Consider the following 144,179-nt stretch of genomic DNA (forward strand, 5'->3'; position numbering starts at 1 on the left):
GGGATGGAGTACCTTAAAAATTGTATTCTATATATGTCCCCGTACGGATTTCACAAAGTATTCACATTTGTTGAAATACAAATTTGGGGACAGATACCTTGATATATTCTAGCCATAATTAGTAGTTTGTAGTTCGTTAATAACCTTATCTTGATGTCTGGCTAACCCAAGGTAACAAAGAAAGTTTGTGTTAACAAAAAAAAAAAAAAAAAAAAAAACGAAAAAAAAAAAAAAAAAAACGAAACAAAACAAAACAAAAAAAAAAAAGATGAAGTCAAGTAATATAGAATAAAGGCTTGAAACTTGGGTGTGTTTGTTTATGTTTTATGTTAAATAAACTCCTGTGTCTTGTAAATGCACTCCGGAAAGTGTGATGATAAGTATATATGGGATTTATTCATTTCATTTTATTTCAATTGGTTTAAATCTTAGTCGTTTATTTGTTTGTATGTTGTTTAACGTCCCTCTCGAGAATTTTTCACTCATATGGAGACGCCACCACTTGCCGGTGGAGAGCTGCAAATTTTGTCCTATACTCGGCACTTACGGCCATTGAGCAGTGGGGGGGGGGGGGCTTTTTCGTGCCAGCACCTACTGCAACACGGGACCTCGGTATATACGGTCTCATCCGAAGGACCGGTCTCCACGTCCCACAGTGGGATTCGAACCCGCGACGTAAGGATCAACTCCTTACTTGGCGACTCTAGAGCAGATGCTCTAACCACTACGCCACGCGGGCGACAAATCTTCGTCGTAAAGTATGTGTAAAAGTTTAAGCTATGACTAAACAAAATGTGAGCTTAGAAAAGTATTGGCAAAGAAAATAATGCACAACCTATGAGATCGGAATCGTTTTCGTCGAAGCTTACTGAAAGAAAAACCTGTTATAAGATGAATACCTACCAATATCACATTCCTTTGCAGAAAATATGCAAAATTTACAATAGGGGACCTTAATACTGACATTAAGGTAGCTCATAAAACACCTTTGATAGTCAGCTCTGAAGAAATAACTGAAACAGCGAATGTCAGCCGAACACAGGTTTTCGCATTCTGAAAGTGATCCAACTTTCTTTCCATAGAAGTCTGTTGCACTCAATCTGCATATTCCACTCGTGGAGTTGTATCGGAAATCTTTACACATGGTTTCTTCAAAACATTTATTTCGGCAATGGAGATAAGAAGTTGCATTGTAAGTTGTGTAATTGTATGGAATTCTGTGACGAGGTCTAGTATGTATATATGATGTACTGTTACAAGTGCTTGGCAGGGTTGCTGGAAAAGACAGATAAGGATAACCATCTAAATACCATTTTAACTTATATGGATGTATTTTGTACTAGCTGTTTCTAACATTAGCAAAATATTCGCATAGTGTAAATCAGCTTTATTCCAGAAATATCTGCGATATTTTTAAATAGCAAATATGTATGTCATTCATTTTATTGTTCCATTTCTTTTCTATATATAGGATGTTTCCCTAGTCAGACAATTAATAGTCTTTGATTGATTTCAAAATGATTAATCACTGATAAAAGTTGTCCAAAAATATGTCGTTTACAATTTTATGATTCGATGAAAATGCTATCGATAAAGATCCAGAATTATTTCATCTGCAATCTATTCATGTTTACATAATTCTTAGTTGAAAATAAGATTGTACAAGGATTTTCATTAAAATAATGTAAAACTTTGTTTTTCGAGTACAGTGAAAAATTTCAATGAACTGAAATAGTTACCATCTCAAAGATAGATATCATTGTTATTTTCATTATGAATAAATCAAGATTCATTATTTCACATTAGTTTAAACAAATGAGATGAAGATATGAAAAAAAAAACATCTTCGAGGACTACAACTATGTAATATATCTATTTAGCTAACATATTTATTATTTCATAATCCCAAAAATTCCGCAGAATTTTGCTGTTTAACTTGATTTTCTGACTCAGTGCATTTTATAAGAGAGCTGTCCATAAAGTACACAATGACAAGTAGACAAAGACATTTTTGTCAAACTAAATGGTTCTAGATATACTTATTGTTTACCAAAATATTTGTTATGAAAATCAAAGTCCGAATAATTTGGTTTTAGTTGTTTTAACTTCCCATTTTTGTAAAAATTGCTGTCTTGAAAGATCGCAGATAGTGCGCACAGCCCAAGGTCAAAATGTCATAAACTTTGAAATGAAGTTTTCCGATTAATATAATTATTTTCTTCGTAAAACAAGCTAAAACTTAATAAATGGTAAAAGTGACTCAAAAAAGGCGGTTGTTGTCATTTTCTGATATCTTTAGTATCGCTTATTAGGCAGATAGTGAAAATATTAAGATAAAACCAGCAAGAAATATGTTTCAAACATTGGCAGAAAAAACGATAGCCACGTCACCATAATGGGAACAGCGTCCATTCATAAAATTATTTTTTGCAAATAGTTGAAACGACGTCAAAGACACACTTTTGTTATAAATCTAGCGCAACGTCTGACTAGTATAACCTGTGAATACGAAGTGTTTATACTGATGGGGGTCGAAAGTTATGGTGTATTGTTTTGAATGTTATGGTCTTTATGTAAATATGATCGTAACACTTAGCAGTCTGGTATGATAAAGAAAAAATTGTCCGTAAATATGTGAAAAAATTTAAATCCATATTTTTGATGTTATTCTGAAACTAGCTTAACATTAGACCGGGCCGTGTGGCTAGCAGGTAAAATCTTTCTGCACCTTTCGTAAAATACAAAATTAGTGTGTATTGTTTAAATTTCATATATACATTTACTAAATCATGATCTATATAATAAATATCGTACACATCTGGTAATGTGGTCTTTATTAAGAAAATTATAGCATTTCTCTATGAACTTTATAGACTACATGTACCCTCGTAGAGAGATGATCAAAACTATTCTGACCCCACGTGTAACGCTTAAAATCCCACAAAAATAAGTTTTACTTTGTTATTTTATCTAAACAATACCCGATATTTATTGCTGAGAGCAAAGATAGTTTATATAAGGCATAAATGCCTATATGTGCCCTCTTATAGGAATTCAAAGTACGTTTTGGTTTGAGGTTTTTTGGTTGTCTAGAAAAAAAATACAATTTATGTTCATTGTGATAAGAAATTCAGAGGATATTTGTACCAGATAATTTCAATTTTTGTTTATTTTTAACAATGTAATCCAATTCCATCACTTATATACAGAATTTTATTTAGCATAAATTGTCATGCATGATAAAAAAAAAATAATATCAGTAGATATTAACACAACCAAAAAAAAATAATAATAATAAAATAAGAATTTGCATATTTATTAAATCTCGCGATTTTTTTTTCGGTAACAGTTAGTCTTATGTTAAGACTGAATTCTCTTTAAATTATTTCTTTCACTTAACATTAGTCAGTGGTTAACTTCATTCATTCGTTCTTGTTCTGCTATCAATGAAGTTGAAATTGGAACTTGATTATATATTTTCATGTAAGATTCTCTATTTTCTTAGCAGGAAAGAAAGAATTGAATATCAGCTAAACTTTTATTTTCAGTCTGACCTTCCTAACTGTACCATTTTGAATGTCGCATGCTCAGCCACATCAGGTGTTTATCGCTAAAATAATTATTGAATTAAAATATTTTAGTGAACACTTGCTTTAAATAGAAATTTTTATTTGAAAAGTAAGAAAACTATTTTTCATATCGCTAAAATATTATCTTACTTTCAAAAGTTAAATTTTAACTAAAATAGACTCAAGTCTCATAAATGTTGTTTTTTTCTAATCAGGTTCATGTAGCAATTTATCCAGGAAGAAAAAGAAACCATACCTGGTTCGCACTGCTTTGAAAAGAAATGACAAGATTTACACTTTGGAGCGTTGAAAGCCATTCTCAGGTTACTCAATACACACTTCTGTATGTCAATGATATAAATATATCCATTGCACGTATTGTCGCTTTTACATTGTTCTTCACACTCAAGATTCGTAATGGATTGCCTTGTTACATCAGTTGCACTCAGTTTACACTGGCCTTTATCGTATTTATAAGCCCTGCACAGATAGTCATCTAAACACATGTTTTCACAGTCGAGAGTAGAATTAGATGCCAGGGTATCGTAAGCATACCTTGTGCTGGTGTTCTGTCCATGGTCTATGAATGAGACGTTTTTACAAGAGTTGGCTGTTGCCGGATTAGTTGTAGTTGGACCTAGTAAAATAAAACAAATAAAGATGGTTGCTTGATTCGAAATAAATTAGAAAGACGGTAAAACACACTTATAACGAAGTGCCAAGGACCCAAGATTTTGCTTTTTTTTTTTTGTTTAGAATATGTTTTAATGTCGAGAGAAATGAAAACCACTTCGCTCTAAACGTCAATTTATCATAAGTGTGTTTGCTATAAACTATTTCACTGTAATAGCTATTTTCAGCATATCGAAATAATTCTTTCATCTATTGTTAAAAAAGATATTATCAATGTATTATTTTAACTAGCTTATTGGTACGGAAGCTCACATTGTTTATGATTGATATAAGGATTCAATAATTATTGACGAAGTAAAAATGCTTTTATGAATTGTTATTAAATATAATCTAGAAAAAAATAATATTGTCTTTTCAGATAGTGTCTACTGATATTGTAACTGCCGCAAAGTACGAATTGAATTTTACCTTTGATTTTAAAATTGATTTTACTTGCCCTGGCTTTTGAATGATATATTTTGAATTCAAATTAATGCTTCGGGCAACCTTAACGCTATGTTAAGGTTGCCCGAAGCATTAATTTGAATTAATTTAAATTGCTTACATAGTTTCAAAAATAATATTAATTAGATGAGCTTTTGAACATTACATGTAGTTGTCTCACAGCTCTTGGAGAAAAAAGTACAACTATCGCACGGTGTTGATTGGGCATCTCTTCTTTCATGAAGTCTACAATCGTTATTTTGTGTCTTGTGGGTATATCCATTACATCTGATATCAATGAAGCAATCTAGTCGACAATCTGAAGGTGAAGTTGTTGTCTGCTTATAATGCGGTCCACCAGTTGTCCTTAAGCCATGAGATACAAATGTGCAAGGTGTTGAACAGCCTTTGTACAATACTATAATCGTAATACAGAATGTATAAATATCATTGGTTTTTTTTTTTAAATAAAGAAACGTTGTTTTCAAATATTTAATTAATTGTCAGAATACAAATGGCATTTATATAAGCATTGAATTGTAAATTTTGGACGTTCCACGTGCCATAAAACGAACAGCTCTGCTGACAAATTGAAAATTAGAACGTTATAAAAATTTGTCTATACAGTTATCCGTGTCATGACATTCTGAATGTCCAAAATTTACAATTCAATGTTGATATCCCGCCTTTGATATTCAGAGGTCTGTTTTTGCCTTGCTCCCGATTAGTATTGTTTCAATGGACTGCTGTTCGTTATCTCCATATTTCATTTAAGAAATAAATAACAAGTTTTAAAACTTCTCTGGGAAATGAAGTGGGTCGGTCACGTGATCAAATCCTGTGAAGACCGAAGACCTTCAGTGAAGCTTTTAAACTTGTTATTTATTACTTGTATATACATTTGAGACGGACAATCGAATATAATCGTATATAAATATTGCACTAACTGTTCGTCGTAGATTTTGACAAATTACGCAAGGTGTAAATCGGCTTGAAAAGCGGTTACGCTTCAAATTCATCTGGCAAAGGATTCTGTTTTGAAGGGAATATTCTGTGAAAGGCTACTTGTGATCAATTATAGTGAGCATATTGGTGTCTGGGATTTTTTGTATTTGTGAGAACCCATATTTGATGTTAAAAACCCCCACAAGAAACACGTCCGATGTTTGATAATAAAAAGTTGGAGGAATTTCGGTCGGAAAGGGATGGATGGAGACATTTGTCCGGACCAGTTAACTTGGAATCAAGTTTAAAATTTGATCAGAAACATAAAATCTACGATTTCAATAAGGCGTATTTATTATGATGTTAACAAGGAGACACAGGCGACAGCTTACATTGTTAAGACAACGATCTCGATGATGGAGGTGTGCCTACCGAACTTCCGAAGTGCAGTGTTTGTCAGCTGTTTGTGGCGTGATTGCATTACATTGATATTTTCCAACAGATTTTCAAACTAATTGTGCGTAAAGTTTAATGAAAAAAAAAATAGCGTTCAGAGGTCTACAAGAAAAATAAGGGTAAACGTTGAGACTATGCAGCTCAGACATGAAATTTATAACACATAGTTTTCTATTCTCCATGAAAAATCGATCAAGAACTGTATTAATTACTCGTTTACATTGTAAATAAAATGATTATTATTTTACTTGGGTATTTTGTTCATTTTTATGCCTGAAAAACATGCTATATTGCTAAGTAGAGTAAGTCTTTTTATGTAGATATTACTGCGCTGTGTGATTAGGTCACTAATGACCTATGACCTTCGAAAAACTTCATACAGGTATGAAGATATTTGCTCTCTGTATGTTTATATAATAGAGAGATACCACGGATGTATATATTTACGCATATGAATTTCATGGTACTTTTTAGGTTCACAAAATATCGTTTTGTGGAATACATTAAACCTGTTAAAATGATACACACCTCACTTATATAGCTAAATTGTGGGAGCATTAGTTACTGTTCAATGTTAGTGTGGATTTTGATTTTCGTTTATAACGTTGCACTTGAACAGTGTTCAAAGTTTGTGACGTCAAAATAAAATCACCATTTTAACCTTTTGACCTTCCTGTCCGTGTTATAGTGTTTGGATGCCGATGCTTTACATGCACTTTCCAAGAAAGATAGAAATGTAATGTAAATTAATGTTTTGTCAATCAATTTCTACTTGCAAGAATTTAATTTGATTATTAACATTATATGAGAATCCAATTCATAATTTACATGCTAAATTTTAACTTATTTTCTTTTCAGCCATTACAATTTGGTACGATAAATAAAAAAAACACCATCAACAGTATCGATTTTTTCTCCTTTTCTTATTTGGATGGGGTTATTTCTTGAGGTAAAGACGAATAATAGAGATTCAGAAGCACATGTGAGTTTATCATGAGGATAGCGGGTACAATGACAACCACAATGGCACGCTACGGAGTCCTGCAAATTAATATTTTTTTTTCTTTAAGGACAGATTATCCAACACAAAATGGACGCCTGGTCGAAATTTATTTTTGGACTTTTGGTAAATGATACAGATATCAAATTTCTAAAATATTATGAAATTGTACAACTTTCTATGATGTTCAAATGTCTAACTTTTATGCTTTAGCCCTCATTTTTATCACTTCAAACGGCGTTATGAAAATGAAAATCTATGGGACGAAACTTATTCATATTATTTATATTATGGCTATAGTTGTTATTTTTTATATGATTTTGGGGAGAAAAGTTTGTTTATTTCATCTATCCTTGAATGGCGTCAAGTTGTCTTTACACAGACCGCACTCGTACTTTGAGCATGGATTTATTTCATTTTGCTAAAATGAGGCAATTTTAAATTATTTTTTTTATTTATTCATTTTATTTTATTTACTGTGTTTGCTTCAAACGAAAAGAAGCCAACTTGAAAATGCGATACGCAGAAACAAATGATATATGTAGAACGAAAAGTTAAAAAAGTTAAGTTTATAAGAGGAAGGTACAACAGTCGATTTTTTTTTTTTTTTTTTTTTTTTTTTTTTTTTTTGAGTGTAAACCCTGTTAGCAAAATCTTTAAAAAAAAAGTGTTAAGAAGACTCCATAGTACTGTAATAAGCTTAATAAGGCGTTATTTATTTATTTATGTAGTCACCAAGGGTCCAAGTGATATTTAATGTATTATCACCTAAAATTGAGAGGAGTTTTGATTTTTCAAATATCCACAGGGCCAAAAAAAGGCCGTTAGCGAACTTTGTTCTTTCAAAAATTTGGATCAACAGCACACAGTAGCATGTGCAAATTTTAAACACGTCCAACTCAAAGGAATCATGCAAGTTATTGATTTGCCGATAATTTTATCAAATGATTATGGAATTGTTATTATATTACGATAATTTTTGCTATTTTTAACAACCCGTTTGCCACCGTTTTACAATTTTGGCGAAGCATTTTTATTGTTTTTGCTATTCTTGCTAAGATTTTAAAAAGATCTTCCCTTCCATTTTCTTTGTAATGTTATTTCTCTTACATTCCCTTTCCTATCTCTTAGAACCTTTGATTAGAATAAATAAATCTAAATTCTATAAAGGAGCTCTCATACTTTCTGATTTATACTTTCTCCCTAAAATTACTCCTCGGATGAACAAATTAAGGAATGTGTGCACTGATATTGTTAAAAAGTGTAATAGTCCAAATCCGTTGATTGCTTAACATTGATCAAATATTTTGACATGAGGTCTTACATGCCCCTGTATGAAAAAATCTTTTTATAAGATATTTGAGAATGTTTATTACAAATAAATCTAAAATACGAGTGTATTTAATAATTTAAAAAAAAAAAAACAACAACTTAGAAATCATACAAACAGATACATGTATGTTGTATATCGTAATTTCCGATCGCTAGTAACTTAGATCATGAATATAGATATGTAATTAAAGAGCATATTTGCAAGATAATATTATTAGAATATAGGGTTTCCCGCCAATTAAAAATTCAGGCAGTTTTATTCATTCCAATGAGGTTATCTCACTTAACATTGTTAAAGATATATTATGCTAGTAATATGAAACAAAATAAGATTACTTACCATGAATGGTAATAAAAATTAGACTGACGAATATTGATTTTGACATCTGGAAAAAAATCAAGAAAATGTTTTAAATGTCTTTAGAAATCGCAATGTTCATAAAATTTTAGACAAACATATACAATGTATAAACAAATATTTAGCCAAAAATTGTAATATAATCATAGCACGCTATCTTAAAAGAAATGAATTATGATCGAACTTCCAAGGGATTTCTGCAGATACAATATGGAGAAATAAGTCCGTTTTTTCTCATTGTTATTCATGAAGTAAATGACTTCACACTATTAAGTTTTAATTCAGTATTGAAATTATGATAAAGTGTAAATAAAACTCCGTTTGGAACCCCATTATTTTTGTTATTACAGAATCACCAGTGCTTCTATGTTTGCTCAAATCATTGAAAAATGTTATCCTTTTATAGTCCTGTAGGGAACTTATACTGCCTAACTAGTGAGCTAGCCTTTTTAGTAGTGCGGTAGAGTCTAGATTCCATTCAATTAATTTAGGCAAGACAAGTCTGTATAGCCCTTTGGTGGTTGACTGCCATAGGTTACAGTCCTTCCATAATCACTTCAGAGTATCTGCCACATTCGGGAAATTTTGAAAATCGTTTTTAAAAATTTCCTGTTTTACATGTCAGATACAATCTAAATTCTCTGAAGGATTTTGTTTGTTTCCTGTGTGCTTAACATCTCTTGAAATTATAGATCCAAAATCGCTACATGGGTTACAACAATGAAAATTAGTCAGTTTTGAGGTCGGAATGCAATACATGTCACTTTCTATAGATATTTTAAGGTTCCTTGGTACCCTGATAAGAGAGATAACGCTGATTTTTATAAATTACTATTATTCGTTTATAAAACTGTCAATTTAACAGACCATTTCTGTCAAATCCCCCACAAGGTATGCTGAAACTGTGTGCATTTCAATTATAAATTAGATTTCTTTTGGATTATCAGAGGAGTTGTGAATAGATTTTATATGAATGAGCAGAGGAATGATGAATATAAGTATAGGAACACCCTGTTCTTTCAGATTTTTAAAATAAAAATGTCAGGCTGATTGACTCTGTTTTATATTTTATTTTCTGCAAAGTTGGGTGGATAGGAGAAAAACCGACGATGGCAACTCGGACTTGTTGTACATGCATGTTTAAAGATATCTTTATAAAATTTGCTTGAGGAAATTCAATACGGCGTAAATATCCATAGTAGTATATCTGACTTGTTTCTTCATATGCCTCTCTCGAAAAGTTCATTTCTGATATTGTTTGTCAATTGCCTCTTCTTTTTTTTATATTTATTCTTTTCTGGATTATGAATTATGCATTTCATGACTTCATAATTTCCCTTCATATATTTAAGAATATACATTTATTTTTAATTCAATTGACATTTTCACCTTCTTGTGGTAAAATTAAATAAGATATTTAATGAAAAAATATACAGTTTTTTTCCAAAAAAAAAAATACGATTTCAGGCAATTTTTTTTTTTAAAGAATTTATTCTTTGAATTTCAAGATAAAAGCTAAAAACTTATTCTTTGATTCAAACGTTTTGAATGATATTTGATACATTTCGATGTTAGAAACTTTTGTACAGTATTTTATCGGCTTGTTACAGTTAGAGTTTGTGATTTTCTTCACTACATATCTCTCAAAGAATAGAAAATGGTAGTTTTCTAAATCTGCGATCTTTTTTTATCAATAAAGCAATAAATATTTCATAATTTCCAATTCAAGAGATAGTCTGATGTAAGGAAGTTGGAACCTGTTATACTTTTTTTGATAATTTTTTGCCAAGCATACTTTAGTATCTACACACATAGCTTAATCAAAAATCCTAACAAAAAATGGAGGTAAATGCCCTTCTTCTTCTTCTTTTTTTTTTTTTTTTTTTTTTTTTTTTTGGTTCATTCAATACGAAAATTTGCACTGTAATTGCATCTAACACATAAATCACTTTTTCGAAGTTTTTCTGCCTATATTTTTTATCCAAACAAATCAGGGGACAAAATACTGACTTAATCTACCTTGAATAGACACAATGAACATTGTGATCAGGGAAAAATTCAATTATTCTTATTGAATAGTAAATCATTACTCAATAATTGATTTCATCAATTGTTTGATCGTTCAGCACTCACAATATATCATTTTTCTGGCATTGAAAATGTAAGAAGCAATGAAATTATTTTAAGTCTTAAGTTCTACTGAGATTAAGCAGAATGGTCAAGTTTGTCTTAAACGTTCATTAAAGATAATTAAAAGGGGAGGTGGTTGGTGTATTTTTTGTTTAGATATTTCTTAAAAGAGGTTGATGTATTTTTTTGTTTATATATTTCTAAAAAGATGTTAAATTTAAGGTAAAATTGGGGACTTTTTTTTAACTTTCACAGCATGTATGCTACATTTTTTATATGATTATATAATTTATAGCAGTTAATTTAATAGATAATTCGGGAAAAAGCATAAAAATTCCACTGCGCAAAAAAGTCTGTATGCAGTCTGCAAGGAAAAAAGGAATCCAAATATAACTTTACTGGCATACTTCAAAAGAAAAAAAAATTGTTTTGTTCTAAAAATTCTTCCGCCACAAAATATGTATTTCACTTAATGTACTTTTTTTTCTTATCGTTGGTTTTAATTCGATATAGTTAAATTGGCATTATAGAATCCAAATTTATTGTAAGAACTAAAATATGATGCAGAAATTTAGAAAAAGAGGCCTAAGTTAAAAGTCTGCTCAAAAAGTCAGGATAGAACCTTCTTAATGTATTCATATTATTAATTAATAATTAATTATTAATCTTTACTGGTAATATGAACTGCAATATGCAATATAAATTAAAAGGAAACAACTTACCATGCAATGTTGCACTTGATACGGGTAAAGTACAATCATTCAAAATGAATTGTTATATTTTTTTTCAAAGCCATTATTCATTTATAATTGGTTATTTTTTAAAGGTTTGTTCAAATAATGAAATAAACTCTCTTTGTTTATTTTCAACAATTAAGTCATTCCGAGCTTAATCTATCTTTATTTAAACTGAAGTTCTATTAGACTTTTTTGCACTTAATGCACAATTGAAAAAAATTACAATCTATAAAGTAAATATCTTACAGGTACAAATTATTGATATTTCATTGTTTAAAATAAATATTAGTGACTTCACTGTTTCGATTTTTATTCTAAAACTTATCAATTGTCAAATATAAGCAAACAAATGAAATTCAGTCATCCAAAAAAAAATAATAATAATAAATTGAACTTTACATTAATTCTTGTAAACATGATGTTGCAATGCAAGTACAATTAAAAAATTCATTTGTTAGAATTCAAAATTTAAAATCATTACAGTTTATCTATATGAATCTTTCTGACAGTAGTATTTATCGTATTTACACATATACAGTTTAAACTTATCAATAATGTAGAACAAAAATTATCAAATCAACACTTTTTATGTCCTCAGCACTTGCACAAAGAATGTACAATAGGAAATAAAAACATGCTTTGTTAATAAAAAGAATTAAAAAATGAAGAAAGAACGAAAGAAGAAAATCTTTAGTTCTTAAGTAAAGACAATGCTTTCAATGTTCATAATATATTTTCTTCTGAGAGTCAACACTGCCTTTGAATTTTAAAGAAATCGAATGTGTTTAAGGTACACCCAACAAAGGATTAAAAATTAAAAAAAAATAAGAAAACAGAACAGTTTTTCTTCTTTTCAACAAAATATTAAAAATGGAATCATCAATAGTGAATGTTAAATTAATATTTGCAACAATGAACATGACATAATTTTTTCACGTTACATTGGAGGAATTGATAATAAAATTGGGACATTTATTTTAGATATGTTAGTCAATTGACAGACCTACATGTAAGAAGGGTAACGTTTTTGTTAATCTCGCACTTGATGGATCTCTCACAAATCTGCCATATAAAAATCCGGTATGTTCCATCATGTATTGTGCTTTGTTCTTTTTAAACAATCTTCTAATAAATCTCAATACTAAGATGGAGGCATTTGAGAAAAAGGATCTATCGCATGGCCTGATATGAGTACTATTGAATCACAAAGATATCATTCCAGCCTATGCAGTATGGGACTCTAATGCTTGTTATAATGCTGACAATAAAATCAGCAGACTGATTAATCAATCGTATTTCAGATCAATCACATAAAAAACCCATGGCATTTGCCTCTTAAGGACAGATGATACAAACAAAAAATGGATGTCTCGATTGGTATATATATCTGGACCCTTTTTGATTGAAATGATGCAAATAATAATTTTCTAAAATATTAAGAAATAGTAAACTTTCCTTGATGTTCAAAATTCTACAACCATCCTTATTAATCTATACAATATTTGTCATGTTAAAGTCCATTTTTGTGAAAATTTGAATGAAAAATTGAAATCTATGCGGTTACACTCATTCATTTTACCTCTATAAAAATGACTTAAGTTGTTATTTTCAACATTTTGATAAAAGTTTGTTTGTATCATCTGTCTTTAACCCAAGTTATCTGGCTACACACCGCACCGTCTTCAAATTCTTGAAATTTTTTGAATTGATACAGTTGTGACGTCTTGTTTCAAAATACTGAAACTATATGAGGAAAAAAAACAATATTATGAATAAGGAGTCCCATCTAATATTGATTTAAACTTATGTTTCTTTTTAACATCATTTTAAAGATTGATTGATTGTATGTTGTTTAACGTCTCTCTCGAGAATTTTTCACTCATATGGAGACGCCATCACTTGCCGGTGGAGAGCTGCAAATTTGTCCTATACTCGGCACTTACGGCCATTGAGCAGTGAGGGGTCTTTTTCGTGCCAGCACCTACTGCGACACGGGGCCTCGGTTTATACGGTCTCAACCGAAGGACCGGTTTCCACGTCCCACAGTGGGATTCGAAGCCGCGACGTAAGGATCAACTCCTTTCTTCGCGACTCTAGAGCAGACGCTCTAACCACTGCACCACCCGGGCGACTCAATTTAAAGAGTTGAAATCAATCTTGAAAAAAAAAAATAATAATACGAAAACTTCGGTTTGTATACACCTCAATCACCCTCCTTCCAATACCGGATGAAGCATATATGCATCTAAAATAAAATCAGATTTAATTTAATTCTATCTACTATTCGAATAAATTCGTATTCTCAAATTGGCAATTCGAATAATCATATGAATTATTGACAAATTTCACATTATGCAAAAAACTCATTAATTCTTGATATCTCTTTAACAATCCATTACTTTCCTACTGAACGGTTTCATCAATTTCTTCCTCTCCGAGTTTTCCGTCTTCGCCTCTGACATTTCAATTTGTTATTAAAATGCAGTTTGATTTTTACATCACCGCTTATCCTTTCAATTACATATACTAGGACGTATCATGTAAATCCAGTATAATTCTCATTTGAATTGAGAATGTTTTTATCGGAAGGTCATTACAAAACTTAAAGGTTCTCTTTTATTTATGATTTGAATCTATAACAGGAAGTAAGGAGGGCATCCGAAAGTCCGTGGAGAAATATGCCAGTGACAAAATTAAGGATTTCAAACTCTAGAATCTTCTTTGTCCCTATTCTTATCCAACCACTATTGAAACAGCAAGAACCTATTCTTTTCCTCACATCACAAAAATTGGATCCAAGGTGAATAATTTTACAGGTATACCCATGAAGATACATAAAATAGTAGATTTATTTTTCTTACATTACTACATCTTTATTACTATATAATACAAGTAACCCTTGACGGCTCATCTTCGAAGTTCTTGAACACTCAAAGTGAGTCTCTGGTTCAGATTTTTCCCCTATATAAGTATGCCAAGTTACTCTCATCTCTCCAACTCTCAGTCTCTCGAAACCCGTGATTCCTCCAAGTCAAAATGCAGTTCCCGCTATGCATAATCTATTGTAATTCACACTCGATACTTCAAAGTACCAATGTATACGCAAGCGTTACCTAACTAACACCTTTACCTGGACATTTAAATGCCCCAAGCGGAACCCTAGCAACGGGATGTTTGTTTGGTTGACACTTGTACAGCAAAGGGTAATTGATCAAAAAGATCATATTGTCTGCTATTAAAAATATAATATCGAATGTCTTACAATAGTTTGGAGACGCAGGAAAAAAGGAAAAAAAGATTATGAGACGAGAACTAATTTTGAGCCACTATCAATATGTGTAACATGATGTGCGTCATACATAGAATAAATACTTCATTTGTAATTACATTTAACACATTGAAATACTATAATTATGCTAACTACTGTATAACTTAAAACATGTCAATTTAATCAATTTACTTTACATGATTTATTCTATATCAGCCATCTGTCATTTATGCTTATTGTGCTAACTGTCATTGTTATATTTTTTTTATTCATATCTTACATACATCTTTGTTAATCAGTCAAGTCCTAGGTTTCGGATTGTTCGGGTGTGATTTTTGTCTTTCCAGAATTCACCCTTCCGACCTAAATTTAAAATAAAGTGCTATTCCATCGTTAGCATTTTTTTTTATGTCTCATTGTTTCCTGAAAGTTTTAGACTTATTTTTCCCAGTGATACATGTATAAGTGTTCTGAGGAAAAAAACCTCTAACAAGAAAAAAAAAGGAAATATTATATTTCTTGATCAGTGTATAGAAATACAAAAAAAAATTATAAATAAAAATAAAAATAAAATAAAAAAGCTTTGTATAATGGAAATGTTATATTTCTTGATCAGTGTATTGAAATACAAAGCTTAATATGACACCCTTTATAAAACGTTTAATCATAATTTGAATGTTGTATTTAGTTTTCAAATTTATAATTTCAGTAACAATTGCTGCGTTTTTTTTTAAATAAAATGTGCATTTAAAAAGAGATATTATTAATGGGTCATTTTGAAAAAAAAATAAAAAAATCACTTATTCCTACATAACACACAAATAGCAGGGTAATGGTTAACGACTTTAATTCACAGAATGATAAGTAGGCACATTTATTTAATTGTCTATGAAATTTGTTATAGACAATAGACAAAAATTTATTCTCATAAACTGTAACAACAGTATAGAGAGGATATTACAGTGTCATAAACCAAGAGAGCCAACTCTCTCAATTATTTTCCAAATAAATTTACCAGTTTAATCAATTGATCTTTGCTGTTTAAATTAAATAATTGTATAATGATATTTGGACAAACATTTGAGTCTATAATTATTAATGTATGAGTCAATAATGAAATTCATCTCCTATTTCCTTACATGAACACAGGTGACAAATTCTGTTTTCTTATGCAATATTATACCATCTTCCTATCTCAATTGGAAGCTTGGGATTTCCAGTTCTAAAAATACAACATTTCATAGAAAGTTTAGAAGGTAAATTCAACAAGTACAAGGTTTTATCAAAAGTTCGTGGACTAGCGCCATAAAATTTAAACCGCTTTCGGTCCATCAATAAATTTTAACACATTTAGTTAGCATCATTTTTTTTTTATCTAGCGTGTTCGAATCCCACTGTGTGACGTGGAGATCGGTCCTTTTGATGAGACCATATGAATCGAGGTCCCGTGTCGCAGAAGATGCTTGCACGAAAAAGATCACTCACTTCTCAATGGCCCAGTGTGCCGAGCATAGGTCAAAATTTGCAGGTCTCCACCGGCAAGTGGCGGCGTTTTCATATGAGTGAAAATTTCTCGAGAGGGACGTTAAACAATACACAAACAAACAAAAAACAAAAATTTTCTATATACAGAATAAACCATGAATCCTAAGTTTATTTATTATTTTTTTTTTTTTAAATTGTTAATGTTTTTGTAAGCAATGGTTTGTCAAGGCAGTGCAATATCAAATATGACGTTTTTTTCTACTTGAGTGTAACTGAGAAAAACTCTTTTGATATGAGCATTTGTCATCAAAGAAACCCCGTTAATTCAGGAATGTGGTACGACACAATAGTTCCGTAAAATTTGCAAGTTCTACCCCATTCTGTAAGTTCTATGAAATTTGATCGTAAGTTTTATACAAACAATTAAGGGCTTGAAAATGACGTCAAAAATGAGAGGGGTTTCTTTTTCCCACGTTCTATAAAGTTTTGCACCTGGAAAAACTGGTATAGACCTAGGGAATGCTTAAACGGGCTACAGAAAAATAAAATGCATCCAGAGTACTTGTTTCAAAAAGATTCAGAGAGATAAAAGATGCATAGTTAAGGTCGATTTGTATTCAGGGTGTCTTTTTTTTCCTATTTTATTTCTATTTCTTAATAACAACAAACATAGAAATATATATATAACATACTTAGAACAAGTTACATTACGAACTTAAGATAATATGACAATATTGACTTAATACAATGTAAAGCAATTGAAACATGTATTCAAAAATATTTTAGGCAAAATCTTTAAAAAGCCTGTAGTCTACAAGAGAGTTCAAATTTTTCAGAATGGAAGCATAGAAAATTATTGAAGATTTAACATGATTAAAAATGTTGTAGCTAGTTTCATCCAAAGAATGTAGTCGACAGTACATCTTATATTTGTAAATTCTATATATTAATATTGAGTGATACAATTTTTCTATTACGCTCAGAACTAAATCCAGTCATTACATGTTTCCATTTGATATCTATTTTCAGGTAGGAACTTAATCTGTTCCATATTTCAATAACATTTTTACATTCAAAAATGAGATGTTTTGAAGTTTCGTTCACATGGCATAATTTGCAATGGCTGTTCGTTTCTTTTTTCCATTTACTGAGATAGAAATTATTACAGAGAATATTGTTTAAAAGTTTATAGTTGAATTCTGTAAGTTGTCTATCGGGTATGTCGTATAATTTACATTGATATATATTTTTCCATTCTACAGGTTCAACACTGAACTTTTTGTTTAAAACTGTTTGATAACACGGTTTACAAAATGTTTGGTGTACAAAATTTTCATAGAAAAAGCTGCATCTTTGATCTAAGACATTAACATATCCTGTGTAGAAGAGAAAATAATTTCTGTAGCGTATGTTCACAAACTTACAATTTGAAAAATCATACTTTCGTAGTAAAGGTTTGAAAACAGAAGTAAGAATTTTAAATTCACACAACCAGTTTGACTTGTTTTTTATACACTTCGAAAAATCTGACAATGATTTGAAATTGCCATCATCGTCAAACAAATCTTTAACATGGAAAATCCCACTGACTATCCAATTTTTAAAAAATAATGTATTTCCTCTATAAAAAAAAAAGTTACAATTATTCCGTATCGGCTAGTTGAAGAATATTATCGGAAGACATTATGTTCAAAGAACAAGGCTTACAATCATTGAGGCAATATAACATTTGTTGATAGAAAATAGGTAGTTTCTCTAGTTTCTCTATATTTTCTTTCTTTCTATCGGAGAAACTTAACGCATAAGGAGCATCAAAATTTAATTTTTTACAATAGCCATCAAAAATGTTGTACAAAATACCTTTTCTTTCATAACAACCTAGGTACCCAAGTCGCTTTTAAAGCTTTTAATTTACATTCAATATCAACAATTGAGAGGCCAGCTTTTGAAATTCTGCCTATTAGCGAGTTTCGTTTAATTCGTTCATTTTTATCCCAAATAAAGTTATAAATTAGACGTTGTATTTTTTTCATGTAAGCAATATCAGGAAGACTAAGTATTGAAGCAACATATGTAAGTTTAGATATCGCAAGTGTCTTTTCTATACATGATTTACCAAATAACGTAAGTTTTCTTCTTTTCCAGGATTCAAAGAGTTTTTCAATATCGTGATAAATTTTTATCCAGTTCTTAGTGTAACATTCTTCCTTGTCGTGTCCAATGAAGATTCCTAAGCACCTTACTGCTTTATTCGTGATTTTTTTTGCCGTGGAGTTCATTATACATCTTTTTTAGTTCCCCTAACAAAATGCATTCTGTTTTATGTATGTTTACTTTTGATCCCGCATGTTCACAAAATTCTTGTAATTTATTTAGAGTGCGCTTCATTGACATTTCGTCTTTTAAAGCTACAGTTAAGCCGTCCGCATGTTGGATGTTTTTAATTTCGCAATTATTGATTGTTATGCCTTTGATGTCCTTATCACATTTTATCTTAATAGCCAAAATTTCTGCGACAAAGAGGTACAAGAGAGCGGAAATAGGACATCCTTGCCTAATGCCTCTTGTCATTTCACAGGTTTTAGAAAGCCAGCCATTGTTTTTCATTTTAAACATTGGGCTTGTATATAAAATTTTTGCCCACTTTATAAAACTATTGCCAATATTAAATTTTTGTAAGACTTGAAAAAGACAATTCCATTCAACCGAGTCAAAAGCTTTTTCAAAGTCTAAGAAAAGTAATATACCATCTGAATTTTCTTTTTCACAGTATTCAAAGACGTCAAGTACTAATCTAGCATTTTCGCCGATATATCTTCCTTTTATGTATGCAGTTTGGTTTTCGTTAATTATGTTCCCCAAACGAAGTTTGGGAACATATTGTTTTTACTCTGTTTCTTATTATTATTATTATTATTATTATTATTATTCTTTTTTTTCTACTTTCTTCTCCGGTACTTTTTTGTCCGGGAGTGTTCTCATAGAACCACTCATCCGATTGACATGAAACCTTTTTAGGGTTAATAGGCATGTTGTGTAGGTGTGTGGAACGAAGGTCATTTTGCGCGCACATGCATGCACGTGCGCGCGCGTGCAATGAGTGAAATGACTGATATACTTGATGAAGCCGTAACTTTTATATTTCTTGATCAATTGCTTTGAAACTCAAAATATAAAGATATATTAGTAGTCTAGACAAGACAACATGGTCAAATTAGCGTGAACTCACGCGCATGCATGTGCGCTCTTCTCTGATTGGCTGATACAAAAATCTCAATAATTTCCTTGTTTTTTGACAAAATACTTTGAAATTTAGAATATAAGTATATATTATAAGGTGCTACAACATGTTATATAGGAAATTTCTTGAAAACACGCGCATGCAGGTGTGCTGCAAACTGATTGGTTGAAACTTTAAATGTCTTTAACTCCCTTGGTTTTTAACAAAACAGGATGAAATTTAAGACATGGATAGGCACATAGAGCTCCTACATTATGATACTATCAAAATTGAATGCAAGGCCATGCATGCGCGTATGCTGAATTTTGATTGGCTAATACTTAAAGGGTTACATCTCTCTTATTTTTCAATGAAATTCTTTAATATTTAAAACAAATGTATGTATTGTGAGACACTATAAGATAATTAATGTAAAAAATGTAGCTATTAGATTGGCTCATACCCATATGGCTATATCGGAGTAGTTTTCCAATGAAATACCCTTAAAAATAAAGTGTCCATCTATATTACAAAAGTATTGTCTAATTTATTGAAGCTTGTAGGGAATGGGGCATCACAAGGGATTGGGGAGCCGTTTGGGGAACATCTGTAACGGTTCCCGTTACAATTAGCACTAGTTAACTTAGATAATATATTTTGTAATCTTTTTGCAAAGACAAAGGCAATAATTTGGTAATCTGTGTTCGTTAAACTAATCGGTCTATAATTTTTTAAAATATTTTTTTCACCCTTTTTATAAATCAGTGATATAACAGAGAGTTTTTGTGAGTAAGACAATTCACCTTTATCAAATATATCTTTAAGGGCTTTATAAAAGAAGGGCCTAATTTTTCCCCAAAAACATTGATAAAATTCACAAGGGAGGCCATCTAGTCCAGGTGATTTTTCTTTTTTCATGTTATATGCAGCTTCCTTACACTCATCATATGTTGGAAATTCTTCTAGTAATATTTTATCTTCTTCACTTAATTTAGGGATATCTTCTATCTCTGATAAATATTTTTCAATTTTTTCGTTTGAAATGTCTTTACTCGTGTAAAGATCACTATAGAAAGAGTACACTTCACCTAAAATGGCATTAGTTTTACTGATTTTATTCCCTTCTCTTGTTTTTATTTCTTTAATTATGTTTGAAGATTGGTTGGTATTCAGGGTGTCAAAAGTTAGTCACGTCGAAAAGTGACGTTGATCATGTGTGGTAGAAATTGAACTCCAACAAGCTTAGTATTCTGGCATAACCAAGTGAGGATCGTTCCTTATGTATAGATCCATTTACAATATCATATGCATTGAAAGCAGCTGTCCATGACATTGTAACGTCATATAAACAAGACGGGCTTAAGTCCTTTCTTAACTCCAGGCAATCTCATCAAGATTACATGTAAGTGTATGAGATAAAGAGAGAGCGGACAATGACAAACAATAACGTTGTTGGACGTCAAGAAACTAAACGGCGACAGCGCTGGGTGATCATATAATATCTTTTTTTTAATTTTAGAATAATATTGGCAAATTAACAACGTACCAAGCTAAAATTTTCAACATTTCTTAAACTTTTCTTGTTTTATGCTTCTTATAAATTTTGTAAGCACAGACTACATAGTAATAATTTTATCGCATCAGTCCAAAAACTTTTTGATGACCACTCGTATTTCTCAAAAGTTAATGATTTTTTAAACAATCTATAATTCAGACTTTTTGGTGAATTATACAAGTCACTATACCACAGTTGCTTAAATTGATCTACAAGAACATTTTGCACCTTTTTCTTTAACAATGTAATATGAACAGAGTTTTGTTGCTATACATAAGCAAGTCCACAATCGTTCAAAAATATTTTTAACAGCATAACACCATGGTGTAATATAATTTTTTAACACAGTCATATAATAATTTTGATGACATTGTAGTACCTTGTGATACAAGTTTTGCCAAGAAAGAAATCATACGAGTTTTAACATTAATACATAAAGAATATCTACGAAGTCCTCCTCATACCATAAAATTAGGTGTGAAAGACCCAAGGTTTAAAATAAAAATGTTTACAAAATTTTTGATGAAGTCTTTTAACACGAGTGATATTACTAAATCCCCATACTTCACAACCGTATAACAAAATTGGTTTCACTATTTTGTCAAACTTACAATGTATTGAAAGATAATGTTTTCCAACATTTTCCAAGAACACCATACATTGCTTTTGTAGCTTTTTCATGCATTATTTTAATATTCAAATTGAAAGATCCAGTTTCACTGAATGTTACTCCTAAATATTTAATTTTTTTAGCAATTCCAATGGGACGCCTTCAAAATTAAAGGAAGTATTAGTACTTGTTTTACCTTTACCAAATGTAACAATTTTTGTTTTAGTACTATTAACCTTACAGTGCATTTTTTTTTTACAGTACAATGTATTCAGAGAACATCCCAAGCTGATGTTGAAGATTTTCAGGGGACTCCAATAATAGAATAGTATCATCTGCATAGCGTAAAACATAAATATTTAGTTCATCTTCAATTTTCTCCGATAGATTTTTCACTTTTCATACCTTTTACATTTTTGTCAAACACAAAACCTTCAAGATCATTCAAATACTTTGAAAATAAAAAAAAATGGTGATAAATTATCACCTTGTCTTACTCCAGCGGAACATGTAAACATTTCTGATGATGCTCCATTAACTACAACTCTTGATTTTATACCCTTATACACATTGATTATAACTTTAAATCATTTGCCATCTATATCTATTAATAAAATTTAATTCCAGAGACCTAATCGCCAGAGGGTTGATCATCAGCTCTACACTTTCTATAATATTCATTTTTAAACATCAATATAACTTCAGCTGGATTTTGCACATCTGCAAAAAGTGTGTAAAACGACAGTATCTTGATTTCTGACACATATTTTATAAAATCAATATTGGCTATGCAATAATCAACAACACTTGATGTTTACAAGTATATGCTCCATTATCATCACTTCTTTATCTACCATTGAGCCTAAAAATATTACACCGTTTACACACATCTAGGAGCTTTCTTCCGTATTGATTAATAACTATATCCTTGGATTTTCTCTCTATAGCAAAATCATATTTTTTCTAATTGATTTGCATCAACAAACTCTTCAAGTGAAATATTTTCATCAATTAAAGGAGTTGCAGTTTCTGAATATTTTAAGTCACCAATTAAACATATGCATTTATGTTCGATTGCTATGTTTGACATTTCTCTTTCGAGTTCATAAAAAATTTCAACAAAAGAAAAGCGAGAATTCAAGGGTGGTATGTAAACTGTACATACTATCAAATCATTTATGTTACCCATTATTTTCCTGCAATTTAAATCCACAATACATTCTCGCATTCGTTATTAATAACAGTTGCATGTTTGGCTAAATAATTTCAATTATATAGACTATTACACCATCAGACTTTTGAACTGCTAATTTTGACCTATGTTTACTAAATGCCATGAAATTGGGAATATCGATAATGTTCGATTCATCAGTTTTTGTTTCTGTTAAACTAACAATATCATACTGGTTGATAAATACAATATACATGTATTCTACAATTTGAAGTTTAGATAGTAATCCACAAACATTCAAACCATTTCTAATTCAGAATTGCTTCGTAGTCCTGGAGAGGAGAGAGAGTTGATTTCAGCATGCTCAGTGTTTACACATACGGTGTTTTGCAGTGTGTACACGCAGGTCACGTCCTTGATGACACGCCCTCTATGTATAGAGTGGGTATATTGCTCTCTTTGATATTCCTAGTCTTCTGTGTTTGCAACGCGTAATTTTGGGTTGCTTTCGGAGGGCGGTGCGACGTTCATGTATAGGGTTGATCTATATTTAGAAGAAGGTCCCTGATTAGTTCATTCCATGGGGATTGCAGCTGTATTCAGGCTACGATTAGGCACCAGTCTACCATCAGGCGGTGCTTCTGATGGATAAACCGAACACCATCAATGAAGAGTTTGTCTGCAACCATCACTGCTCTTTTGTTCTGTCTTTTTGCGTGTTTATAATGTGGATACAGGAGCTTCCTTCGATGATCGTTAATAGTTTTTTTGGAAACTGTTCATTAACCCCGAATGGCTTCTGAAATAATATGGCGGGGGACACTCTTTTTACTCTTTCGTGATCTTTAAACAGCACAAATTTTGCAATAATTGGGCGTTGTTTGTCTTGAGTTTTCCTCCCTAGTCTTTGTACCCTGTGGAACTGGATTTCCTCCTCAATTTCCATTTCATCCTTGATAAAGTTTTTCAAAACTGCCTCAGTATCTTCCTCTTGAGCCTCTGGAATTCCATCAAAAATCAGATTTTCACGCATTGTGCGCATCTGTAGGTCCAAGTGTCGCTCATTTAGATCAAATAAATCGCTTTTTCACGATCTGGAGCTCATATATTACAGTCTTGTTCTCTTTTTCTGAGCTGTACAACTGATTCATTAATTCTATTAACTTCACTCCGCTGATCATCATACTGTTTGATTAAAAATTCAGACCTTCATGCACGTCACTTACTTTAGATTTCATTTCCTTTAGCTTATTGTTTGTAGTCATCACATTTTTTTTTCTAATTCTCCTAGCCTTTAGTCAGTAGTAGTGTTGATCCTCCAATGGTTTTAGGTTTTATTTAAGGTGGTTCGAACCTGTACATGTGGCATAAGTAATTGGATTTAAAAAAAAAAATTGTATGAATGATGCACAAGGATTTCCTGACTTAATTGAGAAAATTGCTATCTGGGTCAGTGAGTTAAATTCCATGGCAACGGCCTCTGAATATGACAATATTGAAGTTGCACAGTTGAATAAAAGAGGGAAAGAAAATATAATCAGTCATTTTGATAAATGTATTAATTCAGAGGCCGGCGTGATGCATTGATGGCTGGTCGTATGATGAGAAGATTGACTGGTCGATTAGATATTGGACCGTTTTGACGTTGTTTCTAACGTCACATTGTATTCCTCAGCGTAGGCGGGTCAACTTTTAAGTTGGTATAAGACGGTCTTTGAATTCACCAAGGTATTATCAGGTAAACAATGGTTTCAAGAAAGTCTTACTCCAAATATATTCTCAGATCTTTTCTTTTTTATCTTTGTAACTGCCTGTGTTGTCTCGCTCTTTCTGTTATTTTATACTTTTTTTTTCTTTTTTCGGGTGATAATATATATACATGTATATATATATATATATATATATATATATATATATATATATATATATATATATATATATAAGCACTTGCGAAAGTTTCTGATGTGATAATAACTCTCAGAGAAATACTTGTTTTTATTTTTTATCACAAAGGCAACAGGTAAAAGTATACGACTTTCTTTGGTATAAGTTAATTAATCAACACATATATAAAGTGTCTGCAAAAAGAGCTACTTCATGAAAATATCAACGTCTGTAGTTAAAACGCAACATGGTTTTGGTAAATGATAATTCTTTTCATGCATGTTAGTCACAATTTAAAAGAATATGAATATCAGCACTGACACCACCGTCAAAATATGTGGAAAAATGTTAGATCCGCCATTTGTTTCTCTTCTCATCTGGTTTATCATGTCCTCTCGCAGAATCTCAAGGTCACATGACTCAATCTTCGAATAAAATGTAAGCACATCAACATTTTTCGACAGCCGTGCAAACCATTTCATCGACTCCCCAATATCACCCTGCATACAAGGATGGAGTTTGATTTCCTTGACAACTTCCTTGCATTCTTCTAAACACTTAGATAATGGAAGACAGCGTTCATCGATCTTACGGTAGATTTCCACCATGTCAGGATGGGAGGTGTTTGAGAAAACGGTTCTATCACAGCCATTAATGACCTGATTTGAGTATAATTTTATTAAAGAAATACCATTCCAGCTTACGCAGTACGGAACTCTAATGTTTGTTATTGGGTGAACGGTGAGAAAACCGTAGCACATCTCATCGGAAGTAGCATCGCCTTGGAATGTAGTAAAGGATTTTGACGATGATTTAAACACGCATTTTGTTCTGAGTTCATCCCCTGGCAAAACTTCTATAGATGAATCGTACCTAGAAACATGAAATAGCTCTCAATTTTTGTACATTAGATAAGGGAGAGACGAATAAATCACTGCTTGGAAGAGAGTGCTGAATGAACTATTTGCGGTTAAGTGAGAGAGGGAGATCAGAACTTAAAGAAGTAATATTATATTATTCTCATAAAAAGGAATACTCCTCTGTAGGAATGATACTCTACAACTGATGGTTAATATGTGATTCTATTTTAATAACCATAATTCGTCTCATATATATTGCAACAAATGCATGTACTTAATTTTTGTATTTTTTATCTCTATCAAATGCCTAAAATTGTCAAATGAACAGAAAAAAAAATTAAATGAACAGAGTGTTGCTTTATCTAAAAACAGAGTTGTGCTTACTCTAAAAATCGGGGTCGATCGTAGCTGTAGTCGGGTTCGTTAGTCAGGGTTTTAATTTTGACCCCATTCCTGTACTGGTCGATGTATTCTTCTCGGCCTGCAATAAGGCAAATCATGAACAAGAAAAAAAAACTGAATATCTATAGCTTGCCACTTCCTTGATCTGTAATTTTGAAAATAATGCATTTTTGTTATGAATTATATTTAATGAATCAAACATTTGTTATTCATATCTAATAGGACAAACAGTAAATGTATGAGAAGAAAACATTTGATTTTCATTTATAGCAAAAGCAAATATAATTTCTTGTCAATAATTTCTCTAACAATTATGAATGCTTCACTTGTGCTGTGAAATTTGTTATATTGAACCATTCCTGTGTCATACCTAAGTAGTGCATGTGGTTGAAAGCCTTTGTGATGTAAACAGGACCAGTAAAAATTATTCTGGTGTCCTGTGCGGAACAAACGGCGTCCACTTCCACGCGATCCTTCCCGGGTGGAATTTCCAGATACTCCTGTCCGACCATCATAATGGCGGCGTCGTTTGGTCGTCTGTTGGGAGTGAAGTACAGCGTCATACCAGAACTGTCTACGTAGTCTGCACGCAGTTCGGGATTATTCCAATGAAACTTAAAGAAATAATAATAGAATAATAGAATTCTGACATTCAGGATAAATAAGAAATTCTATTTGAGATTATCAGACAATCAAGATAAACCTAAAAGATGTAAATATGCCCAGCTAAAACAAAAGGGAATCAATGATATTCTTTTGAGTAATCAATAATGCTTAAATAACATTTTATGGAACGTGCAGAGAAATCATATATAATTTGGCATTAAATTCCTTAAATGAAGATTTGCAAAATAGGAATCTTTTAAAATTTATATCAGGACTTTTAATGTTTACAACATTATGTACGTGCAAAAAACTGTTTACATTTTTTTTTTTTTTTTTTTTTTTGAAAAAAAATTGATGTGATACGTGAACTAAATTTCTTATTTGTAAATTTGATACAAATGAAATACTGGATGAAACTCTGCCATTCAGTTCACTGATACGTGACTGAATGGTAGAGCTGTGCCATTCAGCCACCTTTTCAGACCTTTTAGTGACCATTCAACTGAATGTTGCAGGTTCCCCCTGTGAAAAGTAGTCATTTTACCTGCATCATGGCAAATTTGAATCCTTTTTGACCTATCCGGAATCCTACATCTTTGTGTGAACACTCTCCGTTGCCCCCCACGGCCCAAGCCCCAATGATTGTACGGCATTTGTCTGATCCCATTCCACATTCTGTAGGTACTGTCCCTTGAGTGACTAGAAATAAAGAAAAAGTTAACATGATACTATAAATCATGCAATTTAATCAATTGTATTTACTGTGTTATTGACTGACAAATGATAGTGGGAATTTGAAGTTTTTAAGAAGTGATAACCATTTACACGTAGCGCAATTTAGCAAAATAAATGAATTAATATGGGCTCATTGTTCGGTAATATAACCAAAAATTAAAATGGTGTTGTTCCAAAATAAACCTTTTCCAGGTTTTATTTGATATAAAATTAAAACATTTATTCCTTTGTTGATAATTCATCAGATGTCATCAATATATCTTACTTTACTCATCACAGATTTACCCATCATGTTCATATTGGGAACTTGCTGCTTTGTTATGTATATCCCTTATCATTAATATTTTATCTGTATCCGTAGTACGTTTTCCTTTAACTACACCCTTCCTATCAAAAACCCAAATGGAATTCTATTATCAGAAATCCTCATTCGAGCAATACTGACTATAAAATAAGCTAAATTTTAGTGGTTGGGATTGATTTTCAGGTCATGCTTACGTCTCCATTGCACCTTGTTCTGCATCTGGTGTTCCAGTATCAGTTTTTTTTTTTTTTTTTTTTTTTTTTTTTTTTTTTGCCATGTTCATAATCTGTATTACACTGTTCAAAGGATTTATAAGATCACTGTTCGTTATCTTTACAATTCTTGTATAGATGATGTAAAAAGGCTATAACTCAAGAGTTTGAGAGATCGTTGTAATATATGTGTAGAACTCTTTCACCTCACCTGAATCTTCGCATCCAAACAGAAGAATATGATGCATGACGTATTCATTGTCAATGTATGGTGTTGTTGCAATAAGATGATAGTCGCCATCATTAGGAAGTTCAAGGGTCATACAGAAGTAATTTGTTTCTAGATTGGGTACTTTGGTTTGAGGATACCTCAATGTTTTGCTCTTTACATCTGTAAAAAAAAATTACATGATTTATGTTGTTTTTATTCTTGAAAACATAAAAAAGTATCTTTAAATTTACATAAATAACTTGTATTTGAATATATGAATGTAACGAAGTGAATAAATGTGTCTCTGTACACACAATGCTGGAAACAATTTAAACAAATTGTGGAAGTGTAATACACGCTAATGCGTGTATTAATGTAATAGAACTAGGCAAGTGTATATTTAACTTTTTTCAGGAGAGGTGTCGGGAAAAAAAAATGTGGAGGTTCTTCTTAGATTTGAGCAAGATGTTCAATTTGATCTATTTTCTCATTTTAGTTCAACCCTCCCAATTTTTCAGTTTGAGAAACAAAAAATCGTTACTAGCATAGACATATATACATGCACATGTATATATATACCATTCCAATAAATCAAAATACAATTTCAATAACACATGGGGTCACAGATAATTGAAACTTATATCACTTACATTTAATGCCCCAGATTTTCAAAAATAATAATAATAAAAGAAAGAACAACGGCAAACTCTGACCTGGCTGGTTGATGGCGTCACATTTGAAAGTCTCCAACTCACACTGTACCCATGTGTTCTTCGGCCGACAGAGGTCGCTGTTGTATGGTTCGCAGACACCTACATAATTAAGATGTGTAACTTTACATTCTTTCTATAGAAAAGCTGGAAAAGTAGTTTACGACTTATAAGCTTATAAAATAGAATGAAGCAAAAAAAAAAAAACAAAAAAAAAAAAAACAAAACAAAAAAAAACAAAAACAAAAAAAACAAAAAGCAAAAAAAAACAAAAACAAAAAACGACAGTATATAAATAGAACTCAACATGGTAAACAATTGAAATGTCAGCCTTGATAGATCGATTCACTGACATTTGAAAACCTTTACGTAATTACATGCCGTAAGCGAGATAACTCTGACATGTAAATGCGGGATCGGTAAAAAATAAATTCTAAATGTGACGTCTTTAATTTTGAAAAAATGGAATCAGGGCAGTGGGTAGAAAAAAAATAGGTTTGCCTGATATTTTATACTCTGTTATTTAACTTAGATTCTTCGTATTGAGCCATCACAGATTATAGGATCTGATTTTGGCGATTCACATGTTGTTCTGCCATGAACTTAATACTTATTTTGGTATACTTTTAGTAGAAAAAAAAATGATTTCCCAGAATATCACGGATACACTGAAAAAGAGAGATATTATCTTTCAAAGAACTGAATGTATTCAAACGGGTTTTATCTTACCAGGATGAGAAAATGCGTTTTTATCAGGAATAGCGTTTTCCCTCCATACGCAGTTCGGGTCGCCAAGTTCCTCTCCATTGGTTTTACCGTCACCGTCCGAGTCCTTCCGACACAACTCCTGCGTCCAAATCTAAAATGAAGTAAATAAATACTTTCTAATATGGTATTTCCTAAATGTGTCATTTCTTAGTCTGCATTGGTTATAAATAATTAGGAAAATATCTGAAGGAGGAATAAGTTGTTTTTTTTTAAACACACAGATGGAAGAAAATTCTATCTTTATGCTATTATGTATAAATATAAAAAGATTAAAGCTAGTTCTATCATAATTTAGAGAATCTCGATGGTTCTTTTAAGTTGTTTTTCACTTTCTAACTTTTAATATCGCTCTCGCTCTCTCTCTCTCTCTCTCTCTCTCTCTCGTTTATAATCTACGCCTTCTCTTCCTCAAAATCGTTAACTCCATGTATTTAAATGCTAAATGCAGATTCAAAAGTCATGGCCGTAGGAACCTGGGGGGGGGGGGCACGGGGGGCCGTGCCCCCCCCCCCCCCCCAATAATTTTGCCGAGATATAGATTACTATAGAAAACATAGCTACTATATGCTTGTGCCCCCTCAATTAAAACGTATGATGACTTTTTTTTTTTTTTTGCCTGTCAAGGAATTTTGGTAGTTGATAGTGCCCCCGCAACTGAAAATGTATAACTGTGCCCCCCCCCCCCCCAATGAAATTGCTTCCTACGGGCCTGAAAGTACGAGGGTTGATCCAAAAGTTCGTGGAATTTCTAAATAATTTCTTTATCTATTGGTGGAAGTGATTGAAAATTACAGATGGAGATATATATGGACTTTTGAGCTTGAATACTGTTCGTTATCTCCATATATTTCATACACTTGTTGATTTTTTTAAATAAAAAAATATTTTAAATATTCATTCAGTAACACGTTGGCAGTTGCCATAGAAACAGATGTTTGAAAATGAGACATTTATTCGTTTCAATACTTAACACTCACTCTGAGGGGAAAAAAACACGTTAAGTAGCATATGAAACGAAAATGGTGTCATTATTACGATTGCTTGACCTCTTAGAAACCTTTGTGTGAAAGTTTTATCGATTTAACTGGATATTTAGTTTTTCTATTGATGACTTGTTTTTCATCATGACATCGTTAGACAACGTTGAAATTCGGTCAAGTAATAACTAAAGTTTTGTGAAAATCTCGGGAACACTCCGACTTAAACGCATGTACTAATGATACAGGCAGGACAAAAGTGCAGTAAGCCACTGCATGGCTTTCCAGTGGCGTGAGAAATTTAAGGAAAATAGAACTTCTGTGGAGAATGATGAAAGGTGTGGCCGCCTATTGGAAGGTCAGTTTTTCCTCGTAGACAAATTGAGATCGTTAATGGACGTGGACCGCCGACGTACTGTGGTTGACATTGCTACTGAAATAGGAACATCATATGGAACGATGGAACGTATTTTAATAAAAATGATCGTAATAAAAAGAAAGTGGGTGCGAGATGAGTACCCAGGCTTTTCTTGAGAGCAGAAATGGAGAAAAGAATGCAGCATTCTGTAGAATTTCTAAGTCCATGGACTTAAGGGTGAGATGCTCCTACAACGTGGCGTGACATACCTAATGACGTTACGTCGAAGTCTCCCCCGGATTTTACAACAGTCCATGTTAAGAAGGCTCCTGTGACCTTAATGGTAATTGGAACTTGGTGAAATTTTCCAGTATTGTTGCATACTGGATCTATTTTATAAATATGTCTATTGTTTGCTTTAATCACATTACGATAAAATTTTAGAAAGAAATTCCACAAACTTTTGGATCAACCCTCGTAAATACATGTAAGAGGTAGAGTTAAAAGAAGACGGGTGAACAAGGCGTGCAGAATGCCTATAGCTTCAGATATTAAAAAAATCAAATACAATTTGTGAATAAGTATTTAAAGTTCTCATTATTGAAATTTATGAAATTAAGTTCAACAAAACTTTTCTGAGAAAAAAAGATCTCGGAAAGAATTATTCTTTTATTAAAAAATAAATTGATATTCGTGGGATTCGAACCCTAGCAATAAAAATCCGTATTATGTATTATATTGCTTTGAGACTAACACGCTAACCACTACGCTACACAGCTCATGATGAATAGTGGCATTTAAATCTTGTTTGTGATATGAACCTTGACTTAATGGACCTCAAGTATTTCTCGGAAAGATGCGAATGATTTGTCATAAAAGTGTACTTTTAAGGTATAGTGGGTCTTTGCTCCATGTTTTTGTAAAATAAAAAATGTATATTTTAATGCAAACTTTTAGGACTAATTTTCAAAAAAATGGAGCGAAGACCCACTCATATCGAAAAATTTTGTTAAAGTATGAGAAAATGGTCCTTTTTGTCCTCTTTAGTGTGTGTATGCTCTTTCAAAGGCAAATAATTTCAGTCTTTGTAAGATTTTTGTAAATTGGAGGGATTTTACATAAAATATACTTTAATATTAGATGAAATATCAAAGAAAATTTTAATATAATCGAGATTTTATTTTTCACTTCATGTTTGTCGCTCTATAGGCACTTCGCCCGTCTTGTTCACCCATCTTCTTTTTAAGCCATTAGCCTGTTTGTTTTGAGAGATCTAGAATGCTCAGTTATACAGATATATTTGTTCAAGGAAAAAATTGTCAGATGGCAAATTTGTTCATGTCTTTTCGTGAATTCATGTTTACTGGAAGAACAAGACGGTTTTACAATTCATAGATTTTTTTAATAAAAAAAGAAAACAATTGCGAAAAGTGACAATGAATAAAGAAATTATTCTTTCACGAAACTAGAATGCAGCAACAAATATAACATCAACAAAAACATGCCATGAATATTTTAGTTCACCGCACAGCAATAATGTTATTTACGCATTGAAATTCTAATAAAACGTAGCTATTGAATAGAAAAACAGTGTGAATCGTCCCACAGCGAAGTAATAGGATCGACCAGATCCCTTTAATAGTATTGAATCGTCCTTATTGCTGACCCTGTGATCTGTCTATTTACTGATACAAATATCAAGGAGGCTTTAAATGAAGTGATTTAAAGTTTCCTGCAAAAATATCTGTTAATAGGAATGGACATGTATGTTATAAAAGACCTCACTTACTAGTGTGAAAAATATATGAAAATTGTTTATAAATTTAATTTCCAAAGCAGGGAATTTAATGGATTAAAATACAGCGTTTTTGTTTTGTTTTGTATTGTTTTTTGTTTTTTGTTTTTTTTGGTTTGTTTGTTGTTTGTGTGTTTTTTGTTTTTTGTTTTTTTTTTTGTTTTTTTTATTGTTTTGTTTTTTGTTTGTTTTTTGTTTTTTTTTGCAACAATAAAAATATCAAGCGCGGATCTGGGGGGGGGGGGTCGGGAGGGGGGTCAAGACCCCCCCCCCCTTAGAATTTGCAGAGTTATAAAAAGTATATACTGAAGCAAATGAAAAATGACTTTGGATCCCCCCTAGAAAACGTGGACCCTACCATCGCCACCACGAAATAGGTGTTTTTCACGTTTGGGAAATGGAATTAAGGGGGGGGGTGTTTTTGGGTTTTTTTGGGGGGGGGGGTGTTTTTTGTTTTTTTGTTTTTTGTTTTTTTTGGCTTGTCAACAAATTTTCTGGGTTTTAATACGTTTAGGAAGGGAATTTACGCTTTTTCTGGTTGGAATTTTGTTTTTGACTGGGTCGAACACCCCCCCCCCCCTTCTTATAAAAAATTCTTGGATCCGCGTCTGAATATTATATAATAATAAATTTCAACATGCATTCTTATTTAATCAAAGAACATATATTTCAAACATATAAAGCGACAATAATTTGTTCTCAACCAAAACCGTAAATCCTGATTTATTTAAACTCCATCCAAATCCGAATCGTGAATTCTAAAGGTCTGTTATCATCACAACCATCGATGGTATAAAAGTTAGAATACTCTTCATAGATAATTCTAATTTGGTTTAAGTTCTTAAAAAAGGACATAAAAAATGTATTTAGTTTGGTTACGATATACATCAAAAGAAAAAAAAATAATTATATTATAATATTTATATTTTTTTTTTCTTTGGCCCAAAAGATCCTCCAATTAATATTAATTTTGAATGAAGTTATTTTTTGGTTCTGATACATGTACTTGATAAAAAGAATATGTTTCCGAAATTTATCTTTCAAAAGATTATGTTAATTTGATGACAATGCATTCAGGGCACGCCCTCGTATTTTTCATACGTCGGACGCTATTCGTTGTAGTTCGACAACCACTTTAGGGTATTCGATTCCTAGAACCTTATTTTCTATCCTTAACTTCTATCGTGTATGATATAATTTAACATTAATTTAAAACATTTTAGAGTAGAAAAGCATGTAAGAAGAGAATTTTTCAAAATTGTAATTACATAAGGGGCACGTTGTAGGCGGATCTCCGCGCGTTTTTCACCGTTGAAGAGGACCAGTTTAGATGATGATAAAGAAGTTACCACTGCACAACATGAAACGAGTAAAGCATATAAAGAATTGACCACTTCATATAAAGAATTAACAACGACATATAATTATTATCCACCTCATATATAGATGTTATCACTGCACAGCATGATTTTAAAATATATATAATAATTTACTACATAATATAATGATATTGGTACTGCACATAATAAATTTTTTTCAATTCATGTAAAAGTGTCGCACTGAATAAAATGAACTTGACACTGCACATGCAGCGTGTTTCATTTAATGTAATGATTGCACTCTCACACAAACTATGTTTATAAATGTATATATTGATCTTATCACATCATAGAAAGATTTCATTAATGTATATAGTGGAATAGCCACTGCATATAATGATTTTACAGTATAATGTAACGGTACTATCACTTCATTACATTATTGTTATCGTGGCTTTAGGGTTCTTATTTAATCTTATTTAATATACCCCCAAAGAAAATTTAACAAAAAAAATCTTTACGTACAAGCAATATTACAATTTATGATTTCATAAAATAAGAATTATAGTCAAATGTAAATTAAATAATATATTAGTTTATCTAAACGATACTGAACAAATGAAGCATTGCATGCAAGTATGTCTGGACTACATGTTTTAAATCCACTAGTATCCGAGCGTTAAGACTATCAAAGGAGATTTAAAATAAGTATCTTATTTGTCCACTAGACAGACTGTGATACCTTTAAACTATACATTTCCGTCTGAAATAATTTACCTTCCCGGCAGCATCAAAATCCTCGCCGAAAGGATTCCTTGATCCGCCCCCTAATTCGTTCCTGTGGCCTACTCCGTGCCAGAGATAATTCGGCTTACAGGGATGTGGTACAGAATCTCCATTTGGGATTTTCGATTGAAAATACTTGAAACCAAGTGAACTCGTGAAGAGCAAATAAAGGCATAAACATATCCTTTAATGAAATAAAAAATACATATAAATCCTGTTTAAATACTTATTCCCTTAAAAAAAATAGTAAACTTATAAACAGGTCCTAAAATGTAGTTAAAGTACAAACAAATCATGTACAGGAATATTTGTGGCAACAACTCAATTCCTCTCCCGATTTTAGTTCTTGAATCTTTAACCTACTTAAATTATATTTAGAAGAAAATCAGGTCAATTAATTAGGTCAGGTAAATTTATGACGTTCTACAATACAATAATATCGATCCTTACAAAAAAAAAAAAAAACAAAAAACAAAAAAAACAAAAAAAAAACACCAACAAAACAAACAAAAAAAAAAAAAACTGATACATAATTAAAGAGTATCCGCTGTTTTATTTCATTAAGCTAGAATACTGAAATAATCAGAAGAAAGAAAAATGCGAAGCGAGAACGTTTTAAATGTTTAAATAATTAATTTAAAGAAATGTAACCTATTAAGCTGGATTAATTAATGAATTAGAAGCCGTACATAAAATTGAACATTCAGTGAATTTTATTAATGCGTGGTTAAAAGGTTGGACTTACCCTTTCGCCATTCTGTGTATAAAGGTTTTAAACGTATTAAAATCGAGGTTTATATGCCAACTGCTTTTACGGATTTTATTGACAAATAATACTAACCCTCTATACTTCAAAATCACTGACCGTATCAATGAATACACATTCATCGACAAGTTTGTCAAGAATCTACAGCCAAAATCCCGAAAGGCAATATTTACCTTAAGTGTACAAAAGATCGAGGCATTCAGTCGTTGTTCTCCTAACATAATTTCAAATTTTTGAACTTTAAGGTCGTCTTTCTCTGCATTCTCACTCAAAAGTTGACCCACATTTTGCTCCCTCCCCAACCTGTTTATATTAATATCGTTTGAGGAGGATGTTAAAATTTGCAAAAAAGAAAAAAAAAATATTTTGAGTGACGTTAAATTCTTTTCAACTTCTTTCATAAACAGTCACCCTATTAATTGAACACTTTAAGCACCCATTTAAGACTAGCTACGTAGCTGTTTATAGATCAAATTGTGCCATCCTAATTAATTCTTTTAAGGTTTACGTGTTTTAGTTATCTCTGCTAGTTGACCTTGTTTTAACTTACACCAATTCATTTTAATTCTATTTGACTGATTCAAAGTAATTTGATTATTTTACATTTAATTCATTTAATTTAATTTGAGAAAAAAATATTCACTGTTATCATCCTAGATATTATTTTATATCCCTTTTAAGCATTCTGGTTTAAGTTTTTGATTTTTAGAATTCACGATACTAACTTAAGTTTATTAAAATTCTATGCCCCATTGGAAGCAATAATTTTTTTAGTATCTTTATTTTATCCAAACTTATTTCCCCGAAGACCCAGGACCAGGGACGTTATGGATTTTTATTTGCTATTCTATAATCTGCTAGAATCTTTCTCTTCTTACAGGGTAAAAATTACGAAATGACCGAGATATTCTGACAAAGCAGATCGAGGGTTTAATAAATAGACCGGTCACTGCTTTATACATGTACTCAGCAATACGTTTAATTACGGAGTAAATTTGAAAAAAAAAAAAAATTAAACTTCTGACGAGAGAAAAAAAAAATGTTGGTAAAATAAAGTCGTAATGTTGAAGAATACCTAGCACGCACCCCTTAAAACTAAAAAAAAAAAATTTTAAAATAGTCTTAAAACTTGAAAAAAAACTAATTCTTATAAACATATCAACTACAAATATTGTGAGTGTCTTTTATCATTTTTAACTTTTTCTTTTAAATTCCATCCTTAATTATGCTTCTTTTCTAAAACGTTTCGCCCCCCCCCCCCTCCCCCGAAAAGGGAAATCGTGGATCCGCTAGGTCTTCTCCGATTAACCAACCAAATGCATGAATTGGCAGCATAATAAACAAACTGTCAGTGTGGGACATTCACGCATTAAATTACTAGGTATTATAAGCAAGTATTTAGGGGGGGGGGGGGCTCACACTTGGCTTTTCTTAGTTGTTTAATTTGTGGTTACCAACAATTGACATCCCCCCTCGAAAACACGATCCCCTCGCTAGCAAGTAAGAGGAATCATACACAGGTACATGTATTTGTCAGGAGAAGTGCCGGATTTCAGTCCAGCTTAAGTACTCATCATTTATTTACTTGGTAGGCGGTGAGAATTTGAGAAAGTATGATTAAAACTGAAATTATTCTGATATAAATATTTTTTTCTTTTAGGAACTTGTTTATTAGGTTTCTGAACTAGATACATTCAAAAACACACAATGGAACTCATCTCAGTCTTGATTTAAATGCGTCTAATATGAACTATTGTTATTTCTACAATCATTTATTTAATGTCTAAAGTAGCTCTTGATTGACAGGAAAATTGTTAGTTACGGAATCTTTAAGAACGAATGGGTTATTAAATAGGACAGCCTTGTTCAATTCACATTCAGCGATTGAGAAACAAGATTGAGAAAAAATTTACAGGTAAATTTAGTCATTCGACTGTGTCAGAGTCAATCAAAACTAGTACCCCTACAGTCGTTTAAAATTCATAGATTACATTACAAAATGATCGAGAGCAACTGATCAGTTCTTGTTCAAAAAATGAAAAGATTAATTTTGTAATCAAGGATAAATATTCGATAACTAGGTTGCTTTCGTGTGAATGTTAGTGTTTACGAGTTTCTTCGGAAATATACAAAAAAAAAAAAAAAAAAAAAAAAAAAGTTTTATTTTCATATTTTGGAGACAGTGTTTCAATTACAAAACAATATTAAGATTTCTTTATTTATTATTCTAAACCTGGAAGTCAGTCAAATTCATTAGTATACAATACCAAATATCAGATTTTCCAGTACCTGGGTGGGGTTTCTAAATTCTAAAAAATATAGAGATTAGATTTCAGGAATTTTTTTCTAGGACGAAGGCTCCATACCAATTCCAAAATAGTCAAACATAATATTTTTTTAGAAGTAATGAAAAAAAATTTTTCGTGTGGGGGAATCGTGGGCTTTTCTTAAAAAAGTGAATTTCTTCGGATATTTATTCAACTAAAGACTTACATAAACAAGAGGCCCAGGGGCCACATCGCTCACCTGAGCACTCTGACTAGGAAAGAGCAGAAATCAGTTCAGTCTTGAAAACTGGTTCGGGGGGAGGGGGTGTTAATTTGAATCTATAATAAATAGGGATGCTTTTGAATTAATATGACAAATAATGGCTTAAGAAGAGCATTTTGATTGATATATCCTTTGTATTCCTTTGTAGCTATTCTCGGGGGGGGGGGGGGGTCATGATTTGTACAAATTTGAATCTACATTACCTGATGATGCTTCCATTTAAATATGACTAATCATGACGTTGCTGTTCTTGAGAAGAAGATTTTTAAAGATGTTCCCTATATATTCCTATGGAAAACTTTGAATGTCCATTGTGGCATCACCCTACCCCCGGGGGTCATGATTTGAACAAACTTGAATCTACACTACCTGAGGATGCTTCCATATGAATATGACCAATCATGGCTTTGCTGTTATTAAGAAGAAGATTTTAAACAATTTTCCCTATGTATTCCTATGTAAAACTTTGATCGCCCATTGTGGCCCCACCCTACCCCCGGAGGTCATCATTTGAACAGACTTGAATCTACACTACCCGAGGAGGCTTCCATGTAAATATGACCATTCATGGCCTTGCTGTTCTCAAGAAGAAGATTTTTACAGATTTTTCCTATGTATTCCTATGTAAAATTTGATCACCCATTGTTGCCCCACCCTACCCCCGGGGGTCATGATTTGAACAAAAGACAAGGTATGGTAACGGCCAAATCTGGCCCCTTATTTGATGTAAAAATCAAAACACAGTTAAAATTGTGACAGTTTGTAGTTAAGAACTTAAAATGATGCTTGTTTTAAAACCAGCACTAATTTTGATTCAAAGCTTACACGGAGGCCACAAGAGGGTGCAAAAGTAGGACAATTTCCCGAATTTCCTCAATTCTGGTCACATTTCTTCAAATTTGAGATACATTTCACTTCAGGAAACATACAGCACAAGCTTGGCTATCTGAGATTTTTATACATAAGATGCATCTGATACTAGTGTATGAAATATATAAATTTTGTAGATAGGCAAGCTTGTGCTCTATGTTTTTGAACCAAAATGTGCTGTAAAATCGATGAAAATTTGCATAAAAATGAGAAAATTCGGAAATTGACATATTTTCTGACCTTCCTGTGACCTCTGTGTATCTCATAATTTAGAACCAATACTCATTTTGTGGCAGGGGTGACAACTGGTTTTTAACTGATAAACTGTTGCATCATTCTAAAAGACACCCCAAACTGAGGGTCAAAAAGGGGTCTTAGCCTATCTAGTCCTTTGAATCTACACTACCTGAGGATGCTTCCATATAAGTTTCATATTTTCAAGCACAGTGGTTCTTGAGTAGAAGATTTTAAATGATGCCATTAATTTTTCACGAATTCATAATTATCTCCCCATGGAAGAAGGCGTGGCCCTTCATTTGAACAAACTTGAATCCCCTTTACCCAAGGATACTTTGTGGCAAGTTTGGTTGATATTAGCCCAGTGGTTCTTGAGAAGAATATGAAAATGTGAAAAGTTTACGACAACGACGACGACGACAACGACGACGACGACAGACAACGGACAAATTTCGATCAATAAAGCTAACTTGATCCTTCGACTCAGGTGAGTTAAAAAGGGATTTGTGCCACTGTGTGCATCATAAACCCTTTGAATCCGTACATTAACTTGTTAAACATCTGTAATGCATGTACAGCGAGCAAAGGTGTTGACCTACATATGTACAGGCTTTGTAAATCGACTAGGTGCAACATTATGCAAAATCTCTTTAAACTCTCATATGTCTCGTTTAAAGAGTTTACGACATACACGACTTACATGTACAAGTACTTTACAATGTACCTTTCCCACTGATAATTTTTCAAGATATTATTACACCTCCTTTAAAATCAAAGTATCAATTACCAAGTAACTTAATTTTTTATTCCCTATATAATTTAAGCGTTCCAATATATGCAAGGAACTTTATGCAATTTTTTGATGCCTAGAAATGAAATGGTGTACACCTATGGTGAAGCTATGTTTTTATTCATTTTTCCTTTAAGAACACAAGGAATTTAATCCTTTGATATCTGTTTAAATTCTTGGTAAAGTATGCTGACTTTTTGTGTGATGATATCCCCTGAGGCCATGAAATGGACAATTTTAGAAGAGAGCTCAATGCCTATTTCAATCATGCTTACAGTTTGACTGTTTGATATCCAGGAGTACACTGTAAATGAGAATATCTCTTAAAGAAAATGGGCGAACAAGGCGAGCGCAATGCCCATAGTGCCACATACATGAAGGTGAAAAATTTAATCTCAATTATAACAATTTTTGTTATATTTCATCAAAAATCAAAGTATACTTTATATAGAATCTCCACAATTTGCAAAAATCTCATAAAGATGAAATTATTTGCATATGAAATAGCATACCTGCACTAAAGATGGCAAAAAGGATCATTTTCTCATACTATAACACAATTTTTCGATATGTTTTGGTCTTCGCTCCATATTTTTGAAAGTTTATCCTCAAAGTTTGCCTCAACATGTACATTATTTGGTTACAAAAGCATAGAACAAAAACCCACTATACATTTAAAATACACGTTCATAACACAACATTCGCATCTTTCCGAGAAATACTGGAAGTCCATTTAGTCAATGGTCATATCACAAACACGATTTAAATGCCCCCATTCATCACGACTTGTGTTGCGTAGTGATAAGCGTGTTAGTCTCAAAGGAAATTGATCCTCAGGGTTTTATAGCTATGGCTCAAACCCGAGGAATACTACATTATCTTTTTAATTACAGAGTAATTTTTGTCTAGAAAATTTTCCTTGGAAAAGGTTTGTATATCATAATTTCATAAACTTCAATAATGAGAACCTTTACTTTCAATGTAAATAATAAATCCATAAATTATGATTTTTATTTTAGATATTTGAAGCTACAGGCACTCTGCGCGCCTTGTTCACACATCTCCTTTAACTAATTTTGATGGATTTAGTACCATCCATTCAGGTCCAAGGAGGCGGAGAACATGAAATTCAAAATTTAGAAGAAGTGCCCTTGTTAATCATAACCAAGCTCTTATAAGGATGCTGCTTAATACACTAGGAAAGAGAAGATTTTCAAAGAAATAATGCTTTTATAAAAGATATGCAATAGAGTCTTGTCTCAAAAACCAAATCTCCTTACCCAGGAGCTATAAATTTCACAATTATGAAAAAAGGAACTCTTGCTCATCTTAAGCATGTTATAAGTTTGTCTGCTAAATTCTCAATGACAGAGAAGATTTTTCTTACAATTTAAAAGTCTTTTCCCTTTATAGTTAAAGGGCCCCGCCCTGCCACCAGAACCCTTAACCCTGTAGTCATGAATTTCACAGTTTAAAGGACACAACCTTGGTCATCGTAAACATGCGTTGAGTTTCTTGCTGGGTATCCATGAGCAGAAAAGAAAACTCTCAAAGAATTAATGAATTTTCACTATACATGTAAAATCCCGCCCTATAGATCAGAACCCCTGTATTTAGGGCAATGGATTTCACAATTTTGAAAGATGCTCTCTTGCTCATCAAAACCAAGCATGAAGTTTGTCTGCTAAATACAAAGGAGCAGAGAAGTAGCTTTTTAAGGTCAAGATCTAGTATTTATCTTGGTGCTAGTTTCATTATGACCTCTTAATTGATTTAAACTTAACTTTTCCCGTACTTTACGGCTTCAATAGAATTATGTAGAAAATAAAGCACTTTCATGGAATTCAATTTGAAACCAGGTCAAATGTAACCCCGATACCCTTATTCCGTTTAATATCATTTCAAAGTAGAGATCAAGAAAATATGAAAAAAAGTTTTCAGAGAGACTGTAGGCAGCAATGATACATTTCCTTTGTCTGCGATGGAAAAAACTCCAATATCTATACCAGACTTTCTTCATTTTTCATTAAAAATAGGCAGTTTATAATATGTTTTTCCGATGAGTTTACCCCAAAATTATGTCCGGATACACCTCATTTTACCAAGCTATATTCGAAAAGGATCATTAAAGGAATGTGTATCTCAAATCTGAGAAATCTGTGGGCACTTTTCATTCACTAGATCTTGACCTTAAAGCATTTATAATTTTCACTATATGATCAATAAAAACCCACTTTAACTCTAGAACCTCAGGCCCTTAGGCCATGAATTTTCCAATGTTGGTATTGGGCTCATTGCTTACTTAAATAATGCAGTTTGACTGCTTAGATGTCCAGGAATATAAATAAAGGTTTATTACTAAATTTAATGGTTTGGTTTTACACTGTAGCCCTACCCCAAAGGCCCCAGAATTTCGGACTGCATAGACGAACTACACCCTGTTGTCCTGCCTGATATCAAATTTCAAAGAAGCCTTTTGTAGTTTTCCGAGCTCTTCATTCATCAAGTTGTTCATGAACCTGGAATTCAGTTCCCCTTTGCAGTTGTGTACAACGAGGGTTGTCCGGTAAAATCGAGGTCAAATTGTCAAGAGTGAAAAATAACCATCACTGCTTACTAAAACTTTCCCTTCTCTTTTGTACATTTGACATTAATATACTTAGGAATTTTCAAATTGATATATGCTCAAATAAACAAAATATGAGATTTCCTATTATGTGTGGTATCGCATTGCGGCGCACGGATGATATCGTCAAATTGTCTAAATGAAAGATGAAGATAACGAACAGTATTCAATCTCGAAAGTCCAATGAAACGATACAAATTTGGAGCAGAGCAAACACGGAGCTCAAAATGTAGAGGTGGGATCAGGTAACAGCAGCGTCAGCATTCTTCTTTGCGAAAAAAGTTCGATAAAACCCACTTGAATTCGAGAATTTCATTGATGCACATACTCGAGTTTGCCTGTATTCCTCCATAAACAGTCGAGAAACCAATCTCGCACACACATGGAGCCTTCTGAAGATTCATAAGTAAGTTATGGACAGTTCTATCATTCAATTAAATAGGCAATCTTACATCGACGGTCTACAGTAACAACGTCTTTCGTTATTGACAGTAGCTGTTTGTCCGTTTTTTTGTGTTTTGCAAATGAAACGTGCATTTTTTGATCGTACCATACCCAGTACATATTCAAGTATTTTAAAAATTTATATTTATGTCTTCATTTTATAAAAAGAAGTTCAGATGTACTTAAATATGATAAATAAGCATATGCCGAAAATTTCAGCTTAGTGCGCCCATTTTTTATTTTTTATTTTTTGTTTGTTTGTTTTGTTTTCTTTTTTGTTTGTTTGTTTGTTTGTTTTTTTTGATAAAAACGCTTTGTCAACCATTTTATCGGATAACCCTTGTGTTATTGTTTTAATAATGTAAGTCGGATGCTGTGGCTTAGTGCAGGATGACAACAAATTAATGTTTGAAATCTGTTGCGTTGCCAAAGTACTCGATCCTGATGCAACAGTTCTGCAACATTTATTGCAGCAATTGAAAAAAAAGTTGCCAGAATCTTGAAAATTACATAAATGTAGCAAAACATCGCAATTAATTTGTTTGATTTTTTTAAAACTCTGTCAGACAGGGTTTTTTATACTTATAGGACCAACATGAATATCCCTTTTCATTACAAAGGTACAAATTCTTTTTTCATTGCTTATCTGACGTCCTCATGGTCACTTGTTACCCATTAGTAGACGAAATTGGTACCTTCTGCTATGGAAGGGAATCTTTTGAGGTTTTCATGATGCAGCAGTTATTGTTTTAAATCTCTAAGGACTTCCTTTACTGTTGTTTAACCTTCAGATATAAAATCTAAATAAGCCTTTATTTTTGTTGTTAAAAAAAAAATTCTGTAATAAATCGGAGTTTTTATTTATCTTAAATCATATCTAAAATCTACAAATTTTAACGTTCTTTGGTATCAGCTCCTAATCGTACACATATATTAATCGATGATTATATACTACATGAAGTAATCATGGTTACATTTGGTCAGTTATTTAAAATTGATACAAAGAATGTTTTTCAAGCATTGGGTAGAGAAACATGGTTTTTTTAATCTCTGATGAAAATGGACAATTTGAGAAAAAGATTCTGAAAACAGCAGGCACTAAAAGCCAAACATACCAGAAAATCTGTGATTTTTTCTATAGTTTATTCTCCTTTTGACATTTAAATGAATATAAAAATCAGCAATAGCATCATCATCAGGAATTGTGGGAACACTTGACATCCGTCATTTGTATCCCCTCTCATCTGATTTAGAATGTCATCTCGAAGTATGTCAAGATCACATGAGTCCAACTTCGAGTAGAACTTAAGCGAATTAATATCTAGCGACTGCAGGATATACCATCTCATCGCCTCTCCCATTTCCCCCTGCATACATGGATGTCGTTTGAACTCTTTTGCTGCTCCCTTGCATTCTTCTAAACACTTTGATAATGGCATACACCTTTGACTAACCTTACCGTACAATTCCGCCATGTCCGGATGGGAGTAGTTTGAGAAAACGGCTATATCGCACCCATTAATGACCTGACCTGAATACAATTTACGCATAGATACACTTCTGAAGCTTGTACAGGATGTAATTTTTATGTTTGTTATGGGATGAACTGTAAGAAAGCCGTAGCACATCTCGTCGGAAGTAGCATCGCCTTGAAATGTAGTAAAGGATTTCGACGATGATTTGAACACGCATTTTGTTCTGAGTTCATCCCCTGGCAATAGTTCTATCGCAGAATTATACCTATCAAATAAGAAAATTAATAAATAAATTAACATATAAAATAAAATAAAATGGATGCATATTTCTCAATTTGAACATTGGATAAAATATCTTCTATGAAAGGTATGCAAATGTGATTTGCATTAATATGTTATTGAACTTAATCTACAGACAGGCGAGGGAGAGCTACCTCTACAAATGATTATTAAGTATGTTTACTGTATACAATTTATTTTCAACCATGAAATTTGTTCTCTTTCCTTTTTTTTTTTTTGTTCTATTTTTGTCAGAAAAGAAAATGAAAAAGCATTTATATGGTCTTTCCCTTTGAATATATAATTAGAATACAATCTTACTCTAAAAATCGGGGTCGATCGTAGCTGTAATCGGGTTCGTTCGTCAATGTATTAATTTTGACCCCATTCCTGTACTGGTCAATGTATTCCTCTCGGCCTGCAATTCAAGTATTTGAAAAGCAATTATACAGCTTGGAATATTAGTGAGCCAAGCCTTCAAAAGAAGTTTTCCAAAATTTACTCCTATATACATTTGAATTTTAAATTTGTGTTAGTGAAAATGTGATTAAGTGTTGTTTGATATGATGTTATTGAATAATTTTTGTGGTTGTGTAAAAATCGCAGACATTGCATAAATCAATTGGGGGAAAAATATCTACTTCTTCTGGTTTTTGAAGATCTTATTTTAATTAGTCTTTACAATTATTGTACATAAGTTAAGGATATCCGATCCTCAGCCAGGAAGGATAACTCTTTAATTTATTATTTAATTCAAAATGTCTCAAAAGGAAGCCTAAATATAAAATCTTTTCATGCAACAATTTTCATTTTATGCATCTAAATGTGATTCAAGGTTCTTTGAAATTTTAGAAACAGTCTTTTAAAACGATGATGTTTTTACTCTATATAGGTATGTTAAAAATACAGATTTAAAGAAATCGACTTTTTCTTTAATTTAGCCTTAGATACCAATGTTAATTAGCATAATGTGAAATTCGAAATGATTTATGGTATTTTGCAATGATAGGAACACTTTATAAATTATGCATTATGAAATAACTGAAGTGCACAGAAGAAACTAAAGTATTGTATACGACGGGTTATCAATAAGTTCGTGGACTAGCGCCTTAAGATTAAAAACGCTTTAGGTACATCAATGAATTTTAAACATTTAGTTAGCATTTTCTTTTCTATCTATAGAAGAAACCATAAATCATAAGTTTTATTTTTTAAATTAATTTTTAATGTTTTTGTAAGCAATGGTATGTCCAGGCGGCGCAACCTCAAATATGAGGTTTTTCTACCTGAGTGTAACTGAGAAAAACTCTTTTGATATAAGCATTTGTCATAAAAAAAAATCCCGTTATTTCAGGCATGTGGTACCACACAATTGTTCTGTGAAATTTGCAATTTCCACCTCATTCTGTACTTTCTATGAAATTTTATCTTAAATTTTATATGGAGTGTCCAAATAATTAAGGCTTGAAAATGACGTCAAAAGGGGGGAGAGGTTTCTTTTTCAGCATTTCTATAAAGTTTCGAACCTGGAAAAACTGGTATAGACCTAAGGAATGTTAAAACGGGCAAAGAAGAAATAAAATGCATCCAGAGCATTTGTTTTTAAATGCCCAAAAAGATTCAGAGAGATGAAAGATGCACAGTTAATGTCGATTTGTAGTCAGGGTGTCAAAAGTCAGTCACGCCGAAAAGTAACGCTGATCATGTGTGGTAGAATTTGAACTCCAACAAGTTAAGTATTCTGGCATAATCAAGTGAGGATCTTTCCCTGTGTATAGATCCATTTGCAATATTATATGCATTGAAAGCAGCTGTTCATGACATTATAAAGTCATATAAACAAGATGGGCTTTGGTCCCTACTTAACTCCAGGTAATCCCATCAAGATAAGTGTATGAGATAGAGAGAGCGGACAATGAGAAACAATGACGTTGTCGGACGTCATGAAACTAAACGGCGACAGCGCCAGGTGATCATATAATGTCTTTTTTTTTTAAATAATTTGGAAAATTATCAACGTTTCAAGCTAAAATTTTCAACATCTCTTAAACTTTTGTTGTTTTATGTTTTTTTTAATAAATTTTGTAGGCACAGACTACATAGTATTAATTTTATCGCATCAGTCCACGAACTTTTTGATAACCCCTCGTAAATACAAAAATCATGCAATTTTCTTCAAATGCCTGGATACCTATAGTTATTTATCCTAAAATGTTTTTGTTGATCAATTTCCAATTAGAAAATGCATAGTAGTTGTCTATATTCGCATTTCCTGAAAATTTATTTGAGATATACTAATTTTCCTTTATAATATGGGCAAATTCATATTACTTTGAGAATTCAAATACATTTCTTTTGAGCATTTTCAATTATTAAATGCCTGATTTTCAGAACCTGAGGATCGGACTACCTTAATTCATAACCAAAGTTGCTTTTATTAGTAATTATGCACATATCGAAGCATCCCTTTATTTGTCATTTTCTAAGAAATTGATTTCTATAACATTAGCCCCCCTTGATTAAGATTAAATATAAAGTTTAACAACCTTAAATAAAAACGGCGTACAGAAAGATCAGGACATCTAAATAACAGCCTTCATAAAAATCCAAGGATAATTGTTGATATTAACATCTGATTTCTTTTTCGAAGTATTCTTTAGGTTTGGGGAAAAATGGATTTTTAAAATAGCTTTGCCAGAAAAAAAAGTGTGTGTCTGGAATCTCTTTATCAATTGTCAATGATCCAATTCACTTCAGCTGCAGAAGTTAATAATACATTTTATCTTGCTATTTGTGCATATCAAATCGTACCTAAGTAGTGCATATGATTGAGGGCCCTAGTGATGTAAACAGGACCAGTAAGAGTCATTCTGGTGTCGTCTGCGGAACAAACAGCGTCCACTTCCACCCGATCCTTCCCCGGTGGAATTTCCAGATACTGCTGTCCGACCATCATAATGGCGGCATCGTTTGGTCGTCTATTAGGTGTGTAGTACAACGTCATACCGGAACTGTCTACGTAGTCTGAACGGAGTTCGGGATTATTCCAATGAAACTACAAAAAATGAAGACTGTTGAATTTGACCTTGCTATTACAGTTGAATAGAAATTGGTGTGTTTGATTTTATTTTTTCAGATTAATAGAGACTCGTGTTCATGCAACTGACCACATTTTGTAAAGGAGCATGTTTGTTTGAATTTTACCTGCATCATGGCAAATTTAAATCCGTTTTGTCCAATCCTGAATCCTACGTCTTTGTGGGCACATTCTCCGTTGATTCCCACAGCCCAAGCCCCAATAATGGTCCGACACTTGCCAGATCCCATTCCGCATTTTGCAGGAGCTACTGTCCCCTTGGTGACTATAGCAAGAAACAAAACTTGATTTACTTTGTATTAAAAAAAAATATAACAGCATAACATAGTAAAAAGTGTCAAATTTTATCTATGAAAATATAAACTCGAAGTGACCATGGCGATAAAATCTGTCAGTCTTTGTCTTAAAACATGGAGCGAATAAGCAACGAGATGACCATAGCAGACTTTCGTCATTTGCTTTCTAGAGGTTGCTTCCTTACACTCCCCTTTTTTGCTCCATTTTTCTTATGGCATAAATTCCCGAAGTTTGTTTGAACCATCTTTCATAACTTCTTACTGATACTTGTAACCATTTTTATTTGGCTCGGCCATATCAAGATTGTGATAAGAATGCGCAAAAAGGCATCATTTCATCCTTTTACGCTTCTAAAGACCTGAGAAAAAACCAGGATTTTGACAAAAGACTTATTTGAGATATTACAGCAAGTTAATCTTTGTATTTAGATCCATATTTTCATATGCAATTAGCTATCAGGTACCTGTTTTCTTTTTACGTACTTTTGCATAAAACGGGTGGTTTATTTCATCAGGGATACTTCAGAGTTCAGACCCAGAAGATATAAATAAATGAGTTCAATTCTACACATTCCTAATTTTTATTATTCACAATAACAAAAATTCAGAAGAGCAGTGGGAAATCGAGTTGTGATTTCTTTCAATATAAATGTAACATTTCGTAGCTGCGTTAGCGTTGGGATACGTATTCGTATCCGTATCAGTCAGAGAAGATTCTTTCGTCACTTGAAGCAAAGATATCTTGAGATTTCTTCGGACAAATATATTATTTATAATATTAGTTACATTGCTACATTATATTCTGGAAATGGTGTAAATCAGAGTGGAATTACAAAAACTCTAAAAAAAAAAAAAAAACTTAGTAAACTTACAATCACTAGCATTAAAAGGCACGGCTTTGCTACACATTATACAGCCATTCCTCGCGAAAAGTTAAAAACTAAGCTTATTGATATAATAGAAAACGGCTTCTTGAATAAAAATGGAAGTCGGAAACTTTCGTATATTGTGATTGGTCAGCAATATTTGTTAAAAATCACTCTTATTCTTCTACACACAAGTTCTCTGAAATTGATATTAAAAGGATGCTGAAGTTCCTCATTGACGACATTTTTGTAGTCTTCCAAATTGAAAATCCCATGGCACTAATTGTGCTCCTGTAATAGCCGACCTGTTTTAATTGATATGAAGCAAAATTTATTCAAAAGTTCTACGTGAGAAAGAGAAGAAAATCTAGCTTTGGGCTTCTAGCCGACATTTAGATATATCGACGACGTATTGTCAATTAACAATAGATAAATACTAGTAGATACAAGTACTTCCATTTATATTTCTACTCAATATATTCCAGCAAATAAAAGACACCACAGAGTCTACCACATCTGTTTCATATTTGGATATTTGACTGACTATAGACAATAATGGCCAACTAACAACTAAATTTTATGACAAACACAATGACTTCCTTCGTCAACTTCCTTCATACCGCTGTCACCTGCATATGGTGTTTACATCTCCCAACTTAATCCATATTCAAAAGCATGCTCCAAGTGCTATCAATTCTTAAACCGAGGGAAGCTACTGACAGATAAGTTGATGTTACAGGATTTCAACATCTTCGTTATAAGTCAGCATTTCGTAAATTCTATGGTCGTTATACATGTAATGATCTTGCTATGGATACATGTGTATAATTATCACTTGGTCGTATTTTAGTAACATTTTGTTTCATACCAATTATTTACGCCTTTTCTAATACTGAATTTGACAACGGAATGTTCCGCGTCAACCGGGTAAATACAGAGGGATCATAGCAGGTGTGACCAGTCAACAGGGGATTCTCACTCTTCCTAGGCTCCTGATCCCACCTCTGGAATTTCTAGGGGCCCGTATTTTATGCCTTGTTCACAAATTTGTACCGCTTATATATTTTTTGAGATCGATCACTGTTCGTTATCTCCATCGTTTTTTCGTTACTTCTGAACAAACATGAAGAACATTAAACAAACATAAATGCACAACGTTAAGACATGTATATGTATAAACCTTTCCACAGATGACTGGTAAGAGATTATTAATTGGATTACTAAGCATACATTTAATTCCCTTTATGTTCCTGTACATAAGTTATTTCACTTTCATTGGTTTAAACGTGAGACATGATTCACAGGATGAAACCTTGTCAGTTATCCAACTGAATGGTCACTCAGTCACATTTCAGTCGACCGAATGGCAAAATTTCATCCTGTGGATGTCGGCGCCGGATATATTTCTGTGTCCGACGTGTGAAAAATTAAAGATCCGACAATAGCATAACCATATCTATATTAGAATCAGTAGACATGTATAACTTGCAAATCATTGTCCGAGACGGAAAAGCGCTCTTTGATTAGGTTTTTAGAGGTTATCGACGAAATTTATGATTGATCATGATTTCTCACCTGAATCATCGCATCCATACAGAAGAATATGATGCATGACGTATTCGTTGTCAATGTATGGCGTTGTTGCAATAAGGTGATAGTCGCCATCATTGGGAAGTTCAAAGGTCATACAAAAGTAGTTGGTTTCTAGATTTGGTACCTGGGTTTGAGGATACCTTATGGTTGTGTTCCTTACATCTTCAAAAATTAAAAAAAGAAAGAGATTTAAAGGATTATTTTTATTCTTATCAATAAAATTAAATACCGGTACCTTATAAACGAATGAAGATATATATGTATTTTTATTTATAAATTGTTTTACAAACAAGAGATGTTATCTAAAGGAGGATAATGTAATGTCCTGAATCGTAAATTAAATTTTGAATCTTAAATTTGTAATGATAATTTACGGATAAATATGTAACATGAAAAAATATCAGAGCTAAAACATGAGGGATTGCAGACATTTACTATTTTTTTTTTTTTTTTTTTTTAGAAAAGTTCAGCCATGAGTGTGATTGATTTTATAATTAATGTTTTTCTTCATTTTTTGATATTCGTTTACTTTCTGAACAAAAATGACAAAACTGCTACGATTTTACATTTTTTTCAATTTCACTGCAAATGAATCAAAAACTAAATTTGATCTGATTGTGTTCTTCTTTGTATTTGAAACACATTCTGTCTACCTTAAAAGCGATAGCTTTTGAAAAAAAAAATATATCAACCTGGTTGGTTGATGGCGTCACATTTGAAAGTCTCCAACTCACACTGTACCCACGTGTTCTTTTGCCGGCAGAAGTCGCTGTTGTGTGGCTCGCAGACACCTAAAATTAATTAATGAAAGAATGCAATTAAATATTTCATTAATTTAATTTCAGAGTATAACACAAATCAATATATGATGCATAACTTGATGCTAGAGGATTTGCATTCATGGTTATGTCTCGTTCTTAGACTTCAGTAAGTGATTGTGACACGATGGTGGTGTTTTTCTTTGACCAATACTGTTCTGTATAAGTAAATAAAATAAAACAGTACAGGACTACGGTAAAATAAATTCGATTTAATAATTAAAATCAAAATCAAAAATAGCGACGGCTGACTTATTTCTTACTTGTTTTTTTTAAAGTAAAATTTCGTCATGTCAAATGTAACTCATTCCTTCTTCAAAATTCATTTGCACAAAATCTATATGACACTTCCATCGAAACGTACGAAAGGAAGAACTGGCACTTATGGACTTTCCGAGCATTTCCGGGTCACATCTACATTTTACATAGTTAGAAATCACCACTTCCGTTCCTTCATTTTCAGTCCTAGGTATCGAGGACTTTTTTTTTCTCACTGTGTGTTTAATACAACATGTGCAATTCTGCAGAGATATAAGGATGTTATTCATTTTCAAAGTTAGATCTCACCCGACAAATGGAAAAATGTAAATATTGAAAAAAAGGTGTAAACCGAGATACCCCCTGAATTCCAAGCTGCATGGCGCCTTTTGTCGCTTAATTTTTTTTTTTTCATGCACTTCGAAATAGGATTTTCGATTTTTTTATAAGCAGTATATTAAGGCAGACATAGAAAAAGGAAAATTACAACATCCTGAAACCAAGCCCCTATGTACAAATATGAATTTCTGTAAACATTTATGGTTTATTGCCAATTGCACTCATTTTAATTGTCCATGGGTTTGAATGTTAATTTCCAGTCATGTTAATTAAGGAACAATAATATTAGAAGCAGTGATAACGAAGAGAAAACGAATGAATCGCCTGTGCTGAAAGAAAAAAAATCAATTTACCAGGATGGGAAAATGCATTTTTATCCGGGATAGCGTTTTCCCTCCATACGCAGTTCGGGTCGCCAAGTTCTTCTCCGTTGGTTTTACCGTCACCGTCCGAGTCCTTCCGACACAACTCCTGCGTCCAAGTCTTTTATGAAAGAATTAAATGTATTATTCCATGGTTATTTTCAAATAAAGCATTAATTAATAGCAGGCCCATAGGAAGCAATTTCAGTTGGGGGGGGGGGGGGGGCAGCCTATACATTTTCATTTTCGGGGCACTATCAACTACCAAAACTTCCTTAACAAGCAAAATTATAAACAAAAAGGTCATCAGACGTTTATATTGAGGGGGCACAGCTTACAGAAGCTATGTTTTCTATATTATTCTATGCATCAGCAAAATTATCGAAATTATTGGAGGGGGCACGCCCCCCCCCCTCCCTCTGTGCCACCTCCCCCTCCGGCTATGAATAAAATGGAACAGCAATTTACAGGATATAAGAAAGGAATATATGTTTGAAGATAATATAAGGTAATTGCGGACCTTTGTCAACAAAATACATGATACATGTAAATCAGCTGGATCTTCTGTTGTTGTTTTTTTTATATTAACATCTATGTACAAATCACCATCAGTTCCTCCCTCTCTCTCTCTTCTTGATGAATTTTTCAAATAACCAACTCAAACCTTTTAAGTTAATAACAGTCAAACTCTAATGTACATTAGAAGATGTTTTACTTTCTTTTGTAAGAATTACAGTACGAATAATTCAAGTCAAAGCTTGATCACTGGTTGCAAAGAAATTATTATTTTTTTATTTTCGACAGCTTTTTTTCTTCTTTTCACAAACGTTGATTTTTTCATTTATTTCATATTTTAAAAAAATATAGGAGTGGTAAATGGCCTGGAAAGTAATCTTGGAATTTATCAAAAGATTACACTATTTTCATAAGTAAGTGGAATAAGTCCTGGCAGAAAAATGGGGAACAATACCCAATTTTAGTATCCCAAAGGTTTTCTGTGTCATTATATGGAAAGGATGGGGAATGTGACATGAAATTAAAATTGTAAAGGGGGAAAAAAAATAAATTCCTCTATGAAACCTGTTATACGGTTATTTCAGACTCAAACAAATTGTTTAATTTGAAATAAATCGTATAGCAACAAAACATGATAAACTTTCTATCTACGTCAAAAGAAAACATATTAAACGATTGATTGTTTAAAAATTGAAAAGGCTACGGTATTAGAATTTCGTTATCAGTAAGGGGTCACTTTTCACAAATATCTGCAGAGAAGCTATAAACTGTAAACATCTTAGGGTTCAATGATAGGGAATCAACCCTGTTATTGACCATTAAGTAAATAAAAAACCATTATAAAATAGATTTCAAAATTAACCTCATTTAAAGTTTTCCGTAGATAAAAATAGCACTGATGTTTGTAAAATTATTACTTTTAGTAACTTTTTTGACAATGATATGTAAAAGACCTTGCTTTAGTAAAACCATTCAAAAATAATGTGTATAATCAAAGAGTAGAAGAATAACGTATTTTTTTTCCACATTATTGAAAAGTGTAACCATTTGGAGGGGGGGGGAGAAAACAATGTAAACGACCTAAAAGTTCAAATTTAGTTCTCATTCCAGCTTAAGTACATGTAATCACAACAGAAATATTACTGAAATAAAGATTTCATTGATTTTTTTTTAAATTTTGAATATGAGAAAAAAAAAACATTCTATAATTTTAGATTAATTTCATACAAAACTTCATCATCGTTTAAAAAGTATTTATAATTATATATATATGTAATTTATTATATTCACCATAGCATACATTTAAAAAAGACAATATTTTTAAGTACAGTGTAATGGACCATGGAAATATTTAGCACATCAGAAGGCGCAATGAGAACGATGTTTGTTTGCGGAGGAGTAAATATTCAATATGAGTATATATAATTAAAGGAATGCAGTACACTAATTTACATTTTACTTTGATTTTCACGGAAACAAACTCCGTTAAAGAGGGTGCTGCAGTTCTTTTGTTATTTTCCCTAAAGCTGTAGCAGTTTAAAAGAAAAAAAATTAAGTAACAGAAAACGGTCTTAATTTTTTTCAGATACAACATTATGTACAGCACAAAGAAGAACAATATTTGAAAAATGCATATCGACTACCAATTTGCCATTAAAAGAAGTGAAAACTAGTCACATAGCAAAATAAGTCAAGTTTTCTCTTTTTCAAATAGGGAATCCCCATTGTTCTGAAAAATTGCCTCCTTGAAACAGAATGAATTTGATATACGCATAAAGAGACGGGATTTTTCTTCAAAACTGCCATTTCCGATTTTTGTTTCAAAGAGGCATATTTTTGAAAATCACAAAAATCAAAGAAAAATTATTATCCACCCGAAATGAAAAATGTGTACATAAAATAGCACTTGATACTTCAGTGTTGGAGCTGGTCTAGTGGTAAAGCGTGTGGACCATGCTAAGATCTTTTTTTACCTGAGAATGGGTTCGAATCATGGAATAGCTGGTATATACAATTTTTTTTTCTTATACACTATAATGGAAGTACAATGTAACAACTCTCTTGAGAGAGAAAGAGAGAGGAAGAGATTGTCAGAAAGTTGATGGGTAATATTTAAATGCATGCAGAATTAAATTGTTTTCCTTGATATTGTGATCTAAAACTAACAAGACATACATTTAATATTATTATGAAGTGGCAATGTCTTAAAAAATAAAGCACTATCATTTTGAATAATTTAATTTTTTCATACTCATTTCATTTCATTATTGTTCTGTTAATTTGTGGCTTAGATTTGACTTGAAACAACTAAATTGAAATGACTCAATGGAATGTCTTGGATATTGCATCAATAACGTAATTATGGATACATTTTTATATATTAAAAATATTAACGCACGGTTTTTACAGTACATCTTTCAAAATGATGTGCGAGGTGCACTTGCCATTAGTTGTGCTTTTTATCGTTCTGACTTTTCTCGTGCAATATGGTGACAGTGACCATAGATGTGAAAAAAATATCACAGGTCGCCAGTCTATATTAGGAAAAACTATCATGATATTAACATAAAATGTGAAATGTTTTGTTGTAACAAGCTGGACATACCCGCTGTATAAATAAAGTCATCTACGTAGCATTATCTATATTTAGAGATGACTCTTCATGCGTCGTGGGTATTTAAATGTCCTTCTCGATTTAGGGAATAATCACGAGTTTCTGCAACACCCTCTTTTTAAGATGAATAGAAGGAAAAGATAAGACCTCATTAAAATCCCTTCCTTTGGATTGCAAAATTTCACAAATTTCGTAACTGACGAATTATCACGTGAAACTTCATCAATCTATAAATATTTGCTATATGTCAATTTAAAATTCTGAATAAGCATTAAAACGAAGGACAGGTTTAAGTTTTAGTTCAAAGCACCATTGGTATTACATGTACCCTTTCCCACTTCATTTTTTAATGTGGTAAATGCTAGTATTTTTACAGTAAAATATTTTTCATTAACTGTTCTAAATTGGATTTTGAATCTTCTAAAGAGTTAATCCTGGATTTGCGTCAAAGCAATTTTAGCTATTTTTATTTTTGTGTGTGTTCACTCATAGTTAATATCTTGAATTGTTGTTTGCATATGATGCCCGGTATGCACTAGGAGTGTTCAAAACTACTAGTATTTTTTTTTGTAAGTTGAAACACAAGTATAATGAATCATTTTGGAGTGTAAAATTCAAAATGCGCATTTTATTCTCAATTCAAATTCTAGTCAGAATCTTTTATAGACTGCCCAGAAGAAGACCATCTTTATCTTCTAGCCTCTTTTTTTTTTTTTTTTTTTTTTTTCATTCAGATATAATGAAAAGCTACCTGACTGAAGCTTTTTCTAATAAAAGATTTTGCATAGAATTTATCAAGACTGCCAGCAAAATTCTAAGTAACATGAAACTGAGATCCGCCTTTTTTCATGGAATCGACAGTATTTGGTTAAATCTTCCTTTCTTACAAATCACCCAGCCTCCCCCCTCCTCCCCCCCCCCCCAATTCATATATACATTTACGGAAAGTAAAAGTTACCATTTTCATTATGGACCGAAATATTGATGCAAATGTAATTCAAAAAATATATTATTATTATATACATATTATTAAACATATCATGCATATACATGCATAGTTGTATATCTTAGATCTAAATAAGGCAATCAAATGAGATTCAAAAAATAAATATATTATATATGTTTTCTCAACAGTATGTTTTACTTTACTACAGACTTTTTCTTTCTTTTTTTTTAACATTTACCTTCCCAGCAGCATCAAAATCCTCGCCGAAAGGATTCCTTGATCCTCCCCCTAGTTCGTTTCTGTGACCTACTCCGTGCCAGAGATAATTCGGTTTACAAGGATGTGGTACAGAATCTCCATTTGGGATTTTCGATTGGAAATATTTGAAACCAAGTGAACTTGCAAAGAGCAAGCAAAGGCAAAGACAAGTCCTGCTTGGACATAATTAAGAAACCAGACATCAAATACAAAAAAAAAAATAATAATAATAGGAATAATAAACAAATCATTTCCAATATTTCCTTTAAAAATATTAAAAAGAAATACTTAATTTACACTGAAAATTCTAAACTTAAACTATTTTTTTACTTGAACAAATTAGTAATAAAATTTTGAAATGATTATAAAAAGAAAAAAAATGTGAATCGGGAACTTCAAATTTTTTTAAGCATTCAAAAAATGAAAAACAATAAATAAGGTATAGATAAGAAATGTTGCAAAGCATTTTTTTTATAATTTAGTTGAAAGGCAAGACTCACCCTTTTGCCATCCTGTTTAAAAGTGGGTTTAAACAACGAAAACCAGATCTTTATGTACCGGCATGGTTTATTGACATATGAAAACACGTTCTCTTCAAAACTGTTAACTGTAGATATAGAGTGTTTGTCATATTAATGTATACTTGCATAATTAAAAGATCAAGGTATGGAATCTTTGTTTTATAACACAGTTTTAGTGTTTTAATATAATTTTTTGCGTCGCCTGCAGAGCAAAGCGGCACAAAGGGATCGCTTTACCAGGCGTCTGTCTGTCTGTCCGTCTAGCTGTCTATCTGTCCGTGATATGTCAGTCTGTCACACCTTGTATCTCAAGAATTGTAAGAGATATGGACTTGATATTTTGCGCATATATTGCTTGGCACTACGGCTTTTGTGAATTTCCAAGGTTACCGACCTCGCAACCCTTGACCTTTGACCTACTTTACAAAATAGTGATTTGTGCCAATATACAGCATTTCTTTTACATTTAAGAGGTAAGTCTATGCTATTAAGGATGTGCACTGATTGTCATAAAACATCATGAAAAATACCAGCTTTACAATTCATTTGACCTTCACCTTTGACCTGACTTAAGTCTTTTGAATTTTGAAAGGGTGTTGATAATTAGCATTTATACATATCTATGATCTCAAGATACTGTACTTTGAAACTGTATGATATTCGGTTACCACACAAACTGATAATTTTAAAAATACTATGAAACTACATCGGGATCGGTATCCCACAATTTTAGGGTTTAGAATCATATTTTTTCTTTGATTGCCAGGTTCTATCGCAGTCTTATACTATGCATGGATGCTTTTTTCTGCATGAACTATCATGCTAGTAGTAAATAAATAGCTAACTGCACTTAGATTTATTTACATCTTTAATGAAGCTACAAAGCAGGCGACACATGCGTTCCTTGTGTTGGCAAATTTATATATATGAAAAATGTTTATTACAATTTCGCATTTTGAATAAATGTTCTATTTCAAATAAATTTACGATGTCATTGAGAATAAAAGTTAAGCTAGTTTGTGTGCGCATGTGGATTGAGTTGGTGAACATTTTCTTTGCTTTACTATTGGCCATGACTTCTCATTGGCTATTGTCATAATGAACTATCAAATCAGATCACTTCTTTTGTAATAAAAGCGAGCCAAGTCTTTAATTTAAAAACTGCGAATCCGGCGATTTCTGACTGTAGACTTTACCACCTCGCACAAGGTACTTTATTATTTGTTAATAACTTTACAATTTTTTTAGTAAATAAATAACTAAGATCATAATAAAGTTGAAACATGTATTTACTTGTCATATGTAATGCATTACTATGTATAAATTGTATATATTTACATATTTGCAGAATCACCTTTTTGATGTCAATAAAAAATAGAAACCATTTCGTATCTTTATATCAATCGGTCACACTTGGATCACGCTAGTTTTATAAGCACTCATACTTTATGTAAATGGCACAGTCAACAATCTCATAAATCGAGTAAAGAAAATGATTCGTGAACAGAGTAAAAACGTAGATCCCTGGAACCACCACGTGTGGGATCAAGTGATTAGGAAGAAATATGAAACATAGACGCTTTCTTTCGGCCATTCGTTTAAAGGCAACTCAAAATTTCAAATTTAGTTTGGTATTTAATGGAAAACGATATCCAACGGTATTTTTACGATATTTTTACGAACGCAATAATACTTTGGCATACTTCGTAATAATGAAATCCTCAAAGTATCTCGTTACTACTTAGCTACGTGTCACATGAAAACATTCAAGCGTCATCAAGATAAAACGTTTCCGTAACCACTTATAAGACAGTGGCGCCACCGTTCGACCTAAAGTACACATGTGCAACCTCTTTGATAAGTTTACATATCATTCATTTTATTTAATTAAAAAAAAAAAAAAAAACAAAAAAAAAAAAAAAAAAAAAAAACAAAAACAAATATGCACTATTATCATCATGGTTATTAATTATTAATTCATAACCTGCCCCATTTATGCTCTGTCAGTTGGTTACATTTTAGGCATTCTGGTTTAAGTTTTTAATGTTCAGAATTCACGTTACTACATGTAACCCGAGTCTATAACAGGGTATGCCCCGTTGAAAGAATTTTAGTATCTTTATTATAATCCCCCCGGCAAACGTTTACTCATAAACCAATCCACGGATGAGGACCATTAACATCAATTCAAAAAAAAAAAAAGAGCTTTAGGCGCGAGGGGGGGGGGGGGGTAATTTCGATACCAAAGAATTTGAAAATAGTCTACATCAATAAATTTTATTTTCATTCAAATTCTCGTTGGAAATTAATTTATCAATGTTTCTTCTATACTATCAGGATTCTTCCTTAATTTTTCTCCATTAAATTTAGAGAAAATGAGTTGTATTTATTTTTTATAACTTTGATTAATTTAATTTTTTTTTTAAATTCCCAACATTGATTTTCATCAACAACAATAGCATTAGATTCAAATGAAAAATAGTAAGCGTTGCTAACTTTTTCAGAAATGAATATTATGTCTAATCATGATATGAAGAAAATTTGATATGGTAAATAGAAATATCAATAATTTTCTATCTCACAATAAAATTAAAGATATGAGGTATATATAAGAATAATATTTACTATCATACCTATCTTATTCGCATAAGAAAACATAATTAAGCATTGCTGCTGAAATCAGAATATCGCATTGTTTCCTGTGCTTGTAAAATAAAATGCATCCATCTACAAGAGTTATCTTTCCAATATCGTTCTTCAAAATAATTTTTAGTGAAAAAAAATTAATCAGTTATAAGAATTCTGCATCTGAAATTTCTGTAACAATTAAAAGAATTGTATGTTAAGAGATAGAAATATCTCAGTTTTCTTTGTTTAAAGAAACTGAGTGTAAATGTTTTAGGTAAACTATTATAAGTAATTAAAAAGAATATTGGCAATAGAAAATAGAAATCAATATTTGTACAAATTGGTGAGATTTGAATGAATTGACTGTAATATGGTCCTCATTATTAAACATGGCAAGACAATTCATTGGATACCTTGGAAAAATTTCCTCGAAAAGTTATCCCTTTTATCAGAGGGATGTTACACCTTACAAAAATGTTGAGTGATAAAATTAAGTTTTTGTGGTTGGTTTGTGAGCTTAATAATATACGATTGGAAAAAACAAAATGTGTTGCGCTACGTATCAAATCTCAATGGGAAAAATATCTTCAAACCTACGACATTAAATTAAAAAAAAAAAAATCAGTAAAAAATTATATTTCAGTTCCTGGTTAGATTTATAAGGTTGATATTTTTATTAAAAGTAATGCTCAGTAATATGAGAACATAAGCTGAGGATGTGGAGAGGACCCTTAACATTGAACTCATTTTGACAATGATATTCATTCTTGTAGGAAAGTACAGGTTTATTTAGTTTCTGAACTAGATCAAGTTTACATTATCCATTCAACAACCCACTAACAGTAAAAAACATCTCAATCGTAGCTAGTAAAATTGCATCTATGTCCTCGTGTACATGTACATTTAATTTCTTAATGGTTTATGTCTGTAGTAGCTTTGGGTCGACCGAATAATTGCTAGTTACGGAGTCTTTCAGAAAGGGCATTTTTGAACAATTTATTTAAACAGGACAACCTTTTTCAATTCACACTTAGCGATTGAAAAAAAAAGTTTGAGATTTTTAGAGTTAATCTAAGTCATTCTTGTGTGTCAGAGTCAGGCAATAATAGCACCCACACAATCGTTTGAAATTCAAAGATTACATTACCAATTGAGAACAATTGATCATTTCTTGTACAGAAATGTAGCTTGGTAATCAAGGAATATACCACAGTGTGAATGTTAGCATTTGCGAGTTTCTTCTGAAATATTAAAATGTTCTTATTTATTTCTTCGATAAGATAAAAACACATTTCTGTAAATATTTTGGAGTCAATGTTGATTTCAATTACAAAACTATTTTGAATTTATTTATTTATTCTAAACCTGAAAGTCAGACAATTTCATTAGTTTATATATACCAAAAATGAAATTTACGGATGGGATATAAATTTCAGGTCTTCCAATTAATGGGAAAGGGGGGTGACTGACTTTTTTTTAAAACTTACACTATGCTTGTCATAGGCTAATAAAAATAGATGTCACGGACAAGGGCGATTTCAGGAATTGGGGGGGGGGGGGGGTTCCATATACATGTATATTAAAAACACTTTCCGATTTAATTTTGTTACAAGTAATGAAGAACTTTTAAGACTTAAAAGGTGGATTTATCTTAAGAAAGCCAATTTCCTTCATTTGCTTGAATATGCATTTTTTCCTAGACTTAGGTAATTCGGAAAGGGGAGGGGGGCTGCCGTGTGCATCGACCCCTTGAATCCGCCCATTGATTTTAAACACTCCTTGACTTTGATCTGTAATACATATACAGCGAACAATGAGGTGTGCATACGCAAAACCTATCTTTACTTTCATATAATTTTCGTTTTGGGAGTTAACGACATACACAACGTATTTGTATATACATGTATACTCGACTTTCCCACAGAATATTTTATATTATTAGTTTGAAATCAAAGTATCATCAGAGGTTATTAAACAAAAAAATCAGCAAACATTACCAGGAATTTTGAACAGATATCACATTATTGATATCCTTGTGTTAATTTTAAAGAAAAATTAACAAAAATATAGTTTCAGTTGGTATTCCCTATTAATTTTATTCAGATATGTACAACTTCAATGTATTACCATGCATTCAAAAAAATTGAACAAGATTCCCATCATTTTTTGAATACTTAAAGAGAAATTAAAGTTCAAAACTACGTTGCATATGTCCTTTAAGAGACAGTACGGCGCATCTCATCAAAAAACAGACTTCATAAATTTTTCCGATAAGATTTTCATAATTCAAGTTATTTATTTTTTTTAAATCTATAAGAACTTCCTTTGCTGTTGTTTTCTCAATTAATCTTCAGATATAAAACTACATCATCCTTCATAAGAATTTGTGTACTTAAAAAGATCTTCTTTAATAAATCTGAGTTTTTATTCATCTTAAATCAAAGGCAATTTTACACAAGTTTTCAACCTTCTTTGGTATAAGCTCATTAATTTACATATATATTAACTGATTCAAAAATTACAATTAGTTATCATAGTTACAATTTGGTCAGTTGATAGAAATGGCACAAAGAATGTTTGTTAAGCAATAATGAGAGAATGATGGGTTTTAAACCCTGATGAAACTGAACAGTTTGGGGGGGGGGATGATTGGAAAAGCAGGCATTAAAAGCAAAATATCAGAAAATTCTTATATATATATATATATATATATATATATATATATATATATATATATATATATATATATATATATAGTTTGTTCTTTTGACAGTTTAAATGAATATAAAAATCAGCAATAACACCATCATCAGGAATTGCGGGAAAACTTGACATCCGTCATTTGTGTCTCTTCTCAACTGATTTAGCATGTCTTCTCGAAGTATTTCAAGGTCGCATGAGTCCAACTTAGAGTAGAACGTGAGCGAATTAACATCTAGCGACTGTCGGGCATACCATCTAATCATCTCTCCCATTTCGCCCTGCATACATGGATGTCGTTTGAACTCTTTTACTGCTTCCTTGCATTCTTCTAAACACTTTGATAATGGCATACACCTCTGACTAACCTTACCGTACAATTCCGCCATGTCCGGATTTGAGTAGTTTGAGAAAACAGCTAGATCGCACCCATTGATAACCTGACGTGAAGTCAATTTAAGCGTTGATATACTTTTGAAGCTCGCACAGGTTGTAATTTTTATGTTTGTTATTGGATGAACAGTAAGAAAGCCGTAGCACATCTCGTCGGAAGTAGCATCGCCTTTAAAAGTAGTAAAGGATTTTGACGATGATTTAAACACGCATTTTGTTCTGAGTTCATCCCCTGGCAATAGTTCTATCGCAGAATCATACCTATCAAAAAAAGGGGAAAATAAAATATAATACATGCATATTTCTAAATGATTTTAATATTGAATGAAATTCCTTTGATGAAAGGTATCAATATGTGATTTGCATTTTTAATTCTTGAATCTGCACGTAGGAAGGGCTACCTCTACAAATGATCATTACCTAAGTATGTTTATTACACATAACGTTTATTTCATCCATGTCCTATTAATGTTTTTGCAAAGAAATTTGCTTAAATTCCTTTTCTTTTTGGTCCCAAAAATAAATAAATAAATAAATTAAAAAAAATAAAATAAAAAGCAGTTGTCTGTCCCTTTAAATATATAAGTTAACTACAATCTTACTCTAAAAATCGGGGTCGATCGTAGCTGTAGTCGGGTTCGTTCGTCAAGCTATTAATTTTGACCCCATTCCTGTACTGGTCAATGTATTCTTCTCGGCCTGCAATTCAAGTTATTGAAAAGGAATTATTATACAGCTCGGAAAATTAGTGAGTCGAGCATTCAAAAGAAGTATAGCAAAATTTATCCTTTGTTATTTTAAATATTAATTAAATGGGTTTTTTTTAAAAAATACTTTTTGTGATTGTGTATTAACCGTAATTGCAAATATTGCAAAAATCAATTTTTGGAAAAAATATATACTAATAACGATTTAAGGGGATCTTATTTTCAATTACGACTTCTCAATTACGAGGGTTGTTCGAAAATTATTGAGACAATTACTTTAACTCCATAAAGGTCAGAGATAATTTCAGAAAAATTCGTCAACATTTTATAAAGAACGAATAAAACAATTATGCAAAATTTCTAATTTAAAGGATAACTAGATAAGTTCCGTTGGAATAATAAACATGCATATGTCTATCGACCTGGAGCAGCATCGCTACGTCATTTTAACGTCACGTCAGTCGTAGATGATTTTGCATGTGAAACGATCGGGAAGTGTTTATTCTTCTTTCTTTCAAAAATCAAACTGTCTCTTTTCTTAAATGATTCTTTAAGAAATGTGTGCTGTTGCTTCACTATTGTACATTTTTCATGCATCATTTATACAGGATGACAACGCGGGTCAACGTTATTAATTCCGTCACGGTAAAAATTGATGGTAGTCCGGGGCTTTTGATTTTACTATAGTTGAATTATAGGTAAGAAAAAAATATAAACCAATGAAATACATGTAACAAACCCTTAGACATGTTTTTTTTTTTCTAGTTGTTATTGTTTTAGCAGGTTGGTCAGTCTGGAAAGGAGTTTTACATAAATGTACAGAAGGATCAGTACATCTAAATAACAGTCTTCATAAAAATCCACGAATCAGTGTTGATAACTCTGACAATTATGTATCTGAATTCTTTGTCAAAGTATTATTTAGGGTTTAAATAAAAAGATTTAAAAAAAAACTTCATGGATTTAAAAAGTTTGGCAAATAAAACTGTGTGCCCACAACCTCTTTATCAATTTTCAATGCTCCATTTCAGAAGCTTAATGTTATATTTAATTCATTATATCTTGCTCTTTTCGCATGTCAAACCGTACCTAAATAGTGCATGTGGTTGAAGGCCCTAGTGATGTAAACGGGACCAGTTAGAGTCATTTTAGTGTCACTTCCGGTACAACTGGCATCCACTACCACGCGTTCCTTCCCGGGTGGAATTTCCAGATACTCCTGTCCAACCGACATAATGGCCGCGTCGTTGGGTCTTCGGTTGGGTGTGTAGTACAGCGTCATACCGGAACTATCCACGTAGTCAGATCGGCGCTCAGGATTATTCCAATGAAACTAAAAAAAAAAAAGATTAGAAGACTGCTTAACATGACTTTGCAATTACAGTTGCATAATAATTGTTGTGTTTGATTTTATTTTTTCTATTAGAGACACATGTGCATGCAACTGACCACATTTTGTAAAGGTCCATTTTTGTTGATGTATCATGATGTATTTTACCTGCATCATGGCAAATTTGAATCCCTTTTGTCCGATCCTGAATCCTACATCTTTGTGGGCACATTCTCCTCTGAATCCAACGGCCCAAGCCCCGATAATGGTCCGACACTTGTTAGATACCATTTCGCATTTTGCAGGGACTGTTGTCTTTTCAGTGACTTTAACAAAAACAAAACTTGATTTACTCTTCAAAGAAAAAAAAAAGAGCATAGCATAATTAATATAGAGTATCAAGTTTTATATATGAAAACATGGATTTATTAAGATCATGGTGATAAAATCTGCTACTCCTTCATTCACTTCCCAGGCCTTCTAAATAGCAAGCAAAAGCGTAAGAATAAGATCATGATGGTAACATTTTTCACTTTTCTTTTATATTCCCTCGGATTTCTGTATTTTTCATTCTAGCTCTTTGTCGATATCGGTTCTTTCCTATTCCGTTTTTTGGCATAACTGCTCTAATGGCATAAATTTGCGAAGCGCAGTTCAGTTAAGGTGCGCAATGGAAATAACGCGATTTTTTATGATACAAAATGTATTCTTTTTCAGGAAGGCGATTCTTTTTAGTACTTTACTTATATCGGACAAATGTAATTATGATTATTAACTACATATTCAGGACGATCAGATTTTCTATCTAGACTTGTCACGTGATGTGGCAGTCATATGTTTTTTGCACATATACCTGCAGTATTGAGGTTACCTATAAATTTCAATAGTGCAAGGGCATAACCAAGTTAAAATTCGAAGTTTAATTTTTAAAAAGTTTCAACACCCATTTTAGTTTGTGAAAAGTGCTGTGATCCTATATAGATTCTACTATTTCACTGTTAAAATCACATTTGTATGAACGCATACTGAATTTTTTGCTGGTTAGATTCATTAAATATAAAAATAATTAATTCAGTTTTAAGATTTCAACAGGATCGCAGCACTTTTGAAATAGCTTTATACTTCTAGAGTGTATGATAAAAACTTGTCATGAATCATTGAGGGTATGCCCTTGCATTAGATTGATTTATTAAGACCCTTAGATTATCATCCGATGTATCTGCATACAAATATGCGGCAGTATCCGTTAAATAGGAAATGTACGGAAAATATATGAACAAAATCATAAAAAGGACATTGTATTTAAGTTAATGGCCTCTTAAAAATCTGCAAAAAATATTTTATTTAATTATAAAATACATTTCTTCGTTGTGAAAATATTACTTGATCCGCCTCTTACTGCATACAAACTGCTTCAAGTTTTACAGAATGACGTCATATCGACAAGTGCAGTGCGATCAGTGACTTGTTTAAACCTTGCTATGTGGGATTTAACTAAAGACAAAAATGCATGTTATAGGAAGTTTTGATGTTGTTTAAGTATCTCCTACAGTTTAAAATCGGAAATCACTTCATTATTTTTTTGGTATTTTTAAGGATTGTTAGTTTTGTGTGATGTCATAGTTAATATTTCCAGTAAAAATTAAGTCCCGCCTGCCTTTGGTAGCCTTAACTGTGGTGCGAGTATATTTGAACCATCTTACACTTAAAACATGTGAAAAACCAGAATTTCGACAATATTTGAGATATAGCAGAAAGTTAGTCTTCATCACTGTTAATAGTGTTGTTTTGAACCATATTTTCATTTGCAATGAGCCTTCAGGTTTTGTTTTAAACGTAATTTTGCATAAAAGATGTGTACTTTTCAAAATACATTACGACCCAGAAGAAAAAGTGCATCATGAGAATGTTTTAGCAAAGATATATCTAATATCAGAACTTTAATTCTGGTAATTTATAAAGAACATTAACCCAATATAAATGTACAATGTTAAGACGTGTAAACCTTTCAACATATGCACAAGTACGTTTTCATAGTCACTAGTTATGGATTTAACCCCCTTTTTGGTCCCTAAGATAAAATATCGCACATTTATTAGATAAACTTGACACATGATTCACAGGATAAAAACTCTACCATACAGCCAACTGAATGAAATATGAAGATAACGAACAGTATTCAACCTTGAAAGTCCAATGAAACGATAGAAATTTGGACCAGAGCAAACACGGACCTCAAACTTTAGAGGTGGAATCAGGTGCCATGGAGGAGTGAGCATCCCCTGTCGACCGGTTACACCCACCGTGTGCTCCTTGTCATGATCGGGAAAAAAAACGTAAAAATCCGTCCACAGTTCAGTGTATAAATAGTGGCCTAACAATTAGTATGAAAAACGTCAGTCAACATTTGACTCAATGATAGGTTGTATGTGCTGACAAATTCATTGCATCGACCGTAAAGCTTGCCAAAAGAAGACTTCAAACGAGACTGTTGAAATCCTTATTAGTCCCCTACCGGTGAAACCGGAGGGGACTACAGGTTTCCTCTGAGTCTGTCCGTCCGTCTGTCTGTCTGTCCGTCTGTCCCTCTGTCTGTCTGTCAGTCTGTCCCACTTGGTTTTCCGCACTTTTCTTCTAAACGCTTGCAGATATTGAGATGATTTTTGGTAAGTGAGTGTATCTTGATGAGTTACAGATCAAGTTTGCATTTCGTTCCGCTTCAATGATTTTGACGGAATTACGACCTTTTCAATTTTTCAGGGTTTTCCGCAATTTTTTTCTAAACGCATGCAGATATTGACCTGATTTTTTGGTATGTGTCTTTACCTTGATGAGTTATAGATCAGGTTTGCATTTCCTTTCCACCTCATTGATTTTTGACGGAATTATGGGATTTTCAATTCTTAACGGGAACCAGATTAAACTTGCCGGTAGGGGACTAGTATTGCTAATGCAATACCCTCAGAATGCTTGTTTCATCAACTTGTTTGTCAATAGCTTGTCTTGTTTTATAAACAGTCCATACGTAGAGGATGCTCTTGCGTATCAAATCAACTGAGAGACATAAACCCCATATGCAGGTGATAAGGGTATATTGCTACATACCGTATATACTCGCATATAAGTCGGTCCGCCTATAAGTCTTTTTATAACTCGCCTATAACGCAGTACAGTTAAGGCTACACATGAAGATAATATGGTAATGAGGTCATAATGAGGTTTGACGTCATGACAGTTGCTCCGCCTTGATAGATCCATATAAGGAAATAGAGCTCAAAAAAGTCATTTAACGATGATTGCGAGAATTTGTAATGAATGACTGTATTTTCATGTTTAAATAAATAAACATTAGTGATTTTCTTTTATATAAAAACAAAACGTCTTCGAAATAATTCTCTTTTTTTGGTGTCGTTTGGCTGCATTCGGCTTCAGCCAAGCGCTTGCACTCGGTGACACGGAATGTTGTTTACATCTAAAAACGTGGCGACAGCAGCTGAGATATGCAATGGATAAAAGCAACAAGCAGGCAATCTTTAAAGAGAATATGGATAAAATGAGACCTAAGCCTTGTTTATCTCTTTGATAAGAAGATGATGGCGTTATTTCGGGAAATCATGGAAAACTGGGACGATCTGCACCAGCTCCATAAGTCCCTTTCTGTTCATTTATGTAGGTGTGTATGCGCATATGTATCAACATGTAGATATACTAGGCCCCTATTGTTTACATCAATGTAAAATAACCGTGTATATGTACAATAAGATGTATTATTACAGTCCGTCACAAACTGTAATGCAGTGCCTTGTGTGTATGACACCCCCCCCCCTCCCACACACACACACACACACACATTAGGCCCTATAAAAGTAGCATATTTTTAACAATATAATTTGCGAATATACAGAATTCTTGTCATTCAGCTTATTTTTTAAACAATATGTGTAGCCATGGAAACCTGTAATGATACAAAAGTTATTTAATGCCTTAACAATTTAATTCATTTATATTATATAAGTATATTACTGTGGATTACCGTAATAATTCACTTCTTACATGTACAGTTTCAATCATTGATTCATTTAACATACAATGATGTTGTCTTTCGGCATAAAAACCTGTTACATAATATAAAATGCACAGCATGATATGATATCAAATAATAATTTAGATGCAGTCACACTTGTAGTGTATATGTACATGTGAAGTCAAACTGCTGCACAGTGCACAATGTATTTCACTGTACAAATACAAGAGTACAAGAGCCTATTAATTTTAATTTATACCTCTGGCAATCAAAAATACCAATCAAAATATTTATGAAATTTAAGATTTCAGGTTTTTACCAGTGCTTCATATTTTAAATTTATTTTTACAACTTTTATCTATCTGTATCATTAGGCTGTAAATTTGTAGTATTTCTATATCAATGAAGATAAAATATTTGAATTTTCATTTGTCTGACAGCACGTAATTATGTATATACATGTATTTATAAACTGTTTATATGTACAATTTTTTTTATCATTGTAGCTGCCAGGTGTTGTAGACTGAAAGAATAAATAAAACTGACATTTACAACACCCAGAATTATCAAAATAGACGCATCAATTTCTCCACTGGGTATGGACATTACTAATTATAAAAAGCATTTCACATTAATTTTATAATATTTTACATATATATTGTGTTGTAACTACTCCCAAACAATTTAAACAATTCATTCATTCAGGCAGCACATGTATTCACCAATCAAGTAAAAAGATATGCTCCTCATGGCCGTAAGAACCTGGGGGGGGGGGTTGCCTCCCAATACCGACATATAGAATACTATAAAAAGCATAGCTACAATATGCTTGTGCACCCTCAATAATAAACCACTGATGACCTTTTTTCTAGTTTTTTAAATTTATTTATTTATTTATTTTTTGCTTGTCAAGGAATTTTTGGTAGTTGATAGTGCCCCCTAACTAAAAATGTATGGTCCCCCCCCCCCTGTAATTGCTTCCTACAGGCCTGCTCCATATTAGCAACATGTATAAACATATTATACATATTCCAGGCAAGATTATTGAAATATTTTGATAATAAAAACAGTAGAATTAAAATATATACATGTAATATGCTTTCTATGTTACTCAACACCAGTGGACTTTCCATAATGGTATTTCATTTCGTTTTTAGAATTGATTTCATCCAAAGGAACATGAACGAAAATATTTTGCACCTGCTCAGAATTCCCTTCACAACCTGCCTTTGAATTTGAAGAACTGTATTTATTAAAAATATTTTCTAGAAAAATAATGCTTTAACTTTTAAACTGTACAGTGGTGTGAAAGTTTGAAGGCTGTTAAAATGTGCATTTATTTTGTTGTTTGCATTGTTTGGTTTACCAAAAAGATTTATATTTCAGCAGGTATATTGTGTTCACTTGTTTTTTAACAGAGTATCTGTTTCTTGATTAGCCTACAAAATTTTTCCTTTGATTATCTTGTATGTGCATGGATTGATAGAAACTCAAAAAAAGGAGACCCCCCCCCCCCGTGATTTGTGCAAAAGTACCCAAAGAAGTAAAAACTGATGTTAGCATGGTATAATAATTTATTTTTAACATACAAGTACGGTATATGGTATCAAAGGAGCCAGAAGCAAACTGGTGGTGGTCGGGGGGGGGGGGGGGGGGGCTTAGATCTATAGAAAGGAAAACAGGTTATCAGGTTATTAATTACAGGTGTAAGCACTCCAATCCCTCCCTCCTGGTTCAACAAAACTTTTAACCTAGTCTAGAATCCCTGTTGGAATTTTTTTTTATTTGTCTGTGGGTGTAGAGCGGGGGGGGGGGGGGCTTAAATATTTTAATAATTGATAGCGGTTGTCCATTATTTATTATTAATGATTGAATCTTTCAATATTTTTAACCATGTGCATACATGATGGATGTTGCGTCAAATTTTAGGCCTATTGTGAACCAGGCCTCTGAATTTCTATCAATAAGCCGTTATATGATTGATCAGAGTGATATATATATCCCCTCTATACATGTATATAAATACATATATATGTATTTCTATATAATAGAGGGGATATATATATATTACTTCGATCAATCATATAACATCTTATTGAGAGAAATTCAGAGGCCCGTGCACATTAGTGCATGGAGGAAATGCGGAAGGTGTCAAAAACGTCTTGTGTACAGCGTATAAAAGAATGAAGTGATACAAAACAAAGTAAAGTCAAGGATTTTTTATGCATACCATTTTGATTTAGTGAAAATAGCCCAGCACAGTCCGTAGGTATTATTTGTTTAAACTTTGCGAGGTACACAAACTCTATGAAGTACTAGAGAGTTATCTCCCATGCTGGGTCAATGATGCGTTTGAAAACTATATTTAGAATGAATGTGTCAAGATTTCAATTTTTAATCAAAAAGTGCAAGGGCAAGGCGATAACCCAAGAAGTAGGTTTTTATTTTAAATTCTTTATTTTACTGTATAGTTTTTGAAAAGTGATGCTCATTTCTTTGTAATTCATTAGGTAATTTATAATTTCCGATGAAATTATGAAAATACCCTATTTTTTGAACACTTGTGTTTGTTTTCAATAAATAACTTAAATATATCAGAAATCTAACTGAATGAGCATCAGTTTTGAGATAGGATAGATTTCAAGGGACACACTGAAACATTGTGCCGTTTATTTTTTGTTTTCCTTGCCCTTGCACTTTTTGATTAAATTTGACAATTCATATTTTGACCCCAAATCGGATCCCACGTGACTATATAGGGTCACATGATGACAAAAAATACCGATATGAAAAGCGATGGACATACTCTTCAAAATGCCATTAAGATATTTCAAATAGAGTTTCATGCTAAAAAAAATAAGACGGTTGAACTTAAAGTGTCTCGTTTTTGGTGCCTTTTGATAGAAAATGTTGCCTTAACTGTACTGCGAAGTCGGACAAAGATTTTTGGACCAAAGTTTCACTCCCAAAAAACGGACTTAAAGGTGAGTATATACGGAATGTAAGGGAAGTTGACGATTGAAAAGTTGAAGTCATTACGTTTATCATAAAGCTTTGTTGTTAGGTTACCATTAACGTCTTTTTCTTGTAAAATATCTAAGCATGAAACACATATGTAAGAATCTGTGGTATCTTTTATTTCAAGCTCACTGGGATATATCGAGTCGACATATGAATGAAAGTAACTACTGTGGAATCATTTTAATTCGTGGAGGTCAATGTTCGTGGGCAAGCAAAATTTTACTTGTTCGTGGGGACGTAATTTCGTGGGTTACTCGTTTATACGGTAGATTCAATGAATCAATGAGTTTACAAAATAAACGTTCGTGGGGATGTTAATTCGTAGCTAAGGATGACCCACGAAATCCACGAACATTGGTCCCCCAAGAACAATGATGATTCCACAGTATTGTTAATTGATAATACGTCGTCGATATATCGAAATGTCGAGTTGAAGGCCACAATAAGTGTTTTCTTCTTCTCATGTAGAAGTTTCTGAATAAATTCTGTTTCCTATGAACACAAAAATAGGTCTGCTAATAAGGAGTCGCAATTGAATGTTCACTGAAAGGTCTGGAAAGGTGACTGATTGACATTCAATCACATTTCAGTAAGCTTTCAATCACATCTCAGCTAACTGAATGGCAAAGTTTAATCTTAATAGTTTCTGATATATTTCTGTGTCCGACGTGTAGGAAATTAAAGATCTGATAATAGCCTAACCATATCTACATTAGAGGTTCTTGCGTATAGACATGTATATTTTTCAGATTACTTTCCGAGAGGAAAAAATCGCTCTTAAGATTTGTTATAGACTGTTGACGAAAATGACAATTTATCATATTTTCTTACTTGAATCATCGCATCCATACAGAACAATATGATGCATGACGTATTCATTGTCAATGTATGGCGTTGTTGCAATCATATGATAGTCGCCATCATCAGGAAGTTCAAAGGTCATGCAGAAGTAGCTGGTTTCTAGACTGGGTACTTGGGTTTGAGGATACTTCAAGGTGGTATTCATAACATCTTCAAAAATAAAGAGAAAGGGAAGTTAAGGATTATTTTCATTTTTACTGATTGAATATAAATACCTTAAACAAATGAGCATGTATCTATATATGGAGAATTTGTTTAACAATGTGATGTTATCCCAAACAAGAAAATGAAAGATCGTGATTTATACATTAAAATATGTAACATGCAAAAACATCGAAGTCAAAACCTGAAGGAGTGTGGATTTAATTTTTTTTATAGAAAAAGGTAAGCCACACATCTGATTTAATTCATTTTTTGGCATTTTAAATATTTGTATACATGTACTCTCTATTGAAAAAAAAAACATAATAACAACCTGGCTGTTTAATGGCGTCACATTTGAAAGTCTCCAACTCACACTGTACCCACGTGTTCTTTAGCCGACAGAGGTCGCTGTTGTATGGCTCGCAGACACCTACATTTTAATTTTGGACAATTTGTCAGACACTTAAGTAAACAATTAAATATTTCATTAATTTCTGAATATAATACAAATCACTTTACGATGCACACGCTTGATGCTAGAAGATTGGCATTCATGTTTTTGTTTTTGTTTTTTTTGTTTTTTTTTTGTTTGTTTTTTTTTGTTTGTTTGTTTGTTTGTTTGTTTGTTTGTTTTTTTTTTTTGTTTTGTTTTGTTTTTTTTTTTAGATTTCAGTAAGAGTGAATAATGACCATATCTGAAACAGCAAAAGTGTTTACTTTCGAAATTTCTAACCATTGTGAATCTGTAAACCTTTTTAAACTAGAATTTCGAGCAAAAGTCTCATAATAAAAAAGACATGCATATAACAATCAGGTGATATGGATTTTTTTTTTAAGTTTGAAATATTAAACCTCCCCATTTTACAAAAAAAAATACACTCTAAAATAAGCAATTAGTTTACCCAAGCCTGCAAAACAAGACAAGAGGAAAAGATTTTTTAAAAATATACTGTAAAGGGTCTAGGTAAAATATTTAAACTTAAAGATAATCCTTTTTTCCTTTCATCGTCATAATCATCATCATCATCATTATCTGTATTTCAAAATACAGTAAAAATATATGTAATAGAAAAGATTCCAACATACAAAATTAATTGACCTCTTTTTGACATATCTTTTTGACAAAGTTGGAGTGGGGTGGGAGTAGTTATTCGCTTAAGAAGCTCCGCTTGAATACCAAGAAACATGGACTGTTCTATAATATGTCACCGAACAGACACGAAAAATGCAGAGATTTCATTGCTAGTAATATAATTTTAAACGATTAATGATATTTCTTGTGCCATATATAACTCATATGTCATCAATTTGCTGTACAATTAAGCCAATGGTATTATGACTTCAAACTCTTATCATAAAAATAAATTTAAAAGAAAATCAGAACTTTTTACAGATTCGATCGTGTAGGATGGGATATATAGATGATGGACATAGGTGTTTGACCTTTTACCTGTAAGGTTTCACGAGTTTAACTACCTTGCATTTATGTTTTAACTTATTCAATATAGGAAGATCAATGTGGTCAGGACGGAGGGGGAAGCAATCGAATGCGATTGACCAAGAGTTATTCAGATATTATTTTTTTTTACAAGAAGTAAAAACTAATATTATGCAGAAAGTTAAACGCAGATTTTAAAGTGCAAATGCAAATCTAAGGGTGTTGCTGAAAAGAAATATGTAAGTTTAAATTCAAATTAAAATTTGGAAGCTTTTTTGCAAATTTTTGAGATATAACAAACATAAAAAAGAAATTCCGAAGCGGTGGTACGAATGCAAACATAAAAGGCAGTGGCCAAAGCGAATTCTGCCTCTGTCTTCCATTTATAGGGGTAAGATACTCTAGTATGCTTGCGCGTTGTGTAGTATAAATTTTTAAATTTTCAGATGACTCATTAATACATGTATTTAATTTGCAGGCTAATATATTTTTTAATGTTCATCATAATCCTTATTTTATTGAGCATCTTGATTGCTAATAGTAATTGATAATAATAATTAATTGTTTATCTAATAAAGTATAGCAGATACGAATTTTGCCTCTGTCTTTCATCATTTATACAGGTTGGGTGCCTCAGGGCATAATCCTCATTACTTTCGAATCCTACTGATCAGGGAAGCCATCAGGCAGATTTATTTTGGGATTGTAATTCGGCTTGAAAAAAAATAAAATGAAGCACGTATAGCAAGGAGTATAGGCTATGCCATGCTGAATGCATAATGAAATGTATAATTTAATGATTTAAACAAAAAGTGAGCTGTTTCTGGATTTATTTCTCAGAATATTTAAACTGAAATCTCAAAAATTTACTAACCATGTGTTCCTTACAAATATTATCACTATTTCCACATGAAAACATTTCCTATAACGGTTGTTAATAGCCCTCCTGGTCCTGAAATCGAGAACATCCAAGATTTCGCCTATTTATACTTTCATTTTGGTTGTCAAGACAATTCGGATCAACGCGCTTTTTGCAGATGACAACTGCATATGCACAAGAGTAGTTAATAGAAGTCTAAGAAATTTTTTTTTTTCAAATTGACCTTTTGAGCAGTTGAGGTGGCAGAGGATAGTTTAGGGACAATATCATATTTTCAGGAAAATTTAGCCTTTTTTCACTATTTCACCAGATCCGTAACAGCTTCCAGGCCCGTGCTAATGCCCTACGCTACCACACAAAAAGCAGAGAAACAACTGTACATACAACTGAACAGCAAGAGATACTGGCTCAACCACCTCATTTTAAAGCTACAATTCATCCTATGAACCACAGACACTTGTTTCGTATACGGGGCATCCCCTACTTATTTTTACCACAAAGTACCTAACTCAATTTCAGGCACCCCCGTTTCAAGCTCTTATTTTGTTAACATATCAATCATTAACCTACTTTAAAATGACATCATACGAATTCAACTTTCCAGTATTCAATTCCGAGGTCTCTGGTTTTATCCTTAATTCATCCCCAACCGCAAGCTTTTGTATCCCATTCAAAGTCTTTTTTTGTATCGAGGTAATTTTCGAGGATTAAATGAGTGGTTTACAATAAAGAAGCTTGACCAGAGACCTCTTAAACGATTTAATTGACAAGAAAAAAAATCACTGCCACCTGAGGTAAAAATGTGGAGAAATAAATCCAGAACCGAGCGCAACTTTTGTGCGCTATAAATATACAGTCTCTTTATGGTCTTTGTAGGTCTTTGGTCTTCTTTTTTTCCGGAGAGCTACGGAAGGCTGTACATTATATCATTATTCTTATAAGAAAAAATATAAATCTAAAAGGCAATTATCTAAAGTACAGGTAATGTCCAAGCAATTACAATGAAAATGAATGTACCAGGATGGGAAAATGCGTTTTTATCCGGAATAGCGTTTTCCCGCCATACGCAGTTCGGGTCGCCAAGTTCTTCACCATTTGTTTTACCGTCGCCGTCCGAGTCCTTCCGACACAACTCCTGCGTCCAAGTCTATTGGGAAAAAAAATTAATGAGCTTTTACATAGTAATTTCTAAATGAAATATTGAATAGTAGTACGGAGCTGAATCTCTTTGACAGGATTTAATAGAAATATCTGAAAGGAAAATATGTTTGTAAGATGCACGTATACCGTTGTCAATAAAATGCATGCTAAATCAGAAGGGCCTCATTTTTGATAATAACGTATATACAAATCACTATCAGTTCCTCTCTCTCTCTCTCTCATCTCTCTCTCTCTCTCTCTCTCTCTCTCTCTCTCTCTCTCTCTCTCTCTCTCTCTCTCTCGTTAAGTTTTTAGATTACCAACCTCACCCTTTTAATTCAAATAACAATCAAACTCTGTGCAATGTAGATTTTTTTTCTTTTGTAAGAAATTAAAGCATGAGTAATTTAAGTTAAAGCCTCATCTGTAAATGCGATTGATTCAAAGAAATTATTTTTCGACAGATTTTTATTCTTTTCTCAACCTTGGATACATTCATTCATTTCATACCTAAAAAAAAGAGAGAGAGAGAGAGAGAGAGAGAGAGAGAGAGAGAGAGAGAGAGAACTTGCCATACAATGGGTATAAAATGCAGAGTAATTTTGGAGTGCATTAAAAGATAACAATATTTTTGTTAGTATTTGTGGAATAAGAATTTAAGTCATGGAAAAAAGTAATGATAATAAATAAATAGATAAATAAAACAAAAACAAAATACAAAAAAAATTGTAGAAAAAACCCAAAAAACAAAAAATAAAAAGGTAATAAAACACACACACATACTCTCACACAGTTCACACAAGCAATGCAAAGTTTAACATTCCAAAGGTTTTGTGTCAAAAAGTGGAAGAGATATTGGACGTGACATGAGAAATGGAAAAGGAAAAAAAATCATTCCTTTATGAAACCTGTTATGCAGATATTAAAATAATAATATTTTTTTAAAAAAACTAGTTAAAGGTAAAGGGTCATTGTACAGTTAGTACCTGAAGAGAAGCGATCACCTGTAAACATCTAAGGGTTTAATAGTAGAAAATCGTTCCTTTTATTGACCGTTTAGCAAACAATAATAGACGGGATTTCAAAATACACCTTACATTTAAAGTTTCCCATGAATATAAATAGCTCAAATGATTGTAAATTATTACTTCTCTCTCTCTCTCTCTCTCTCTTTTACATTAATATTTTAAAGACCATTTTTTTGTGTGAAACCATTAAAATAATAAGGATAATCAAAACGAAGACGAACATTTATTTCTGTCTCATGGATTAAATAAACTTTATTAACAACAATTTCCTATTTTCCCACATTATTGAAAACTATATATTTTTGTGAAAAGAAAGAAAACTATATATTTGATGTAAAGGTTCCAATTTAGTTCTAATTCCACCTTAAAAGCACAACACATAAATATCAATGAAGAAATGTTAAGTTTTAATTAAAAAAAAAAATAGGAAACAGAGACTCTTTCCTTACTTTAGATTTTTTTCCATTCAAAACTGCATTGTTGTTTAAAAAGTGTTTATAATTATGTATATAATAAATGTATAATAATCACCGTAGCATACATGAAATAAAAACAAAAACAATATTGAAGTAATGAATCATTCTAAAAAGATATTTTGCGGTTCAGAAGAGGCTGAGGGATCGATGTTTGTTTGTGGTAGAGAATGTATGTATGTATGTATGTACGTATACTGTTATGCATTTCATTTTGATTGTCCTCTTTAATATTTTAGCTCACTTAGAATCCTTGCCCTTTGAATTTCAACATTTCACAAATTTGTAAGGTGACGAATCATCACGTGAAAATTCGTCAATCCTTAAATATTTGCTGAATTACCATTGCAGAAGAATAGCGGGTTTACATTTTAGTTCAAAGCACCATTGTATTGCATGTACTCTATCCCCGAACAAGTTTACGGTACATTCGGTTAAAATTCTTACAGTTTAATATCATTTTTCACTGCCCATTTTAAATTGCATTTTCAAAATCCTTTTTTAAGGTTAGCTTTCTTTTTTGTGTAACAACAATTTTATCTCTCTCTCTCTCTCTCTCTCTCTTTCTATCTATCTATCAAAACGATTTTTTTGGAAGATTGATCAACAGTGCTATGAATTATTTTGAAAGTGAAAATTAAACTGCGCTTGTTTTTATTACATCAAATTTTGGTAGTTTTATTATTAAGGTCTTTCTTCTCCAACGGAAGACCTTATTGTTTTCGTTCGGTTTCGTTTTCCCTATTATTAAGGTCTTTCGTCTCCAACGGAAGACCTTATTGTTTTCGTTCGGTTTCTTTTTCCTTATTAAGGTCTTCCGTCTTCAGCGGAAGACCTTCTTGTTATTCTTCGGTTTCTTTTCCACTGTTTTTCTTATTATTTTTTTCTTACCGATTTTGTGCACGCGATTTCTCGAAAACGGTTCGCTTGATTTTCATGAAACTTTCAGGTCTGATAGAACATTAAAAAATCTTGATACATATTTTTTTATTTTGATGACGTCCGAAGATTTTTGCAATTTAGTGATTTTTGGAGGGTCAGTTTGTCCGCAGGTTTTCTAAGAAACCACTCATCACAGGAACGTGAAACTTTTATTGAAGACAGAGCAACATATGTTCGATATCTTTTTACTTGGAAATATTTTGTTAAAACATATATAACAAAATTTGTGCAGAATTACAAGATCTTTTAAATGATAACTCGAAAAAAAGGGCTGGCCCCTAAAATAAGGAATCTAAAGGGGTCAAAATATTTTTCCTGATATCTCAAAAATTATTGAGAATTTGTAATACTTCAAAGAAGCAAAGTTGTTCAACATGACAAGTAGCAGCTTGCGAGATCATCAAAATGTGTCGAATGACGTCACTTCCGGCCAAACAGGAAGTAGTAGAAAATTGCTTATTTTCACAGATATTGGTACAGTGCTGCTATCCCACAAGTTGACATGAGATGGGATTGGATAGGATTCAGGATTGAGGATTCACGATAGAAACATATAGAAGTTAATCCAATCCTATCCTATTCTATCCTGTATCCTACAGCCAATCAGATTCGAGTAAAGGTTAATTCATATGTCAGAATAAATTACAGAAATGCAAAAGGATATAGAACGTTTACAAAAGAATTATTTATAAAATCAGAAAAGAAAATAGACGGGTTTTTTTTTTCTTAACACACATTTATGCTATTACCTTCGAGTAATATGGCGTACGATCTAACTGTGAACGATCACCGGAAGAAGTTTCGCATGTAAACAAAGAAGAGATCGGACATCAAAAGATCGTATTTCTTCAGCATATTTGGATGATTAACTCGATTCCTACTTGTGTTACAGTTCAGTAACATGTTTCTCTGTTTAATGTGCTCTGTTTGTCTGGATAATGCCACTTGAACCGTCAGCGGCGGACTATAACAGATCATAATCGCAGTTGTTTGGTGCAAGACCATGTAAGTATACTACACACTGTAAATGTGTGCATGTTTATATATATCTCTCCCTTTAAGCAATGTTTTAATGGCTTGAACTATTAAAATTTTATTCTATTGTAATATAGACAGAAATCGGATGTGGAAAAAAGAGGTTGTGTAGAAAGGGGAGGGGTAGGGGGGTTAAATATTTACAAATACTTTGTCACATGATCAGATGTATTATACCTTTTTCAGTTTGTTATTGCTTTATACTCATTTCCCTACTGTGGTTAAAAAATATTTTTTATATGATTGCAATTTAAAATGATTAAATGCAGAATCATCATGATCATTTCTTATGCTACTGTGTATAATAAGCCCACTCAGCACTTGCATGTACATTGTATGTATGACCTATTGTGAGTTAAACATAAAACATGTAACATAAATTAATCATTTATTATCTTCTTCATTTCAGAGAATGGTACCCAATTTTGCCTGCCCTAATTAGTCATCACAATATAAAGGATTTTACATTTAGAAGTAGGTATGATCAGATTATTTATTTTGTTTATGCATGTTTCATTAAAATACATAAAAATCATTATCTAAGTTGAGATGAAGTGTCTGCAGATTTTATGAATAAGTGATTTTCTTCTTTTTAAAATGTTGAGAGTAAAACTGAAATTAATGTATAATTGTTCTGGTCATCATGGTCATGTTATATATATTTTCATTTCAAGCAAAAAATGAAAAGAAATTAACAAACAATATATTAAATAGATTAATACAAGCAGAAAATAGAGAGAAAAAAACATCCAAACATGTACTCATACTACTTAGCAAGATGGCGAGATGAAATGAATTATAATCTGCAAGTAAATTATGTAAATTATGATTGTTTAATTAAGATATGAGTTCTGACTCTGATGTTGCAATATAAGATTTGATTTTGCTTGATTTGTTTAAAATTAATGCATTACTCTGGGACAGAAAAAGGTTGAATTCAGACAATTGTACATGAAATGAGAAAGATAATCACAATCAAATACAGTTTTAATGCATAATGTATATGACAAAATTTACAATCTACATGCACATAATGGTGTGTGTTTTTTTTCTTCAGGACAATCCTACAAATTTGCAGCTGTACAAATTGCACTTCATCTCATCTGCTGCTGGAATAAATAATGAAAGATTTTCAAACCAGTGTCCAAGAGCCCCTTAGAGTCTGGAATGATGGTGTTCTTTATTAAGGAGATCAGTGTGTGATGTATTTGTTTTCTGTGCATTGACGACATTTGTGAAACTGTTCGGTTACTTTATGACCATCTCTCTGACAAATACTTTGACATTTGAAATGCAATTTGAGCGACGGACAAGTAGGCCAAATAACATGCATGTAAAACATACAACTGTAATAAGACATTGATAAACTTCAATTTAAACAAACTACATGTACATGTATCTTTGAGCTTGGCATTGAAATACATGTATACTTTTCATGGACACTTTTAATGAATTTGTCTCATGATAATGGAACATTCAATTGTTATACATTGTAGATATAAATTGTAGATAATATGCATTTTGTCCAACATATATAATTATATTTATATTCACTGAAAAAAGGGATTACCCTGAATAAATATTGTGAACTTGGTCAATTATTTTTCTTCCTCATTTAGACACTGAATAACATTCAAGATCATATGCCAAGATCAAAAACAAGATTTACTTAAATTTGGGTTATAATATACTGTAACAACTGTGGATTCTTATGCATGTTTTATAAGATCTAAGGAATATGTGTGAGCTGACTACAATAATTATTGCTGTCAACCTGTCTGACTGTGAAGATTTAGAAAAATGTTTTCTGTAAACATAAATTGATTAAATTCTCACACATTAATATTTTTTTAATCAAGATACACTTGTACGGCACTGAACTGACCATAAATTGAGAACAAAGAGAAGCGAAGTAAGAAATTTTAACATTTTGAATATCTTGATTTTTATTTAGCAAACATGATGAAAATGTTGCATGTTTGTAAAATATTCACATACAAACAAATGATGAACTGAACATTTCAAACAGAACTAACTTTAATAATAAATATAAAACAATTTTTTATCATACATTTAAAATTGAATATAATAAGACAATTTTAACTTATTTAATAAATGAAAGTCAACATATTCTAGATCTAAATTTTGACTTGTCTGTTCTCGGTTTATGGTCTTGTCATATCTTGAAGTTCTTATTTAGATTTATGCCAAAAGTAAAATCTAATATACAGCTTATATAGGTGGGGTTAGATCTATACGTTATTTTCGTGATGCCCAGTTAAGGGGAAAACAAAGTTTTGCATAAATTTTACATGAACAGATGAAACATACACTTGTTAAAACATCAAACATATTCTATTTTTAGGTCACCTGAGTCACTCAGGTGACCTATTGCTACAATGTATCCGTTTTTGTCCGTCGTCGTGCGTTAACATTTAAACATTTTCAGCTTCTTCTCTGAAACCGCTCAACCAATTTCAACCAATTTTGGCATATAGCATCTATGGGTGAAGGGGGACAAAAATTATGAATTTCATGGTCCCTGCCCCCCTGGGGCCTGAGGGGTGGGACTAAAACCACCAAAATTAATGCAATCTTTAAAAATCTTCTTCTTTACTCCTGGACATCAAGCAGTCAAACTGTTGGCATGATTGTAATAAGCATTGAGCCATCTACCAAAATTGTGAAATTCATGGCCCCAGGGTCAGGGGTTCTGATGCTAGGGCAGGGCAATATAGATCATATAGTGAAAGTGCATTATTTCTTTGAAAATCTTCTTCTCTGCTCCTGGGTATTAGATAAACTAACTAAGTACATAGTTATATAGAGCAAGACTGCCTCTTCCAAAATTGTGAATTTCATGGCCCCTGGGTCAGGGGTTCTGGTGTTAGGGAGGGGCTCTATTGATTATATAGTGAAAATGCATTAAATCTTTGAAAATCTTCTCCTCTGCTCCTTGGTATGAAATAAAGTAACTAAGTACATAGTTATAATGAGCATGGCTGCCTCTTTCCAAATTGTGAATTTCATGGCCCCTGGGTCAGGGGTTCTAGTGTTAGGGAGAGGCTCTATTGATTATATAGTGAAAATGCATTATATCTTTGAAAATCTGCTTCTCTGCTCATGAGTATTAAATAAATTAACTAAGTACATTGTTATGATGAACATAGCTGCTTCTTCCAAAATTGTGAATTTCATGGCCCCTGGGTCAGGGGTTCTGGTGAAGGGAGGGGGGACTCTATTGATTATATAGTGAAAATTCATAATTTCTTTCAGAATATTTTTTTCTACTCCTGGTTATAAAGCAAAGAAACAAGTGTATAGTTATGATGAGCAAGGATGCTTTTACAAAATTTTTAAAACTTGTGGTCCCAGGGGTTCTGTTGTTTCTCTGAAGGGGCGGGGGCTCTATTTGATAAGATAGTGAAAATGTGTGAATTCTTTGAAAATCTTCAACTAATTGCATAGTTATGATGATGGGGGTACCTCTTCCAAATTTGTAAATTTTCAACACCTGGACCATTTAGTCAAGTGTTCTGGTCCTGGCCAGGGCTCTGTTAATTTGTATTCTATTGAGTGAAGTTATTCCCCTTTGCCATTCACTTTTGATAATTAATCACTGTAGATAATGTATTTGAAAGGTTAATAGAATAAAGGAATTATGCAAGAACATTTATTGTATAATATAAAAAGTACTTTCATAGTTTTAATAATCAGGTAGACTTGGAAATAATAGATGAATAAAAATGAAACAAAAATAACTTATCTTCTTAAATGTTCTTCAAAGGCCAAGTGAGGCCAATGTGAGAGGTAATAATATAGACATTTTGTTAAGTTTGCAAGGTAATAGTGATAAATGGGGGACAGATAGAAAGATACTAGACCAATTATTTTGTTGATCATAATCGTACTAATTTTCTTGCTATTGGGCAACAATTAAAGCTTCATTTATCAGTTTATGGATCCTCTAAATTGTTGTACTCAGGTGACTGTTAAGGCCCTTGGGCCTCTTGTTGTCATTATTTAGTATGTGTAGACTTGATAGAGAAATTGTTTTTTCAATGGGTACGCGGTACGGTTATAATTCAGTGTACCTACCCCGCATGAAGGATTTGGTATTCGTGGTCTGATTCTTATAAAGAGTTTAAATTTCGTTCCTTTTGTCTACTTAATCATAACATTAGAAAAGTATCTGCAATCTTTATTGTTTCCCCATTTTTCTCTCTCTAATTTTAACTCCATTTATTTTTCATAGAGAACAAATTCGAAAGAAATCACGAACACCTTGACGTCTCCCAATCATTGTTAGTATGTAAAATTAAACACAAATAAAATATAACTATATTTTTTTCTTCAATTCTTCCGAAGTTCCAATTTCTTCACATGTTCGCTAGATCAATACTTGCCTACTTTTTATTACAATTCTTTTGTTTACATTTTAACTGGTTACTCGCAAATTAATTCGTGCGGGGTTTCGGAAATTAATGGAAGTCGATCTCGATTATTTTTTTCTCCATTAAAATTTATTACATTTAAATTAATTACATAACTATAACTGATTTTTATTTGATGGTCATTTTATAATTTTTTTTTTTCGTTTTGTCAAATTAACTCACAAATATTAAAAAAAAAACTGAGAGCAGCAGGATACAATGTAGGATAGGATAGGATTAGACTGAAATGACAGGATAGGATTGTAGGATGCAGGATTCACGATAGGATAGCTAGGATAGGATTGTCAACTTATAGGATAGGAGCACTGTATTGAATTGAATTATGCATGTCACAGAGGACGTCTGATTGCATTTCCTGTCAAGTATCATCTCTTTTGTCAACTTCCGGTTAAACCGGAAGTGACTATAAATGGCGTATTTCTGCAGATATCAACATAAAATTAAATGATTGAATTCAACCAAGACTTTTGACCCAGTTTTCTCTTGATTGGGGGTCACTACCGGTCAAACCGGAAGTAGTCTTAATTTGCTTTATTTCAAGAAAATCAGCATAAAAATCATTAAAAACTAAATACAGATCGACATATCATTTTTGGTCTGGAGGCCTTCTTTTTAAGTATATATTACTTTCATTTATCCATCTTACAAGCAATGCTTCTGAAAATTGGACGGAAGACCTACTCGTTGCTTTGCAACGAGCTTTGCTCTAGTTATTATTATTTTTCTTACTGATTTTGTGCACGCGAGTTCTCGGAAATGGCTCAGTCAATTTTCACCAAACTTTCAGATCTGACAGATATTCATCTGAACCTTGTCGGAAATGTTCGTCGTCGATGACGTCATTTCCGCGTGAGATATGGACGATTTTCTGATTTTCAGAGGGTCGGCTTGTCCTGGCAATCACTCCTAAACGACTCAAGATATTGAGATGAGATTTTCAGTGACGGTAGAGGAAGGATTTTAGAGTTGTGCTTTTTTGCGTCTATATATTTCCAGCTTAAATGGCACCGAAGCTCGCCAGGGCTCGAAAAATAGGCTCACAAGCATCTCGCAAAATTTGACAATTTTTCTTTCATATATTTATACCTTTCAATATTTTGTTAACATATATAAAACAAAAGATGTGTAAAATTACAAGACCTTTCATTTGATATCAAGTAAAAGGGTCTGTCCTTCAAAATAGGGGCACAGAGGGGTCAAAAGTCTTTAATGTATTACTGTTGAACGATCAATATTTTGTTATGAATTACTAAAGCAAAAATGTTCATCTTAACGCTTTGCAACTACGTTTTAAAATTGTGATCATATGTTACGTAATAAGGGATCAAAAGGGGCCAGAAAGCTAAATCTTTGAAGCTTTATATCTCGAAAAGGGGAAGTATTTTAATAAGCAATAGTGAACAAAAGATGTTCAGAATAATATTCTGAACAATATGCAATCTTTCAATTTTTGCAAAACAGCCCCATTAAGGACATGAAGGGCTGGCCCCTAAATATTTCACTTCAGCATATCTCGAAAACGAAAATAAATTTCTGAATAGTTGTTGAACAAAAAGTCTTCAAAATCACAAGACCTTTCATTTGATATCAAGTAAAAGGGGCTGCACCCTCAAAATAGGGGCACAGAGGGGTCAAAAGTCTTTAATGTATTACTGTTGAACGATCAATATTTTGTTATGAATTACTAAAGCAAAAATGTTCATCTTAACGCTTTGCAACTACGTTTTAAAATTGTGATCATATGTTACGTAATAAGGGATCAAAAGGGGCCAGAAAGCTAAATCTTTGAAGCTTTATATCTCGAAAAGGGGAAGTATTTTAATAAGCAATAGTGAACAAAAGATGTTCAGAATAATATTCTGAACAATATGCAATCTTTCAATTTTTGCAAAACAGCCCCATTAAGGACATGAAGGGCTGGCCCCTAAATATTTCACTTCAGCATATCTCGAAAACGAAAATAAATTTCTGAATAGTTGTTGAACAAAAAGTCTTCAAAATCACAAGACCTTTCATTTGATATCAAGTAAAAGGGGCTGCACCCTCAAAATAGGGGATCAGAGGTGTCAAAAGTCTTTTATGTATTACTGTTGAACGATCAATATTTTGTTATAAATTACTGAAGCAAAAATGTTCTTCTTAACGCTTTGCAACTATATGTTTTAAAATTTTGATCATATGTTACATTATAAGGGACCAAAAGGGGCCAGAATGCTAAATCTTTGAAGCTTTATATCTCAAAAAGGGAAAATATTTTAATAAGCAATATTGAATAAAAGATGTTCAGAATTATGTTCTAAACAATATGCATCCTTTCATTTTTTTTTTTTTTTTTGCAAAACGGCCCAATTAAGGACTTGAAGGGCCAGCCTCCGAATATTTTTACTTAGAATATCTCGAAAACGAAAAGAAACTTCTGAATGGTTGTTGAACAAAAAGTCTGAAATTACAAGACCTTTCATTTGCTATCACGAAAAAAGGACTGAACCTTTAAATTAGGGATTCAGAGGGGCTAAAAGATTCTAATCTGTAACTCTTGAACGATCAATATTTTGTTATAAATTACTGAAGCAGAAATACTTTAGTAACAATATGCAACAAAATATTGTAAAAATTTGATCCTCTGTTACGTAATAAGGAGCCATAAGGGTCCTGAATGCTGAACCTTTCATGCTTTATATCTCGAAAAGGGTAAACATTTTGATAAGCAATATTGAACAAAATATGTTCAAGATAATGTTAAATAAATCAAAAGAATGAAATCTAATAAGGGAAGTCTTAATATCATTATCTTCTAACGATTATCTTAGTCAAAATCATATCTCATCTTATCAAAAATCGGACGGAAGACCTACTCGTTGCTCGCAACGAGATCTCATCTAGTTATTATTATTATATTTTGCACAATGACTGACAAAAAAGGATCAACTCTATCGTCTAGCCCATTTTTTGTATTCAGGTACAATGAAAAGTTGCCCGACTGAAGCTTCTTCAAAAAGGATTTTGCAAAGAAGAAATCAAGACCACTAACAAAAATTCTAATTAACCTGAGATCCGGCTCTTTTCTTGACATCGAGAAAATCTAGTTTAATCTTCCTTTGTTAACCCCCCCCCCCCCAACCCCCCTTAGATGACATTATTTCATAAACAACAATACATATATACAATAACTGAAAAAAAAGTTATCATTATCATTTAAAATTTTAAAGCAAGTCTAAAGTAAATAAAAATATATTGAACAGACGAAGCATAACATGCATATACATTCACGGTTGTATATCTTAGATCTAAATAAAGCAATCAAATGAAATTCAAATGATAAGAGCATTATATCTCTCTTCAACAGTTTGTTATACTTTAGTACAGACAGTATTCCTTTTTTTTTTTAGATTTACCTTCCCAGCAGCATCAAAATCCTCGCCAAATGGATTCCTTGATCCGCCCCCTAATTCGTTCCTGTGACCTACTCCGTGCCAGAGATAATTCGGTTTACAAGGATGTGGTACAGAGTCCCCATTTGGTATTTTCGATTGGAAATACTTGAATCCAAGTGAACACGTAAAGAGCAAGCAAATGCAAAAAGAAATCCTGTTTAGAAATAGTTAATAAAACAAAAATCTGTAAATTAACCATAACAAAAGATCAAATAATCCTAAGAAAAAATGAATATTAAACACACTTTCCAATATTTTCTTTAAAAACAAATACTGTAAGGAAATACTTAGTCTAAACAAAAATGGAATGACTAAATTTTAAAGTTGATTAACAAATCATGTGAAGAAATGCTATAGTTTGCAAAGAAGAATTTTGGAATATTTGTTTGCCACACTCTGCTATTTTGACATTATTTCTAGTACTCTGACTTTTAGTTTTTTCACAATGCATAAAAAAGGATAGAGCAGATGAGAACTGATAAGTATCTGTCAGTAAATGAAATTATTTTTGCATCACGGCTCTTAATTCAACTCTGGGATATATATATATATATATATATATATATATATATATATATATATATATATATATATATATATATATATATATATATATATATATATATATATATATATATATATATATATATATATATATATATATATTTAATTTTATATAAGGCACTGCAATCAAGAGCTGTTTTAAGTTCAGCTCTTTTAATGGTACAAATATATAATCACTGCCTAGATGAACGATTGCTAAAAGGAAAATTGAGAATCGGAAACTGTTCAAATGATTAAATTCATAAAAAAAAAATGTAAATCATGCATTACTATTAGAAATTATACATAATTATTTTTAATATCTGGGTAAAGGTAAGGACTCACCCTTTTGCCATCCTGTTTAAAAGTGGATTTAAATATCTAAAAACAGACGTTTATATGCCAGTTGCTTTTCATGGTTAATTGAAATGTAATGACCCGCCCTCTTCAGAATCGTTTCCTTTTTAAATGTGGATAGAATGTTTAACTATAGTTCTGCTAGCTTTTTACCTGTGACTTGAGTATAGTAAGCAATGAGGACCATAAATCACTTATTTTAAAGAGCCACAATTTAGGGAACCTCGATCTTTCAACAGAGTACAACATTTCTTAAATGAATTTTGTCGAATATCTAGAAAAATTAAATAGATTAAATGAACAAATGACAAAGCAAGTACAAAAATAGTCTTTGTTTGCAAGGATCATTATCGTAATTGCATTTAAGAGTAACTTGGATGTAATTCTGAAAATGGCAATCCAACTTATGCTCATAGTTCCCTTTCTAAGGAATAATTTTTCCAAAATCATATGTCAGTTTTAAATATAATTAATATCCCCTACAACTAAATTGCATTTGAATTTGAATTACCATACCTATACTGGATTCTAAAACTTCATAAAAGTCCTTACAAGCAAAGATACATAGCGGGATAAACAATTGCTTCTTTAATCAAAATTGAATTAGTGAATTTGAATACTATGTCAATGGTCATCTTTATATTATTTTGATTAAACATCCTGATTCTTAACAATAGTACTCCAAAGCTAATATATAGAAAAAATGATTGAGTTTCTCATTGACAATATCTATGAATGTGCACAAAATTGATAAGAAAAAATAATAATAACTAGAGCAAAGCTCGTTGCAAAGCAACGAGTAGGTCTTCTGTCCGATATTCAGTGTCACTGTTTGTAAGATTGGTCAAAGAAGGTAATCCATTTGTTACAAGAGTCATTTAACCAAAAAATGATAGTTTATGATTAAAATCTTGGCAGATATACGTGAAAAAAGATTTATGACTGCTTCCGGTTTGACCGGAAGTAACGCCAATCGACAGAAAATTAGGTTGAAAGTCTTTAAAGATGAAAATCATTAAATTTTATGTCAATATCTGAAAAAAAAGTGAATTCTGGCTTCTTCCTGTTTAACCGGAAGCTGTCTTAAGTGACAATATTCGACAGGAAATAAGGTCAGAAGGCCTCCTTGACTTGTAATATTCAATTTAATGCCAATATCAATTAAAATAAGCATATTTGACTTGCTTCCTGTTTGGCCGGAAGTGACGCCATTCGACGTGCTTTGGCAATCGCACTAACTCCTACTTGTAATTTTGCACAACTTCGCTTCTTTGATGTATTACAAATTCTCAATACTTTTTGACATATTGAGGAAAAACTTCCGGCCTTTTTAGACCCCAAATCTTAGGGATCAGCCCCATTTTCCAGATATCATTCGAAAGTTCTTATAATTCTGAACTACTCTCTATATGTTTTAACAAAATATTTTCAGGTAAAGATATATTGTAGAAAAAGTGTTATAAATGTTGAAATTTCAGTATGCCTGTTTTCGGGCCATGGTGAGCGCAGGCGTAAAGCAATTCCGGTAAGAATGCGTTTGTCACATTTACATATATTGCTCCATCATCTCTGAAACTCCAAAGTTTTTAACCTAATCCATTTAAAAAAAAAAAAAAAACTTGCGGACGAACTAACCTTCAAAAATTCACTAAAATGTTAAAATTTCTGAACCGGAAGTGACGTAATCAAAACAGAAAAAAATATATGTCTAGATTTTTTATGTTCTATCAGACCTAAAAGTTTCATGAAAACCGATTGAGCCGTTTCCGAGAACTCGCGTGCACAAAATTGGTAAGAAAAAAATAAAAACAGTGGAAAAGAAACCTAAGCATAACAGGAAGGTCTTCTGTTGAAGACGGAAGACCTTAAAAACAGTTGAAAAGAAACCTTAGAATAACAAGCAGGTCTTATGCTGAAGACGAAAGACCTTAATAAACAGTGAGGCAAATATCGCATAAGGTTAACAAAAAGTTTAATTACGTATAGGAGGGGTGATCAAAAAGTTCGCGAACTATCTCTATATATTTACAAAACCAAATTCAGATCAAAATGAAATTTGGCTCACGAATAGTCATAAACATGTTCTATAAATAGCAGATGTTATATAATATTTTGGTCCTTGCTTATGACGTCACAATGTGAAAATGATGTCAGATATTTAGGTGACTGTAACGGAAAATGGGTGATTCACTCTTACTCGAGCAAGGAACGGCTGTAAAGATTAACGTAAATCTTGGAAATTCCTTTGCAGTGGCATATAATAATTTGAACAGGGTTTATGAAGACAAAGGACTTGCAAGAAGTTCAACCATTTATTGGATTTATGTTTGTTCTGGGGCCCATTGAAAGTAAGCTGGGAAAGAGATGTGTCCTTAGTTAAGCAATTTGATATGAAAGATCGCCAATATACGGTTAGAAAAATAGTTGATTTATCTTAAAAATAAAGACATTATTAAATCCCTTAAATATCATTACTTTAGATTTTAAACATATCAGATATGATATGGAAAACTTGCCTATACTTGATCCATATTAAAAAAAAAAACGACACATCTAAGACAGAGGAGTTGGGTTGTGGTGGTCACAATGCTGATTCTGGTGAAAGATATCATTATCCACCAATCTTATTGCCGAGATTTGGTCATTTCTGACAAATGGACTATTCTAGTTATTAAAAAACTGCTTAATAATGATTATAAGACTGGGAAAAATCTTTTAGCTGCTGTGACAGAACGCTACGGAGCATGTCACGTGACCTCCTGGACCACGTGATTCGCTCATGGGCAGAACGATGACAGATGTCCATTTCAACAGGAGGGGACTACTTGAAAAAATAATGCACACTGTAACCTAATTTTATTTCTTTTATGGAAGTAATTCAATTAGTTTGCGATCTTTTTGATCACCCCTCGTATCTTGTCTTTTTGTACATTTCCTCACGAAAATACACAAATGGTTCAAATTTCAAACATTAATAAGCTTTATAAACATATAAAAATATACATTTTTTTCTTTTTTCTCAAAAAGAAAGAAAGAAACCCAGATTAATATATTAAACACTTTTAGATACATACTTGTGCAGTAATTGGGAAATTTTATTGAGGTTTTCCTATCTCATTTTTTTTTTAAATTTTGTCTCCTTTCGTGAATGTTCAGCTATAGTGAAAATGTTTTTCTTGTGTGATTAATTTTCTCTTAACAAAATGTGAGCTTTTTACATTATATTGTCCATTTTCTTACTAAAATAATATAAAATTTTGTACTTGTTATTGATATTAGTTGTATATCTACAAAATCTTTTTTTTAATCATATTCATTTTCTAGCTTAGAATACCCTTCTTGATTGAATGGGAATTACGAAATGTGCGATTTGATTACAAGGGTTAATATACAGATCAGTTAGTGTATCTAACTACGCAATACTATTGTTGAAATTTTAGGTTTAAGGTTTAGGAGCGTTAAGCAGAAACTCAAATGTTATTTACTAAACATTGACAAAAAGGAATTTTGAGAATTTGCGTGAATGCCTGTACGAAAATTTACGCCCTGACCTTAGGCGGAAATCAAAAGACGGAATCCGCCTTTATCTATAAAGAACTTAATAAGACTATTAGACGGAGTCCGGGTGGAATCAGGGCGGAATAGGGCTCGAAATATTTAAATGAGTTCAGGCGTATTCCGCCTTTCCTAATATGGATTACTTTCAAGGCATATTCCGCCTTACCTGCAAGGCGTATTCTGCATTCATGGCAAGGCGTATTCCGCCTTACTAGCAAGGCGTATTCCGCCTTACTTTAGATAGGCGTATTCCGCCTTACTAGCAAGGCGTATTCCACCTTAATGGTTAGAGGGATTTTGCATTAATGGTTACATAATCTGCCAATCACAGTGTATCAGCTATTGTTGTTTCAGACTTTAACAAACTTAACAATTAAAAATAATGAAATTATACATATTATAAATCATTTATTTACAAGTTCTTTAAAATTCAATGACTAAAAAAATTTTACATCTGAAAATGTTATGCCTTGCCTTAAATTCACATGAAATAAAAAGATAAAAAATATTGTACCAAAACTTGATTTTTCTTCATACATCTACATAATAATGTGACTGTCACAGTTGAATTAACAAATAAAAAAAGAAGGACAAAACCATTGTTTAAAAGTCAATTCAACAAAACAATTAGCTGTTAATTTACCACTGGTTGATTATTTTCACAAAATTCTTTCTGTCTGCAAGGAAAGAGTGTGTCATTTTTATTGTTCTTCTTCCTAAGTTATCTGGAATAACTTAATTATCTTTTCCACGACTCAAGCTTTCCTTTGCCATTCTTCACACACGGTCACCACATGTTGAAGTCTATAAAGGAAATACAAACTAAGATGAATTTCTCGTTTTAAAACAACTCTTGAACATTTTTCAATAAAATGACTCTTTTATGGCATTCTGTTCTGTATTACAGATTAGGATGCAAACAGTCTTGTCTAATTTCTCTCAACACTAAAACTTACAAAATATAAGAATAATTTTTCATATATTTATCAGACGTCTGATGTCTTCATGTATTCTTACCTCTCATAACCTCCAATACAGTTGAATGAAGCACAGGTGTTAGATTGCATTCCTTTTCCCCATGAATCTTCGGCAAGCTCTCAAATGAGAAGTCTCAGCAGCATTGCCAGTTTACTGCTAAGGGTGGATGGACAGTGACTTCTGGCCTTCATCCTGACCTGTTGCAGTTGCCGCAGTCCTCATTTTACCTTTATCGGCCAAAATTGCTGAGGACTTAAAAAGCTCGAAGTGCTGAAATGTATAACACTGCACTGCAGAAAATCCTAATATCTACAGTTTTAAAATTGACTTAAATAGGTTTTAATCCCTTATTCAATTACTACTCATAATCTTCATATATTTATAAAAGGTAATAACGTAAGACCCCATTCTACAAACACTTTTAATTTACATGTATATTCAATAGCTGCTCATGAAATATGTAGATCTAACTTAAATGAATATACTCATTTCCATGTATGTTTTGAAATGTACATTTGCAGCTGCTTATTGAATAATTAGGAAAACTATCGTGTAGATGCATCAACGTTAGGAGGAATGGTACACTTCAATATGGATGAAAAAATAAATTTAAAAAACTTGTTCAAATTTCACCCCAAAAATGTATTTTAAGAATTTCATCAAGGTAAAAAAAAATGGAAGAAGAATTCCATGTACATGATGTATATATTAATAGTTTAAATGATGACTTACATCTCAGAACCTGACTCCTAATCCCAACTGAGTAGCGGACTACACTTTTAGAAGGGTGTCTGTGTCACCATTCCACTAATAAACAACTGGTTAAGCCAGTGCTAACACACATCATATAAACAAATTTTTCAATCGTGATTTTAAAACTGGAAGTAACTACAGGTCGCTAATTTTAAAAGGAAATCGTATTTCCGGAAAACACATACGCAAAGTGAAAAATAAAATTACACAAAAATACATGTTGATTAATAATTGACAAATGAATTAGTAATTTTTTTTTATCCTTTATCTTTGTACTTTTTAATATTTTAATCTAAAAGGATATACTCATAACATTGAAAACAAGGGGGGAGGCTACCCTACATTAGGCAAAAAGAAATGGCGCCTGAAATTTTATGCGCAAACTTTTTTATAACATCTAGGTCAGTGTAGAGTATAATGTGAATATAGGGCTTCAATGCTATTCCAGTTGGAATTAATTATCGGAAGTAATGGTGGAGAGTGGTGTGTACATATTTTGGCTGTACGAATTCAAAAAAAGGGAGAAAAGAAAAAACACCGCTAAAAATTTTAACTTACCATTGTTTTTCACAGTTACATGTATTCCTGTACAGTGTTTAGAGGTCCTTCTTTTTCCATTCAGCATGTTCACCGAGCATAATTTGCTTCACTTCAAAGCTTAGTAGAATAACACCAAAAGTTGTATTTTATCACTCTTTTTTTCCAAAAACACATAACAAATCATCTTCAGAATAATAATTTACAGGCATACATCTTGCCTGAATTCCTTTTTAAACTGAATAAGATATAAAGATTCATCAACCAGATTGACCAACAGTCATCACTTTCAAAATCTGCATTCAAACTGACCAATGCATCCAAAGAGAGGCTCTACCTGAAAACTTCCGCCCCCTGTAGAGGGTGGTCAAGCAGGAGGGCATTAGAAAAGTATATCTGATATACAATATGGCTGCAAAAAGATTACTCCTCTAGGAAACGCAATCTTCAATGTAATAAAAAGCCTGATATTCAAAGTCTAATAACTGGATTAAAAGCCATGTTTGACTATTTTTTTTCGAATATCTCCCCCATTAGTGCCTTTAGAAAACAAGGTCATCTACAGGAATGAAACATGTGGTCATAATTTAAACTGTTCATAATTTAAAGATTAATGCAGAATCCGTCTAAGAGCTAAGCCGGAAAACGTCTAACAAAAATACGCCTCAAATTTAAGGTGGAATCCACCTAAGATATGACGCGGAAAACGGTTAAAGCTAAGACGTTTTCCATGTCCGCCTTTAGTACGGCTTAGTCCACCTAGCACTTAACCGGAATCCGTCTCAGTCCGCCCGGACTCCAGGCGGAAAACGGTTAAGAGTTTCGTACGGGTGAGAAAATCGTTTATTTAGGGGCTAACTTAATGCACGTATGACTATAAATCAGATATGTTTTGGTGTGTGAACTATTTTTTAGTTTTCTAGCACGAAGAAAAAAAATATTCTACTTCCTTGATGTACCACCGTCATTTGTTAATCTACCTGTGCTATTTTCTCCATATGTTAATAAAACCCAAATGTACGTTATACTTTGAACTTTGTGAATTTTACTGGCATAAGATATCTAAACTTAAAAACAAGCCTGGGTGAAAAAAAAAAACCATAAGCATTGTTTTTATCATTGTTCATTGAACAAGTTTATTTACCTGTCTGGATGAACAAATAAACTTGATCACCAAATATTGCGTAATACGTACATAAGCTAATTGAAAAATGAGGGCAAAATCTATGGTCAAAGAACCAATTTTATCTAAATTTAATCTTATTATTGAAAACGTCTGAAAAAAAAAATTCAAGAGAGAAGAGACCCCAGATTTGTCAGAATTATGTTGGGATCCTTTGGAAAAGCTTGTACTTTTGTGCTAATCATCGTCATGACTCTAATTGTAATGCGGAGAGCGGGGTATTAAAATTGTCAAGAGTGCTAATGCCGGGATAGCAGAGAGGCGCATGGAGGCCTGTGTTTTACATAGGGGACTAACGGAAAGATATGAGAGTTGATACCCAGTTGATATGAGTAAAAATTTAATCAAAATACAATGCTTTAACAATGTCATGGATTTTAGCTTTTTTTTCAATTATCAATTTGATCTTTTCCTTTTCTATCCCTGAAAAACATCATTAGAAATTGATTGCAATTAAAGTAACTTTGGTAGTCTCTTTGTCAACCTGAATATGGAGGTCTTTATTCATATTATCGAACGTTTATGATTTTTAATCAATTTTAGTATGCATTGTTCCTAATGTCAACATGAGTCTTCAAGATTTTGGACATAATATTTTATTTTAATATATCTTTACTTAATTTAAGTTTAATTTCTAAACATGAAAATGGGTTTAATCTTCTTTAAGAGAATCAAAAAATATATTTTTATGCATATATTTTTTGTCTTTTTAAAAATCATAAATTGTATAAAAAAAAAATAAAAAATAAAAAAAATAATAAAATCAGCTACCCCCCCCCCCCCAACCCCCAACCCCCCCGGTCTTGGTTGTAAGTTCTTTTTGTAAAACAGGCCCCTGGTGTCTATCTATTTTTTTCCCCAACATTTGTCTTAAATACTTGATTTTCACTTACATATGCAACAGCCATGTTTATTTATATAATAAAGTACATTAATCTTGTCAGCTTGCAATTACATGTATTTATGTCTCTTTTAAATTTGGCAGGGTCGCCAGCGTGGCGCAGTGGTAAAGCGTTTGCTCTAGAGTTGCTTCTTACGCCGCGGTTAGAATCCCACTGTTGGACGTGGAGACCGGTCCTTCGGATGAAACTGTATAAACCGAGGTCCCGTGTCGCAGTAGATGCTGGCACGAAAAAGATCCCTCACTGCTCAATGGCCCTGAGTGCCGAGTATAGGTCAAAATTTGCAGCTCTCCACCGGCAAGTAGTGATGTCTCCAGATGAGTGAAAAATTCTCGAGTGGCACGTTAAACAACAAACAAACAAAATTTAAAACTAAATCTGGCAGGAAAGTACTGTCTGTTGTTTTATCACTTCATTCTTTGAATCAAATAATGTAGAACATCGTGACATGTCTCAAAATATAACCCGACTCTCTCTAGTCAATTGCTTACAAATCACAACTAATTAGGATTCCAGAACTATTCATTAGACAAGTTTAAGTAGATACAAAGTAAGGCCAATCTAGTCAAGGGCCAACCTCACGGAAACGTCAAACTATTTCAATGAATTTAATTGATTATAATTTTGATGCAATGCTCAGATCACCTGTCACCCTGCGTTTACTGTATACACCAAAAGGAATTAGAGGGAATACGTTTTTTCATCATGCATGTAATTTCAATATTTCATGTCTTTTTTTAACCCTTTTATTAATGGATTGGTCTATCTGACAGATACACTTTTTTATTATATTTTTTTGTTCGACTCTTTGTTAAAAAAAGTAAATACTACTTCAGTTCTTGTCGTTTTTATATCTTTTTCTTCCCAAAGTGTTTTAAAATTTTTGCAAACAATATGTTGTACAGCTTGGTTGGTAACATTCCTTAAATTTAGTCCTTGAAGGTTCTCAAAGCTGAGAGTAGGATTGTAATCGCAAGGGATGTCAAATTGCCGATAATCTAAAGACGGTGTCTTTTTATTAATAGTTCTGGATAAGATATATGTAGTTGTGAAATGTCTCTAGGTAAATCTTCCATATTAATAACATCTACTCCTCATCGTAACTTTTTTTTTTAAATTTTAAAGAAATTTAAAAATCAGCAGTGAAACAAAAATCCAGAAATGTTGAAAATCTTGTGATCCACTATTTGTGTTTCTTCTCATCTGATCAATTATATCTTCTTGCAGCATCTCGAGGTCGCAGGAATCAATTTTAGAGTAAAACTTAAAGACATTTACATCTTGGGTCTGTCGGATAAACGATTTGAGTGCCTCCCCAACATCGCCCCGCATACAAGGATGACGCTTGATTTCTTTGACCACTTCCTTGCATTCTTCAGGAAACTTTGATAATGGAAGACACCGCTGATCAATCTTATGGTAAATTACGCCAGACGATGGGCAAAACATTGCACTTTGACAAAATGAATTAAAAGAATCGACTGGATGTTAAAATCTTGCATCAAGCGATTGATGAGCTTTATGAAAACCATCTATCCTTATGTCCTCAATGTTTAAGAAAAAAAAAAAAAAATGATTACATGATCAGTTTGTACTGGTTCAAGCTGAGAAAGCAGGTAACAATATTGTCTTTCTTTGTAAGGCTCATTATTTTAATTGTACTTTAGAGGAACTTGAATTTAATTATGCTGGTGGTAATCCAACTTATACCCATAGTCCCTTTCTAAGGAGGAAATTCTTTAAAATCATTTACATATTAGATATCCATTAGAGATGATGTGGAACCAGCCCCACAACTCGCAATAATCTGGATCCAATGGTCCTATGCTACTCTATGCCCATATATGAAGCATACGTCTGAATTGCGTACCATTATAACCGACTACTTTTTTGAAAGTTTTATTAATGAAAAATAACTACGTTATACTTTGGAACATATCCCTTGAAGGCGCATAGGTCAAGAGGAGACTCATTGACGCTCATTACGGTTTTGTAGGATTTGTAGGATGTTGAATTCGAGAAAAATTTTTGCCAATTGAAGCAGTACAGATTTTTCAATGTATAATATGAAGCCGTCTCAGGTTTTATATTACGTCTCCAACAAAATTCTGCACTCTGCAGAAATTCTGTATTCTGCACTGTCAAGGCAACATTAAATGATAACATAAAAATCAACATTAACCAACTAAACGAACAGCATTAGCAATGACAATTATATTTTCCAAAAGTTTACTTTTGCTATGTAGAGGTGTAAATAATCAAAAAACATAATTTGTCATGGTGATAATTAAAGCAACCGATTTCAATGAATTTATTATTTTTAAAATTATTTTTGTCCTTGAGTATGGATATCATTCAATGCAGTAAATAATATTTAAGAAAATTCAGAAAAAAGAGACATTATCTTTACAAGAATTACATGTATTTGAAACAAGAAGTTATTTTCTTACCAGGATGAGAAATCGCATTTGTATCCGGAAGAGTGTTTTCTCGCCACTTGCAGTTAGGATCACCCAATTCTTCTCCATTGGTTTTTCCGTCACCGTCTGAGTCCCTCCGACACAACTCCTGCGTCCATGTCTTCAATTATTCAAGAATAATTATGTGTATTATAACAATAAGATCGCATTCAAAAGAAAAAGTAAACAAAGAAATCAAACAATCAAACAGAATATCAAAGCGAAACAATGTTCTTTAGAAATGCATTCAAAGCGAACGCGTAACTTTACTGAAAGTTTGAATCAGGTTAACTTGTTTAATCATGATTTTAGAAGTCAGAATGTTATGGTCTGTAATAGGACCGAGTCTTTGGAGCTGATGAATTTCTACATTCTTATTTTGCAAATTGAATTCAATATTGAGATACTACCCAGCAGTGATGAATTTAGGTCTCAAGAGACAATTAACATTTACATTGTAGATGGAACCTTGTTATTAAATTTCAATATTGTATCTTGAATATTTTTGAAGTTATAATGACATAATAACACTGAATATTGAAACTTATGAAAAAGCACACGTCCTCGGATCTTTATATTATATGTACGAGGGTTGTTCGGAAAGTTCGTGGACTACCCTCATAACTCTTTTACTTTAACGTCATATTATATCCAAATTTGGAAGAAATATTTCAACAGTGAATTCAAATGATGCGTATTAAAAATTTGTAAAATATCGTGGTTTATTTCAAACTTATTTAGACTTAAAAATGCGAAAATCGGATCACGGAGCAGGTCAAAATTTTGTAAGTAACATTCAAGACACTTTAAAAAAAAAAAAAAAAAAATCTTCCAACTTTTCTCTTTTTTTACACTTAAATTCCTAAAAATTACATAACGATTCAAAATCATGTGTTTCTTTTAAGATAATTGTATCATAAAAACAAAAGATTTATGTGAAATATGAATAAAGCGAAGTTTTGACAACTCAACTGCACTGTAAAGCAAGAAAAAAACTGCAGAATATAAGTGCCGGAAAAACAAATGTTGTATCTACCGCTTAGTTGTTACTTTTAGCGTGAAATTTTGAATTGGAGCAAGAAGTCAGGAATAAGTTCTGAGCATTTTTATTGAAGATTGTATCAAAATCCACAATCATCCGATATTTATCTATGGAAGTGACACCATGGTAAATTCTTCATTTTTTCTGCGCATGCGTTCAATAAAGAGGAAGAAGTGAAGCTATATTTTTGTGTTAGGGTAAACAAAAATTATTTTTACTTTTATTTGTCTCCATAAAAGTAGATTTTTTAGGTTTTAAACCTGTAATTTTCAGAAACCTAATATCTTCAAGAATTGAACAAAATTTGCATGTGTCATCCAAAAAAATTCTACTTGTGTCAGTTTCCCCCTTTTTCCGTCAGTGTGTCTCTTAAATGAAATACTATACACATTTAAATCCGGTAAGATATGTGACTTACTGCTCATGAAAGATGCAATAAACCACTTGGCAAATTCTTCATTGGCCACAAAGTTATAAGTAATAAAACTACAGGGACTCTAGATTTAGAGAAGTAGATATAACAGATCACTGATGACCATAAAATATGAGGTGGAGCTTAGCTCTTGTCATTTTTCCGGGAAATCTTTCCGAATCAGAACTGAACTGTTTTTTTCTTAATTAACATCATCTAAATATAGAAAAGAACCTCCCATACTTGTGACTTTGCATAGGAAATATGGCTAAGTGACAGATGTCCAAAGCTGAATCTCCAAGGTGTCCCTTATTTCTAGCTTAGGCAGATTTTGTTTCGTATTGGGATTTGCCCTCTACGTTTCACTTACAAATCGTAGATCGTAAAAGTACATCCGCGTTAAGGATTTTGGACGTGCAGGTAAGGGAGCGTATCACAAAATATGCCGTAGTTGTAGCACTTATGATCGGCGTGTTATGGCCAATTTACTGGAACTCTCCTGGCTCGTATAGTAGATAAAAATATGTCAGAGAGAGAGAGAGAGAGAGAGAGAGAGAGAGGTATCATAATGAAATAATACATTGATTCACCTTTTTCAGTCATTTAAAATTTTTTAAAAAAGGCAACAAAAAATATGTAACAATTAGCTAAAAATGAAGGAAAAAAATAACCTTAACGTTATACCTATATATGTATAAATGTTTATTTAAGCAAAAAAATATTTATAACTGGCCATGGGATGGAACTGATGTAATATTTCAAATTTATGACCTTGTAACAAAACATTAATGAACAAAGATTATTTCCGAATGTATTTAATTTTCTGTTTAAAAACTAATTCTCTAGACCCAGAAATAAATACCGTGGGAAAATATATTATACTCACAAGTTATAAGTTATCAAGATGAATTATAAAATTCAAATCGACATTCTATATCAGGCGCAGATCCATCTACCAGCCACCTGCGTCCAAGTATACATGCATCCATACCCGTAAAATTACTGTTAGAGATGTTGATTTGATTTGATTTTGCCCCAATACTTAAATCTAAACAAATTTTTTTAATGAATTTTATCATCACTTTTTCATACCAATATATGATTATATTTGATTTAATATTTAGAAAAGAAGAGAGGAAATGTTTGAAGGGGTTGTTTATTTTTTGTTTTCCAGGGTTGCTGTTGATTTCTGAAAAAAGGGGATGCGAAGGAGAGGTATCCTATTCTCTGAGCCAATATTTTCCCCAAAACTATTTTTCATAGCATTGTTTAAAGAGATGGCTCCAAGCGCACCCGTCTGATAAAACAAGGATATCAACAGTCTTGTATGAAGTCATCATTATGCAAGTTTTATGGTCGATACAATGGCCTTGTCAGCAATTACAGCCCATCATTAATTCAAGTGCTGAGTGACGTTTTTCATAATAATTGTTAGGACATTATTTACACACTGAATTGTCTACGTATTTTTTTCCGTTTTTCCAGAACATGAGCAAGGAGCATAAGGGGTGTGACCGATAGGCAGGGCATGCTCTTTCCTCCATAGCACCTGATTCCACCTCTGCTGTTTTTGGAGGTCCCTGATTGCTCTTTTCCCGATTTCTATTGTTTAAATGGACTGAGCTTAAATACTGCTTAAATACACACACAAAATAGAAAAGAAGGGTCAGAAACAACGAAATGACGCCAAAAGAAAAAAAGGAAAATGTTCATGTAGATAAATTTTAGTATTGATCATTTCATAATTATCATCGTTTCCAATATTCATTAAAAAGAAAACTATGGCTTTACATGTACAAAAAGTTTAAAGGGAAAATGCTTGGCTGAAAAGCACCTTATTGAAATCTGTGTGAGGGAAGGCTTCAGAGGGTTTGACCCCCTTTTTATTTTTAGTGTAATTAAATCTGTATACTGAGAAAAGCAATTAAGTAGAATACCCCTCTTTAATTCGTAAACATAAACATATGCATGGACAGCTTGTCATATAAGAAGTTTATGTGTCCAAAACATGCTGTGTTTATTTGTTTTTGACTGGGTATAGACTTACTTAGGATTATTCTTTGATCCGCCTTGAGTACATTTATATTACCCTTTGTTTGTGGTTTTAGGAAATTAATTCTCTTTAGAATTATTCTTAAGTATTTATATGAAAAAATGTGCTTCGTATATAAGAAAACATCTTAACTTAATATGGATTTCAAAAAGGGGGAAATTGGAATTGAAAGAAACTACATATGTATAAATTTAAACATTGCTGTGATGTCATTCCTTTGTCCTTGCAGTCTTAAACATTTATCTGTGGCATCCGATATTAGTGAGCAGTCTGATATTAGATGTAATATTAGACTGTCTTAGTACTTATATCCTAAAGAAATACACAAGTACAATCAATTAATCAATCATTAAGTGTTCACCATATGTGACAAATTCCAATATCTGTGTTGAATAAATATGATCGGAAGTATATTACCAGTATAAACAGAGTTGGCTTGTAAATATTTCATTTTAACCATAGGAATGTTTTACTCCTAGTTACCTTGCAAAATTATTCATTACTACACATGCAATCTCTTTAAATTTTATTTTCAGTGTCTGTAATTGAAAATAGGACCACTTAATTTTTTTTTTCTCTGTTTAGCATCAACTTACTTTTCAAAACCCTATCTTCCTATTGAAAAAATAACAAGCCGAAAAATAAGATACAAACTTTACAGACGTATACAGAACTATGTTCAAAGACTTTGATTTCATTATTCCAAAGATAGATACCTTAGAAAGATTGATGCCTTTGCAAAATCTAGGTAGTATATGATATTTAATTATTTCATTTCTCAGATTCCTACAAGTTTGGAAAGAAATTGACAGAATTCTAAAGTTTTTTATCATAATTATCAATTCCTGAATTGCTGATTTTTTCTCTGTGTGTGGGTGTCAAAAATCAAGGCACATTGAGATGCTGAACACAGAAAATAAATGGAATGACATAATATACCTTCAGCATCTGCTCTACATTTTGTGGTTGTTCAAATCAAAGTTCACATCTGCATTTTCCTTTCCATTCCATATCATTCTCTATATTGTCTGTATCACAATCCGATGCATTGCTTTAAGCTCCGTGTATGTTTTGAAAAAGAAAATATTTTTCCCCACTGTCCGTATCAAACTTACCAATTTATTTCAAATACCAACTACAGTGAAGTCGATTCCCTAAATACTGAGAACTTTTAATTTAAGCCTCCACTCTTGAGAAAACTGCTGCAGTGGTTTTAATACATGTACCTTGTCTTTTGTTATAATATCGGATTGTCTTAGGTAAATCAATGTCAGAGCAATTTTTAAGTACGACATATGCACCATACAATTCTATATGAAAAAAAAATGTCAGACAATTTTGACTCTAATGGATCTCACACTGACTGAAATTTGTTCATAGAGAACGGTATTCGGTATATATCAAATACAGACATTACCGTAGACTGCGAAATGACCTTCAGTCCTGGATCAACAAAACTCAAAAACATTGTAATACCTGAATTATGATATCTAAACACAGGACTACATGTGAATGCTTTATGAAGACTTAGAGGTTTGAGTATATGTAAGGCATGTCTAGATATTAGCTATAAGATGTCATTGATGGACAGTACATATTAAAATTTTGGTTGCTTAAAAAGAACTTCTACACCCCGTGTTTTAATATATTTTTTTAATAAGAAATAATACGTGAAATAGTGTTTAACATTGTTCATTACATTGATTTAATAACATTTTAAGTTTCTGCATATGTATATATGACATAACACAAAGATATCATATGTTCAATTTTGTCAGATGATAAATGCAATGAAAGTTCGATTTTAATGATATAAGATCACTTGTATTTGATGACAATAAACAATTTAAAACTTCACCTCTTTTTTTCCTGCTTCATGACAAGCTTAATGATTACATGAACATTAAAAAAAGCAATGAAACCAACATCAAGAAATGTGGAAAAAAAATTGTGAACCATTATTTGTGTTTCCTTTCGTCTGATTCAACCTGTCTTCTTGCAGCATTTCAAGGGCACATGACTCTATCTTAGAGTAAAAGTAAAGAGCTTTGACATCCCCCGACTGTATGGCCGACAGTTTGAGTTTTTTCCCAATATCACCCTGTAAGCACGGATGAAGTTTTATTTCTTTGACTACTTCTTTGCATTCCTCTAAGCACGTGGATAATGGAAAACACTTCTGATCAATTTTAAGGTAAATATCCGCCATAGAGGGATCCGAGACATTTAAGAAAGTTTTTGTATCGCAGCCATCGATGACTGGATATAAATGTAATTGTATCTTAGAAAGACCTCTCCAGCTTAAACAGTACGGATATCTTACGTTTTTCATTGGATGAACTGTAAGAAAACCGTAGCACATCTCGTCGGAAGTAGCATCGCCTTTAAAAGTAGTAAAGGATTTTGACGATGATTTGAACACACATTTTGTTCCGAGTTCATCTCCTGGCAAAACCTCGATGGAATATCCGTACCTATCAATATATAATGTTTACATATTTCTCATTTTTCGGAAATTTGTACAGGAAAGAGGACAATTGTACAGACAATTTAAAACAAAAAAAAAGACTTTGTGTAATGATAAATAATTCTTATACTGTCTTGCTTAAAAAAACGAAAAGGATACATTCGTAACTCCAAACTAGCTCTGATAAAAGGTTCAAAAAATAATGTTTTTGTTAAAATTAAAAGTTTTGCAATTGTCGTGTTTATTTTCCTTTTTTTGATATTCAAATTGTATCTATACTGCAATCAGCAAATAAGGTTATCAATTTATTAAAATAAACTGTGAAAGGGGGTGAAGCGGGGGGATTAAGAAGCAATTATGATCGAAAAATGTGCAATGAGTAAACAAGAATATGAGGTATGTAACTAATAAAGTGTCCGAGAGTAACTATCATTTAAAATCTACACTTACTGTCAAAATAACTATACAGTTATAGAAGCAATGCATGTCATATTTTTCTGATAAGATTAAAAAATATGAGAAAGGCCAAGTTAATACCTAAGTTACAGACACTAACATAGGTTATAAAATTTGTGAGTAATTGATGTACGTGGTTCTTCGTTGATATTTATTAAATGTCTGTATATAATGTTATGGTTTCTTTAATTTTAACATCATGTAACTTGGGTCTATGGTAAACACGTGAATATGCATAATAATCTCTTAAAAGTAAGCATTGGTGACGTAGAGATTATGTATTTTCTCGTTAGTTGAAAAACTGTGCATTTTTATAGGTTGAGAATGATCTCCAGATGTTTACGCAATAAGATTTTAATCCTTTTCCAAGCAAATAAGGATACATTAATTGGACTTTACACGTTAATATACTTTCATTATTTATGCAATAAGACATTAAGCCTTTTCCAAGCCAAAGCATAATAAATTGGACTTATCACATTTATATAATTTAAGACAGATATTAAAATATAACGCATTTTTTTGACCAAAAAAAAAACACAAAAAAACAAACAAACAACAACTAATGTTTTTTTGTTTTGTTTTTGTTTTTGTTTCCCCAAATCTTATACAGTAGCTCGTCTAAAAATGTTTCAATGATTTTAGATATCAGATCCATTTCACAGGTCTGTATACAAATTAACTTCTGTTTGTTTTGCTTGAAAATGATAATACATTTGCACATATATAATATTCGAGTTTAGTTATATAAAGAAGATACATATAGTATCGAATTTTATTTTAATTTTCAGTGAATAAATATTTCCTTTATTATGAGTATGTGTGAATACATAAGAAGAGCAGAAAATTTTTATGCATGGAAAAAAAAGCCTACGTTTTTTTCAATTACGCCGTATTTTCAGTTTTTGATCTAGTGACAGTAAATCATACTTATACCGAACATGTATGTAATGTTTTCGTGTATCCAAAGACGTATAAATACGAAGACTTTTCTCCAATTTTGCTTATAAATGTATGTGTTAACACTATATTATTACATTTTTAGATATCGAGTAAGAGTTACGACATGCATTGAACCTTATTGCAAAGAATGAGAGTTAATATCATGACCAGTCTCAAATAATGAAACAAAGCCCACTTCTAACAATATATGATAAAAATTATATTGAAAAAAAAATCCATTTAAGAAAGCAGATGGTGTTTCCTCTTAAGAGCATCTAATTATAAACTTTCACCTTATTCTGAAATTTGGGGTCGATCGTAATTGTAGTCGGGCTCGCTTGTCAAGGTATTAATTTTGACCCCATTCCTGTACTGGTCAATGTATTCTTCCCGATCTGCAATTCAAATTTTAGTGAAAACGTGTAAATTTATTGATTTTTATCCATCTTAAAGCTTAAAGCAGGAAAACATAAAATACGTATATGAATTTTGAATGAAATGTGAAGATAACGAACAGTAATCAAGCTCAAATCCAATAAAAAAGTAGAAATTGTGAGCAGAGGAAACTCGGACCACTGAAAACATCACTGATGGGATCATGTGACATGGATTAATAAGAATCCCCTTTCAACGGCCGGTTACACCGGTCATGGACTCTTTGTCATGATCTTTCAACATTTTTTTTGTTTTGTTCTTATTTCTTCAATTACATAAAAACTGCAATTGCAAATATCTGGTTTTTGTCGTTAAATGATAACCTTCGTACAGTTTTTGAGTATTAATGGTTATATTTTAGTAATAAAAGTCTTTTTAATTAAACATTCGTCAGTTGATTCGTGATCAAATATGTGATTTTGTGATTAACTACATTTACGTCATAGCATGTCTTCATGTGCACCATGCACCATTTCCAGGAAGTTATTTTTTGCTTATAAACTTTATGTACGATTTCAATTAAAACCAAATAAATGCACCCTTAGTAAGAATAATGTAATCTGACTTGATTTAACAAAATGTAATATATCCAACAATTTCAAATATTTTAACGCTAAAGAAGAACTATATAATACAGAGAGTTTCTTTTTAATTTAATTATATTACCAACAGCAAATATAAATTGAATATCATTAACCTCTGTTTTAAAAATTTTACATACTTTAATCTCGTGCCCTGTGCAAGTCAATCCTTACCTAAGTAATGCATATGGTTAAAGGACCTAGTGATATAAACAGGACCAGATAGAATTATTCTGGTGTCCTCTGAGGAGCATACGGCGTCCACTTCCACGCGTTCTTTCCCCGGTGGAATTTCTAGATAGTCCTGTCCGACTACCATTATGGTGGCGTCGTTTGGTCGTCTGTTTGGTGTGTAATACAGCGTCATACCGGAACTGTCCGTGTAGTCAAATCGCCACTCAGGATTATTCCAATGAAACTTTAATGTTAATGGAATTAATTAATGCCCCCTCCCCGCGTAATAAAAAAATAATAAAGGTTTGAAGCCTAAATAATGTAGTCGAAGGTATAAATACATGTAATTGATTTTGACCTTTCAGCATTTCGCCTAATATTCAATAATAGTCTCTAAAGTTAGAAAAGTTTTCGAACATTGTCCTTTTTCACTTGGGTTTTAGTATCAAAAGGAAACTTCTGAAATTCAAATTTTGTAATGATATAAAGATTAATTCCAAACCCCGAAGAGAATTCTTGTATCAACTTTAAACAATTTAATGTAATATTTGAATTATTGACCTTGACCTTTGAGCTAAATCAATTGAGATCTTCTACAGTCCTGTCTACAACAACAAAGAGGATTATTTATCATTCAGAGTGCAATGGTAATAGTTTTATGCTGTTTTAATTATTAGCATATTGAAATCAATTATATATTAATGAATATAAACATATTTTTAAAAACTAAAACGTCAATAAGAATGTGTTTTAATCAACATTAACTAAAAACAATTCATCAAATAAAATTGACTAGGTTTCTAAATAAATTAATTGAAATAAAATACACAACACAATCAAATAAATCTTTGGATCCACCCATAGTATTACATGTATTGTACACCTGTAGTAAGGGTATATGAGTAGTATTCATCCTACTTCAGCTTCATTGGTTTAAACTTTACCTCCTAATTCCTGACCTGAGACAAAGACACTTTCAGCCAGACTGTACATATCTATACATGACCATTTCATAAAGAAGGAATTATGGCTCACTGTTTGAGAGAAACTGTGAGTATCATAATTTACTTTTTTTAATGAAACAACAATTTAATATTCATTAATATTTATAACATCTTACTTATGGAATTAATAAACTGAATGATAGATTGTTTCGAGTGAGAGATCAAGTTTATATTGCAGGGTCAACGTTTATTTTATTATTAATGCTCTGTTTGACATCAGAAGAAGGAGTCAGCTCTATTCCACAAATAGGTATAAAAAATTTATGTTTTGAATTACAGTTCAGGTTTATTATTTTATTCTGTGACTTGTAAATATGAAATTTAATAATACTGCCTGTTCATTATAATTTCAACATATATTCATGTTTATATAACTTATACCTGTATTTCTTTGTATTTTATAAAACTCTGAATCAAGGGAAATAACTCTTGAGTTCTCCAGACGCAATGTTATGATGTTTTATGATTTGTTATATAATCTGAAATTACTATTGATGTATTATGAATGAAATATGCAGTGCATCTTCAGGGTGTAATAGTGTTGGATTTGTACAAAAATAAAGTAACAGAACTTGCCAGAATATATGTTTTAACTTTTATTTAAATTTGTTATTCAAAACCTAGATCCACCCCTTAGTTCTCCCTTACCTGTACATACTTATATATTACCTAAGGGCATTGGTCAGGTGTTTTGGAAGTGGTTATTGTTATTTTGGTTTTTATTGGTTATTGATTTGAAAGGTCTGATTCTATTGGTTTTATTGACTGGGTTGGAGGTTTCCCGCTTTATTAAGACCATTCTTTGTTCAGAGGTTGATTTGACCAGACTATATATATATTAAAAAAAGACATTCTTGACTTTGGACAGATTTCCATTTCTGGTAAGTTACTAATATTATTTCATATTTTAAATGTTCATCCTATAGTATGCAAAAGCCATTTCCATTTGCACTTACTAAAGTGAATGAATGAATTTGAAAGAAAGTTATTTTATGATGTATATTTATTATTGATTACAAGATCAATATTAAGTATTTAACAGAAGTAATTTGATGTTAATCAGATTATATGTTTTTATGATGATCAAAGATATATTTGATGATATTGTTCAAAGTGAGCAATTGATATATATTTTTAAAGGGATAATATTTTTAAATAAATTGTATTAAATTACAGATCACCATTCATGTAGATACTTCTATATTAACAATTTGTGGGAAAGCCTATTCCCTTAGAATGGTGAGATTTAGATTTATATGTTTTTAATCTGGAATATATTTTTTATGAATATTATGGGAGTAATTAATATGTAAAGATTTATATATTCAAGAGTTATCTCCCTTTGATGACAGTGTAAATATTATAAATGATGATAATCTAATTATTATCTTCATGTAAAATAATGAACATTGTGTGTGATAATTATTTACATTATATTTATTGTTGTTTTATGATATTTACAGGGCTTACACAATACAACACAATATATATAATCACTCCACTGTGCAATAAATCTGATGAACCCTGACAGGAGTGTTGTGTTATATACTTCCATAGTGATACCCCTGTTACAAGGGTAATTCTTTTTATGATGACTTCAACTCATTTATAATGAATAAAACTATTTCGAACCAACACAGGTATTTTTATCCATCAATAATCCCTGTCACAATAAGGTCTTTTAACTTAAGTGCGGGACAGTTACTCGCACATGCGCACAAACGCTTCCGAGTGGAAAGCTTCATTTGTTTTCATTAGGAACGGAAATGGTAAAATCTTGTTGTGTTTACAAGTGTCGAAACGTGTGTAATGGAGAATCACGGTCGAAGGGTGTCAGTTTCTTTCGGTTTCCCAAGAACAAAAGAAAAAGAAGAGCCTGGATAAAAGCTGTTAATAGGGATAAATGGACGCCAAACGAGCATACCTGGATCTGCTCGCAACATTTTGTTGATGGGTGGCACGGAGATGAACCGAGCGATGACAATTATGCCCCAACAATATTTGCCTACAAACAGAAACGATCGGAAGAAGATTTTAACAGGGAACAGAGACGACTTGATCGAGAAACAACCAAGGTATCTACCTTTGATTTTCACCAATATATTTTTTGAAATCTTATAAATAAAACGGCCTAAAAATCAAACATAAGTTTTATAGGAGGTACAACGAGAGATCGATGTCAGATTTAAGAAGAAAAAAAAACACGTTTTACCCAGAGCTACCTTCTTTTAAATCAAAAACATATTTATTCATATAATTTTGCACAGGATTTATAAATTACCCCAATTTCTTTCAAAATACATAAATATACATGTATAAAATATTTTTATTGCTCTACTTTTTTTTTTACAAGGAAAAACTTTGTTCAGAGAGGATAAACAGGGAGAGAGAAAGTGCTAATTTAGAGTTTTCTCTGCTTGCACATGGCTCCTACTGTAGATCAACAGACGAGTCAGGTGATCACAGTACAGAGGGAAATGCTTTAACCAGACTGAGTGATCATGATGAAAATGGACCAACAGATGATGTTGACATTAAGATGACATGTGATGCAGGTACACCAGGGATGAATTGATTATTTAACTGAATATTTCAATTGCAATATATATCTTTTTAGTAAGATACTAGTATGTCAATTTCAATATCAATATAAGATATTCAGTAGATTTGTAAAATGTAAATAAATTTTTAAAATTCTGCTTGCTATAAATTATTGATGATATAAACACATTTAAAGGTGTGCAATGTGAAGAAGACCCCCTCCTGAAAGAAAACAGAAACCTTAAAGAGGAAGTAAGAAGACTTCGAGAGGACCTACGTAAACACAAATGGTCTGCTGAGCGCATTAAAGATGATGATGGCATGACACGTTTTTACACAGGGCTACCTTCTTTTACAATCTTCCTGTGGCTGTACAAGCAAGTGTTGACATTTTTTCTTAACTTTTTATTATCTTCAAATATGTATCTTTATACAAGTTATGATCATAATAAATAATGGAAAAAATTACAGTCATGTATCAAAAAACTGATTCACCTTCTTCAGAGGTATTGTGATTGTTTATGCAAAAATCAAATTATATTTCAGATGTTATTGACTGCTTAAATTTTTAGGTTTTAAAAATTCCTATAACTTAAGTTAGCATCACAGAATGTTAATTCTGTAATTTCATTGATTACAGTTACCTTTCCAGTAAATGTTCAAGGATGACATATTGGAGGGGGGAAGGACAGACATCAACTACAGACAGAGTGAGAATGTCATCATCTTGCTTACATCCAATTGATCAATTATTTGCTGTCCTCATGAGGTTGAAAGTTGGACTCTATGTGCAGGATATATCAGAGAGATTCCAGATCAGCAGTGCTTCATTTTCAATGTATTTTACAACCTGGATCAGTTTAATTCATGCCGAGCTCAAGTTTCTAAACCCATTTCCAAGCAGAGATATTATCAACAGAACTATGCCGGAATCCTTTAAATCTAAGTATCCATCAACCAGAGTGATTATTGATTGTACAGAACTTTTCATTCAATCATCAAGTAGCCTAATAAATCAAAGCCTAACATTTTCTAACTACAAGCATCATACTACTGTTAAATTTCTAGTCGGTATTAGTCCATCTGGAGTAATTACTTTTGTTTCTGATGCATGGCCAGGAAAAACTTCAGACCGTCAGCTAACTGAGGAATGTGGCCTACTTCAGTTACTTGAGCCTAGTGACAGTGTAATGGCAGACAAAGGCTTCACCATAGCTGACTTACTTGAAAAAAGACAATGTTCCTTAAACATTCCACCATTCCGAGGTATTAAATGAAGTGTAAAGTTGTAAACATTCAGCTGTTTGTTGTTTATTTTTATCTCACGAGAGTTAAAAAATTAGGATTTCTTTTTGCTGATAAGAATTTTAAGTTAAAATAAAATCTTTTAGTCGTCCTTTAATGCCAGATCTTAACCTCACCCCCTCCCACCCAATCAACTCAATCTATGTGCAAATGGTTAGATTTGTTTGTTTGTTGTTTCTTTTCTTTTTTTTTTAAAGATAAATCAGGAAAACATTGCATGGTAACTAGCTTAAATAATTTTCTTAATATTGTATTCTAGGCACTTCTAACCAGTTTTCAACAGATGAAGTCTTCAAGACCCAGGAGATTGCCCAACTTCGGATTCATGTTGAAAGGAGCATTGGGCGTGTGAAGAACTTTCATGTCTTAGAAGGAGTGATCCCCCTTACAATGGTCCACTTCATCACGAAGATTTTCCAAGTCTGCTGTTGGCTGACCAATCTGGATTATCCGCTTGTTGATGGGAAAAAGATTTCCACTGATGAATCATAACTCTCTAAGTAAGACATTTAAATTCTTGTTTTGATTTTTATGAATTCATTCCATATTGAATATTATTAAGTAATTATGTACTTAAAATATTCCTAGTAATTAATACAGTACACAATATACAAAATATTTAATCAAAGCTGTCGTCCTGCAATTCATATCACATATTATGCTACAAGAATATTTTCACAAATAAAAAAAAATTCTAATGCAATTGTTTTGTAAAACACATTTTGATTGGGTAATACACTGACATCTGAGGCAGTAAAATGAGCATAAATGAGAATGAAAGCTATTCATTGTGGCGTCATAATAGAGTGACGCAAAAACACAATGCTCTATGACGTATTTTATATAACAAAACTCAACAAAATAAGACATGAACATCAAACAAAATGCATATATTGCATTAGAATGGGAATAACTATCTTTTAATTTGGTATTTGCGAAATACCAAATTAGAAGATAGTTATTCCCTGATTCAACCTTCTGCTTTTAAAAAATAATCACAAATATCCAACACTTTAATTTCCACAGATAAATAATTGTAAATTTGTAGCTGTGTACTTAGACTGATACACTATAAAGTGCAATAGAACTAGAGTCAATTCATCTAATACTGTATGTGTTCTTAAAAAAGCAGGCTTTATATTTAAAGTGGCTTTGGTGCAGACAACGATGCGCTAATTTATGAATACCACTAAGAAATCATTTACAAATACAATATACAATGCTTAAGAGTGTAGCGCTAATTCATGAATATGCCAACAACTCACCTAGTAATTGCGTTAAATTTTGATTACGCCTATTTATGCACACGTACAGCATTAATCTCATACAGCCTTTGCTTCAAAGAACTGCATTGCATCACTAGAGAAATTTCAACACTTGTATAATAATGGATAAATTTGCTCCATGTAAAATTTAACTAATTTTGGCATCATAGATGTAACAAATTGCTCATCAAAAAGAATTCTTTCTATAAAAATGTTGTTTGCTTTAGCCGCAGTCCACACAACAAAATCCACCCAAGGTACACTCTTGATTGCCATTTCTCCCTGCACTTGTGCATAAAATTTGTGAGATTTTCTCAAAGTTGGCCCTGAAGATGACATCTCAAGACAAAAGTGTCGATCATTCAGTTCCAAGATTTCTGATATTTCGCACTGGGTAATATTGTAACCCTTAATCGAAAAGGGACACTTTATTTCCAGTAATCCCATGTCTCCATTTTCAATTACCTTCCCATCGCTTGAGGCTCCAAGGAATGAGTGTGTTGAATACAAGGTGATCCCTGTAGGATGTACATCTGTATTTTCATTTATGGCCCTTTTAATGGTAAGGTAATCTTTTCTGGCCTCTGCTTCATGATCTATCCACCACTGGACTGGTGGTGGTAGTGCTGTATATCTGAAATATTTTAAATTAAGAGTAATAGAAAGGATAAGGTATCCTGTATATATGTCACAGGGTGAATAAATTATTATTCTGATAAATATTATATGTATGATTGAATATTTAATGACCTAATCACTAATCATCATCATCATTTTCATCTATAAAGCATAGTAAATTACAGTCCTCTGGAATTTACTATGTGTTCATTCATAAAATATCTCATTCATATTCATGGGGTTGAATGCTCATTGGTGGATTTAGGAGTGTGAAAGGTCAAATGTGTTTGTGTCAGAATGGGTGAGGGTTGAAGTTGTGTGATTGGTTGATATTTTAGAGTGAGAAGTGTGTGAGTGGTTTTACTAGTTTGGTATTGTGTGCGCATGCTTGGCGCCAAATACCCTAACTAATTCACTCCACCCTAGGACAGCCAGGAGTAAGGAAGAATTCCTCTCTTACTCCACAAAGTCTATCATTTTATAATGTGGACAATTTAACTGCCTATTCGGTAAGAACTTTTACCACCGTTGCTTTGAATAAATTAAATATCTTATCAAATAATTATCTACTTAAAGATAATTACATTGGAAAAGTTAAAATATATTAAAGTAATTTAATGTGTGAGTGTATAGGTATGAGAGTGTATTCATTTATTTTCATTACTGTTATTGTTACAGGTCACCTTTTCAGTCTTACCATGAAATTGAAAAATATATGCATCGAACCCAACAGCTGTTTTCATTGTTATTATTATTAAAAAGGAGTAACAAATAAAATACGGCTGTGACATATATATTGACTAATCTACATACTAGGTTCATATTACAAAATAACATGTACATAAGGGAAATAACTCCAGCTATTGTAACATTAATGCACTTTCAGTATTCCTACAATCATTCATTGTAATGATTGTTTACATTTAGTAATATTACTATTTACATTTATGAAAAATAATTAATGCAAGATTTATTTGCAAAAAAAAAAAAAAAAAAAAAAAAAAAAAAAAACACTATGTGCAAATAATTAATTACTTTATAATTTTTTAAAAGGAATATTACCTGTCAAGATTTGATCCATGTATGATCTGATTGACGAGAGATTTTGCTGGGGTTTCTCTTGCTAGTAGCACATCACCAAACATAGAACTTGTAATTCTCCCAAGGTGGAGAGCTCTCCACATCTCACAAAGTCTCTGTCCTCTTGTCTTCTCCTCTATAAAGTTCACTAGCTCTTCATCTATCATAGGTGGTGGTACTGTTGGAAATGAGAAAAGAGTACATAAAAGATATGTTTTTATTTTATAACAAATAAAAAAAGTTAGTAGAATTATACATGCATTCATTAAAATTATTAAGATACATTACAGTTAATAATCAATCTAATTAAAATTGATTTTCCATCTGCAACATCACAGGGAAGCAATGTATAGATAAAATGGGGAGTGGATGGAAGATCTAATTAGATTGAGATAATTATAATTGTGTTTTATCTCTATTTTTGCTAATTGGTCTATGTTTAGGTTTTAGACATATAGGATCAAAATTCAAAATTTTATTTTCAACTCACAGTTCTCATCTGATAACAGCATCTTTTCCATTTTCAGGTACAATGGGTGCACAGATGTCTCAACTTCCACTTCAACTTCCACAGAACTAGGTACATTGGAGTCTGGAATATTCCAGAGATGAGCCATACCTAGACAACAAAGATTTTATTATTGAATCACTGCATAAAATGCTAAATACTTTACTCCTCTAATCATTTATTTAATTTTAAGAAATATTATACATCTTTTACCTATTCAAAAATTATTTAAAATTATATTTGTATCTTTTAATGTATTTACCTCATAATATTATATACACTGCTTTCAGTTTGAGTATGATATTTACTTAAAATTATTTATAATATTAAAAGAAAAATTTTTGTTTCATTGCAGTGAGATATTTTTTTTTTATTCAATTTTCTTTTTTGTACTTCAAAATCATTAAAAAAGGCAATTTACAAATATTTGTAAACCTGTATGAGGGAAACAAGCTCTTAGTTCCCCAAGTTGATCCAGAGACCAAGCAAGGCTATGATGTTTGTCCTCAGAATGACGAGGGTCGAACCTGGCCATTGCTGAACCATGTGATGGTGATGATAACCTGGTTACATCATCATCAGTATCACTGCTTGCCATTGCCTTGGGCCTTGAAAGGTTAAGGTTGCTTATAGGCTTTGGTTTCTGGTTCATTGTTCGTGGCACTTTCCATTGGCAGAGTGTTGATGTACAACTCTGTTCTCCTTGCAAAGGTGCTTTTGTAGTGGATTGCATATTGCATATGGTGAAGAGCAGCCCCCCAATATGACTGCATGCTTGAGCTAACGTGTATATGTAATTTACAGAAAATGTGAACACATATATAACAACATATTATTAGAATAATATAAAATGAAAAATTGGATTTCATCTGTTATTTTGAAGATAAGAACTGTGTAATACTTACCCTATGGGGCATTGACAGTAAGCAAAGTCCACCCTGTTCGTTCCATCAGAATTACTTATGCACAAAAAAACCTGGTAACGCTGTTTTTTCATTGATGCTAAGCAAAATGCTTTAATGTACACTGTAGATTCATCAATCTGAAATTTTAGTAAAAATTTTACTTTAATTATATTGTCATTTTTTGAAAAATGACATCAAGATTCTTTCTGAAAGTTGAGTACGGATATCATTTTTCTTTATTTCCAATTCCTGATTTTTTCTTCTAATTCATAATATTGGTAGTAAATTACTCATGGAAACTGTAAATTTTGTGTCAGAACCACAGGTCTACAGAAGCTTCTACTGATATATTGATGGTTAATTTTTTTTTTCATTATATACTCCAATATGTCAGTGGGATCAAAGCAATCTGAGGGCTTGTATTCAGAACAAATCAGAAAATGAATTAGTTCATTTAAATGAAATCAAATTTCAAAACTATTTAATAACATGTGTATTATGTATTTCTAATGTTTACATAAGGATAGCCATGTAATCGGGGGGGGGGGGGGGTGGTTTCAAGTGTTCAATTAGCCCAAGGTTATTTTTTTATGCCTTTACAGGACTAAGTGTTGTATCAATCAAGGTATTTCCTTAACAGTGGAGGACAAATTATTTTTTGGAAATTTTCATATGTAAGAAATATTTCCAAAATTTTTCCTTCTCAGAATCAAATGATCTCATCATTTCGTCACAGGCCGGTAGGAAGCAATTTCAGTTTGGGGGGGGGGGGGGCACAGCCATACATTTTTAAATGGGGGACACTATCAACTACCAAAAATTCCTTGACAAGCAAAAAAAAAAATTGTCATCAGACGTTTTTATTGAGGGGGCACAAGCATGTAGTAGCTATGTTTTCTATATATTCTATGTATTGGCAAAATCATTGTGGGAGCAACCCCCCTCCCCCGGTTCCTACGGCCATGCATCAGATTAGAATAAATCAGCTATGTATGTGTGTTTGTCAAATACACTCTCTCTCAAAGTGCTGAATATTTATCTTAACTGACCTAGAAACATCTATATGTAATTCATAAATGTCTGTAGTTAAAATTTCTTTATAAAGACTAGGTTTGCATAATATTATTAACTTACTCGTGCAATACACATATTCTGGACATCCCCGGCATCAAAATGCTTCACGGACTTGTCTAAACCCTTGAAGTTTTGGATGCATTGATCACCTTCCTGCCTTCGCCTTGTTATCATGAATTCATATACCATAGAGAATGATATACTCGGAGGTTTAAGATCCTCCGATATTGACTGATAATGGACTGCATTGAAAGGGGGCAAGTTTTCCTTAAACTGCACGTCAGTTGGATTAATGCAAGATGACAATTGCACAACTGGAGTTATTAAAGCTGCTGGTGTTTGACTAGATAGTATGTCACATATAAGATCATCCTTCTTTCTCTTTGAATTTATCCCCAGATCAGCTGCTATGCTACGCAAAACACTTACGTTTGTTTTTTTTAAGTTTTCGCGGGTCGCCATACTGTTGTAACTCGTTGCCAATGTAAACAAGGTAACGATAAACAGGAAATGTTTGTCACTCTTACATGAATTGAAATAAATAAAATAAAACATATTTCAAACCAATTTTATTCAGTTTAATAAGTAAATATCAATTCAACAAAAAATATACGACGATGTTTATAAAACACTTTTGACGAAAATGAAGCGTAGAATGTTGCACAGAATGAGTCGTGATTTTTCCACTCGGAAGTACTTCTGCGCATGTCTGCATATATTATTAAAAAGGTCTATAGGGATTCGTGATTTAAAATATTATTGAAAATATATATATATTAAAAGGTAGGCATGTATCACAGACAGACGGACATAAGGATGGACAAATAAATGAACGGAATTTCCCCCCTCATATTTATAACAGCAAATTTATAAAACAAAATTATATAATGTAGAATTGACTATATAAATTATTTTACTCCTCGAGAAATTAATCTAAAAATTTTAAACGAATGGCACACTTTATGAAGGCCGAAGGTGTGCAATTCGTTTTTAGATTCATATTTCGATGAATAAAATGATTTATATAGTCAATGATTATAATTTAATTTTAGTGAAAAACGATACTTTTGATGATGTACATACTCATTATCTAGTTAACTTTAAAAATTGTGCATAAAATTTACATGCTGGCAAGAAATACGTGTATATCGAAAATTACACGATTCTGGGGAGTGGATCTAAAAGCTTGTAGTACACAAGACGGGTATAATTTTATTTTAATGTTATAAAAATAAAGAATTTCCCGTTATGATATTGCCTGTATAATAATTTACTAAGTAATCAGCTTTGTGAGTTATGAAAATCTGCACGTGCAATTTTGAAAGCGTTACAACATAAAGTTGTCAGAAACTTGCTTTGTTGTCAGTGTCACACGTCAAGTGGAGTAAAACGTAATACCAAAAAAAAGGTCTCTTCAGGTTTAAAAAAGATCTGGAAAAAACTTGCTTGTCGATACACCTTTATACACGTACAACTAGATGGACAGTTAATACCCTGTATAATGTTGATGAATGTGCAGACGAATTATGTGAGAATATGAGAATGACATTCACGTCAAGAAAAACTTAAAGTCTAATTCTAATTCTAAAAAAGTCTAATTTCCTTTTATTATTCTAATTTTTATAACCTACATTATAGTTTTGTTTTCAATTTGTACTAATCCAATGTACATGTGCTGTCACGGTAGCTCATTTGGAAGAACGCTTGCTCCGTGATCGGAAAGTCGTGTGTTCGAATCACGGTTGCGGGTCCTTCGGATGACAACTCAAAAACCGAGGCCCCGTGTCACGGTTGGCGTTGGCACGATAAAGAACCCTCACTGCCTAATGGCCCTGAGTGCCGATTAAAGGTCTGTATTTAAAGCCCATCACCGGAATATGGTGACATCTCTTTATGAGTGAAAAATTCTCGATAAAATCAATGTACATGTAAATTGTTACTTGTAAATAAAATATGCAAAACACATGCTTCTTTACAGAGTTATATTCCTTTCCAACCACGACATTAACGATTAACAGCAATGACCTCGCTCAATGATTTACTTGAATATTTTTCTTTTCTCTACTTAACAAGAATTTTTATTGTATAATTTAAAAATAAAGTATTTCCTTTAAAACACACGGGAAGAACTAAAAGATTCACATAAGCTGATTTAAAAAGATGAAAGGAACATAATCATTCGTTCGAGAGAGAATTAGTTTATAACACAGACCTTTCATCTCCTTCTTTAGACTCAATTTGCTGACGAACATCGTACCAAAACGTGCATTGAAAGTAGTTCGGTTTCTAAAGTTACCATTATATTATGGAAAATGAACAGAAAAATTTCTCTGTAGAAATGTATTAGTTCAAAGTGATGAAAGTGAGGAATATTGAATTATTAACACTTAAAACAAAATGGATTTATTAGCAGAATTGAAAAATTAGAACTAGATCTTCAGCCCAGTCACTAGCATTTTTTTTTAAAAAAGAGGGAGTCTACATGATCAAAAAAGGTCTCTGAGGCAATTGATTCTGATGCAGTATTTCTTTTTTTATTGAAGAATTTATGTAGTAGGAGGTTACTGTGTCATTACGAGCCACTCTAACATTTATTGACGAAAATGGGGACAGAAAGAGCCAAATTTATTTTATAAAAACTACCACCCAAGACGTCCACGACCCATTGATTCTCCATAAATTAAGCAGTAATGTATATTTTGCATTTTACGGAAAGAATGAAACGAGAAAAAAATCGAACGTCTTTAATTCAATCCGAAATAACAATGACATAAAATATTTCGTTTTTCTATTTCCCACCATAAAGGGACATTTAAACAATAAAAGTTTAATTTTAATACAAATAAAAAAAATAATATAAGATTGATCATTTTACCTGCAAAATTGCAGATTTAAATCCGTTTTGTCCGATCCGGAATCCTACATCTTTGTGAGCACATTCTCCGTGGGTCCCTACGGTCCAGCCTCCAATAATAGTCAGACATGAGTCGGGTACCATTCCACATATTGTAGGTACTGTTGTTTCATTAGTGACTTAACCAAAGCAAAGTTAGATAATTATAGAGAATATTTAATGTTGTACATGCTCTAAGGAATTAAACAAGATTTATAATTTGTAAGAGAAATTCTTTCTTTCACTTTCAATCCCAGAGACATTGGTTTCAATTACTCAATTTTTCAAATATCGATCTCTTGAACAAGAAATGCCATAAACTACATTCTAGAAATATTAAATTTTCTTTCTCTTTTAAACAACACACTTCGCACATTTTTGAACTTTTCTTTCCTCTCACCTGAATCGTCGCATCCATACAGAAGAATATGGTGCATGACGTATTCATTGTCAATGTTAGGTGTTGTTGCAATCAGATGATAGTCGCCATCATTAGGAAGTTCAAAGGTCATACAGAAGTAGCTGGTTTCATAAAAAGGTACTTTGGTTTCAGGATACCTTAATGTTATGTTCTTAACACCTACAAAAGTAAAAAAAAAAAAGGAAATATTTTATTTCTAATTTTTGTGCTTCAAATGCTCTTATCCAGACAATTAATTGCTGGTATCCATTTTGTTTCAAATTATACAATTCAAAAATATGTATGTGATTTAATGGATCTTATGACAAGATTCTCAGGTAAATTAATGCGTCTGTATTTAAAAGTAATGAGTATTATATTCTATACAGATGGTTATATCAGATATAGAAAGCAGGAATCTGTTTCAAAGTGAAGGACAGATTTTTCAATAAATACATTTCTAAATCCTTCTTTCTAATTTAACTTTTAAAAACATAAAAGCTACAACATTCTGATTGTACCTTACCAATCAATGGCAAATCGGATGACTTTAGTTCTATAAAATGAATTGCAAAAAAGCGTACCTGGTTGGTTGATGGCGTCACATTTGAAAGTTTCAAGTTCACACTGTACCCACGTGTTCTTTGACCTACAGAGTGAGCTGTTGAATGGTTCGCACACACCTATATGAAAAATTGATATCGTTAATCAAAGACTTACAAGTATAATACATACCTGAAATGTATATTTCATAACAGATAAAGAATGTGACATATACTTATCACAAAAATATAAAGACAAGCAATGATTTGCATAAAGAACAAATCTTGGTAAACTACAATTTATCTGCGAGAGTTATTCATGAATAGACGTTCCTTATTTTATCAACATCTGAAATTTTTAAGTAAAAACATTTTCTAATACAAGAATATCTCTTAAATTTAATTGTCAATTGGGATTAATGATTTTCTCGTGTACCTTTAACCTGAGGAAATATTGTTTCTGAGTTTACGGATCCATAAGTTTTTGAATTTGTAGCACTCATTGAATTCGTGACTGCTTATTTATTAAATATCAACTATAATTCTATGTTATTTTTTTCATTCCTTTGGTGTAATTCTATAAACTCTTAAGGACTAATGACCCTCTGCTCCAAATTTCACGAAAATTTTTAAACTTCCCTATACTGATTTTCATCAAGAGCTATAGAATCAAAATCAAATGAAAAATAGTATGAGGTATGAAGCGCTGCTTATTTTTCAGAAATGATTTTTATGTCAGATCATAATATGAAGAATTTTTAACACAGAGATTAGGAAGAGTAATAATTTATTATCACAACTTTAAAATAGAAATATGCGGTGTATATGAAAATAACATTCAGTGTTATACTACTAAATTCATATTAGAAATCATAATGAAACTCCTAAGTCAGAATATCACAATGTTAAATGTGGTTGTAAGAAAACAATACATCTGTTAGCAAGAGTTATCTTATAAATATTTTTTCATTAGAAAAAAATGTAATACTAATAAAAAATCTACATTTGGTGCTTGATACATTAAACCATTTTTAAAATGATCGTTAAAAAGATAGAACTTATTCAATTTTAAAGGGTTTTAAAACTGGATTTAATTTTTTTTTGTCAAACATAATACAACAATTTGAAAAGTACAGTCAAAGGAAATATAAGGTAATGTAATAAAACAATTTGAAAAGTACAGTCAAAGGAAATATAAGGTAATGTTTCCATCATATGTTAAGTTTGATCGAATTGACTGCTCAAAGGTCTGTATAATTAAACTCTGATAAAGTAAACTATGAGTAATACTAGGATATTTTATTTGGAAAGTTATCTCTCTTATCAGAGGGTCGGTTCCCCTTCGTTCTCTCTTATATTGATATATGAAGCATACTTCTATCTCGAGACAACAATATAACAGAACACTTAATTCCGTTTAGCTTATGAAAAATATTTATTGTAACATCTAGTAGCACTATATTACGCTTTATCATGCTCCAAATTGAGATAAATTCCAAGAAGAGAAAATGATCGCAAAATACTGCTAGTATTTCAAACAAGAAGAGGCTTTCATACCAGGATGAGAAATTGCATTTTTATCCGGAATAGCGTATTCCCGCCATATGCAGCACGGGTCACCAAGTTCTTCTGCATTGGTTTTACCGTCACCGTCCGAGTCCTTCCGACACAACTCATGCGTCCATGCCTTAAATTTCGAAATATTCAATAAATTAAAGGCTTTTTGATATCATTGACAGCTGCTTTTCCAATAAAAATGGAAATCGTAAGTTTACTTACCTTGTCATTGGTCATTTGCAAAATTATTTTATTAAAAACATTCCGATTGTATACACAGGTACTCTGAAGTTGACATTAAAAATGCTTGAGTTTCTGATTGACAATATCTATATGTGGTTTTTGGAGACCAGGTCTTCCAACAATCTATTGGAATTGCCATGTGTACAGTTTGCACACCGTTATTTGCAGACCTATTTTTGTATTCATATGAAACAGAATTTGTTCAAAATCTTATACGTGAAAAGAAGAAATCACTTTCGATACGACATACACTGGTGAGCTTGTAATAAAATATACAACACAGTCCGAAACATCTGTTTCATGTTTGGATATTTTACTAGAGAAAGACGTTAATGGTAATCTAACAACCAAGCATTATGATAAACATGAAGACTTTAAATTTTCAATCGTCAGTTTCCCTTACTCATGCAGCAATATACCTTCGTCACCTGCATACGGGGTTTACATCTCTCATTTGATTCAATACGCAAGAGCATGCTCTACATATGAACAATTTCTAAAACTAGTAAAGTTATTGACAAACAAGATGATGAAACAAGAATATCAGCAGTCTCATTTAAAGTCGTCATTTCGTAAGTTGTATGGGTGATACAATGACTTAGTTAGCAAATGAAATTTATCATTATGTCAAGTGCTGAGTGACGTTTTTCATACTAATTGTTAGGCCATTATTTACACACTGAATTGTCGACGGATTTTCCCGTTATTTCCCGATCATGACAAAGAGCACACGGCGGGTGTGACCGGTCGGTAGGGGATGCTCACTCCTCCATGGCACCTAATCCCACAACTGATGTTTTTCAGGTCCGTGTTTTCTCTGCTCCATAATTTGTATTATTAAATGAACTTTTGAGCTTGAATACTGTTCGTTATCTCCATATATCCCCCCCTCCCCAATTAAAATTAAATTAAATAAAGTTTATTTTAAAAATAATTTAAAACTAATTGTTCAAACTTAAAGCGTATGTTTTTAAATACATATATAACTTAACGTTTAAGATATGCACAGAGTGAGGGTTTTGTGTTTGGTAATTATAGAATTAAGGATAAATAACACAAACAAACTTTTTTTCAGAAATCAGCAATAGTTCTATTGAATTTATTTTTAAATTGGTAACCCGAATAATGTTTGCCAGGTATAGTGGAAGATTTTTACAAGATTTTGTCATCAGGTGAAAAAGTTGTGGAAAATTTTGTATGAAATTTGTATGAAATTATATAAAAAGCGACACAAAGTCACATTTCTAATCACCAAAGGACACTTGCGATTTCTTTATATTTTAGGGATTTATTATTCATGTCATTTCTAATCAAAATAAGACAAAAGATATATATCAATCCATGCATCAAATTTTTGTTTGTGTTAAGTACCCTTAAGATAGAGAATATTTCCCAAAAATATGGAGAAGACCAAAACTTTTGTCTTACATTTTCAGTTAAAATAAATGCATTCTCTTAATTATTAAACTTCAAAAGGTACTTCACTACAACCTTTAACATTTTAATTCAAAACGACAGGTTTTGGAGTTTTTGAATGATTCATGTGAAACATATTTAACAGTTTTGAAATCAAACTAGATGAATGTATAATATTAGATAAATGGTGATGAAAATAGTTTAAATAGGGACGGGTTAAAATGAAAAGCCACTGCCTTCTTATCCTGGGTCGAGTTAATATGTACTCTTATCATCCGAACATTGTTTTTTAATTTAATGCATCTCATCGATATTTCTATGGGAAGGTTTTTCACATGCTATTCTCAATTTACTTTTCAAACCTTTAAAGTTTTGTTTTTTCTCTTCTGTGTCACAATGATTTCTTTATTTACGTTTTGTGTACGATTACGGTTTATGCACACTCCCGTCTTTTAATTTCCAAGTGTTTTCAAATTGTTAATATTCATATGGAAATTTTAATGGGGTTTCACCTACCCGTTCCTCATTCCACTCATTCTATATTTAAATTTTTCTTTATTTCAATTGCTGTTCTGTGTCACTGCGGTTTTATTAGTTACTTTTTGTGCACCATTACAGTACAAAACTTTGTTGAAATTCTAATTCGGTGTCACCTTGATTTTATTTTTATGAAGTGATTGAGTACGGATATTTTTGGATAATTATTTGCAATAGGGTGATTTATCTTTTTTTTTTTTTTTCTTTTTTTCTTTATAAAAAAAAGAATAAATACAGGTAAACAAGTTGACAAAACCGCATCTAAAGGCAGGCAGAGATTGACACTGTTCAGAATAATTGTCGAAAGTTTATCAAATAAATTATGAATTGAAGTATATGACTAAGTGAAAATGCTTTTATTCATAGTACTACTTTTTGTTACCAAATGTCGCCAAGAAGCTGAAATTAGTTTTTTTTTTTCAACGAAGGAGTTGCACTAAAGGACATATGGCCATCCACCAAATTGTTTAAGATTGACTTTTCGATGCCCCATTATTTTATTGTCAGTGAGATCTGGTTTATTCATTTAATATCATTTTAAATCCAAATGTTAGTTAAAACAAATAACTTATTTTCATAAACTGTACGTACATGTAAATACAAGTACAATATATAATGTGAATGAAATAATGTATTTATGCGAAATATATAATTGCGGTATTTAAAGCATTATATGCAGATACATGTTGTTGAGCATTTTTGTCACAAGGCAGTCAATAGAAATGAAATAAGAAGAAAGCAAGCAATAATCCTACTCAAACGTCAAAAGAAACAATAAAAACTGAGATCAGAGGAAACATAGACCTTTCAAAAAAAAAAAAAAAAAAATCAATGTATTAAAAGTACTGGAAGCAGGCCTTTAACATTGCAAAGTGCGAGTTAAGAATATTCTGAAAACACTCCTCTTCACCCTTACGTAATCAAGTATCAAATGTTTGCATGTCTACTTCTTAAAACAATTGTGTCCCTTCCGAAATAAAAAAAAAATTGCCTTTCGCACTTCTTATATATTCTAAGGAAGAGCATTTATTATCATATTAATTTGCAGCATATTTACACTTTTGAAAATCTGTTCCATTCATCATGGGTATTTTTCTGCATTTGTTTTATGTATCATGCCTACTTCTTAAAACAATTGTGTCCCTTCCGAAATAAAAAAAAAATTGCCTTTCGCACTTCTTATATATTCTAAGGAAGAGCATTTATTATCATATTAATTTGCAGCATATTTACACTTTTGAAAATCTGTTCTATTTATCATGGGTATTTTTCTGCATTTGTTTTATGTATTATGATAATGAGATCTAAATCTAGAATAATCATGTCCTTATAGCTATTCCCTAATTTTTTCACTCAGAAAAATTATTCAGAATGAGATCACTCTAGGCTCTTAATTTGATTGATAATTGAAAAATTTAGGTCTGCAATCTTAGGGACAAGCTGTATGAAAATGATTATTATTCTACTTTCTTCATTGAACTCTTGATATTTAGGTAATTTTCACGGCTCATTGCTCTCTTTTAATTAATCTTTTTATGAAAGCCAATCTAAATAATAAAGCCGAAGTATAATGCGTTGTATTTCAATCTAAATTATCTAAACATTTTTATTCGTTGGATCTAAAATCTAAAAGAGTATGTAAATATTACATAAGGATTTATAACGCTAGCGTCCAAGGGCACTTGCAAATGATTTTTAAAAAATCAACAGGAATATATACGAATACCGAAAGTGCCAGCGAGACCAGCGTGGCGCAGTGGTCAGAGTGTTTGCTTTGGAGCTGCGGAGTAAGGAGTTGATCCTACTCTACTGTGGGACATGGAGACCAGTTTTATGGATGAGACCGTATAAACCGAGGTCCCGTGACGCAGTAGGTGCTGGCACGAAAAAGATCCCCCCACTGCTCAAAGGCTATAAGTGCCGAGGACAGGTCTATATTTGCAGCCCTCCATCGGCAAGTGGTGGCATCTCAATATGAGTTCAAAAATTTCTGAAGAGACGTTAAACAACCACAAAAACAAACAAATAAACAAACGAAAACCAAATAAGAAAATTATATCATTGAACTTTTGGTAAAACATGATCTGAAATTCTTCCAATGTAAGTTTATAATAGTTAGTTTGTTGAAATTTCATTCTGGAAATACTTTGGAGATTTAGAGATTAAATATATGTTGAATTCTAAACCAGTGAGGTTATTTTTTGGAATTCACATGTGAATATGAATATACATGAATATTCAGTTCATTTTATCCATGTAAAATTACACAGAATGCCATGATTATACACATATAAAGCACAACAGATAGAAAACAGACATTAGCTCAGCACTATGCAACTTGATGAAGATGATTGATTGATTATTGTATGTTGTTTAACTGAGTCGACATGAATGGAAGTAACTATTGTTGATAATACGTCGTTGATATATTTAAATGTCGAGTTGAAGACCACAGCAAGTGTTTTCCTCTTCTCATGTATAAGAATATTTTGAATAAATCCTGTTTCATATAAATACAAAAATAAGTAATCGAATAATTGGGCGCAATTAGCATCTTCCATATTGGAAATAAATAAATATCAGGCAAATGGAAACACACTGTATACCTTTTATTATCAAAGAATGGAATATGTAAGTCTGTTGTCTGTTATCATATCTATAAAATAATTTGATAATTTTGTTGGGTAGAAATTCATGGTCCAACAGCAGAAATATAAATCAGGGACCTATATACTAACGAGATAGGTAACTATCGCGATACCTCGTAAGTTGCGGGATTTCCTAAGTCAATTTTAATTAAATATATCTCTTTTGATATCAAATATTTCAGAATAAAATCTTAATTTATCTGTCAAAAAATTATTCAAGATTTGTTATTAGCGCTGTTTTTACTCCTTATCTTAGAAGTAATTACGTTTATTTAAAAATCAGTGCGTGCCCCTGATCGGTCGTATTTTCGAGAAATCGCCGATTTTGATGGTTGTTTACTTAATATCTAAATTATCTTAAAACATGTGCTTTTAAATTTATTAAATATCCATTCCGATACACAAAAAGAACAGATTACATTAATCAGAAAACAAGCTTTTTACTAGGGAAAAAAAGTAGTTCGAAAAACTTGCAGTGTTGTGTGTGCCGTTTTGGGTAAATAAACATGGCGCTGAAGGAGTTGCCTATCCCGTTAGTATATAGGTCCCTGTATAGATCTAATTCAGGGTTATCATATTAATAATATAGTTTTTATAACTTTTATCTTTAAAGCTGTTTTTTTTTCAATTTTCAAGGAACAGCATCGATGCAACACATATATTTACTGTATTTACTAGACACTAAATCAATTTCATTCGATAAAATATATTTGAAAAAGTTTTGTATAGAATGAGGTGACAGGATATATCTGATATAGTGTTCTATAGATCTAGTTGATAAAATGTATTTGGTGAGGTGCAGTCTCTCACTGTTTATTTTGTGCTCTGAAGTCAATTGATTTTTTTCTTCTTTTTTCTGTTGTGATATTTAAAGATGAACAGAAGATTTACATTTCTACAGCCATGATTTTGCTTTCAGCCTAACTCGGTTGAAATGAGAAGTGGAAGTGAATCAGGTTTGAAATAGGTTTTTAAATCTCTACCCGTCACATTTTGAAAAGCCTCATTAGATACATTCCTGTCTTAAATGATTACCTTTCCAACAGCATCAAAATCTTCGCCAAAAGGATTCCTTGATCCGCCCCCTTGTTCATTCCTGTGACCTACTCCATGCCAGAGATAATTCGGCTTACAGGGATGTGGTACAGAATCTCCATTTGGTATTTTCGATTGAAAATACTTGAAACTTAGTGAACACGTGAAGAGCAAGCAAATGCATATAAATATCCTGTAAAAGGAAAAATTAAAAATTCAAATAAATCATATGAACAGGCAAAAACAAGAAAGTTTTTTTAAAGAAATCATATCACTTTATCAATATTCCAACAAATTTCTTACAGAAAAGGTTCATTTTTACCTAAAATTCTTTGTACTTTACTTAATTTAAACACAATTCTTTTAGGAATGCATTATAAAGAATTCCACAGAGAAATAGAATGTATTTTGTAAAAAAAAAAAAAAAAAAAAAAAAAAAAAAAAAAAAAAAAAAACTTATACTCTTGCATGTAAAACCTTACAGATTATTTAAAAGAGTACATATTTGAAAACAATTCATTGGAAGAAATCCCCTTGTAAATTGAAGGGAAAGAAATCATTATACTTAAATAAATAAATAAATTTGCAAAGCAAAGACTTTGATAACATATTGTTTCTAGTATGTTATTCTAGTATGACAACATGTCATCAAAGTAACATATAGTTTATGATATCTGACGTTAACTTTGATCTTCAAAATATGCTAAAATAAATAAACATTAAGTATTTCATTTTAAGTTAATGAGTTGCTTTATTTGACAAAATATTGACACTCTCTATATTTGTTTCCACTGATACCTCAATTTTTTCAATATAGAATAGATTTTGGACTGCATGTATAAAATTTTGCGAATTAGTTGAAGTGTTACATGGATTCACAGCTAAATTCTAGGTTGCCATATTTGCAATTTAAATAAGGTCAAAGTACTAGAGGATTAGAGTCTAGAGGACATTTTTTTGCATAGCGAGAAGCAATTTTTTAATGTCCCAATAGAAATAGCTATAACAACCGATAAAGAATAAATTGTTAGCGATATTCAAATTTTGTCGATCTCAGAACTCTCGCTCATCATGCCAAAATTGAATCCTCAGTAAAAAGCCTAGCTTATTCGGTAGGATAATTCAAGCTGAAGTCGCCATTTATAGGATAACTGCATAAAAACAACAGCTTGAAACGTATAAAGCATTTATATTAAATGTCTAAACAAGTAAGATGGAGTAAAATCAATGATTTAAAATTAAATAATTATTCATTTATCAAATTATACTAATCTACATTTGAAAGGTAAGACTTACTCTTTTGCCATCCTGAATCAGTCACTTTTAATTTTTACACTGGGGTTTTAAATATGAATTGATCTGCAGGTTTAATTGACGATCACGAGGTCTCTTTAAATGTATTAGGGTATAAAAAGTCGCCGACAAGTTTGTCAGCAATGTTCTCTCTCTCTCTCTCTCTCTCTCTCTCTCTCTATCTCTCTCTCTCACACAATCGATCAATCGATCTATCTATCGATCTATTGATCGATCGATAGATAGCTCTTCAAGCTTTATGGCATTTGATTTTGCATTTATATCCCGATAGATGTTTAAATAATTATGATACCTTATTATCTGAAGTTAACTTTTCCCACGAAACAACTGAATGCTATACATACATTAAAATAATTTAAAGTACAGGAGAATGTTCATAAAAATATGACTACATTGGTTTCATTTTTTCCAAGATAACATCATATTATTTAGGGAAACTCCCTAATGACAAGTATGTGATACTTGTTGAATCTAGTATCATATTGTGGTTCTTATTAATCACCCGATTTAGGAGTAATGTCTATTTTTATTTAAAACCTGTTCTTCGGATCATGTTGCACAACTTGTAATATTTCAAGATATTCACTCAATAACTTGTCTGTTTCTTGATTAATATATCTATCACAATTTATCATTTTCTTAATAATTTGAAAACATATTATACAATATGTTACTCATCCAAGTATTATTCTACTTTCTCCCCTTGTTATTTAAAGAAAGTTTTTCAGAGAGAGAGAGAGAGAGAGAGAGAGAGAGAGAGAAGAAATTATACACCTATCCTTTATACCTATATTTCTTTGTGAAGAACGTCGCACACTCGATTCCCGCCCAACATTTTACAAACAACTATCAAACGCTAAGTATTGATTACGACTTTTAGATTCTAAAACGAAATTGACACACACTTGCAAGTTTTATAGAATTTGTTGGCGGTAATGGTTCTAGCATCGTCTCAAGCCACGGTCCGGAGTCCGCATATAACTATCTCCTACCCGTGGCTGATTGATCATAAAAAGTGACATCACAATCTTGAAGATTTACGCCTCTGTATTGTGACGTCATGTTCATCCAATGACAATATTTGTTTCCATCGCAATTGAAATCAACAACTGACATCAACAGTTGACAAGAAATGTTTCGTCTTCTGCAATTGTGTATTGAAAGGTCCCGTCAAAGTTCATCATCAGACTATGCTGTACTCGCATTGGTCAATATTTTAATGAGCTGCGAAATATTTTCTTCTCATTCAACCACGACTAGAATGGGAGAGGAACGTACATTTTGGCCGTAGTTTGCATCGATGTGGTCCTAATTGCATAATATCGATACAAATATAAAACAGGAAAATATGAGGCGCCGCTTTGGTATTTATTGCCATTTAGTGATATCGCCTTTTCGAATAGATGATATCACCTATACGAATAGGTGATATCAGCTATACGAATAGGTGATATCACCTACTCGAATAAATGATATCACTCATTCAAATTGAATAGCTGATATCCTCTACTCAAATAGGTGATATCACTTATTCGAATAGGTGATATCACTTATTCGAATGGATGATATCACGTATTGGAAATGAATAGGTGATATCACCTATTCGAACAGTATTCAGGCTCAAAAGTCCATCAAGCAATACAAAATAGGAGCAGAGCAAACACAGACCTCCAAACATCAGAGGTGAGATCAGGTGCCACGAAGGAGTGAACATCCCCTGCCGACCGGTCACACCCGCCGTGTGCTCCTTGTCATTATCGGGAAATATCTGAAAAATCCGTCGACAACTCAGTGTGTAAATAATGGCCTAACAATTTGTATGAAAAAAGTCAGTCAGCATTAAACTCAATGATAAATTGTATTTGCTGACAAAGTCATTGCATCGATCATAGAACTTACGAAATGATGACTTTAAACGAGACAGCTGACATTCTTGTTTCAACAACTTGTTTGCCAATAATTTACCTCGTTTTAGCAATTGTACATACGTACAGCACGCTCTTCGTATCGAATCAATTGATGAAGGTATATTGCTGCATAATTAAGGGAAGTTGACGATTGAAAAGTTAAAGTCATCACGTTTATCATAAAGCTTGGTTGTTAGATTACCATTAACGTCTTTTTCAAGTAAAATATCCAAATATGAAACAGATGTGTCAGACTCTGTGGTACCTTTTATCTCAAGCTAACCAGGATATATCGTATCGACATAAGAATTGAAAAATCTATTGTTAATTGACAATACGTAGTCGATATATCTTAATGTCGAGTTGAAGGCCACGGCAAGTGTTTTCTTCTCTTCACGTACAAGATTTTGGATAAATTCTGCTTCATATAAATACAAAAAAGATCTACTAATAACGGGGCGCAATTGGTACCCATGGGAATTCCAATAGATTGTTGGAAGACTTGGTCTCCAAAAACCAGATAGATATTGTCAATCAGAAACCCAAGCATCTTTTTAATGTCAACTTCAGAGTACTAGTGTGTACAATCAGAATGTTTTTAACAAAATAATTTTGCAAATGACCAATGACAAGATAAGTAAATTTAAGAGTTCCATTTTTATTGAAAAAGCAGCTGTCAATGATATCAAAAAGCCTGGACTTTAATTAATCGTGGGGAATGGTTGTGTATAAGGTTGACAAGTCGTAAGTTTTTAAGTTGTTGATTTTGGTAAAATCTTGCGATTTCAAATTTTCCAAAAGTTCCGTAGAATTTTTAAATCTCCACATCTGATTTACACCACTTCTCGAATATATTGTTGCACAGTACTCTTGAAGTTTCTCCTTCACTAATGTTAATATCTCAGTAAGGAGTAAAGAAAGAGGTTTGGTTGAACATTTACTGGAACCCGCTATGTATCTTTGTTTGTAAGGATTTTATGAAGCTTCGGAATCCATTGTAAATATGGTAATTCAAATTCATTTTGGTTGTTTGGAATAATAAAAATATTCAAAACTGACATATGATTTTGAAGAATTTCTTCCTTAGAAAGGGAACTATGAGTATAAGTTGGATTACCACTTGTAGAATTAAATCAAAGTTCCTCTAATTTACATTTAATATAATGAGCCTTACAAACAAAGACAATGTTGTTTCCTGCTTTGTCAGCAGGGACCAGTACGTACTGATCATGTAATCTATCGAATTCTTTTTTCACCTCTGGATTATTGAAACAGAAGGATAGATGGTTCTCATATTGCCCTTCAATCTTTTTATGCGCGATCTTAACATACATCTGATACATTTAATCCATTCTGACAAAGTGTCAAGGTCTTCTTTTTCATGTCTGGCCCATCGCCTGACGTAGTCCTCTACAGAATCCATAATATTTATGAAATTCGGACGCCAGTTGAAGGATCGGGGTTCCCTATATTTTGGACCTTTTAAAATTAGTGATCTAAGGTCCTCATTATTAACTATATTTACGTCACCAGTAATAACGTGTCCAGTAGGACTATAGTTATAGGGTGAAGAAGAACATGAACATGATGGAGGATTATGTTTCAGATATTCGATATCCAGGCCCTGTAAAGTTTTCTTGTAATTAAAAAGTTTTGCAGCAATAGTCGATGTATATTTGTAGGAAATACAAGATGTAGTCTTTAACTTGAAATACGGTTAAATACAAGAATGGACCCTTCTGTGATTAAGAATATTACTTATATTAACCGCGCCAATTCCTTTCTTGGTATATTGAAGTTTAAGGGAAAAAATGGATTGTTTTTGCTGTATTTTCCTCAGTACAACGTGGTAGTTTAAAAAGCCTATGATTTGCAATATCCATATTACAACAATAAATAATGAATGCTTCCTTCCTCAAGACTATCTTGATTTCCATTGGAACCAAGCAAATTCGGGCTGCCCCGTTTTCCCCTGTAATTGAGCCCGAGACGTTTAAATACCTTATGGTATCGACCCCTGTAAAGTTATATAAAGGATGAATCGTTTAAACGTCCTAGTCTGACTCCCCGATAATTTACAAAAAAAATAAATTAAAGATTTTCTACATATTTTTGCCTCAATCTCTCCATCAAATATTGTAGTTTATTAATTACAATTTCAATTTTTACTTCCTTGTGCTGTAATTAGATATTTATGTTGTTAATATAGCAAAGGTATGTTGTTTATATCGATTTCTCATAGACTTTATGCCGCACCTCCATTTTGCAAGGCCATTTTATATATGAGCGTATGGATGTATCAAGTTGTCGTAAATACTGTCAATGTAAAAAGTTATACTAGTCCTTTACATTCATGAAAGAAATTGAAACAGTCTTGCACTCATTTGTTATTTTCCAAAAAGATGCAAAATCTAGGGTGCAGGCATCCATAGTAAGAGCACGTTGTTTACAAATTTTAACCCGTCTTTGACCTCATGAATAACAAAGCACTGAACACGTGACTCAAATCCATTCACTTTCACGCTTTGAGCACACCTATGCGACATTGTGTCTAGTGTCAGCGAGCCATCGATAGTCAAATCATTTTTCAAATGAGTAATTAAAATTCTGGAAGAAAACTTTTTTATGATTAAGATGTGTTAAGATTTTCAGTCAATTTTGTTTGATTTTTTTTTCGGTATCTATCAATTTATATTGAAGTCCTGTAGAGGAGAGCTTGCACTTACTGCTTGTGTCTCATAAATACAGAATTCTAAAATTTAAATTACTGTGGGTAATTGGGTATATATTATACATTTGCCCTTGTTCCTAAATATACATCAGCGCTCCATCCATTGACTTGGAAGATATGAATTTTTTTTTTCAGTTTAAAACTGTCATTAATTTTATAGTCAATTATTTGAAAAACACAAATTCATCATATCTTTAGAAAAATAGGTTGTTTTGTACAAGTGCACAGATGCATACTTCCAATAGAAGAAACCTTCATGGAAAGAAATTTGAAGTACGGGGCGCTCAAAAACCTGTGTATCGGATGAAAAGTCACTGGATGAATACATTTGCACAAAAAACACCCCTAATTTGAAGAGAAACAAGCTTTAGGTTTCTTCTGAAGCAAATACTATAATTTTTTACATCGGCACAAAATTTCACAATTTTTTTTAGATCATGTAAAAAGAGTCCATGATTACAGGTATTTTTAAAGCATTATGTTTAAAAGCAAAAACATGCATTTGTATGACCCTTTCACATGCCCGATCAACGTAGATGTTAGTAAAAAAAATCAGTCGAATGAAAAAAGGCGTTAAAAATACCTACGAGTGAGTTTTATTTATCTTACTACAGGGAGAGGCTTTGTTAAAATCAAGAAGTACAGGAGTGGATTTCTACGATTAATGAACTCCTAAATGAGGTAGATCATATTAACTTGTCTGGCATAAATAAACAGGATTTTTTGAAACAATACAATTTGGACTGTACAAAGTACAATGCAATTTGGACAGTACAAAGTTTGACGTTAAACTGACGTTTAATTGACGTTTAAATTTTCACTTTCTTAACTATCTATTTTTTATACACCGAGTGTACTTTATATCATAATTCAACCGCTTACGTGTGTTTGTTGAAGCACTCGGATTTTGCAAAATTATGTATATGTATGAAAAATTCTTAATTATGTAATAAACTTAAATGGATTAATTATCTCTTTCCAAAAAAGAAGGTTTCTTTAAAGTATGAAAAATAGTGTATCCTTCGTTATAAGCTCTGTTTCCATTGTGTATTTAATGTATAAATAATTTAACGAATTTCTAGTAAATCATTTCAAATACGACTCGTAAGTTAAGCAGAAAAGAAATCAAAGTTAAGCCAGCCAAATTAAAATTGTATGCTTATATCTTGTCGGTCTCTAGCATAAAAAAAGCATTTTAGGTGTCAGTTAGTCATAAAACTTACTACACGTCGAACACACGCTAATGTATTCATACTAATCGCACGCTTGATAGACGCTCCTCCTAATTCAAATAATACAATTACCCACATAGCTGTAATTGCGAAACCGGAATGTTGCACTGAAGTATACGATTTCATTTAATCGATATAATGTATATATTGAAAGTTTCTTTGCTAAAAAAATCTTTTATGAGAATCTATAAAGACTATGCTTGAAGACTTTAGCTATAATATTACAATGTTCTGATTTGAAAAGGTAAATTTCTGCATTTAAAAAGGGGCGAGAAAGCAGTGTTATGAGGATTCATTCTATTATAAATTATACCAAGCTGGGGTACAACAGAGTGGCATACCTTTCTATGTTTATCATGTAAAGTGGAGCATTTTCCTTGTGGAACAGTTATTATGCGTTTTTCACGATTTTTCCTATAGTATACATTATAGATAAGTGTAATAAATATAATTTGTGAGAAAAACAAATTACGAATTCTACTGGGGTGCTTAAAACTTATATGCAAAGCTGTAATCCATTGTCTCCAAGAACGGTTAGTTATAAAACGAAATTGAAAGTAAATGAGAACAAAAGACTATACTTTTGGAATCAGTTGTTATTTCATAAATAATTTGAATAGGTGATAACACCTATTCGAATAAGTGATATCACCTATTCAAAATGATTAAGTGATATCACTTATTCGAAGAGGTTATATCACCTATTTGAATTGGTGATATCACCTATTTAATTTGAATAGGTGATATCACCTATTCGAATGTGATATCATCTATTCAAAGGGAATAAGTGATATCATCTATTTGAATGGGTGATATCACCTATTCGAATAGGTGATATTACCTATTCAGAAGCTACATAGGTGATTTCACTTATTCGAATAGGTGATATCACCTATTCGGATAGGTGATATCACTTTTTGGCAGTAAATACCAAAGCGGCACCTCATAGGAAAAACAGTTGTCCACAGTGAATCCTGGGTCCAGAAAATAGGACCATGTCATTTCAACATTGCCGTAAAAATCAATTGAATAAAATATCAGTTAGTTAAGTACTGATAGTAAGCTGAATATCCTCTCATTTACAAGTTTATTAATTGTTACAAGGTGACGTCTGTTCACTCCAAGAATCAGCAGAAATGACGTAGAGGGTTGTCTATCTGCTCACTCCTAGAATCGACAGTCAAGACAGAGAGGGCAGGCTAACAATTTCAACAAGGAATCAACAGAGAGGTTTGGATTTCCTTGTATGATGACTTGTATGATGACGGCAAAATTTGGAAATAAAGAAAAAAAATTAAACACACAAAAAATTGACTTTTTTACTGCAAACTATGCTACAAATTGAAAATCAATAAAATAACAAAATTTACAGTAGTTTCTTAAGGGAAGAGTGAATTTCCCATGTGATGGCTTATATTGCCTTGAAACTGTTCATCTTTCTTTACAGGAGTAAAACGTCTGATTCATTTCCTTCATTTATTAGTAATAGGAAAAGATTGACTACAATAAAGGAAATAACAAAACTTACTATGTTATACAAAATATAAATATTTGACTTTAAATTGTGCTAGATAATTATAACTGACTGATATAATTAAATTTATAAAAATACAATAAATAATAAATACATGACAATACTGAAAATTTAGGCGAATAGAAAATATGAAATTTATGCTCAACCTGTGTGTAGTAACTTTGTTTACATTCTTTTACTGACAATTCACCTAGTTTCAATGCATGGGAATACAATATGCAGATATACATCTATTGAAAATATGTTGAAACAACTATAGAATTTATAATTACCGTGATTATTTCCAATACATCTAAGAAAAACAGCTTCAAGTATAACACTACAGAAATATTAACTCATGCAAATTTGGCGCGTTTCTAGTTCATGTTTTTACCAAAAAATACCTTTCTGACAAAATTGGAAAATACAAATAAATTCAATCGGATAAAACTGGAAAACATCAAACAAACACTTTACATGGCTGCTAAAATATTCAGCAGGGACGCCGTGACGTCATAACGAGCACTAATATCACAAACTTCAGCCAGGGTTTTTATTACCCGAAAATGAGAAATCTAATTTGTAATATCAATAAACTGATTTAACTTCAAATAGTTTATCCTATCAATTCAACGCAATGGATATTCAATACTAATAGATTATCAATTCCTGACCTTTCTGATAACTTAACATACAAGATTAATAAGTTGTCATCTTATTTGAAATTGATAGTGATATGAAATGCACGTTCATGTTGTGTATTTGTCTATTAAAAAAATCACACCCTCCCCTCAACCAATGAAAAAACAAAGCTTTATTATGAATTTGAATTTGTCAAGGAGCAATTAATAGTACATAGAATTTTTTTTTTTTTGGGGGGGGGGTGTTTTTCTTACTCCAAAGATTTTTGTAAAAAAAATAAATAAATAAATAAATAAAAATAAATTTAAGGAGGGATTTTTGTCTGGTTTCTGACTAGATGAAATATTCAAAGTATATTTGCTTATATGTCTTATATATTTAGATGTAAGGAATTTAAAAGATCATATTTTTTCTTTCCCCATCAAAATTGTATAACTTTAAATAGAAATGGTAAATAAAAATGATACACTGAGTTTGAAATCGAGCAGGGATAATATTTCGGCGGAACGGCGGCGTATGAAAATATATCCTTTTCTGCTTCTTAAAATTACTAAAGAAGAATGAATTTAGTTAAAATTTCTAAACAATCAAAGACTTAAAGAAAATTTCAAATGTAAGTAAAATTAATAATAATGGACTCTAATTTTAAAATATATCAAATAAATATGATTTTCCAAACAAACTACAATTTTGTTAACTTTTAAAAGCTTTCTATCTAAGTACTGATTTGAGCAAAAATCCATTAAAAAAGTGTTTTTTTTCTCTTAGTAAACGGTCAAAACTTTTTGTTTTTGTATCAATTTATATCTTTATATGACTTATTTACCATATGTGAAAATAAGAAAAATTTAAACATAGAAAGCATATAAAAATAACTAATTTATCCTAAAAAAAAATAAGAAAAATAGAAGGAATTTGGATTAGCCAATATATTATCTATGTCAATTTGGTAGTATTATTTGATAGACTTTATATGGTAATATCTTTTATGCAAAAAGAAACACATTAAACCTTTTGAAAAAGAAGTAGGCATCACATTGGCAACAGTATTTTATTATTCTTAAGGTCAATGAAACAGATAATGACCTTGACCTGATCTTGCTTTTAAAATTAAACGACCAAATTTAATCTAATTGATACCATCACAATGATAACGTCCTCTTGAATGTATGAAAATTACATTATTTTTTAAAAATGCAAGACACATGAGAAGAATCCCTCCTTAAAGGCAGTTAATTTCTCTATTCTATAAATAGAAATTGTCTTTTTAAGCTAAAAATACCTTGATTGTGTATCGCACGTGACCTGTCTGTCCATGAGGCAGCGTGGTTACGTTCACTCTCACACAGGTATTGGCTTTTGTGCGCTGTTCGTAACATTTGAACATTTTCAGCGTCTTCCTTGAAAACGCTGAACCAATTTCAACTGATTTTTGGGTGAAGGGAAACGAAATTAATGAATTTCCTGATTCCTGCCTCCCCCCCCCCCTCCTCCTCGGGAGTCTGAGGTGTGGGGCTAAAACCAAAAAAAGTAATGCAAGATCTCTAAAAATTTTCTTTAATCCTGGCCACCAAGCAGCCAGACTGTTGGCATGATTGTAAGAGGCATTGACTCCTTGACAAAAAGTGTGAAATTCCTGGCCAACGGGTGAGGAGTTCTGGTGCTAGGGCTTGGCTACAGTACCAACCAGACCCAACCTGACACAAAGCAGTCCCAGAGCATTCCCTGAGACTGCTAATCCAGTCCCACAGCGGTCCCAGAGGAGTCCCACAGCGGTCCCAGAGCAGTCCCAGAGGAGTCCCTGCAGTCCAAGCGCTCCCAGAAAGCAGTCCCAGCAGTCCCAGAAAGCAGTCCTAGCAGTCCCAGTGGGCGGGGTTAATTAATTTAATGGGCGGAGTCTACCCAGAAATGAGATTACCGATAAACAATGTAACTATAAAAGGCAGTTGAAATTGATGATAATTTCTTTCTGAGTAGTATCTACAAATATTTACCATTCTAACGCGACAGTCATTTCTGAACTATTAAGAAAATCACAGTACGCGTTTAGAAACAAATAATAATTATTGAACAAAGAAGTTCCCATTAATAACATGAACATTTATACACAATTATTTGGTATATTAATTTTTCACCAAAATAAATCAATGTCTTTATTTTCTGTGATTGATATTGATTTTCGTATTTATTTATTTTTTTAATAGAAAATTAAAATTTTATTGTTTATTTTCTACCAGAATTAGCTTTTAATAGATCGTATAATTATAGAGCAAGGCCAATTCCCATACTATACTCTGAATTCATTTTCCTAAATAGTGAAGCTTTTGAAATATCCTTTGATAAATTTTGCCGAGTATTATGTTTCAGTCATGATTATTTTCAATGACTTGCCAATTTAATTATCGTTAGATTCTCAGTTTTAAGTGTTTTATTATATAAATGTTCAAGTGTACATCTATAAATCACGCGAATGGAACCCTCAGATCATGTTCAAAATTGATTAATCCCGAAAAAAATGTATACACAATTATTGAAACAAAATTTTTTTGCAGTACATAAATCGAAATGAGTGTATTGTTGACCAGCGTGTTCAGTGATGTGTAACACTGATACCCAAGTAACATGCATAGACTTTCTGCTAATTATGTCCAAAGGCGATTGAAACCTCAGGTGTTGACACCATTTTATACCATATTGTATTGCTTTTTATTAATCGGCAAGGTAAACACAAAACAAATAAGAAATGTCCCAATTCCCGGTATTTTCAAATGTTTATTTTTTTAAATAAATGTACTCTTTCATTAACTTGTTTATAAATTAAAAACTAATTCATAAATAAAACCCCCAATAATTGTTCACATTGTTTATGTGACAGAAGAATGGTAGAATAATTTTATTTCATGGTCATTTAATAAATTATTAGGTTTTATTTGAGGGTGGTAAAAAATAGCATGGAGTGCTCTTTTTTAAGCATGGTATAGCTTTTCAATTAAGAAAAAAAATCCAGTACAGTACGTCCCGCTGAATATCTTACTGAAATGACAAGTTTGGTTGTTTTTGTTTGTCTGTTTTTTTATAGTGCTAATGCAAACTTTGAGTACATAATTTAATAGCATTAATTTATTAAATAGGATTAGATATCTGTTTTCAAATACCTGTATTGAAGTTTAATTTAAGGGATAAAAATATTAATCATCCCCCTGACTTCCCTTTTTAACTACTTTCATTTTTTACAATTAATTCTGGACTACAATTGTGTAAATTTACAACCCCTGAAGACATTTAGTAATTACATGCATATCTATCTCTACTTATTTAAATTTTGTAAGAAATACTTTTTTTTTTTATCTTAAACACCTCTCTGCAGAAAGTAAACAAAACAACAACAGGGATCCTGCAAATTCAGAATACACAAGGGGCGGAGCTATCATGTCACTCAGAACCTTTTGCACGCATGAGATTATATAGTAAAAATGCATTAATTCTTTGAAATTTTTTTTGTAAGCCTGCTCCTGGGTATGAAATAAATTAACTAGGTAAATAATTATAATGAGCAAATTGTGAGATTTATGACCCCCTGGATCAAGATCTCTGGTGTTAGAACAGGGCTCTATTGATTAAATAGTGAAAAGGGAATAATTCTTTGAAAATCTTCTTCTCTCCTACTGGGTATCATTTAAACGAAGTGCATGGATATGATAAGCAAGAAAATTGGGAATTTCATGGCCCAGGGTCGGGATTCTGGTGAAAGGGGAGTGGCTTTATATATAGTGAAAACGCATTTTTTTTTTTTAAGAATATATTTTTTTCTGCTCTTGGTAAAGCAAAAGGAACCAAGAGGATAGTTATAATGAGCAAGGATGCTTCTTCTAAAACTGCGAGTTTTATGGCCCCTGCTTCAGATGTTCTCTTGCTCCTTGTCATGATCGGGAAATAACGGGAAAATCCGATGACAATACAGTGTGTAAATAATGGCCTTCCAATTAGTATGAAAAACATCAGTCAGCATTTGACTTAATGATTAATTGTATTTGCTGACAAGGTCATTGAATCGACCATAGAACTTAGGAAATGATGATTTTAAACGAGACTGCTGATATTCTTGTTTCATCAACTTGTTTGTCAATAATTTACCTCGTTTTAGAAATTGTACATAAATTGCATACAGTAGAGCACGCTCTTGCGTATCGAATCAACTGAGAGATATATACCCCGTATGCAGGTGATGAAGGTATATTGCTGCATAAGTATGGGAAGTTAACTATTAAAAAGTTAGAGTCATCACGTTTATCATAAGGCTTGGTTGTTAGATTACCATTTACGTCTTTTTCAAGTAAAATATCTAAATATGAAAGAGATGTGTCAGACTCTGTGGTATCTTTTATCTCAAGCTCACCAGGATTTATCGTATCAACATAAGAATGGAAATAACCATTGTTAATTGACAATACGTCGTTGATATATCTAAATGTCGAGTTGGAGGCCACAGCAAGAGTTTTATTCTTTTCACGTATAAGATTTTGGACAAATTCTGCTTTATATGAATACAGAAAAAGGTCTGCTAATAACGTGACGCAATTGGTACCCATGGGAATTCCAATAGATTGTTGGAAGACCTGGTACCAAAAACCACATAGATATTGTCAGTCAATAACTCAAGAATCTTTTTACTGTTAACTTCGGGGTACTTGTGTGTACAATCAGAATGTTTTTTACCAAAATAATTTTGAAAATGACCAATGACAAGGTAAGTAAATTTACGAGTTCCATTTTTATTGAAAGCTGTCTATGATATCAAAAAACCTGAACCTTAATTTACCGTTGGGAACGATTGTGTATAAAGTTGAAAAGTCGTAAGTTTTTAAGCTGTTGATTTTGTAAGATCTTGTGATTTCAAATTTTCCAAAAGTTTCTTGGAATTTTTAAGTCTCCACTTCTGATTTACACCACTTCTCGGTTGCACAATACTCTTGAAGTTTCTCCTTCACTACTGTTAATATCTTATTGAGGAGTAAAGAAAGAGTATGTATCATACATTTATTGCACGATCGTAAGGGAAATATAAAGATTTATTCAGCAAAGAAAAATCATATTCCCCGAGGGTTTCGCCCGAGGGGAATATGATATTTCTTGGCTGAATAAATCTTTATGTTTCCCGAACATTTATGCAATGAATTGTTTATTATACCGAAACAAGCAAAAAAAATTTAAATAAACATGAACTTTCAAATTCCGCACCGCTCTCAAATTCACGTTCATTTTCAATGTAAAGTTACTTTGACACGTCACACTCTGATGAATCAATTAGCGACTTTGTGACGTAAACCAGGCTATTGTGACGTCAACTACTCCCAGGAGTTTTCGTTCAACGAACGATTACATTTGCAAGAAATGCACTAGGTTTC

The 144,179-nt window shown here is 32.1% G+C and overlaps 4 protein-coding genes across 4 annotated transcripts; 1 reads left to right on the forward strand and 3 right to left on the reverse strand.

The window, feature by feature from the left end:
- Positions 1–25,129: 25,129 nt before the first annotated feature.
- Positions 25,130–88,931, reverse strand: LOC133198113 (DBH-like monooxygenase protein 2). Its single transcript, XM_061334258.1, has 9 exons — positions 88,921–88,931; positions 87,994–88,186; positions 29,606–29,735; positions 28,880–28,978; positions 28,167–28,346; positions 27,249–27,403; positions 26,469–26,712; positions 26,081–26,177; positions 25,130–25,709 (listed from the first exon to the last, which is right to left on the reverse strand). The coding sequence occupies exons 1-9, from the start codon at positions 88,929–88,931 to the stop codon at positions 25,130–25,132; spliced, it is 1,689 nt and encodes a 562-aa protein (XP_061190242.1).
- A 9,996-nt stretch (positions 88,932–98,927) lies between these two features.
- LOC133198114 (dopamine beta-hydroxylase-like) lies at positions 98,928–130,742 on the reverse strand. Its single transcript, XM_061334259.1, has 11 exons — positions 130,732–130,742; positions 129,436–129,628; positions 123,557–123,686; positions 122,042–122,140; positions 121,458–121,637; positions 121,040–121,197; positions 107,865–108,108; positions 106,973–107,069; positions 104,798–105,283; positions 99,294–99,423; positions 98,928–98,981 (listed from the first exon to the last, which is right to left on the reverse strand). The coding sequence occupies exons 1-11, from the start codon at positions 130,740–130,742 to the stop codon at positions 98,928–98,930; spliced, it is 1,782 nt and encodes a 593-aa protein (XP_061190243.1).
- Positions 110,631–116,351, forward strand: LOC133198981 (uncharacterized). Its single transcript, XM_061334876.1, has 6 exons — positions 110,631–110,943; positions 111,222–111,423; positions 111,606–111,786; positions 112,050–112,675; positions 112,974–113,214; positions 116,205–116,351. The coding sequence occupies exons 1-5, from the start codon at positions 110,635–110,637 to the stop codon at positions 113,204–113,206; spliced, it is 1,551 nt and encodes a 516-aa protein (XP_061190860.1). The 5' UTR covers positions 110,631–110,634; the 3' UTR covers positions 113,207–113,214; positions 116,205–116,351.
- On the reverse strand, positions 114,075–118,626 carry LOC133198978 (uncharacterized). The gene is made up of 6 exons (XM_061334873.1): positions 118,225–118,626; positions 117,091–117,227; positions 116,621–116,970; positions 116,168–116,296; positions 115,660–115,855; positions 114,075–114,613 (listed from the first exon to the last, which is right to left on the reverse strand). Exons 1-6 carry the CDS (start codon positions 118,624–118,626, stop codon positions 114,085–114,087), a joined length of 1,743 nt encoding a protein of 580 aa, XP_061190857.1. The 3' UTR covers positions 114,075–114,084.
- Positions 130,743–144,179: the final 13,437 nt, after the last annotated feature.

The sequence above is a fragment of the Saccostrea echinata genome, unplaced genomic scaffold (assembly GCF_033153115.1).
Source record: "Saccostrea echinata isolate AGI-Se365-2 ecotype Australia unplaced genomic scaffold, CSIRO_AGI_Sech_v1 ptg000033l, whole genome shotgun sequence".
NCBI lineage: Eukaryota > Metazoa > Mollusca > Bivalvia > Ostreida > Ostreidae > Saccostrea > Saccostrea echinata.

Bases quoted from the DNA above. Each gene is read 5' to 3' on its own strand.
- LOC133198113 (XM_061334258.1), bottom strand. The intron at 29,736-87,993 runs GTAAATCTAAAA...ACTTCATTTTAG, and splicing joins ATTTTGATGCTGCTGGGAAG to ATTTGGACGCAGGAGTTGTG. The intron at 28,347-28,879 runs GTCAGAGTTTGC...TTTTTTTTACAG, and splicing joins TGACGCCATCAACCAGCCAG to ATGTAAAGAGCAAAACATTG.
- LOC133198981 (XM_061334876.1), top strand. From the start codon at position 110,635: ATGGTAAAATCTTGTTGTGTTTACAAGTGTCGAAACGTGTGTAATGGA. The intron at 110,944-111,221 runs GTATCTACCTTT...TTTTTTTACAAG, and splicing joins TTGATCGAGAAACAACCAAG to GAAAAACTTTGTTCAGAGAG. The intron at 111,424-111,605 runs GTACACCAGGGA...ACACATTTAAAG, and splicing joins TAAGATGACATGTGATGCAG to GTGTGCAATGTGAAGAAGAC.
- LOC133198978 (XM_061334873.1), bottom strand. From the start codon at position 118,626: ATGGCGACCCGCGAAAACTTAAAAAAAACAAACGTAAGTGTTTTGCGT. The intron at 115,856-116,167 runs GTGAGTTGAAAA...CATTTCCAACAG, and splicing joins GCTGTTATCAGATGAGAACT to TACCACCACCTATGATAGAT. The intron at 114,614-115,659 runs GTAATATTCCTT...AAAATATTTCAG, and splicing joins CATGGATCAAATCTTGACAG to ATATACAGCACTACCACCAC.
- LOC133198114 (XM_061334259.1), bottom strand. The intron at 108,109-121,039 runs GTAAAATGATCA...TTAACATTAAAG, and splicing joins TTAAATCTGCAATTTTGCAG to TTTCATTGGAATAATCCTGA. The intron at 105,284-106,972 runs ATAAGGTGAAAG...ATATATTGATAG, and splicing joins GATCGACCCCAAATTTCAGA to GTACGGATATTCCATCGAGG.